At 38.7% G+C, this 144179-nt stretch overlaps 1 protein-coding gene and 1 long non-coding RNA gene across 3 annotated transcripts; one reads left to right on the forward strand and one right to left on the reverse strand.

Annotated features, from left to right (window-relative positions):
- Window positions 1–19107: 19107 nt before the first annotated feature.
- Window positions 19108–89412, reverse strand: GABRA2 (gamma-aminobutyric acid type A receptor subunit alpha2). 2 transcript variants are annotated; one of them, XM_076336196.1, is made up of 10 exons: window positions 89317–89412; window positions 88181–88269; window positions 85515–85630; window positions 61138–61205; window positions 44996–45216; window positions 42528–42610; window positions 39393–39536; window positions 38448–38600; window positions 30337–30539; window positions 19108–26282 (listed from the first exon to the last, which is right to left on the reverse strand). In XM_076336196.1, exons 2-10 carry the CDS (start codon window positions 88249–88251, stop codon window positions 25974–25976), a joined length of 1368 nt encoding a protein of 455 aa, XP_076192311.1. In that variant the 5' UTR covers window positions 88252–88269; window positions 89317–89412; the 3' UTR covers window positions 19108–25973. The 2 variants fall into 2 exon arrangements, with proteins under 2 accessions (XP_076192311.1, XP_076192310.1); XM_076336195.1 differs by lacking the exon at window positions 89317–89412 and adding an exon at window positions 88948–88973.
- A 35835-nt stretch (window positions 89413–125247) lies between these two features.
- On the forward strand, window positions 125248–131459 carry LOC143159417 (uncharacterized). The gene is made up of 2 exons (XR_012995168.1): window positions 125248–125316; window positions 129177–131459. It is a non-coding gene; the product is annotated as an uncharacterized LOC143159417 (long non-coding RNA).
- The last annotated feature ends 12720 nt before the right edge of the window (window positions 131460–144179 follow it).

Consider the following 144179-nt stretch of genomic DNA (forward strand, 5'->3'; position numbering starts at 1 on the left):
ACCAAAGCGTATCAGTACACAAATAGACGTGCCTGTGGAGCATTCTTTTTGTGGAGTGAGCTCTTGAATAACCCTTGAACGAGGATGTATGCTTGACTAGGTTGTGCTAATATAACATTAATTACATTATTGGGAAAGAACAGCTCCAAGGCTTTTGAAGAAAAACAGGGATCTCCAAAAATTCAAGCATAAGACAACAGAATGGGCCTTGAAAGTGCAAGAGCAGGATGACATCAGAAGCCTTAGGGCTGAAGACCAGGGTAGTACTGGATTTAGGGATAATAAAGACAGCAAAAGAGAAGAAAAACACACTTTATATACTAGAACCCAATGATAACATGGAATTTGCAGACCATTGAAGAAAGAGCAAATAAGTTTGTCAGCAAACATATAAAAATAACCCCAAGTGAAACCAGAAATGAGGAGGAAGAAGTCCTACTATAACCACCATGTTCCTGCCAGTGAAACACCTGAGATGCTGGATCCTTGGTATAACTCTGCTCCCCTATTATATTCTGCTTAAGGAACAGCAACACCATCAATCTACTGACCCAGAATAAAAAAGGTGAGCATAAAAGAGACAAGGATAGATGCGAGGAAGTCTGTGTTCAACAATTGTATTATAAATGAGAAATAGCTGTATTGGATAATTTCAACTGTACGTGTTAGCATCATTGTAACTAGATTAGTAATAAGTCTTTGATTAGATTTATAATACTTTAATTGGACTAACAATAAATTCTTGACTTTGCATAAAGTGTGTTTCTTTAGCCCACATACACTGCACAGAGCGTTTGGTCTGGTACCCCACCCTTGAGGATGATTGTAATTTGGATGCATTGCTCCTTAACAATATGTAGCATATCTCAGGTACCTTTTATTCTTTTGCTTCTTAACACATACATCCAATGTAATCACAGACAGATTAATAGAATAGCTTTTCTTTTAATAAAGTGCTGCGCATATATGAGGGCCTAGTGAGTAGGTGTGTTTTATCACCTTTTATGCCACGACAATCAAAATGAGAATAGTGGCAATTTGGTGAAAAGACTGTCATGGTTGCCCCCTAGCCCCTGATGCTCTGGAAACAAGCAGGGATAGCAAGAACTAAAAGCACAAACCTTCATAGCATTAGCTAGCTGCAGTCACTGAGCAGTGCTTCCTAAATCACACAAATAAGGAGCCCTGTGTCACACAGGAGCAAGTTAACTGTACACTCAGTTCATCCATACAGACACCATTTGACCTCCTGGCCATCTCTGAAATGCCTGCATGCTCTTGTTGCTGCAATTGCAGATGGCCAGGTAATCCCATCTTGATGCAGGCTGGCTGGAGGGTTTGTTTGTCTAAGTCTTGTCCAGACACAGTTCCTCTTCTGATGCTCCTGTAAGAGCACCTGAGGAGGTCAAACTCTTCCCTTTGCACAGAAAGCCCTACTTCCTCCTGACTGCAGAAGCCTACCTAAAATTATAATGTTCCTGAGACATAAGTGAGAAAATCAGACAAAAAAGTTCCTTATAGCTTTGCTATTTATTTGGGGATAATTATAGTTTTTCACTGGTAGAGGCAGTTTGGGGAAAACAAATGTTTATAAAATAGTGGTAAATACTTATGAAATGAGCTGCTGGAATCCTTGATAAAAATCACAGCCAGTCAGACCAAGACACAGTTACTGAAGAACAACAAATCACTTTGTATACCACAGCACATTTTTTATAATGTATCTTTAAATATAGCAGCCCCCTAAATACATAACGACCCCAAAAGTCCTTTCCAGGGATTCAGTGTCTTTTTACCTCCCTGATGTGTCTGATTCCTTCAGTTCACAGAAGTTTTTAAATAATCTGTCATCCTAAGATAAGTCAATAATCTTTAAGGAGAATACCTTCAGGAAATTTCCCTTTAAGGGGGTAATAGAGTACCTTGTGATTAAATATAGCAAATTATTAATGTGTTTGCTTGTTCCTTTCCCTATTCTGAATTGCCTAAGCATAATTTTTTTTTTCCCTGTATCTACTTTTAAAATAGCTTTGTTAGTCATAAAAAATAAAAGAGCTATAAAAGCTGACTTTAAGTGGTGTCCTAAAATCCCTTAGGGTCCATCCAGCATTCAGCAGATTAAAGTAGTAGTTCTTCAAGACTGAAATGACATCTAAGTGTGGAAACTCATTTTAGAAAAAAAGTAACTGTTGCATACTATAGTAGACAAACAAGTCTTTCAAAAGACAGTTCTTGCAGAGCACAGTCACTACCTGGGTATTAATATATGTCTCAAGTGATTTTTCATACACTCTAAATGGAAGTGCCTGGGATAAGAAAAGGCCACTTGTGCTCCCTCATTTACACTACGCAGCGCTGAACTTGACTACTGCTTAGTCATCTCCCAACTGTACCTGTTTCTGTGTAAAGGCTGCTCTAATGGAAAACAAACCACTCCCTCTTAAAATTCATTGCAAAGTTACCAGCTGAGCTTTAAACACAGCATCTTGAAGATGCCATGGTGACTGGATATTGTGTAGCAGCTCTAACATCCTGACAAAACTCTGTTTACAGACAATGAGTTATAAATGTTCTTTTGCCAATAAACATAAAAAACTCGCGGCAATGAAAACACAATTAAAATGCAAGCAAGTTGTGTAGGTAAATTTACTAGTAATATAAATCCGTAACAGAACTGAGGAATGACATTTTGTGACACATTACCCCAACAACTACTTTTCCAGGGCTGAAGTGCAAGTGGCAGGGCACTGCCTGTGGGCAGACTCCTAGGAGCTTTATAGTGTTGGAGGGAAGAGCCTCACAGGTTAGCAAAAGCCTCATAAATCTCAGAATCAAACTTAAGAAGAGACACCTGAGAGAACGAGATTTTGAAGATAACCTTTCTTTGTTATTATTTCTAGAGAAGGAAATGACGGGACCGTTTCACTCTTCCTGCCCAGGTGAAAAAAGAAAGTACAGATGGGTGCTTTGTGCATGCAAAGTAGGCAAGAAGAATTCTTGTGAGGCAAGTTAAAGGACAAGCAAAATAAAATTATTTTTCATGTAATTCAGACTAACTGAATTGGGAATGGAAATGCTGAAGGAAAGGAAATTGTAAAAGTCTGAGCTGTATTTTATCAAAAGCTACAATGTGATCTGCTTTAAGAGAATTCCTTGGAGATCAGTCCAAGGCATTCAAGTGCAAGAATTAATATACTCTCTCACTCTACATTTCAGAAATAATTTGAGACACCAGGCAAGTTGGAGTAGGTAGCAAATACCTTAAACTTAAGTTAAATATCTCTTGTCAGAATATTGTGAGTTTTATGAGCCAAGAAGCTCCTTTAAGGCTATTTAGTATTTGTTACAATTTCTAATTGTCTCCCACATTATTCCAATACTTAAACAATCCCAGTTGCTTCTAAATGGAAAGAAATATAGCAAGTTACTTTGCCAAAATACATCAGGTAAAATGATTGCTAACATCTGATACACGTAGAGGGAATTTTATTCTCAAAGGCACTTCTAAGGCACCTACTATCTTGCTATCAGAACAAATGTACTCGATCATTTTTATTATACAGTACTAGCATGGGATTTGCTGGGAATTAATAAGGGTTTGAATCATCTCTAGGCCCTTTCTGGGCAAATTTTGGTTTCTGTAGAAAAAACCATCTAATGATATGGATCCTCTAATTGACTTAAATGCGTGTTCTCTTTTATGTCTTGGTAAGTTCTACCACTCTCTCCAGGAAACTCACTGTAATTCTCTACCACAGGCTTTTGGAATAACTTTCATTACTGCTGTTTCATCTTACTCGAGCCTTCTCTTCTGCTGCAAAAGGATGAGACACCCTAACCTGCATCCTCTCTTGCACAGTCTGAAGTCAGTTTGCAAAGGAGAAAGAGGGGACAGCAAACAGCCTGGCTGCTCAGGCATAGCAGAAGCGGTGGCGGTCCCCCGCCTGCTCTTGCTGCCCTGCAGGAGCAGGGGGCTCGCCACCCCTTTTGCACCCACCTGCAGCTCCAAAAGCCCCTGCTTCATCCCCTCCCTGAACCAGTGGCTGAGCCAGCGTAGGGGAACCAGGCAGAATTTCTCAGATGATTCAGAAAAGCTAAGGAAAGGATTATGGCTTTACATATATTACAAATGCTTACGCCTTCATACCTTCAAACTAACTGCAAAGGATATTATGCAGTTGAGGTTTGCCTGTTACTGACTTCTCTCCGATGCACACAGAAGTTTCTGAAAATAAAATTGTTTCTTCCTCAGAGTTCTCTGCCTCAGAAGTAAGAGGTGCATTGACTCTAATCTTCCTTGGGTTTGGGGGGAGATAGGGGACTTGGAAATGCTCTTGTAAGCTCTCACACTTTTACAGAAAGAAATATGATGTTAAGTATTGAAGCCAAGGAGAAATTCATTTCACTAAGCTAAGAAGGAATTCACTAGAATGAAACATGTTAGGAAAACAACCAAAACCCAAACCAGAAAAATCCAAACCCAAACCCCCAAACAAATGGAATTTAAAAAAATCAATTTTGGAAAAGCTTGAAGCTGTAAAAGATTGGAAAAGATCTGGAAAAGCCTGACGCTAAGGAAGAATTCTTTTCACTAATCTAAGGAAAAATTCACTAGGATGAAATGTGCTAGGAAAAAAACAAAACCAAACAAAAAGCCCTTAAGCAAATGGAATTTAAACAAATTGATTTTGGAAAAAGCTATTCCGCCTCAATTGCTCAGCAAGTTTTCTTTGAGAAAGTGCAAGTTCAATAGTTTTCTGTTTGTCTGACTTTCTGCTATGAAAAAAAAGCATGAAACTGAAATATTTTTCTTTTGATAAAACCCTCCTTGCCTTCTATATGCATTACAAAGAGCTGAAACACAATAACAACTGCCTTTATCCTGCACAAGTCACCTTGAGAGGTACAATTTAACCCTGAATTTATTTATGGTGACTATCAAGTATGGCTATGAAAGGGATATATAGTACTGAAGAATGAATATGAAATACATTTTAGTTGAAGCGGTACATTATTACATAACCTCCCCTTTGTTATACAGCCTCTTGTAACCTGATAGAAGGCTGCAAGAACAAAAAGGGAAGCACTTTAAGTAGAGGAAGGTTTTTTAAAAGTCAACTGCAACAAGAGCTCTCTGTTAAATATAAAGTCCAATTCAGTACAGCCCCCTCTTCCAAAATCTCAGTGGCATGGCTTCTGAATAAAAAGCACATCTAAGTATTAATCTTTTGGGGAAGAAAAATGTGTAGAAGAAGAAAGAGCAACTCACAAAAACAGAGAAATGTTTTTGCATTAATTTTAAATAATCTGCATTTCTCTTTCCTCATGTGTGCCCGTATCGGAGGGAAACATGCCCAGATGAGAGCTAAACCTCTGCACCGTCATCCGCCTGGGGGAAGAAATGAAATCAAGGGTCCATTTATTCAGAGATTTCAATAGGATGTGAGTTGCTGTAGAAGTTAGCAATACATTTTCCTTAACACCTAAATACTTATTTTAAATTATTCACAAATAATATAGGTACTGATATTCATATTCTGCTGCATTCGGTGTGAGATAACTTTGAGTTACTCCCTAATTACCTAACTAATGACAATTCCCTAGACTGCGTTTCTGATTCACAATGAGGGAAATAGACCATGAAATGAAAATACAACTCTCATCCCACATTAAATTTACTGAAATCCAGGTGCCTGTTAAATATTTTTATGCTTTAAAGAGTATTATACAGTTGCGTGAGCAGGGAGGATGAAAAAGTTATACAGTTTTTTTTATTTTTCTAAATATCAATGATGATTACTTTAAAAAAAATCCTTAAAGCATCAGTGATCTCTCTCGTAGAAGAATTTTCTCACTTATTTTGGTTATACCTGCTTCCTATGAATGAGAAACTTTGCTTTCATGCTTGTGTATATAATGTGGTTTGTGCAATCTCCATTTTTAACCCTAATTTAACACTTTACTGAAATGGTCATATTTCTGGCTTGGCAAGAAAAATGTCTGTTGTGCTTTTTACTGAATTACTTTTTAAAACAAATGTATCAATAAATCATGTTCTTTTATGTAGTCAGATTTTCTGAAGTGCAAAAGAAAATTAAAAGGATCAATTCTTTAAAGCTAGGTCAGGCTAGGAGGCAGTCCGGATTAGAAATAAGAACATTTTCTAAGATTTTATCTTTAAAATGCATTCCAGATATTTAAACATACAAATAACACACCAAATTTCTAAGCAGTTTGTTTGTAACTTGCTATGAAAATAGTGTGAGTCATGTTATGAAGTATTCTTCTTGGATGATTTCCCTCCTTCCAATTATTTCCCAATTAAAGTAATTCTTTTCTTAGCCACTTTGCACATTTTCTTTTTTTTGATTCCCTATGGTACTGTACCATACAACAAATGTGATTTCCATAGCTTTTTGCTCTTTCATTTAAACCATTTTCCTTTCTCTTTTGTAGGGAATTCACTGAGATATCATTTGAGTGGGATGCTAAACAGACATCCAGGTTATTTTACAGCCTCAACATTGCATATATTTTAAAAGCTTTTATGCAAAATGGGAAAATATGAACAATAATGGTCCCCGAAGGCTAGATAATGCCTTCAGGCTTAACTGTTAGTGTTGTTCCTTGATTAGGTAGGTTGAAGACAATTCTCAGTACAATTCCTAAGAAAAAAGTCATTGTCTTTCCTGCAACAAGACCACACTATGGACCAGTGCAATGGGGGGAAAGAGCAGTGGCCTCACCCTCACTTCATGCCATCCTGCTTCCTTTGGGACTGCAATTAAGCTTACAGATGAGCAGGTCAGATAGCAGAGAGACAACCATGGACCTTCCCTTCCTGCTGTACACCTGTACCATGAAAGGGTGATTGTCAGGGCACTTATCTTCCTCAGCCAGTTTTCAGTGGCTCACTTACCATGTACCAAACCAAATAAACTGTCACAGGTCACCAGGACCCCACAAGATGTAGGACAGAGACACCATTTGCTGTCCTACAGTGGTCCCGCAAGGTGCCTGTTGGTGTTGAAGGGAACCAGAGAACCTGGAGGGGAAAACTAAAGTCACATAGACCAGACCTGCCCTTGCGGCCCACCTTTGCGAGGAGCTCCATTAATTTAAACGGGATTACTTGAGGAAAGTAACCACCATATGAGCAAGTGAGCAAATCAGACCTGAAATGAGTACCAAAGGGTTTTGCCTCAACAGAATCCTGCTCTGCATTTGGGTCATTACAAGTTTCCCTTAAATGTAGGGCTACCTAGTGCCTTCCTCTGGAGAGTATTCTGGACACTGTTGTCAGAGACTGAAATGACTCCATGACAGAGAGCCTTCGAAGTTCAGCAAGGTGGGAGTGCAACCCACACCAGCCTTCTTCAGCTGCAACCTAGGAGGGCTTGCTCTGCAATTCAAGCAGAAGTCTGAGCTGGTGAGGCACGAGGTGGAGGATTGGTACTTAATAATGTAATAATGCTTGATTTGATCTTTTCCTTAAATGAAATTTAACATGTAGACAATTACAAACGAGAACATCACATAGCTCATAAAGTCAAGTGCTCACCAGGTCAAAAATGCCCACTTGCCTGTGCAACTCCAGCCTTCTTGGTTGTTTGTAGTATAATGCTGTACTTAATTCCAAAATCAAATGCTATGGTTTTCCTCAAGGAATAGATACGAAGCAGACTGTATCATCTGAATGGTAATTTCTTCTAATACAGGTATGTAATTCTGATATGCAGTGACCCATTACCCACTGAAGAAATCCTTAGGTGGACTGAGCCTTTTGTTTCGGATTTTATATATGGTCTATATTTTAGAAATTATAATCAATAAGTGAACTTGCAAATTAAACCATTAATCAATGTGAATAATATATGTAACGTATTAATTAGAGATTCAAAACTTATAAGATTCCTTCACCATTGATCAAAATAAATTCTGATGGAGACTTATGAATGTTCTAAACAGCAGTATTCAATCTGTGATTGCATCACATAGGACAATGAAAAAAAAATTGTTACTGGAAAATGTAATTGGATGCAAGGATATAATAGTCAATTGGTGCTTGAGCAGGTGTAAGGGATTCAAGTATAATTACTACCATGAGAAATCAAATGCCAACATCCATAAAAAAATAAATGTCAGAAGTAATTCTCATATGTGGAAAGGGAATAGTTTATCCACCTTCATAAAAAAAAATCTAGTTAATAAAAACAGGTAGAAACTCTGAACAGAAAAGATCAAGATCTGCAATGGGAGTTAGTGGGGGAAGTAATAGCTGAGACATACTTCTTGTCATAACCCAAATACACTGCTAAAATTAAGAAAATATCGCTCATAGCAAATTCTCATTTAATTGTGATTATTCCTTTGGCATTGATGATCACTATTTCATCAACAGTGAAATAACTAAAACAATATTGATATGTGCATCATACTCACTGGCCTTGAAAGTTAATGTGTTGCCATTGTTATAACTTGGCAACAAAGCAACTACACTTCAGGCAGAAATACTTAGGCTTTAGCAACAAGTGTAATGTGTGAGTAGTGAGAAAGGCAATATTTTCAAGTAGTCAGCTCTTTATGACATTTTGATAAGCTCAGAATAAATGGAAATCATCTGATTGTCATTAATGCTCTACAAGAGTGAATGGACAATTTAGAAATTTTCATTGTGAAAATGGAGAATGAATAGCAGGCAAAACATTGATTCAGTTGCAGGATCTTATCATAAAAAGGATGATTTCATGCAACTTGAGACTAATAAACATAAGATATCAAAGTGTAATAAGAGATCTAGTCATGCAATAAAGAAGAAGCTGCTGACAACATGAAACACATGAAAAGCCTTCTCACATACTGGCTTTTCTGTGGTGGACAAAAGAATTCTCCCTACCACCACCAAAATGAGGTGTAGCTGCAATTGTAGTCTGCGTCCCACCATGGGAAACGGTCCTTATTAGAGGGCAAGTGTTTGTATTGTTAGTAAGATCTATAGCTTTCTAATAACTTCTGTAGGTACTTTTAAATAAGTTCTTCCTTGCCTTACAACCTGCAATACTTAGTTCCGTTTGATTCATAATAATGTAGCACTGCATAAATCTCAGTTTGCCCTTTTATGATTTTCTCTTTCCCATCTCGTAAGCACTATAGACAGTGGAAAATATGTATTTGTAGCCTAGCAGAGGAAACTAACCTCTTCCTTGCTCGAATGACTTAAATTATCTTAATTGGAGTACCAATTAAATGATTAACTGATTAGTCCACAACACACTAAAATGACACTTCTCAGAAGTGATCTATTGCATCAGATTGTTTGCAGATTCAGGAAGTGCTGTAACTTTTGATGTTGAGCGTACAACTCCAAGGCTTTCTTTGCAACTGCAAGGAATAGAAGCTGTTTTTCTAAGGAAAAACGAGACATGAGCATACAAGGTAAGAACCAGGGTAATAGCAATGGGTTGCCTACTGTGTTGACTGTTGTGGGAATGCAAGACATCCAGCTAGTTTTTCCTAAATTCCCCTAATGTAGGAAAAAAATATCTGCAGAATTAGCAAAAATCCTAGCACCCCTAACAGTAATGTCCTACTACGTGCAGCTAATGCTGGAAGAGATGCAGTCCTTGATGCCGCACTTCGACGTGTAATGTCACACACATAAATTGTCCCTGGAGTTCAATGGATCTGCTAACATAAGTGAAGTTATTCCTCTCTCTAGCATGGAGTTTAGACAGCCAACTCTGCTTTTCTGGCTGGCTAATGAGCAGGCTATGGGAGCATGCCACTGAATATAAAGAGAACTCAGTTGATAAAGAAGTTGCTGATAGACAGGAAAGATGCCTCCTATGAAAAATATCATACAAGTTTGATATTTACCAAAAGGCTAAATTACAAACAAAAGTGTATGCTAGTAACAAGGTGGGGGACAAACCCTGGAGCCAAAAGGAGCTTCACAGCTTGCAGGAATCAGGCCAGGATTTTACCCAAGGATTCGAATTGCAACAGAGCAGGCAAAGCTGAACGATGTGGGTTCACAGCTATGCTAAGCCCTTTCCTCACCTCTGGATGCTCATTCCCATTCCTTCCTTTTGGCTAGCACTTGCTCTCTGTTTTAGTTCAACTGGCCAAATTAAGGAGCTATTCTGGCCAAAAATAAATAATTAAAGAAAGAAAATCAGCATTTAGCATCAATATCAGCAGCAGTGTTTCAACATTTTGTATTATTATATCTATCCAGATTAGGAAACTTCCTCATTGATGTAACAGTTTGTTTCAAAAGGCGTTAGCTGTTCTGCTCTAGGTGTTTTAAAATGTGATCCAAGCAACAGTTTTTAGTCATTCACAAATTGTAACACAAATATAATTGCCATAAAGCTGTGGCTTATGTCCATGGCTTATGCAGAACATTCCTCTAATAATGCATGGTTCATTAATATCAGGTATAACTCATATCCCCTGTTCAGTGTGCATCAGGTTGTTTGTTGGAATACATTTCACCATGATATTATACTCATGACTTGCGTAAAAGCACTAACTTGCATAACAAAATCCAGGCTGTATCATATTTACAAAGTATGACTCTTGCTTCTAGTGAAATGCACATGGATCTACACTGAATTACAGCTGTAGCAGAGTATATTACATTCTGTTTTCTGAGCCAATTGGCATTGTGTATGCTTTGTTTGCAGTGTGATGTGTGATCAGAAAGCAAGTACTAACCAAAGGCTATGGAAGGCTAGCAATTTGGTCAGGTTTGGCAAAACAGCAAGGTGCATGTGTTAACTCAAGCTATGCTGAATCCTTTGTTTTCAGTCACACTCAATGCTCCCTTCATATTGGGCTCCTCATTTTCTAGAGGAGAACGAAAATCACTGGCTGGAGTATAATTATCTGTATTTGTTCCCATACAGAAATGGACTATATTCCCTCTGTTGTGCACAACCATTTCTCTCAGTGTTTTAGAATTCGAAGATTGAAATATATGCATGCATACTTGCATTTATGTATACCCACATAAGCCTTCCTACCGTTGTTTTTTGGTTGTTTTTTTTTTCTTTGGGTTTGTTTGGTTTTTGGGGTTTTTTCTTAAATCAAGACTATTCTTAACTTACCATGTAATTCACCAAGAACCAAATTCTGAACTTTTCAGATTAGCTAGGTCACTCAGAGGGCAACAGAAAGCAAGATCAGTCATATACTGCCTCAGGCTCAATTGTAAGGCTAGGTATATCTTTGGGACTTTGATAAATTAAGTTCTCAATGTACCTATAGGCTCTTTTTTAAAAAGATAGGTATTCATTACTTTTTGTAATAGATTTATATTCAAGTCAATCTATTTCTAGAGTTAAAGTGCTGTCATTGTGACTTCTAACTTATTCACACTTTCTTTATATAGCCTGTGTTAGTAGTGGGATCTGAAGACAACCTGGCCTGCTATTCTTACAGATTTGGGGTTTGAAAGTGAAGAGGGGAAGAGCACATTCATTTGCAGACGTGTTATAGGGAATGCCATTGTTGGTATCAAGTTGTCCCACAGTCCACTCCAGCAAGGAGTCTTTGGTGGAGCTGCATAATCCAAGAGAGCAAAATTATCTCCTCTGACCACAAGCAGAGATCTTCAGAGCTGGAAATGACCCATCTCAGGGATCTGTACAGTTCAGATTTAACACAGAACTTGGAGTTGATAAATCCCAAGGTGGAAGGCCAAGAACACTTTTGCGGAAGAGGAAATAAGATTGAACCTAGAGCTTCTTTAATTTTGTGCCATGAGAGACAGTGATCTGCTTGGATCATTAGAAAGCAATTTAATACCTGCAAGTTCATTCTTCCTTCCAACACCAGCTTTGTCAGCTTTTGCACAGAGTCACAGGATCACTGTGGTTAGGAGGAACCTCTGGAGATCATCTAGTCTAAACGCCCTACTCCAAGCAGGTCACCTACAGCAGGTTGCTCAGGATCATGTCCGGATGGCTTTTGAATATCCCCAAGGATGGAGACTCCACAACATCTCTGGGCAAACTGTCCAGTGCTCAGTCACTCTCACAGTAAGACAGGGGTTTTGTGTGTTTAAATGGAATATTCTGTATATCAATTTGTGCCCTTTGCCTCTTGTCCTTTCACTAGATATCACTGAGAAAAGTCTGGTCTGGTCTTCTTTACTCCCTCAGGTATTGATGCATATGGACAAGATGCCCCCTGAGCTTTCTCTTTTCCAGACTGAATAGTCCTAGCTCTCTCAGCCTTTCCTCATATTTCAAAATCTCCAGACCCTTAGTCATTGTCCTGGTTTTGACTGGGATAGAGTTAATTTTCTTCTTAGTAGCTGGTAGAGTGCTGTGCTTTGGATTTAATACAAGAATAATGTGATAACACATTGACGTTTTAGTTGTTGCTAAGAAGTGCTTACACTAGTCAAGGACTTTCCAGCTCCTCATGCCCTGCCAGAGAGAAGCTGGGAGGGGGCACAGCCAGGACAGCTGACCCAAACTGGCCAAAGGGATATTCCATACCATGTGATGTCATGCTCAGTATATAAACTGGGGAGAGTTAGCTGGGGGGGTGGTGACCGCTGCTTGGGAACTGGCTGGGCATCGGTTGGTGGGTGATGAGGAATTGCATTGTGCATCACTTATTTTGTATATTCTTTTATCATTGTCATTATTATTATTTTCCCTTCCTTTTCTGTCCTATTAAACTGTCTTTATCTCAACTCATGAATTTTACTTTTTTTTTCCTGATTCTCTGCCCCATCCCACAGGGGTTGGGGAGTGAGCGAACGGCTGTGTGGTGTTTAGCTGCCTGACAGGTTAAACCACAACAGTCTTCTTTATGGCACTTCACAGGACTTGCTCCAGTATGTTCATGCCTCTCTTGTACTACAGGGGAGCCCAGCACTGAACACAGTACTCCAGACATGGTCTCACCAATGCTGAGTAGCAGTTTGACCCACTGGCAATGCTCTTCCTATTGCAACCCAGGAGGCTGTTGGCCTTCTTTGCCACAACAGCGCATTGCTGGCTCAGTTTCTTGTCTACCAGGACCCCAAGGTACTTCTCTGCAGAGCTGCTTTCCAGCCTGTACTGGTACATGGACTTATTCTTCCTTTGATGCAGGAATTTGCATTTCCCTTTGTTGAACTTCATGAGGTTCCTCTCTACCCATTTCTCCAAATTGTCAAGATACTTTTGAATGGCAACACAACCCTGTGGTGTATCAGCCACTCCTCCTAGTTTTGTATTGTCTGTGAACTTGCTGGGGGTGCACTCCGTCACATCACCCAGGTCATTATTCAAGATTTTAAACAGTATTGGCCCCAGTATCAACCCCTGGGTAAATAACTAGTGATTGGCTTCCAAGTGAACTTTGAGCTACTGATCACAATCCTCTGAGCCTGGCAGTTCAGCCACTTTTCAGCCCACCTCACATTTACTTCATCAGTTTGTCTAATAGGATGTTATAGGAGATAGATAGTGTCAAAAGCCTTACTGAAGTCAGAGAAACAATATCCAGTGCTCTCTCCTTGTCCACAAAGCTAGTCTTCTAGTCATAGAAGAGTATCAGGTTGGTCAAGCATGATTTCCCCTTCATAAATCAATGCTCACCACTCCCAGTCACCATCTTGTCCTTAAGATGCTTGAAAATGCTTTCCAGGATTATTTGCTCCATTACGTTCCCAAGAATCAAGGTAAACATGACTGGCCTGTAGCTCACCAGACCCTCCTTCTTGCCCTCTTTGAAGGTAAGAGTAATATTTGCTGTCTTCCAGTCCTCAGGAACTACTTCAAATCACTGTGGTTTTTTCAAAGGTAATTGAGAATGGCCTCACAGTGACATAAGGCAGCTCCCTCAGCACTTGTCGGTGCATCTCATCAGAACCCATGGATTTGTGTATGTCTTGTTTGTTTAACTGTTCCCTATCCTGATCTTCTTCCATCAAGGCTAATTCTTCGTCGCTCGACTTTCCCACTAGACTCGGGGGCCTGGGATTCCTGAAAGTAGGTCTCACCAACAAAGACCGAGGCAAAGAAGGCATTGAGTTCCTCAGCCTGCTCCATGGCCTTGATCACCAGGGTCCCTGCCATTCAACAGTGGGCCCATGTTTTCCCTAGTCTTCCCTTTGCTGCTGAGATACCTATAGAAGTCCCTCATTTTACCTTTCATGTCCATCATTAGATTCGACTCCAGGTGGACTTTTGTTTTCTCATGACTGTCTCTGCATACTCAGACAGTATATTCCTTCCAGGTCACCTGGCCCTGCTTCCACCTGCTGTATGCTTCCTTTTTATATTTGAGTTTAGCCAGGACCAACTTGTTCATCCATGCAGGCCTCCTGCTGCCTTGGCTTGACTTGTTGCATTCTGAGCTTGGAGGAGGAGATCCTTGAAAATCAACCAGATGCCCTGGACCCCTTTTCTCTCCAGGACCATCTACCAAGGGACTCTTTCAAGCATATCCCGCAGCAGCCTGGGGCTGAATATGGAGTTAGCACCATGCGGAGATCAGAGTCAGGGCCAGTCTGCTCCCTTGAAGTCCAGGGCTGAAATCCTGCTTTTTGCCTTTTTCACTCCCCTCAGGATCCTGAACACCACCATCTCATGGTCAGTGCACAAGGCTTGCACATCCCCAACCAGTCCATCCTGGTTTGTAAGTATGAGCTGCAGCAGTGCGTCTCCCCTTGTTGGCTCCTCCATCACCTGTGCCAGGAAGTTGTCATCAATGCACTTGAGAAGCCTCCTGTATTGCTTTGGGTTTTTCCCACTCTTTTTTTTGTTGTTGTTGTTACGCTGTCTCTTAGTGTGAGGTGTGAAGGTACTCTCATCTTTGGTAAATGGCAGGGTGACCAGATGGATCTACTCTTTGATATTCCCAGTACCACCTGGTCACTGGCTCATTACTGGACACTTGTTCTACTGTATTAATGCTGTCAGACTTCTTTTTTTAAAAATAGAAACATTGACCACCATGCACAGCCCACAGTAAAAGCAGTTGAACTCTACCTATAATGCAGCATGAAGCATGGTTTGACTCTAAACTCCCATCATTGTCATTTCTGCAAACACTAACCTGTTTAGTGTTAGGTGGCTGTGATAGAAAGGAAGAACAGAAAGGAATTTTGAAGGAAAATGTGTTCCATCAGAAAGGTTTAACAGCAATATGCCAAGCCACAACTTAGGGGAATTTTCATTGCCAGTTCTGACTATCTCAAAATATTAACAATTGACTTGGGAGGGAGGGAAAGGAGTGCAGCAGTTAAATAAGTTGCTCTGCACAAAACAGTAATCTTCACAAAACTCGGCACATTCTTTGCACTTGCTACTCATGTCCAGTATTAGCAAAAAATGATGCTAGTCTTTGGAAAGTGGAAAAGTCATTGAATTCCTTCCTCTTTAATAATTTATACCAGGGTCTCAAACAATCTGCAAAGAAGTTGAAAGCAGAGTTGCTTTTCAATATTTAAAATATTATGAATATGCATCTTTCACTTTTACTGTGGCTCCTATCCACCACAAATGCAAAGGACAACTGTTCAAAATGTTTTCCATGCTGGATATAGTTAAATGCTTATCTTCTCCCATATGATTTGTCAACTCTGCAAATATTACTCAGGCCCCCTGTTTACTTCATATCTGTACATAAAGCATACTGTTGAAAAGAAATCCTCATTCATTACAATCTGATTTTTGGATTAAAAGTTTCCTGAAAAAAATATATTATAGACCATTTTCTGCATTGCTATTAATCCCTCAGCATTCCATAAGAGCATAAAAATACTCTTTGATACTGGTGAAATATTCAGAAAAACAATATTCTAACTAAAGAAAAACACTTTCCAATGGAACAATAGCTATCTTTGGACAACCGCTAATAAGAGAGCATTACAAGCATATTTTGCCCTCCAAGCATATCTTGTCTGCATACATTTTTGCATCCATGAAGAAGGAAATGTATAAAGAGACAAGCAGAACAGACTGCTGCTTCACCAATTCTTCATTCTTATTTTTATCTTGGCATTAGGATGTTGCCTTGCTTTATATTACAACATTCTCTCTGAAGGGGAAGAAATGAAAAGGAAGTCAAATTCATCCAGTGGCTCCAGGAAGTGTTATTTGCAGTGTCCTAATAAATCAGTAAATCTCTTAATAAGCAAATACCCTGAACAGATAGATAAGAAATGTACTGGTCATACAACTGAGATTGGACCTTGTCGGTACACATTCAAAAGCTACTGATTTACAGCTCTAGAGAAAAGCGGGGAGCAACGCCCAAATAACACAAGTACATGCCTATCAGTGTGTTTGAACAACCACGTCCAGCCTCTTGCCAGCAGCATCCCAGTGTGAATCTCATGTTTCATGGTTCGGCCAAACTCTCAGCACCACTTCAAGGGAGGGCTGTTTTGGAGCAGTGGAAAAGAAATGGCAAGCTATGAAGTGGCAATAAGAATCAGGCCCACACAGTGCCCAATATATTGCTCAATATGCAGTATGTGTGCTGTTCATAGGCTTTTTCCCTGGGAACAGTGTTGGTGACAGCGTTGTAGTAGGACTGGAGTTCATTGAGAGTGTTGTACTTCAATGTCAGTCTCTAACACAGTAAAACAGGCTCTCTGGGACTTCGGGATCAAGACTAGATTAATTGTGTAAGGTGCGCTACCAAAAAAAAAAAAAAAAGACAGACACTTTTGAGCTATCACAAAGCAATCCAGAAAAAGCTAGTCCGTTTTCAGAAAGGCAATGCCCTCACTCAGCCTGCGCCAATCTGCAGATGGAGTGTACATCCTAGTGCAGGATACAGTTGGAGACACGCTGTAAATAGCAATTTCACCTGAAGAACATAAGTGAACTTTCTTTGACATTTTTTCACTCCTCACATTTTGATTTTCCCTTCAAATCCAGGAGGCTGCAACAACAGTTAGAAGGAAGCTGTATTCTCTGACAAATATTCCAACACCAAGGAATATATTTGTTGGTATTTGTTAGTACCTTTAACACTCAGAGTTTACAAGCCTGAAATCCAAGATGAATCATCTAATATAATTTGAACTACAAGCAACACAATATCTTGAACTCTGCAAGGTATGCCACAGAGCTCATAAAGAGGCCCCAGCCAAGGACCACAAGGAGCAATAGGTTTTACAGATTTGTTTCTGAACTGAAGGCTGTCGCTGGTGCATACACAAGGCACCTAACTGGTGTAGCCTGTCCTGCCAGCAGTTGCCAGAATACAAAGCACATGCAGGAGCTGTGATACGTTACCTTGGGACCACAACTGCATTCACGGGTTCCCGGCTTCCCGCAGGGAGGTGCTGGCACCGAAGCACAGGGCTTTCCAGACCAAAAGGCTGCGTAACCAATACAGGGTTTGGGGACCCTTTCCCCAAGAGAAGAGCGCACTGTCTGAGCACTGCCTGCCTGCAAATCTTCCATACATTTTCAGCACCTATTAAGGGAGGAATCCTGCTCCTACAGGGCTTCTCATGCAAGAGGCTCCAAGGCTGACAGGGCAGACATTTGGCTATGAAGCATCACGCATTTGTTCCAGCTCAGAGGTATGCCACTGTTCAAGCTGAGGGTTGCAGCTACCTGATCTATAGCACTCTATAGCCAAGTACCTACATGCATTTGAAATTGAAAAATTAAGTCCATCAGCCACATTGTAACCCTTACCTCATGCCCAATGGTAGTCAATGTATAAAAGGGAGGGTTTTCCTCACCTGATATAATACATATTTTGTATCACCTCAGTACCTGAAAATTTACTGTGGGAAAGCAAGTGCAAAATCACCCAGTTTGATTTTGTGAGTATATGCGATAGCAAGGGTCTTCTACTGCATGTTGTTAATTGACAGAAGTCATCATACACACGCAAATCATGTGTACAGTACAAAAAATGTACCCCAATCTCTTTTGGGGTACAAGCAAGTAGGGTCTAAGCAGTGATCTTCCAAGGAAAACCCTAGGAAAGCCAGCCTTGTGGTGAAGCCTGGGCCCAAATGTTAGTGTTTGCAATCTAAATTATCAATAAAGCCAAACCACTTAGGGCTATAGCTTGGGCTATATGCATAGGGACACTCATCTCAGCAGTCCAAAGCAATAGAGCAAGTAGCAACAGGCGCAATTTGCAACATGGGGAATTCCAATCAAATACAGAGAAATGTTTTTATGCCATGAGAGTGGTGACAGGGGAACAGGGACCCAGGGAGGTTGTGCAATCTCCATCCTTGGAGATGCTCAACACTTGACTGGACAAGGCCCCACACAACGTCATGTAATGTGGCTATGCTTTCAGCAGGGCATTTGACAGGATGACCTTCAGAGATCCTTTCCAATGTAAATTATTACAACTCTACTATATTTATCTATTCACAACATAGATTGCTCACACTCTGTCCTGGCATTCCCAGGTATTCTGGGAGAGCATTAAATAGCCCCAACCCAGATACAAGGAGCCCCATATCCCTTCTGATAAGCAAAACTACTTCCATCTTCCATGAAGAACATTTATGTGTTTGTCATGAGAAGCTGCAGCTATACAGGAAAAGAAAGGGTCATCCCTGAAATATTTATAGCCTTTCCACTGAAAGACTTGGAACTCAGAACAATCATTTCAAAACAAAAAAAACCAAAAACAAACCCACACCCTACTAACAGTATATACATTTGGGGTTGTTTCCGAGCAAGCTTTGTTACCCCATCTACCTACTCCTATTGATGAACCAAGCTGTCTAGTAGGAGGTTTCTTATGTTCCACATCAACTGGTGGTTAGTGTATAACCTGCAGCAATATGTTTTATAACCTTCTGAAAAAATGAAACATTGCCATGCGTAATATGAATACATGAGGACATTCTCATTATTTAAACAGAAAACCCTGTTAAACTCTCACCAAGCTAAGGAATATTTTCTTTCCAATATATTATTTGCTTCCTTTGGGAAATTCTATCCTTAATAAAAAAGCACCTTCACAGAGGCTGTAATGGGTTGCTTAAAAACAAGCAAACAAAACCAACCAACCAAAAAACCCGCACGCAAATCCTGAGAGAAAAGCCACGAGGGGAATTAAACATTTGTGCTGTCAAAACATTAAAAACAAAAATACAAAATGTGCTATATTTAAATTAACTTTAATAAGAAGTACAAAAAGATAATGTTAAGCAATATTTTGCATGTGGTTAATAAATATTCTTCAACAGCAAGCAGTGACACATTCAAACATAAATCCAGTTATTTCTTTTACATTTTAGAAAAGTAACAACTTTTTCCAGTTAAAACAAGGTCACAAATTACAGAATATTATCATCCTCTTTAATTATTTATAACTATGAAACCTACTAAATAAGTGAACTGTCACCCAGAAGATTTTATATGACGTTGATGTTCAAGGTTAAGTATACTTACATTTATCATGCAGTTTCTTACTGTGCACATTTGATTGGTGTTTAATTTTCTTTAAAATTATTGGTTCCATTCTTCCTGTTTCCTTATTTCTTGTTAATATACTGGAAGCATCTTTTTTCAAACTCCTATACATTTTCATGCCTAAGTGACTCACTAAAGTAGATTTGTCATACAATATACTCTCTGACTCCAGCTCAGCTGAGAAATTGCTAACGATGTCTGAATCAGACTCGACGTTATTTTTACTATTTTTTTTTAAAACAAGTATAACAAGATTTAGTGTAATCACTTCCATTAAAATTAAAGTGCCTTCAAATGTTTCCTAATAAAGTGACTATTTGGAGGGGAGAGGGTGAAGGGGTGCTGTTTAGGAACTGATTTTTTAACAGTTTATAGATACGGTGCATATTGTACATATGTATTCTAATAGATGTAAAGTACTACATTGCATTCCGTGCTAATGCTAAGCTACAGTAGCCTATAAACTGATAAATTCAGCCAAAATGAACATCTAATAAAGAATATCAAAAGCAGTTGATTAAAGCAATATCTTGTTCCATTCTCTATTTCCATCCATCCTCAACAGAGTAGATAGATGGGTGAAGTACTGGAAAAGAAATACACCACTTCAACCTGTTGAAGCTCACCTCTTTGAACATCAGATGAATGAAAGCACTCAGTGCAATCATTAAAAACCCTGAATGCATAAAGGCACGCTCCAGGCCATCTGATCGAGTGAAGTATTCACAACATTATGTAAGGAATTGAAATTTGAAAGCAAAATATAACTTCTAAATCATCCAACAACAAAAATATATTCATATATATTTATGTAGACACCAACACTACAGGAAGAGTATACATCATCTTGCATATTTTAAAACATCCTCCAAATTCCTTTTTGTGAGTGTTATCACCTACTCCTAACTCATAGCACTTTCACAATATTCTTAAAAGGCATTAATATATACGAGGAATGAAACAGACATCAAGTCCTGTATTTCAGTATGGTTGGCTCTTCTTTTAAAGGCTTGTTTTCATGGGTTAAAGAACTAAGAACCTCTGTCCAAAGGAGAGCCCAGGTGTACTCTCAGGCATACTCCCCTTCTGTAAAAAATCCTTACTGACTTCAGTGACATAGACGAATATCCTGAGGATGCTAATCAGTTTTATTTTAAATTCAGTGCAAATTTTGCCCTGATCTCAGAGACATCAAGCCCTCAGAGATTAGCCTCTTCCAGTAAGATGTAATCACAGACTCCAAAAAGCAAGTTCAAGGATTCACCTAGTGAGATCTGAATCTACAAAATTAAATGGTTTAAAGTAGAGGAAAACAAACTTGTTATGTGATTAACATCTGCCATTCATTGAAACAAACTTTTGAGCCTTTAGCTTCTACTACTAAAGGTCTAAAGTGATAAAGTCCCTCACTGATTCTCAGATGGCTGGAATTAACAATTGGATTCAGAATAGAATTAAAAGTTCTGGTTGTTAGGGAGTTTGGGTTATCTACAGAGATGAGGTGGAGGAGGTCTCCTTGACTAAAAAAAAAAAACAAGAGAAGGTAATGTTAAAGGGATATAACTTAAAGTTATGTTGCAAACTGACAGCATTCTAGCAGAAGGTACACTGCCACTGGGAAGAGGTGGAAGGAATCCTAAAACTCTGCTTTCTAAAGAACCACTCCCTTTACTGGAGGCTGAAGCGTGAGCTGACTTTCATATAAATTCACTTAATTACGTTTCAGTCTTCAAGACAAAAACATTATCTATGACACCAAATTATACCACACTCAGAGATTCTATTTAGATGTGTTTAGACATCTGTACATTTATCATGCTCTGTGTTTTTTAAATGAAGCTATTTAACTTTCTGGGATCATTTTAAAATGTTTTCTTCCTCTGCTTTAAAACCCATTGCATTGCTTTCTAAATTTTAGCATTATGTGTCTACACATAATCGGGCATAGACTGATGATAGCTTCATATCCATACTGAAATCATCTTTTCATGCAAATTTGTTAGGAATGGAAATGTTCAGAAGCATAGACTTCATCTATTTCGTGAAAGGCCAAGGCAAAAATTTGTGCACCACTAAGCTTTCAGAATAGGAATGAAAGGTATGGAGGATGGATGCTATCTGTGCTTAAGTGAAAGTCACACCTCTTAAGAAAACAAAACCTAGAATTAACAAAGTTCTACTTAACTCCTGAAGCTTCTTCTCCCCCCTCCACCCTAGATGTCCCATATGGCAGGAAGCACACAACATTGCATGGTTTTCACAAAGCAGTCAGCAGAAGCCTCTCAGTTTCAAAGGCACAACTCATGTTCCTCAAGTTCAGCAGAATTATACAAGAAGTATTTCAATTTCACATGCTCTAAAAGTTGCTTTCCCACAACTCACATATGGTAATGAGGGGTCAGAACTGAAGCTGAAACAAAAATACACATTACCTCCCTCAATGGCTTCTTCCTCAATCATCTCACAATCCGCTGACACAGTAACAAAGCCATTTGCTGCTTCTCTTTCCCCCTTTCCTCCCCCATACATCCCCACATCCTCCCAGCTGTTTCTGGTTGCTTTCCTGCAGACAGTTTATGATGACCCCACTTTTGAAAGGTCTCACCACCCCATATGTTATCTATAATCACTGGGAGGGGAAGGTGATTCAGTAAGGCTGTTTGGTGTCTCGTGAAGTTCTTTCATGCTCTCTCCTGTGACTCTACAGGCAGACTAGCTCCTTAATTTAGTATAATGTTCAGTGGTATGAGTAGTCTCCCAACCTAAAGTTCGTATCTCAGAAAATCTACCATAATAATTTTTTTTTAAAGATGCTCAACAATGCAGCAGTTACAAGTTGAATTAACCCAGATATGGAATGTGAAGGTAATTTCATTGGCTACAACATAATTGAGACGTTTGGAAGCCACTCTTTTAAAAGCAATTTGTTAAGAAGCCTCCAGCAGACAACCCTGGCTGATAAACCCTGCTGATCTCTATATTTTTCCTGCTGATTTATAAATTACTGTTAAATTACTGACCACATGCATCCAGAAGTACGTGCCCCAGTACTACATTGGAAACCTACTTCATAAACCTCGTTCAGAATTATGGTAATTCCAATCCAAGTTTACCACAGTGTTACATCATTGTATTTATTGTATTCGTTTCTTAAGTCACGTGAAATGTGACACCCTGACCCAAGAATAATGGAAAAAATAAATTAGATTAACATGTCAACCAAAAATTTCACTGGTAGATTCCATGTGCAAGTCTTTGATAGCGAAGTGACTTGCGTTTGCTCACTCATGCTCTCTCCCCCTGCTTTAAGACCAGCAAGTTTTACTCAAATTAAATGAAACTTCTAGGTATTTGGCACATAAATTTGTGAGACCAGCTTTAAAATCCCAGACACAGATTCTATACTGCTAAACGGAAAGAAGGCCTAACTCTTCTATTCCAGTGTTCCTTGCATGATGCTTGCGTTCACTTAAATCTTTACATTCAAATTCACTTATCCAGTTGTTAGTCTTACAAATTTGCAACTTATGTGTAGTCAGTTTACTCACTATAAACGCTTCAGTAGTGAAACAATAAAGCAGACTCCTTCCTCCCACAGAAGGAGTTTGCGTTAACACGGACCAACTGAACTAAATGTAAAAATGAAACTTTTCTGGAGTGTACGCACTCAAAAGCCTTGCTGATGCCCACAATAACTGCATGTGGATATTTAAAATGTATTATTTTTCACTGAGTGAATTTATATAGTATGCCTATTTTCTATATTAGTGTGCAATAAATGTATCTTTAGCATGTGATAAACACCTGGTTTTTTGCCTGACAAAGCATAACACAAGCATAGAGAAAACAGTCAGTGAATGAAAAAATAATTGTACCCAATAAAAGCAGTAGCAGCAGAGCTGACTAACATGAGACAGCATCAGGCTTCTTGTGCAAACTGAAGATGCTTTTTGCATGCAGCTCTGAATTACACAGATGTTATCTTCCAGAGAAGAAGTCTTGCTGGAGAAGACTTGTACTGTCAAAAACCTTTTGAGTCGTCCCATTCTTGGATAAGGATGAAAAATCCTTCCTTACCAGGTAATCCAACATGCCTCTGAGCACACTCATGTTTGTAGTGGGGAAGAGTTCTGACTATACAGTGTCATGCATGGAGCAATACACAACATTGTTTAAACACTGTGAAGGGTTTGGAGTACCTGGGACGTGGCCAAGGGTGGAACACAAACCTCTATTTCTCATACCCCAGTCCAGTGAGGTTCAGAGAGTCCCTGGATCTTGCTGATGTGAACAGAAGGTAAGAACTCCCACTAGGTCACAGGAAGGAGACCTCAGCTACAGAAAACATAATCGAGCTACTCAAGTTCAAGAGCAGTTTAGCATAGGCCTCCATTAAACTATACAGTCAGAGCCCTTTGCCAACTAGAGTTAAAAGTGACGGGATTTTTCTACAGTTCTAATATTTACAATTATTTGTACATATGTACATATTTATATATTTATTCATACCTGGACAATGTGACGTTAAAGGGATAATTTATAGTTTACAAATGAAACATTTTAAAAATGTATAATTATACCATGAAAAAACCTTTTTTTTATTGCTTGCCTTCCAGCCTTATGCTCATAATCACACTATTGCACACATCTCCATGTTACATGGAAGATCTACATTTATATATAAATATATATGAAAATAAGGATACTTTTATTTTAACGTTCTGAGTAAAGTGCTCATTTTTTAACCACTGTTGATGTGAAAGGTTTAATCTGATGGCTTAATTAGAGGGACTTCAAGGGATACACACCTTGTCCATGCTTCTCCCTTTCATTTATAACTTACAAAATGTCTTTATTTTACTGATGTCAACTCTGTCTTAACTATTAATTCTATTCATAATATGCATTTGTGACCTTGGCATCTATACTGTCACACAAAGTACAAAACAGAATCACATTAAAAGCAAAGAAAAAGCAAGAAAATAAAACAGCAAATGAAAGCAGTGTTTCTCTTTGTTGTTTTTAGCACATTTCCATGTCTTAAGATACTCTTTTATTTGATTTTAGAAATATTTGTACAACTTTGTTAAACTCTGAACATATCTATTTTATGCACTATACTCAAGTACTGTACAAAACTGCAATAAATGACACTATACGACTACATATGTCTCTACTAGAAGACATCATCATAAAGGTGTATCTTTTTTTAAAGGTCAACTAATAACTGCTAATGTATGTGTGAATCAAAGTATTTTTGATTGGCCAAGTATACTAAAATCTAAATACAGTACACAATTATTACTTATGTCATGATTTACCAGGCCTTTAGGGGCATAAAGAATCCTTGCAAAGGCTCAGATGAAAAACAATTTTACTGATCAGTATTAAATGTTCATATAAAATTGCAAATGGCAGCTCCAATTTTGTTATATTCGTGTATATGAAATACAGTTGATACCTACTGATGATGCATGACCTTTTATTAAAAAAATAACATTCAAATCTTAGCAAAACCATTTCTAGTATACAAAGTTGTTGTAAAGTTATGTCAGCGAAATGTAAAGTTGCAATTTACAAAAGCAGCAGTAAATTTTATTATATGGACAATTTCCTGAACTTAAATCATGGTTCTTGTTTCCCTTGAAAACAATGCTTTCTGGGACAAATACAGGTAAATATTTTAATGGCAGGTTTTAGGATAACATTAAGCAAGGAAAAAGAGTGTATTATATTACTGATATACTTAACCCTGAAAAATTTCTGAGTGCTTTTATGAACCTGACAATAATCCAATTAAGAACAAAATCAAAAAGCAAAAAAATCCAACTTTGCTGAACCAGACAACCTGGCTTAGCAACATCAAATAAATAAAACAGTGGAAAGACTAAGTTTCACTAGCGGAAGTTGGTTGATTTGGAAATTTGATTAACACTTGCTTTTCCCTGAAATCAATTAGAAGAGTTTATTAACAACTTCAAACAGGACAGCAGTAAGAAACTTGTGGCTTTTGCCATATAGTAGTCTTTACTACCTCTTCAGCCTACCTAGTATCCAGAATGTTTGTGAACAGTAGAACTGTACGACCTCCGTACTCTGTTATGTACATGGGTACTGCTATTGTATGAAACAATTACACCTTTTTAAAAAAATCACTTTTTTAAATGACAGTTTCTGTCATTAAAGTAGAATTAGTTACTTTATAGAAAAATATTTTAACTTTAAATTAAAAAAATACTGTTCCTAAATAATTATGTAGGATCATATCTTCATTTCATTGTACGGAGAGAATATAATTCTGTATATTTGAATCCTAGTTTAACAGAACTCCCCTGGGTATAACTTTTAAAGAGCTGGCTATATTTGCCATGGGTGCTATCTGTTTACAGACCCATGAATTAACACTGTGTCCCTCCTTTGGAGATACACAGATAAGACATCTATATACACTCTGTACATAATGGTTCACAGATTAGCAGTTATTAGTCGTACTGTACATAGCAAACAACCTATCTGATTAGAATGATGCTTTAAGTCCTCAGTGCAATTCAGCTTTTAGGTTGATGGCGCAAAGCCAAGTAAGACAGGCTCCCTGTTTAAATATGTAGCCCAATACACTAAATTAAAAGTACCAAATAAGACTGGAAACACTATTCTAGACATTCTGTCAATTTTGCTAACACTGTTGAATGTCTTCTTTGCTTCCTGTGGCTTCGCTTCTGGTTTTGCCTTGTTGGGTTCTGCAGTTGTAGCGCTCTTGGAGATGGTTGGTAGCACTGAGTCCTTGGTAATATTTGGAGCATAGTTGGCAACAGCCACTGCATAGGCATTGTTTTTCTTAATGACAGACGCTTTTTCTTTTTTCTATTGGAAGACAGCATGAAGTTAAATATTTAATGTGTATTTGCCAGAATAGACTTAATAAAACATCATTTCAAATGTAAAAGAAACAAATGAGTATGTGTGAGTACGTTAAAATTAAATACCAGGAATACCACACCGATAAATTCAAATATAAAGAATGACACTTCCAGTCTATCCAAAAAGAAGGTACAAGTAACATAAGAATGCTCTAAAAACATGGACTCTTGCACCATCAAATGCCCTACTGAAGTTACATGAGGAAGGGTCTGTTACTGCGATTGCAAGGATAACTGGGAATGAGTTGGTCTTTCTCTAGCTGCTTTGTATCTGACTCCTTACAACAGAATTGCAAGATCTTTAAAATGTTCTCTGTTAAGAGAACTAGAAGGAGTGAATGGGTGTACTGGGAAAAAAAAAGATTACCCGGCATTGTAATAAAATGAAAATTAGGCCATCTTTCCCATAAATCTAGCATCATTATTATTTGAACATCTCATAACATACCACCAATAAATAAAGGAATTTCAGTAATGGTCTACATTTTTAAGAGATTCTGGAGAAATATGTGTGTGTTTACATGTATATATACATAGACACACACATACAGAGGTCAGAAAGAGACTGCAATTAAGAGAAAGAAGGACTCCAGCCTGGTAGTTGCAGAAGTGAGCCGAGAACTAGCCCAAGAACTATTTCTGTTTTTCAGAAATTATTGTTTAAAAATGCATAACAGTGATGAAAATGGGGATTAGAACCTAAAATATAACAGAAGATAAGAAAAAGTGGGATGGAATAACAAGAATTTAACGAAGTTCAGCAAAGGGAAATTTAAGTCCTCTACCTGGGGAGGAATAACCCCATCCACCAGTACAGATTGGGGCTAATGGGCTGGAAAGCAGCTTTGCAGAAAAAGCCCAGGGGGTCCTGGTGGACACCAAGTTGAACACAAGCCAGCAATGTGCCCTCACAGCAATGAAGGCCAACAGCCTCCTGGGCTGCATCACAAAGAGCATTACCAGCAGGGCAAGGGAGGTGATCGTTCCCCTCAACTCAGCCCTGGTGAGACAGATCTGGAGTGCTGGACCCAGTTCTGGGCTCCCCAGCTCAAGAGAGACATGGACATAATGGAGCGAGTCCAGCAAAGGACAACAAAGATGATTTAAGGCCCGAAGCATCTGAAATATGAAAGGCTGAGAGAGCTGGGACTGTTCAGCCTGGAGAAGAGAAGGCTCAGCAGGGAATCTTATCAATGTATATCAATATCTGGTGGGAGAGAGTAAAGAAGACCAGACCAGACTCTTCTCAGTGATATCCAGTGGAAGAACAAGAGGCAATGGGCACAAACCAAAATACAGAATATTCCACTTAAACGTACAAAAAAAACAGTTTTACTGTAAGCACGACTGAGCACTGGACCAGGTTGCCCAGAGAGGTTGTGGAGTCTCCATCCTTGGAGATATTAAAAAACCATCTGGCCATGACCCTGAGCAACCGTACCTAGCTGACCCTGCTTGGAGTAGGGGAGTTACATTCAACGATCTCGAGAGGTCCCTTCCAACCTCAGAAATTCTGTGTTTTTACAGGGTTGTGTACGCTTTCAAATGGCTAAAGTTTAGCCAATGGCACTCCAGTGAAGAGGCTATGTCTATAGACAGATAGAGGGATGTATAGGTAATGAGTATAGGCTTGCGTTTTTAAGACATATATATAGGTACACAGACTAGCTCTGCAATAAGACTGTAATGCTATAAATTGATTCACTGTTTTGCAGCAATCCCAAACTAAGGAACTTCTAAGAACCTACAGGAAAGAATGGAAGGATTTTGGTTTCTTAGGAAGCAAGGCTCTCCATATATAATTTAGAAGCAGGCAAATAAATATTAGATTCAGTTCATCTCTTCCACAAAATACAGAATTAAACAGATGAAGAAATAGTTAACTTCTGGCTCATATAAGAAATCATCAGCTGTTGTATTAGTTTGGTTTGATTTTTAATCTAATGGAAGTGGCACAAGTGAGAGAATTCTTGTGACATTTCTCATACAGGTGCATTCCAATTTTTTACTTCCACCAGGAGGCATCTACCCAATTTCCAATTTTGGTTTTAAATTAGCTCCAATTTGATATTTATCAGGGCCATCTACAAATCTCGGTAAGATCTTCACGGTTAGATGTTGTGCCCCAAATACCTTGTCTCAGGAGATGGTGTCACACAAAAAGAAAATCTGGGATCGGGTGGGAATTCAGCATTGTTCCTTATTGACTGAAGCATGAAAAAAGGCTGATCAAATATGTAGCTTGTCCCTGCACCTGCTTTCCTGTGAGACAAATTCCATGTTGACAGCACTTAGATGGGAATTTCCATATAACGTGAACACAGATGGCTGTCACTGAGGAAACATATTTCACTTTATTTGGTGAAGAGTAAGCCCGGCTTTAGGTGCACAGATGCAAATTACCAAATCAAATTACAAGAGGAACACTCTAACTGATCTATAATTCCTTCCTTTCAGACACACTTAGTGTGTTTTTAAAAGATATCCGTAATACCATTAATGAGACCTGCATAATAAAGATGAACCATACTTTTGTAGGAGAAACTATGAATATGTTAAAAGTTTAGCTTTTTGTTAAGTCAGTTTGAAGAAAATAGAGAACTGGACATGTGAATGGTATATAAATCTAAAAATGGAATGGCTAATTTTGTCATTCCTAGGGAAGGAATACTACCTAGCTGTTAAACAGCTGCCACTGCTGAGATCATGAGACAACACTGTTATATTAATTTAAAGGAACAGCCAAAGGATGATCGGAGAGTTTGTAAGGGCTCCCTACATTATTACAATGCCAGGGCAATGTGCCAGTCTGAAAAGCTTCACTCGTGACATGCTGATAAACTTGTAGTGATTCAGTATCTACTTCTAGCATGAGGGAACAGGTCCTGAAGCTATGGATAGTTCATGCCCTTCCGGAAGCCACAGGGAATTATAAACAATGTACTCATTTCCTCTATTTCTCCTTTACCATTAACTGAACATTTTGCTTCTTTATGCATTGTGCTTTATGCATTCAAAGTGCTGAGAAACGATCAGTTAATTAAACTTTGCTTCACGTCTCTTATCATCATCTAGGAAGCAAATCATATCCTATCCTATTTTAAGGAGAACCACAGAAATCAGAGTATGCTTTGTCAGAAGAAATCCTTTTCCATTGGTAGAATCAGGGACTGGGATAGGACAAAATTATATAATATAGTAAGTCAGTCAAAACAACAAGTCAGCCTTAACATTTGTTCTGTGTTATTAAAATTATAAACTGTAAAGCTTGACACAAATTTAGACATATCACCAGTTCATTCTGTTCACGAAATAAGAAATTCTACCAGGTTGAAATTTCTTCATACTATCACACCTACACTACTATCAATACCAGAAAATTAAGGCATGACTCTGTTTCTGCGCACTCAGAGCATCAATACATCATAGGTGAAAAATGCTTGGAATTTTGTACCACTGCTATTTAAATTAGATTAAAAATTAATGTCTACATATCATTAAGCGTAAGTTTCAGAATACTGAAAATGTTCAAAACTTCTAGATTTTGTTATTAATAGTTTTTACATATATGGGCATTCAGTTGTTTTTCTGATCCTTAGTTACCAGGAAAATTAACATACATTCTATCTTTCTGTAATCTTTTTCTTATTTCCAACTCAATTGGATTAAATAATAAAAAAGTGATCAACCAATATAATCTGGATTAATTTTTCTGAGTAACCAGATAAACAGTTGTATCTAAGGAGTCAAGAAAAAAGTCAGACAGTTCCCAACATAAAAAACCAATGTGCTTGATAACTCAATCTGGATTATTGAGACTAAGATAGATTAGCTACATCAGGGCGGATATATTTTTGTTCAGGACAGAAAATACATCTACATTCTTTTGAATTAAAGCATCATGTATTTTTTTTTATATAGCCAATTTTATCAAAACAATATATTACAGCTGTTTTAGTGCAACTGACCGGAAATAGGGCTATTTCCTTAGGACTTACCTTATCATTCACCACACTTTTTCCATCCCAGGCCCATCCTCGTTTCGTGAAATAATTTACAGTTGCAAATTCAATTAATGCAGAGAATACAAACGCATAACAAACAGCAATAAACCAATCCATAGCTGTTGCATATGCTACTTTGGGGAGTGAATTTCGAGCACTGATGCTCAGTGTTGTCATTGTCAACACAGTTGTTACTCCTGCAAGGGGACAAAAAACCACAGCATCAACGATTTTACTTGGATTTTGAATGTTAACAAAAATTATTATGGTATGTTTGTGAAATAGAACGGAAAATTTGCTTATCTAAGTTGGTGACAAACTGCCAGAACCATATTAAAGGTTGCACCTGGAGTTTCCTTTGAAGTATTTTAGTTCAATTTTGTTGTCTAAACTTCCCTTTTATATAATCAGCTGAAGATTTTACTTACAGGAGAGAGATAATTTTTTTTTTTTTAGCTATCGGGACAGGTAAGGGACAAAATTAACAATTCCTTAATGGAATCATAATATTTTGCAGCATTACAGTAATAATGATTAATACGTTAATGTTTGGTGGCTGGCTTCACTGCAGTGGCTGCAGGTCTGGCACCATCTTTACTGACAGCACCACACAAATTGACCTTTGTTATTAGAAATAATGATTATTTTTTTTCCCAATAGCTGTCTCACTAACCATCCAATGACATAGTTGAACACATAAACAGGTTAAGTCTTCATTCAGGTAACACAGATTTTTTTCTAGAACAACATATTAATTTGAAATGCCAGATTATTATAACTGTGTATTATGTGTCAGAAAACAAGTCTTGATGATCCAGGAAGATTGTTCTTTCACCGTGGCAGTTATTAAAAGCACTTTACAGTACTTTGTACATAATGAAGACCCAGTAGGAAGCCAGGAATTATACTCAAAAAAATCAGAAAAAAGATACATGGGAGGAAAGGAAGAGAACATTTTTCTGAATCAGTTTTAGCAAGCAGAAACCCACAGCCACAAACGCAGTCTCCATTCCTTAAGTAAATGAGTTCTCCCACCTCGGGCTGAATCACACTTAGACAAACTGAACTATTCCCTTTGTGGCACGCCATTAAATACGTCTCCAGAATGAACAGCAACGCAAAGTGATATACTTAGCACAGATAAACAAACCTACACTCCATTATGACAGGCAAAGGAGATGCCGTGACAGAAATATTAGTAACAGCGCATCACAGCTTCAACAACTACACACTCATAAAATTGTTGTAAGAGGATTCCCAAGAGAAAGTAAAGTCACTCTCCCTAAGCCAGATCCTCTACTGTCAGCAATCTGTCACCTGGGTTCTGCAGGATCGACCTAGCTCAAATTTTCCTTCTGCTACAAGAGAAGCATTTTTAACCACTGTGTGAGAGGGAAGAGAGGCAGCAATTACACCTACTCAGACCTCTTCAGGCTTTGCAATTTCCATCCCTCCTGTAAAGAATCTCCATCTCTGAGGGTGCTACAAAGGACGACAAAGCAAAGCTAAGTGGACTCAGCCTCAGCGCTACTCTCCCTTGATGAGCAGGAGAGTACTTTTGGAAGCCTTTTGGCTTCCAAAGGCCTGTGCAGCAGGGAAAACAAGGCCCAGAAACATCCCACTGAGTCACACAGTATCCAGACACCTTAGCAAACATAATTCTCTAATTGCTATTTTTCAGCCTCCATAAATTAAAGAAGTAGATTTGGTCTGGAATCGGCCGTGACACTGTTGGGATCTACTAGCCTATACAATGAAAAGGAAGCAGCTATCATACTGTATTGTATGAGAATGTGTAGACAACATAGTTTGTAAAGAACTTAATCTCTCCTAACACTTACACAACATATGGCTTCATTATTTTCAGCACCTCAGGGAAAAGGCAGTCTATCTCACATTTGCATGTGATAATTTTAAATATTAACACCGGTCCTGAGCTGCAGATAAATCATTTTAATTATAGAGAAGTATCAGTAAAGTGATTGTTTCTCAGAGTTAAGGTGACCTTATCCACATGTAAATATATACAGTTGCTAAGGTACTGTTCTGTTTAAGTCCTACCTTTTAGAATAAACTAATCTTCTGGATGCTCCGTTGGCTTCTTCAAAAATCTAATTTAAGATTAACTGCTGACCTTTTCTAGTCTCAATTAAAACATCGTGAATTTACATCTTGTATCTTGCTACCAGTTGACAATTTCTCTAAAAAGTTCAGCAAGCCATACCACTTTGTGACCCAAATGCTAATCAAACAGCACATTGTCAGACAATTGCCAATGCACTCTCATTTATTCCTTCACTCTATAAATTCAGTGATGTTCAAGCTACCATACTCATTTAACCTCAATTGAGTGGGAAAAAATTGGACAGAAAATTTAATGTGATACCTGTCAGTTTAGGAATCTCTAATATTTTTTTACTCGCTATTCTTCTTCAGTCAAAAGACAGATGATTTTGCACATTATAGTTCATTTGAAAAATCACTGTTATCAGGTCTTCTTTACGAAAAAGGACTGAATGGAAATAACCCACCTCCGTGTCACTGCTAAACCTGAGAGGACTGAAGAATTATTAATGTGGAGGAACATGGTCAACTTGTAAAACAAAACACTTATTTCACAAAGATTTAACTTAAAACCCCACAAAACCCATACACTGACAAGATCAAAAAACATTCCTCATTGCATTATCTAATTCATAACACTAGTGAACTAGAATTGGTATTAAAAACAGTGAGTAGATTGTTCCCCTACAATGAGGTCATCAAAATATTAGAAGAAAACAATCTTCTCCCCTAAAACATATACTACTCTGAACAGCCTAAATAACTTAACAGGTTATGTAAAGACTGCATGATATCTCACTTTGATGTAGAAAGACCACAGTTTATATACAGGTCAAGAACTATCTTCTATAGGCCAGCACCCAGCAGATGTGGCACTCAACGGGTGCCAGAAGGACATGGACAGGTATCAACTTGTAAGAGACCACAAGCAGTCATCAGTTTGTCTTTAAAATAAATCGTTGACGTTCCCTTCTCTGAAGAAGACCAAGCATTTTATACTTGACAGTAAATATCCCCCAACATCATTACAGCTTTTGTTCTCAGCAGCACATGCCTATAAAAGCTAAATATCTTCTATCACTACAGGTTTATCCATTCAGGCCAAGACTGGAGCTATGTGATTGCCTAGGAGTTTTTTTTATGGTGCCGCTTTTGAAATAGCATCTGCTCACTGGAGAGAGGATATCCATCTCCAGGGCTGTAAATTCAACACTTTTCACTGGTACTAAGCTTATATATGTGGAAAATACCAGCTCTGTCATATTTTGGATTCTAGGACAGATAGATACCATTCAAGATGTGTTTAAAGTTAGACAGCCACCTTTGGGCAAACAATTTGTCACTCAACGGTTTAGGGCACTGCCACGCAACAGCGGAAGAGGTAAACTGAAAAACTAGAAATGCGTAACTAAAAACATACAGTGGAAATTGGAGGAGCTAGCACATAAATATTAAAGTTAAAATCTGTCATGATGACTAGTTTACACCTACATTTGTGTGCAAAAGTCAGGCTACTCCTTGACAGGGACAAGTTCTTTTGGACCCTAATTTCACCTCTTGTGTATCAACTGATTTTTCTAATTTGAACAGATTTTAGCCAACTAAATCATGTCCTAGCCTTCTCGTCTTAGAATGTGGACATCTCCTTTGAAAATTAAAGTAAAAGGCCTAAATAATGAGTTACCAAAGGACGTTTCTGTAACAAAAGAGGTACTTCAGTTTTGCAAATGATTTGTACAAAATACTTAAAATGTGTTCCATTTCTTACAATGTTGTGCTACTCCTCCTACAATTTTACCTTTTCATCACAGCATTTTGCAAAGATACACATAATGGTTGAAGAACATATCACAAAAGGATTGATAAATTACTTTTTTTATTATTAGGAAGCTAATTCCATTGCTCTATTATTTCACTCTTTCTTTTTTTAACAGTAATTGCAAATGTTGTTAGGTAATTAGATCACTCAACCTGGTCCAAAACCTGAATAGATTTATAAATACAAATAACATAGCAGAAGGAAAAGACTGTTGCCCCTTTTACAGAGATACAGATTACTACTTCATTTTATCACTCCAAGAGTAAATGGTTGGAGGTCTAAACATAAGCTTAAAAATTCTGGAGATAGTGTAATTTTAAAGTATTATACCATAACATTTGGCTACACACCATACTGTTTCTTTTTTACTTATGCAATGTATATGTATTACTTGAAAATACAATACAAAAGGGGTGTACACTGATTCTGCTTAGACATCGGGAGATAAGTCTGAACAACCATTGAGAGAAAGACTGTAGAAAATAGCTCAAGTGCTCGGTCTACCTTTTTTTCTAAAAGAGCAACACAAAAGGCCAGAAGCCGTTTTAAATAGCATGGTAGGCCAAGGACCATAACGTAATCTACTTCCAGAAAAGTTGCATTCAATCAGTTGGTTAAGGTACATATACATGTCGTGAAGTCAGTGCTTACATTGCTTCACTGTACCAATACTGAGCAATGGAACAGAGTTCCCCATCGATCGACAGCCAAGCTAATTCCCAAAGCTGAACGGCAAGTGCTATTTACCCCAGCTCCAGTAAAAGTCGCATGTCATTATGCCACTACTGGAACATGAGCTAATGTCTTGGCACACCACTGAGCTGAGAAGACATATTAGCTCATTTGCAGCCAGCTCAGTCTCTAAGGGCTACAGTTTTCCAGGTACGCTTGCCCGCTGCCTACCACTAGAGTGTTATGTCTACAGTTAGCAGAAATTCCCAATTAAGAAATTATAGACTGAAAGCTGTGAGTGGTGGGATATCTCTAAGAGCGCAAAAGATAATCTGCAGCATGTGAAAGGAGAAGTAAATAAAGACAGTTGAGATTTTTTTCAACAAAATGGGAAAAGGTACTTTGTATATACAGAATTGTTCAAAAGGAACGGTCTACGTTATTCAATTCCCATGTAAAAATAACCAGAGAACAAATCTGAACTTTTCTTAGGTTCCCCTTTCTGTAGTTGCACAACTAAAAAGTCTGTCTATTTCAGGTCTAAATGTCTTTTTGCTTCAAAATGTACATTGATTAATATAGGTTCAGAAAAGATAAACCAAGAACAAGCAAAACACAGGGATAGGAATGCAGCATAAGAATAAAATGATCACAGAGAACAGAGTCCTGACAAAAGAAGATAGCTGTGTGAATTTAAAATTCTGCATCTTGGACAACGTACTAGAAAACAATATGACTATTAATTTTTGTTCTTGCCTGCTTCGGGTAGCAAAGAATATATATCTAACTACATTCATTTTAACATTCTTTTTCCTACTGCATGTGAGTTAAAACACATAGATAACTATAGCACTAAGAAAACTAATTTCTGATTTTTCTGTCACCTGCATCTAATGCTGCTATTCAAATATATGTGATGCTTCTAGATGTTATGACCCATTAAAAATGAAGCAAGAATTCAATAAGCTGCACAAGATTAGTTTTGCTAATATTGTTGACACTAAATGCGCAACAATAAACACATTACTAAATGAAACAGATTGTAATCTTGCACTAAATGAAGGCATTATGAATCAGGCTTATTCCCTTTCGCTAAAAATGCAATCAAAAGCTTTTCAAATTTATCTGCTAGAGAAAACACATTCAAGACTTATTTAATTAACGATGATAAAACTTTCTTCTTTCAATAATTTAAAGCAAAGCTGAAACAATATAACATTAGGCCATAATTCATTTGGGATAGCTTAGGTCAACAGTATTAAATAGATGCCATAAAGGAAAGGGATTAAAGAGCTCAACTATAAAAGAAGCCTCATTATACCAAGCCCTTAACATTAACCTAGAACTTGAAACTACATTGCGAGAGAATAGAAAGGGGAAAGTAAAGTAACTTCTTTCAAACATGAAATAATAAATGCTAAGTGGTGCTTTGAATAACTGGGAGTTATGTTTCTTTGAAAGGAACAGTACTCCAGTAGTTAGTCCTTTCCAGGACTTGGTAACTCTCAAGAAGGTACTTGAAATAAATTTCTCATTGATTCTGAAAAATATTTTATCAAAACGAATACTTTCTACTTAATCATATTTTAATACTGATATATTTATTATACAATGCAAAGATGGATATCTAGCAAGTGACGACTCCATATAAAAACAAATAAAAATGTAAAGTAAAATCTCCTGCAATTTTTGTATTCCCTGCTGGAAGTAGCTTGTTTTATTACCTTAGCTGTAGTATGGGCTTCATGTGTCACTGGGTCATTGGCAGCTTATGCTGACAGTCTCATCTAGAGTGTAAAAGAATGTTAAGAAATAGCTCCTCAGGGGACATCCAACCCAATGCAGAAGGCTAAGCCTGAGGTGCAAATGCTGCATATGCAGGGGCTAGGCTGCTCCATCAGGCAGAGCCTGGACACGTCTTGTTCCCCTGGGTTCAGGGCGCCAGTCTAAGCTGGCCTGGAGGGGACAGAGCCCTGACTGGTGCGTGACGTGCATGTCTGTGTGGCAGAAATAAAATACTAGCATAGAATTTGCTATCTCCTCGATGTACCCATTGTGCTCAGTAAACAGATTTTAGATTTTATGTCACTGGGTGGTGTGGTTCTGTACTTGCGGCCATCCCACCCAGTTCCCTCCAGACATCCTGAAACAGGACACTGTTCATTATCCATATTATGCTAAACCCCCAGCAGAGTAAAGCAGCAGGCTGCCATGCAGATATTAGTTATTTAAAAAAAACCCCACATAAATTAAACAATAAAATAAATCAAGAACAAGAAAGAGGTATGCAGGAAGGGACACAACATTCCAGGAAAATTATCCTAGTGCCTTGTTACTGATGTAGTGCGTTGTTACCGACGACACAGTAACAGAAAGTGCATTTGAGGAAGAGAAGATGTGAGACTTTTTTTGGACAAACCAGTTACACGGTCCTAAATGTATACGAGGGTGTACAGAAAAGGGAAAAGACAGAGATATAGAAGGATTTGACAGTGTACTTGCAAGGCTGGAAAACAGGAATGTGCATTTTGATAAGCAGAAATGGACAAATTCACAGAAGATTTTGAAGAAAGAAAGAAAAAAATCTGCCTGATAACTGCCTGGGAAAACATGGTAGAATTCTGGTTCCACTAAAACCACTGACCCATTTCATCTGACTTCAGTAAGGCTCATATTCAAACCTGCAATTTTCACGATGCTTTGTGTGGCATTTTTTCTACCAGGAGAGACAGTAAATGCTTTGTTGTGCATCATACTTAATATGCATTTGAGTTTGGCCTATTTTTTGAAGAGTGCATGGTGTTTACTGATGACTAATCATACGATTTTATGCAGCATTTCTGATGGCTGATTCCACGCAGACATTACTTTCTTTTTGTTGTGCTAGTCTCTTTTTCTTTAAAAGCAAACAAATTAAAAGAACTTTAAGGCAAATAAGAAAGACATCTGTTACTTTGTTTTAATAAAGAAGAGAGCAAAACCTTATTGTAAGAGAAAGACCATTATTTTGCGCTGCTGAAGCTGTTCGCTGCCTTATAGTACACTCCAATTTGAATTAGTGAGCAAGCTTTGCCCAGACCCCCAGAATAGTGTTTCTTTTAAAGAACTACAGCTTGCAAAGTTTAACACATTCAAATAATTCAACAAATTCAAAATTAATTTGCTTAATTTAAAAATATATTTAGAAATGTGCTTATCTACCAAGTACCAAAATATTTGGATAATATCAAGGTAAGATATTTCAGAAAATAATCTACATTTACTTTTTAAATAGAAACATTATCATCTTTTTCCATTCTGTGAAAACTTTTTCCTCTTAACAGAGTCAAGGATATATGGACAGTTCTCTCATATGTGCTAATTTCCAAAAACTTTGGGATTCTCAGGATATCTGTAAGCTGCAGTTGAAAGCTGTTTGGACAGGAAATAGTACCACATTCTACAAACACAATAACTTGAATGAAAAAGGCCTTTACCAAGCAAACTTCAGAAATGCTTCCTAACAGCTTCTGCTGTTGCAAACAAAGCTAATGCTACTCAGCATACTCACCAAAGACTGTCCTGGCAGGTACCGATTCTCTGTTCAGCCAGAATGACACTTGAGAGAGAATGACGGTCATGATACAGGGGAGGTAAGTCTGAATGACAAAATAACCAATTTTTCTCTTCAAGTGAAAATGAGCCGTCATTACTGTATATTCGCCTAGGTGCCAAAAACAAACAAAATACAATGAAATAAAGAGTTATCATCTTAAGAAAGTCCATTTCTTTGGTAAAAGAAAGTTTGGTACATTTATGAGAACCAAATGTGCTAGGGTTAAATTGCACACAATGTATTTTGTAGTAGAAAGCATCCTACAGAATATAAGAAAGTTTTTGAGTACAGCTACAGCTGAGCTCCAGGAAAGATCAGTGTCCAGGAACTTACAGGAATTCTTGTATGCCCTGACAAGAACTTCAGTCCTGCAGGCTTCTGCACATAAGCAACTCTCTGCATTCACACAAAGGCATCCTGCGAACTTAATCTACAGTCAGAAGGCAATCATGGGGGTCCATCACAGCCTGGCACATGTAGGAACAGTCTAGAGTCTGGTAGAATAATCCAGCGTTTAATGCCAAAAACATGATGGAAGGAAAAAATGGTTGAAACCTGCATGCTTCACCATTTAGTAGACAAAAAGTGTCATTTACCATATGAAATTAAACAATTATCCCGGTCTTGGGTTACAAACATTAGGATTCAAGACTGAGCTCCAGATAGCATTAAAAAACAGCCACTGGGGACAAGTTCATCTCTGCTATCACCAGTTACTTATTAACTTGAAAGAATCAGTAAAGTGCTGCTATGTGTTACTTGTACCATGTATTAATAGGCTATGCCTAATATCTCACATTTTGCAACAGTTTTTTTCAGTAGCCTTCTAACACCACCAGCAATGCCTATGTTCTTCATAGCCGAGTGAGTGCCTTTTTCTTCCAAATATCTTTTACTAACCTGTACTTGATTTAACTGTCTCTTTCCCAATTGTTTGGCCTAAAAGATCATACTGATTCAATCTTGAACCATCTGGTGCCACCTGCACTGAATCTGAAGCATTATAAGTCCAAATGTATGTCACTTCTGAAGTGGTGTATGCATCTGTGGGAAATAAGATAAAATATTTTGTCAGCAATTTAAATCAAACGGCTTCCATCAAAATTCACAGAATTAGAAGAGCTACTTATTTTTCAAAAAAAAACACACCCCAAAAACTTAAAATGATATGGTAAAAGATACCATTGGCCATTTAAAATAGCTTTACTGTAGGGTAAATGACTATTGCAGCATGGGAACAGGGCACTCATTTGTGATCTTATTAACCACAATTTATTGCTATTAAATTACAAACAACATCTCTTCTACACTGTTAAAAAACTTGTCAGAGATTAGATATTATATGTATCCTAAAAATCGTGGTAAGCCAGATGAAAAGAATAACAATTTGCAAGATTTAAGACACACAACATTTTTGAAAATTCATTCCTACATTGTTCTGACTTTCCATTGTCCCCACTCTCCACTTTGGGAGTGTATCACAAGCATTTTATTATTAGCTGAAATTCATACCTAAATATTGGAAGCCAGGTTCAGTGACAAAGCCCTGAACAAACTTGTAGTGGTTCTGTGCCTTGCCCTGCATACCCTCTTAAATTTTAGTCCTTGGTATCTTTTTGTGGAACACACTGACATTAAGCAGGCTGCTCCCTCAGTGCATTCATGATCAAACATACATTTAGCCTAGGGTCTGTCAAAATAAACTAGAATGAAAGCAAATCAACACTGTATTTTAAATAGCATTAATGCCTCTCCAGTAAGTAAGAAAAAAATTGAGTATGTATGTCCTGCAAGTTTTTCCAGCCTAATAGCCTACTAACAAATGGAGTATGAAAGGAAAAGGGTAAACCACTGATGGAAGAAATTGTGTGTTCATTTTGATTGACTGAGACAAGTACATTTTAAGTCTTATACCATAACTGTAGTGAAGTGAAAAAGAAAAGCAACATTTCTTCTGGGCTGCAAACATTTCCACTTGAGAAATCTGTGGAGGCCCAGAAAGAAGCTTCTTCATGCAACTAGCCACAAACTGCATGACTAACAAAATCTACCAGGTGGGTAGCATGTAGAGATTTTTAACACTTCCCTTCTATCTTTCCAGCTTCCCACAAGACGACCTCTGCTTTAATGCAAACCAGCAGTATTGCCAATTGCTGATTCGTCCCCATCCTCCCCACTGTTGGCTAGACTTTTTGATGAGGATAAAGAAAGGCAATCTATTAAGCTACAGCTTCTCCAATACATTCAGTTTGGCTTTCTCTTATGTATAAAAAAAGCCCTGAGACATTCATACAGGCCGATGATCCTCCTAGCAATGTAAGATTAGCAGCATATGAAGAGCTGTGACAAATATATACCACTGGCAGACTTGCTTCAGCTAAAACAAAATCCTCAGGATTCCTGCTTATTTTCACCACTATTCATCATTCAAATTCTATCCCAGAATAAAAGCTGAAAAATGCACAGTAGTCTAGAAGTGAGTTCTAGGTAAAGAAATAAAATGAGTGTGAAGCCATTCAAAATGAACAGAAATAAGAGTCCCCTGGATGTGCCAACAGGCTGGCGCACAGGTGACTACGGGGGAAATGAAAGACAGCTTTTCTAAAATCACATTGCTCACAGTTTGAATTCTCCTGTTTACTAGAAAACCAGAAACCACGGGCAGAGAACAAAGAAGAAATTAGTAAGCAAAAAAACCCAACCAAACAATCCAGAGAAAAAAAAAAGAAGAAAAAGAAACTGTTCACACAAAGTCTAATATACCTAGTCAAAAGGGTTTCCAACTTAGGAATGGAAATGAAGTTGTACTGTAAAGAGTTGTACTGTAAAGTAGCCTCTTGGCCTGAGTATCAGTGTCATTATTACGGGGTTTTTTTAAGTTGTTTTGAGGCTACCTGTGAGTCTTTTTTCCTCCCACATCTTATAAATCAAACATACCTTGCTGTGCACATATATGTAAATATTGTTAGTCAGTAGCCAATTTTGGCTAACATCTCTGGTGTTACTTAGTTAAGCTGTATTATGTATTATATCTATAATATTTAGGGGGCAAAAAAGGCTGCATGATACAAATATTATTAATTCTAATGATCTTTTATCTCCATAGCTAAGATTTCCCTTTAGTGTGGAAACATTGTCGGAAACACCGACTTGGTTTAATTTGCTCCAAACTCGAAGGAAAAGGGATATGTCAGGGTTATAGAGAGTGGGCACAGTGCTCTGACAATGTTCATCTGGTTAATGATGTCCTTAGTGGCAGCATATCACCTGTTTTGTAACTTGTGGTGGCTGCAATTAATGTAAAATCAGCCAGAATTTAAAGGTATTAACCGGTTTCCTCAAAAAAACATTCCCTTTCCTGGGCCCAGCAGAGAACATAGGCTACAGCCAAAGAAAAAAAGAAAACCTTTTGGTGGTTTTATATCCAGGATATATAAATTATATATAAAATGTGATCCTAATTCACAAAGAATAATAAAGGCTGTAATACAGGTAAATGGAGTTATGCTGCTGTTAAAATAATACTAGCGAGATCGAAGTCCACCTGTCTATAACATGCAGATGCGCTAATGAGTGAAATTTTTTATCACAAGAAGCCATTTGTTGTTGCCTTCATTGACTAAGAATGTAAAAACAAATATCATTAACAATAAAGCGAAAATTAATGTTTCAATAAATCAAAACAAACATTCTTTGAAGTCTTTAATCTGCTCTTCATTAATACTACACAGGCTACGCGCACCCAGGCCTGCATTCATCGGTATGGTTTACGTGCTGGAATAAAAGTAGATCAGTGCAGTTCTGAATTAGGTGCATAGTGTCTATTCTTAACTGGAGTCAAGAAAGCTTTAAAATACATTAGAAAACACAACACTGAATAGAGAAAAGAGATTTTGATGTGTCACGTTACAAATTTTTCAAAAAGTACCATCTTGTGTTTTAAACGTCTCATGTAACAACTTACTGAAACAAAGTGATGCTGAACAATGTTAGATACTCACTAACCAAAGGCCGTACTCCTCGTTACATACTTACAGCTGCCAAATTTCAGTGGGCATGAGTGAGCATCCATAGGGAAGTCCTCCAAGTGCATTGGACATTCAGCTTGGACTGTAAGCCTAAAAGGCAAAAGACCGCTATGCATTTAAGTCAGTTAGCAGGACAAGAAAATCAATTCCACAGAAATGAACAGAATTCATGCTGATTTAGGAGATGAAACTCAAATGTTGTATTAAACTAACTAAAATTTAAATCAGCTCTTGCTTCTTCCCTTTTATGTGTTCCTTTGGAAGGCATTGACTTATCACATCAAAAACCTGAAAGAGCTGACCTCAAAACTATGAGGAAAGGCCATTTAAATGAAAATATAAATTATGTAACTGCAGGTTGTTAAGAACAGTCATTTTCTTCTCATAATATTCTGAGGTACATGTGTGATTATATGGCTCTCAAAGGCTCATTACAAAAGCACATAAAATACAGTTAATTTGCCAAAGGACTGTGCTCCATAGTTTTCTGAATTTATTTTTTTTTTTACAATTTGAATGGAAGATGTAGAAAAAAAACCATTTGTATTCTTTCAAAAGATTGCTGCTACTCATTCTCCATGTTACTTGTGATTATTATTTTTATTTATGCTAAGAATGACAGTATGTTAACAATGCATTTGCTTTTGCTCATTTTGTGAAAAAATCCCAGCAATGTCCCAGTATCAAATATGGGGATTGATACGGTAAAAAATAATTTAAAACAGTTTGAAGAAAGTTTTTGACAGACTTTTCTTTCCCATTATTTTTAATTAAAATAAATAAATAAATAAAAAGCTCTGTTTCTCCTTCCTATCCTGTAAGTCTCCTCTGGGTAGAGATTTTTTTCTGGACGTCTTCATTCCTCTTCATCCAGCCTCAAACATCAGCTACATCCTCCTGTACTCCCAGTGGTTCATAGTCATTGTATTCCCCACTATGTTCTCCCAACTTTCCACCCAAAAATATTCCATATTTCTATTCCCCCACTCCCCAGGAAAGTTATTCTGAAGTGAAGGGGCAGAGAGAGAGAAGAGTCAGCAAACAGCTGAAGGCAAAGGAAAGAACTGCATGAGCCTCTGATATTAATCACACTATCATTTTGAATAGACACAGATAAAAATGGCTGTTTAAAAACTAGACAATGAAAACAGTTTACACATTAATCTCATACCCTCAGGAGCAACTTACTTACAAGTCATGAAAACGCTTACTTAATTCTAGCTGACATGACCCATCTTATGTTTTTAAAAAAAAAAGTCTTCATAATGGTTTCAAACAGTATTTCCTATAATGTATAGCATATGATTATAACACCTTCTGGAGGGAGAGAATTTCAGTCAGTTTATACAGATACAAGTTCAAATATTGATTTGAGCCCCAGCAGAAATACTATAAATGGGGGTCTCAATTTATTTCCAGCAAACTTTTCTGAACCTCTCCAACCACCACCTCATTCAACATCATTAGCAGTCTACCCGTCAACACTCAATACTACAAAGGTTTGGGTGTTGTATAGTAAATCAGGTTTAAGGGATGCTGGTATGGCTGCATGGAAAAAACTGCACATTACATGTTTGCTTTACAGCTCACATTTTATATCTTACTTAGGCTGGGGATTTTAAGTCTACATTCACAACAAATTCAATTTATTAAATACTCTCAAAGAAAAAGAAAGAAACTAAGTCAGGGGTCTCTGGAAATTTGGATAAAAAATTTCCAAAAAACTCATATAGGTAACATTACTGCAAAAAGAGTAATCGAAGAAGAAATCAGTCTTATAAAAATGCTGCTTATGCCTATGCATACATGATATTTATAATTTTTCATAAATTATTTTCTAAGCAAATTTAACACATTTTACCAGCTAAATGTCTATCTTAGCTGCTAATCATGCACAGGATGTAAAAATTAAAACTCTAAGTAAAATATTGTCATTAGATATAAAGAAACAGTTATTACAGAGTAAGACATATTTTCCCTGTAGTTCTTGCTGGAAAGAATTTGAAGCCTTATTAACCCTTTCTTCTTACTCTAGTTTTTATTGCCACTGATCTTAATAATAAATTTGCTTAAAGGCTCACATGGTCAGTACAATGGGTGCACTAACAGACAAAAGTCGTATACTATTTTAATCATTCTAAGATGGAGTTGGTAAATTTTGAGCATTCTTAATAATTCTTACACAGTGATTCCCATCTGAAGATCTCAAAGCACTTTATGCAGGTGGTCGGTATCTTTTAATACATTATTTATAGAGGTATGAAGACTGAGGAACATGTAGGAAAACTGATCTAACTCATAACTGGCCAACAGACTTGTAACAGAACTGGAAACAAAAACATACAATTTCATAGCTTGCTTTCTGCTGGGACAGAAATGAAACAAAGGAGAGTCCTCCTGGAACCTTATTTAATGGTTATCTGGAAAAATCACATCGAGAAATAGCTTGAGTAAAGAACAGATGAAGAGACTCACCTCATGGTGTACAAGAGAGTCCCATCATCTTGGATTCGTAGAAGCTTGTTTGGCATTGTCATGTTATGAGCCACTGACTTCTTCCCATTGTGAAAAAATGTATCTGGGGTCCAGATTTTGCTGGCCATTAAGTTGTTCAATCGAAGAATGTTCATTGGGCCCTTAAACTTTAATCTCTCATCCTTCCATCTCTGACGGAAGAAAACATCTATTGTGTATTCCTGTAATGGAATAAAGATATGCTTTTTTTGACACATTGAAACATGAATCTGCTTTTTGAGGGCCAAAACAGAAAAGCTCCAGTTACAAAAATTCCCTTGGTAAAATTGTCAAGGGAGAACAACCATCACACAAAATTGTATAATACTGAGAATAATAAACAGGAAGTCCATTTATTAAGGGTATGACATTCTCCTTCATGATTGCTAGCTGTTGTTTGTATATCGAACCCTTCCAATATTTAGATTTCTGTACTTGTGTCCTGGTTTCGGCAGGGACAGAGTTAATTTCCTAGAAGGAAGGAAATTGTTGGAAATCGTTGTAGGAAGGAAATGGAGTTGTCTCCATTTCGTGGAGACAACTAGCAATTACAGTGACTTTTCTGAGAGTTTTTTTACGGAGGAAATACAGAATGGCAGTGTCACTACCTTCTTCTATGATGTTTCCTCCTTCATTACAGTAACTTTTCAGTATTTTGAACAGCCTTGGGAATATTGTTTCGGTTTTGTCTAAAGTTGGTAAGCAATTTAAGAATATCATCCAGAGATCTGCCCCAAGGCTGAATAGTTATGAGTGGCAGGGTGTGTGGGACAAGATGGGCAAGTACCTAGGCCAATGGGCACCCCCAGTGTTTTGGAACTTCACCCCTGAGCAAGTGCAGAATCCTGAAAAGTTAGTAGAATATTTGGAAAAAGTATGCTGTCACCCTGGCAACTCCAGAGAGATGCAGCTCATTGCAACGTGCTGGGGCCTGGCCCATGCCTACCGAATGGTGTTCAACACCATTCAGTACCCTCAAAGGGAAGAGAAGGTCTCTGGCTCTGACAGTAAAACGACACGCACTGCGGCCACTCAGACCCGGGCAACACGCCCTGCAGCCACTCCGACCCCAGCGACAGGCCGTGCAGCCACTCCGACCCCAGCAACAAGCCTTGTGACCACTCAGACGCCGGCAACAGGCCCTGCAGCCACTCAGACTCCGGTGACAGGCACTGCGGCCACTCAGACCCCGGTGACAGGCCCTGTGGCTGAACCAAAGAACCAGCCTGTGCCGGTATCAGTCGCCCCTGTACACAAGAAGAAATCTTGGAAGCGGAAGTCGGCTCGTTTAGTAAGGGAGGAAGAAGCTTCTTCTAAAAGGGGGCTGGAGGAAGAAGTGTACGAGGCAGACTACCCTGGAGTAGGGCTATTACGAGAACAGGAGGAGGAGAGCCGGCCGCTGATCGGGGAGGAAGAAGAGGAAGAACTCGTAAACGAGGCAGTGACCACCCGATCTCTATCCCTGAGTGAGCTGCGAGATATACGAAAAGATTTCAGCCGCCGTCCAGGTGAGCATATTGTCACCTGGCTGCTCCGATGCTGGGATAATGGGGCCAGTAGCCTGGAATTAGAGGGTAGGGAAGCCAAGCAGCTGGGATCCCTTTCTAGGGAAGGGGGCATTGACAAAGCGATTGGAAACGGGACACGAGTCCTCAGCCTTTGGAGGCGACTCTTGTCAAGCGTGAAGGAAAGGTATCCCTTTAAGGAAGATGTCATATGTCGCCCAAGCAAGTGGACCACCATGGAGAAGGGTACCCAGTTTCTGAGAGAATTAGCTGTGCTGGAGGTGATTTATGATGACCTGAACAATAAACAACTATCCAAAGATCCAGACGAAGTCAAGTGCACACGACCCATGTGGCGGAAGTTTATAAGGAGCTCACCATCGTCATACGCCAATTCATTGGCAGTGATGACCTGGAAAGATGGAGAGGAACAAACAGTGGATGAATTGGCTAGTCAACTCCGGCAATATGAGGAAAGTCTCTCTTCCTCCCTCGTCTCGGCTGTGGAGAAACTGTCCGAAAAACTGTCCCGGGAGATCCAGCAACTCAGAGAGAATGGGTCCTACTCCTCACCTGTACGGACCAGTATCTCGGCTATTAGGAGTCAGCGTTCTTTTGCTCAAGAGAGAGAATATAAAGGGTACACACCATGGGGCACCCTATGGTTTTACCTGCGTGACCACGGAGAGGACATGAGGAAGTGGGATGGGAAACCTACTGCCGCCCTAGGGGCACGGGTACGTGAATTGTAAGGGAAAACAATCACAGAAAGAGGTTCTTCCAGGAGAATTGCTGCTCCAGTTTCCAGCGGGCAGTTCCCCAGACAGAGGAGAAGGGCTGATCTTACTCTTGATCTTAATGAAGAAACTTCTGACCCGTACGTACAAGAAATGAGAAATGAGTACTGTGATGAGGATTAGAGGGGCCCTGCCTCCAGCCAGGTGGAGGAAAGGGACAACCGGGTTTACTGGACTGTGTGGATTCGGTGGCCTGGCACATCAGACCCACAGAAGTATAAGGCTCTGGTAGACACCGGTGCACCGTGTACCCTAATGCCATCAAGCTATAAAGGGGCAGAACCCATCCGCATTTCTGGGGTGACGGGGGAATCCCAAAAGCTAACTGTATTGGAAGCCGAAGTGAGTCTAACTGGGAATGGGTGGCAGAAGCACCCCATTGTGACTGGCCCAGAGGCTCCGTGCATCCTTGGCATAGACTACCTCAGGACAGGGTATTTCAAGGACCCAAAAGGGTACTGGTGGGCTTTTGGTATAGCTGCCTTGGAGACAGAGGAAATTAAACAGCTGTCCACTTTGCCTGGTCTCTCGGAGGACCCCTCTGTTGTGGGGTTGCTGAAGGTCGAACACCAACAAGTGCCAATCGCTACCACAATGGTACACCGGCGGCAATATCGCACCAACCGAGACTCCCTGATTCCCATTCATGAGCTGATTCGTCGACTGGAGAGCCAAGGAGCGATCAGCAAGACTCGCTCACCCTTTAACAGTCCCATATGGCCAGTGCGGAAGTCTAATGGAGAGTGGAGACTAACAGTAGACTATCGTGGCCTGAATGAAGTCATGCCACCGCTGAGTGCTGCTGTGCTGGACATGCTAGAACTTCAATATGAACTGGAGTCAAAGGCAGCCAAGTGGTATGCCACAGTTGATATTGCTAATGCATTTTTCTCAATCCCTTTGGCAGCAGAGTGCAGGCCACAGTTTGCTTTCACTTGGAGGGGCCTCCAGTACACCTGGAACCGACTGCCCCAGGGGTGGAAACACAGCCCCACCATTTGCCATGGACTGATCCAGACTGCGCTGGAACAGGATGAGGCTCCGGAACACCTGCAATACATTGATGATATCATCGTGTGGGGCAACACAGCAGGAGAAGTTTTTGAAAAAGGGAAGGAAATAGTCCAAATCCTGCTGAAGGCCGGGTTTGCCATAAAACAAAGTAAGGTCAAGGGACCTGCACAGGAGATCCAGTTTTTAGAAATAAAATGGCAAGATGGACATCGCCAGATCCCAATGGATGTGATCAACAAAATAACAGCCATGTCTCCACCAACTAGCAAAAAGGAAACACAAGCTTTCTTAGGTGTCATGGGTTTTTGGAGAATGCATATTCCAAATTACAGTCTGATTGTAAACCCTCTCTATCAAGTGATCCGGAAGAAGAATGATTTCAAACGGGGCCCTGAGCAACGACAAGCTTTTGAACAAATTAAAGAGGAGATAGTTCATGCAGTAGCCCTGGGGCCAGTCCGGGTGGGACAAGATGTAAAAAATGTGCTCTACACTGCAGCCGGGGAGAATGGCCCTACCTGGAGCCTCTTGCAGAAAGCACCAGGGGAGACTCGAGGTCGACCCCTAGGGTTTTGGAGTCGAGGATACAGAGGATCCGAGGTCTGCTATACTCCAACTGAAAAAGAGATATTAGCAGCAGATGAAGGGGTTCGAGCTGCTTCAGAAGTGATCGGCACTGAAGCACAGCTCCTCCTGGCACCCCGACTGCCGGTGCTAGGCTGGATGTTCAGAGGGAGGGTCCCCTGTACACATCATGCAACTGATGCTACATGGAGTAAGTGGGTTGCACTGATCACACAACAGGCTCGAATAGGAAACCCCAGTCGCCCAGGAATCCTGGAAGTGATCATGGATTGGCCAGAGGGCAAAGATTTTGGAATATCGCCAGAGGAGGAGGTAACACGTGCTGAGAGCAATGGGTGGCGGGACATTCAAACATTGGGATACGCATTTAGCAAAGGCCACCTGGTTAGTCAACACGAGGGGATCTGCCAATCGAGCTGGCCCTGCCTAGTCAGAACTTTTACTTACTGTAGATGGGAATAAAGTCCCTGTAGTGCACATAAAAAATATGCTGGGGAAGACAGTCTGGGTTATTCCTGCCTCAGGCAGAGGCAGACCCATCCGTGGGATTGCTTTTGCTCAAGGACCTGGGCGCACTTGGTGGATAATGCGGAAGGATGGGGAAGTCCGATGTGTACCTCAAGGGGATTTGATTTTGGGTGAGAATAGCCAATGATCTGAATCATGTGATGTTAAGTACTAATTATAGTTATAATAGTTATACTAATAATACACAGATATACTAATCATACTAATAATATTATATGCCATACTAATGTTATTACAATAAGAATCACCCAGGCTAATGAAGAATAACTTCAGTGAAACCAAGCAAAGCACAGTGATGATGGTACCAGAACTGACTTCAACATGAAACAATCCAACACCACATACCATCTCCATTTTTTCCTGCCCTGAAAGATTATTACGACAGATGGAGCCCGAAGTCATGGACTAAATGAACTCACCGAACGTTTTAGAGGGATGGCCCACAGACTAAGGGAATGATATCTCTGTGTGTGTATATATAGATATACAGAAAAAAAGGGGGTGGTGATTAATGAAAATGTACTGGAAAATGTGAGACTTGAGCATGACGCAGATGGTATAGAATAAGGGGTGGATATTGTCCTGGTTTCGGCAGGGACAGAGTTAATTTCCTTCCTAGTAGCTGGTACAGTGCTGTGTTTTGGATTTAGGATGAGAACACAGTTGATAACGCACCGATGTTTTAGTTGTTGCTAGGTAATGCTTACACTAGCCAAGGACTTTTTAGTTTTCCATGCTCTACCGACTGAGAAGGCTGGAGGTGCACAAGAAGCTGGGAGGGGGCACAGCCAAACTGGCCAAAGGGACATTCCATACCATGTGACGTCATGCTCAGTACATAAACTGGGGAAAGCTGGCCGGGGGGGCCGCTGCTCGGGGACCGGCTGCGCATCGGTCAGCGGGTGGTGAGCAATTGTACTGTGCATGACTTGCTTTGTGTATTATTATTATTATTATCATATTATTATTATTATCATTTTATTTCAATTATTAAACTGTTTTTATCTCAACCCACGAGTTTTTCTCACTTGTGCTTTTCCAATTCTCTCCCCCATCCCACCGGGGGCGGGGGTGGGGGGAGTGAGCGAGCGGCTGCGTGGTGCTTAGTTGCTGACTGAGGTTAAACCACGACAACCTGATACACATAGTATGTGTGACAACGGTAATTTCAATAAACACAGCTATTTTACATTAACAAGTAAGAAAAAAATACACAGGATATTAAACAGTTCCTGCAGCAGATGCACCTGAAGGAGAGTAACCCAGCATTCCAAGAGCATGGAGAATGGCTGAAACTGGAAGGAAGGAAACAAGGCTACCCATAAAGGGCACAATAAATCCCGGCAGACTGATATAAGGAATATTATTCCACAGGGGAAAGTAAGGCTCTGTAGTGGTATGGATTTTATTAACACAAGTACATAGGTAGGGAACAATAGCTCATGATTAACAGGTGACACACACTGCTGAACTTTACTCTGATGGATAATCTTGGGAAGGAAGTACAGTCTGGAGAAAAGGATGCAAGTGAAAACAGACTGATGACCTAGACCAGATGCCTGTGTCACCCAGCGCTGGGTATCCCATCTGCTGGGTTTTGTTGCTGTTTTAAACAAACAAACAAAAAAGATACTGATTAAACATTGATAATGTAAATTCATCAACTAACTTCAAATTGGATCTGTAAATGGATTTAGTGGTTTGCTACTGTCAGCACAGCATATAAATTGGAAATTGAAGAGCTTAAAAACTTTGTCAGAAGCAAACTGTATTCTGTGTATTGGCAAATGCTACCTTGGTGCAATTTCAGTTTTGTTGTACAGGTGCAAAATGGACCCATGATTTCAAAATATTAGTACGTTACAACAGTCTGTACTATTGCAATTACTCTGCAAATGCTACAGTTTATGTAAACCATTTTTGAGTAAATTATCTTCGAACGATAAAATTCAACCAATATAAAATATTCAAGTGATTTCAATATAAAAGTGATTTCAAGGAACTTATCAGCCCCCATCACTTTCTGCTGGCTCCCTTGTGTGCTGATTAACAAGGCTTAAGTTTTTTTCAGTCAATCATACAGTGGTACAAAAGGAGTGCTGAGTAGACAGCGAGAAGCGGCAGCCCTTTTCAGCTCCTTTGGTCTGTGAGCTAAGGAGCTGTAAGGACCTTTTCCAAGTCAGGGGCAGAGACTAAGACGAGCATGTGGAATAAAGGAAAGAGAATTCTGTTACCTGAAGGAGCATGGCAGGGGCAGGAGAGAAAACAGTTGTCATTAGGAACTGTGACAGGTGCTTGGGGAGATCTTTTCAAAATTATGTAATGGGATACTTATAAACTAACCTGACAAAAACCACAAGCGCAATTTTTAGCTATATCAAAAGGTCTTACATTACTACAATACAATTTTGTCATTTTTCTAATTAAAATTACGGTTATTCAAACAAATATTAAATAAAACTAACACTGCAGTACACTGAAAATTAATTTGCTTGGGTTTCTTTAATGCCAGTTGCTATTATATCTAGTAATATTTTAGAAATATATCTGTGAAATACAAAATTATGCACTTGTAAAACATGTATTTCTTTGACATTATACCTGATCTTTTACTGTCTCTCATCACTGCCAGAGACACTGCCTCACGACAAGTAATTTTCCCATTTCTCTATGATATATCACATTTAATAGTCCTGTTTTATTTGCTGATTTATATGTTGTGTTATTTGCTAAATATTGTGTGACTTAAAATCCAATTTACAAATTCCAAGTTATCTATCAGTTCAGTTGTAGACCAGGGAAAGTCACAAAATGCATAAAATCATGGAGGACCAGGAGCAGCAGGAACAGCGTGCTTGAAGCAGGAGGAATATATTAAATCTGGCTAGAAATACCACGTAATTCAAGGAAAACAATTGCCCTAAAAGCCTCCTTGTGGTTTCTGTCTGAGGGGCTTTGCCAATAAATCATTGGTATGTATAAGATTGATGTTTGCGGTATAAAGAAGTGGAAAGAAGAGCCTGAGGGAGTAAGACTTTGAAATCCCACTGAAATTCAACAGAAGTGAGTGATAAGTCCTACAGGTTCCTTTGACAAATATCCCTGCACATAAATGATTAGAATATAAATCTTAAGTTTTTGTAATGTTTCCATCAATAAAGAATTTCAAAGGTCCTGCTTCTTCACTGTCTTCCAACATATATAAAAAGAATTACAAGAGATATAAAATGGAAAAAAAGCAGACATGAAATGCCACTAAATCAAAACAGCAACATTTCAAAAAACCATATCTGATGCATGGCAACTGCTTAGGAAGTGGAATAAGCAGGAGAGAATCTGAGCTGCAGCCTTGAAAGATCCCACTGATAAATCTCTGACTGATTCACAAGTAATTCTAATCTCTCCATCCAATCCATGCTGGAAATCTTTATTGGCAGAACATCCCATTTAGAAGATAGAAACAGGGAATAAACCAAGGTTTGGTATGAATGATCATTAACACCTTCTCCTTCCATTTACCACAATAGCAATAAAATCTCACATAATTCTTAAATAACTTATCTTTCTATAGACCTCAGTGCATTTTTCAAAGGAAGTATTGGGATCTCAATTTTGTATGAAAGGAAACCAAGGCACAGAGATGAAATTAACTTGTCCCGGTCCATTTACAGAGCGATTATGAAAAGCAAAATACAATCCATGCCTTTTGCATCCAAGTGCTATATTCACTGATCCCATGTTCCCTCCTGAGCCAAATCTGTTCTACTTATGATCATGAATATCCCTATGATAATTGCCATACAAAACAAATGAAAAAACAGGAAACTGTTAAAGTATTTTGAATATAATCAATGTGATAAAACCCCAGTATTTATCAAAAGATGCTACATAAAGATTTTGTAACTATTTCCTATCCCATGTATGTACCACTTTGTGGTAAACACTATGTAATGTTTACTTTCCAAGCATGACTAACCTTCTGTTAGAAATGCAAATCTGGACTCTAGAAAAAAAGACTCAGATTAATACCTGATACTCGTTTCATACAATCTGCAGATTCTCCTATATAAAAAAACCCTGTGCTCTCTCTGGACATTACCAAACCACTCTCCAGTATATAGTGCAGTATCTCCACAAAATCACAAGAGCATACTTCCAGGACTACAAAGGACTCCTGTGATCATTTCTAGATAAGTGAATGCTTCCTACTGATTTGTGTCTGAAATGGTGCTTTCACAACTGGATTCTAACACAGTACAATTAAACATAATCTGTCAAATAGATATTATACCAGCTTACATAAAATTTTAGGTACAGATGATGAGATTCTTACTACAGTGTTAAGAAGCAATTGAGCCTCTGCCAGTTCAATGGTCAGAAGAATAAAATGGCAAAGGAATTTCATTCTTCTTTTAATATGCAGTTGTTGTACATAACAGCATGCGCAGTAAAAAAAAGACATTAGTATCTCTGGGAGAAGCTTTAACTGACCTGAGTATAAGCAATCCCTCCTCACTACATGGCAGTCTTCTTTTTTGCTAAGGCCAGATTTGTATGGGAAAAGTTCAAACAACAAAAAACATACTCTCACCCTCTCAGCTAATGGTTGGCAGATTTTGGCAGTCTTTCCATCTGGAGTAAAGATGGAAGTGTTCCAAACATCTCAAAAATTGTGAGTGTCCATTAGCAAGCAGTATTGTCGTGGAGCAGACTGAATATTTTATTAATCACCCTCTCGAACACAGTATTTTGTTCAGTGAATAGTTCAGGCCAGAGTTCCTCATTCCCTACTTGCAAAGACTTTTTCTCAGTCAGTTCTCCAAAGAAAGTTTGGCTTTTTCTTGACCACTGTTAAAGCCATTAACTGACACACATATATAACCATGAAAGCAAATTTTAAATACTGTAAAATATAAAGCTTTGAAAAGGCAAATACAAAAAAATTAAAAATAAGGAAAGGGAAAATGGCACATATATCTTTTTATTGATTCTTTAAAGATAGTCAGAAATACTGTGGTTGATACACTGACAAGATAAACACATAAGATTCATTAACCTAAATCTCACGTAGCTAATACAGGTGCTTCATATTAATATTTATTTTTACATTAGTATAATTTCTTAATTTTAGTTCTTAGAAAGCTCATTCTTGGTGTCATATCTACCTTAAGGCAACGTGCAATTTTTCTTTCAGTTTAGCTTAAAAGCATTAACAATATCAGTATGCAACTAGTACTGTTGAATACTAACATGGTTGGTATGCAACTAAGTATCAAAACCACTTCCAAGAAAACCAAGAAGGAGTTTTAGACAGGAGACTCAAAAAAATGCAGTTATTCAAAGCAAAATGATCTGCCCAGTAGATGCATTTTTGCTATAATCTGGTATTTGTGGGTTTGATGAGTGTAAGTTTATGATGGAACTTCTGCAAATTAATTTACCAAACTTCCTCACTAAGCATTCCTCACAAAAGCATCTAGCTTTTGAGTGAATGCTGAAATCAGCTTCACAGTGGGAGGATCAAATCGTTAGTTTGTTGTCTTGGTCATTTCATTCTCTGTGGGATAGATTTATGCATGTGCAAACAGCATACGCAAGGGCTAACACACTACAACAGTCTGCAAAACCCCATAGTTCTTGAAGCACACTGTTGTATGGCTTGGCTTTACCTAGGCCTGTCTACCAGATTGGACAATCAATGTTTTTACCATCTCCATCTCACTTTCTACTTATCTCTTCTCTTAAAAAAAAAATAGTTGTCTAACAATATCACGACTGAAAGAGTTCAGGGTGCAATTCTCCTCTCCCCAAAAACCCCTCAATGCTCCGATCACAAACACTGAGTACCCCACTAGCTGTGTATGTAACATCAAATCTCACTGCACTGATGTATAAACTGAGTCCGTTTGTTCTTTTCCAAAACTTACATCCTAATGTGTACAAAACACAGAACACAGAAGGAAACAGCAGACGGCCAGAAATTCCTTTCTGGTCTTTGAGAGGTGCCAATCTTATACACCGGTGAATAGAATTCTTGAAAATATTCTGAATAAACTCCCTTATGAAGGAGGGTTGTGGTTTGAAACTGCACTGTTGGTTATTTTTTATCAAAACCCTTAACAGCCCCGTTAAAAACTTAAACACTATTCCATCACTGCATTTCAAAGGAACATGTATTCATTTTTAAATAGATAAGTAATGTCTGCAAGATATATACGACCTTTAATACTGTAAAGAATATGTGGTATATTTCTAGGGAATTGTAGCATGATTTTCCTCTATTTGAAGAACTCATTTCAAGCCTTTTATTTCTGCTTCGTCTGCCAACTTCAGTCATTTTTGTCTAAGCATTTAATCTAAACATGAAGTATTTGAAAAAAATCTGGAAAAAATGTGTTTAACCAGTTCGAATGACAGTGTCTAGGGAAGAGAATGTCTTCCTATTCATATCCATTTATGAAAAGGACCTTCTCTGAACGATTTTCTCTCTCTTTCTTTCCATAGACCTGATGTAGAATGAACTCCGAGTCTAAAATAAGCACTGAGGAGGGATAAGAGAGGAATATGCAAGATACAAATAGGGATTACTTATAAAAGAGACTACAGGATATTATTCACACTGCTGTCACTGAAAATACAAACACTTCTCATTACCCTGTTTTATTCAGACATGGAGAAAGAACGACCCTGAAACACAACGGATGCCTGGTGCCAGGGACAGGAATCCAAACAAGAGGTACACTGAGAGCTAATGTCAGTGAAGGGCTTGGACACAGCCTCTGACAAATCAATCTCCAATACTGATCCACTTGGCAGCATGCTGCACAGGGGAACAAGCCTTCCCAACACAATAAAAGGACAGAAATTCGGCAAGAGATCATGTGAGATATTCTCCTCAGAATTTCAGCCTATGGATTTAACTTGCAAAGACAATGACCTGAGCCTGTAATAAGAGGGATTGACTTTTCAGAAACATACCAATAATAAAAAGACAACCTAGATGCTCCCCAACACCCAAGAAAGCCAAGTGTATTTATCATTTCTGTTTGCCTTTTACTCTTTAGTATTCTGTTACTGAGTTAAAATAAAAGCTACAGTAAAGTAATTGCAGTGCTTTTTTTAATCTTTGTGAAAAAATCATCTTGGTGCATTCCCTTATTCTGGCCTGACTTACATATCATACAACCCCTGTAAAGCTTCTCTCCAGGTAACGAACCACAGCTAATAATTAAACTTTGAAACAGCTAAAAAGTAAGTTTCATAGAAAAAAACAAAATCTGAAATACAAAATGGAATGAGGAAATGTGAAAAACGGACACAAAAAAACGCGGTTCCCAGTTCAGCCACTCTCTCTAAAGAACCATCCTCAGTTCTAGTGAGAGATGATGTAACAATCCTTTCAGTCATTTCTGGATTTGACCTTCGGCCTTCATTGAAATTTCTGCTCCAGCTATATTTGAAAAATCAGAAACGCTTATTGAAAGTTTAATTGAAAACTGACAAGATGGATGTGTGGGTAGCGATGAACTAGCTGGGTATGACCATCTCTACAGAGAAATGTTCATGTTTCTTGACTCTAGAGTGAAAAAATAGAGGTCTATCACCAAGAAACTAGGACAAATTGTTGTGTACAAACAAATAGGGGAAAACAAAGATGTAACCACAGTAAACAAAACTCCCCAAAGACAATGAAAAGCTAAGGTTGAAAGTTGAAACACAAAACTTTCAGAAATCTTGTTAGTTTTAATATTCAAGCAAAACCAATTCAGGTCCTGCCACCAGCTACTAACTGCGTGTTGCAGGAAAGCAGGAAAGACTGTTCTCAGTGCCTATATGCTCTGTCTTACATATAATAACCATTGCTTGAGGAGTAAATATGTTTCTCATTTATTATTTATATATATTTTTTTTCTATCAAGGAGAGCAGCACTTATGGCTATCTGAGAAATTTTAGAAGCCAAAGCATCAGGAGAGCCTGGAAAGAAATTAAGTCTGAGAAAAAGCTGTAAAAGTACCTTGCTTGCAGTGCTAAAATCAGGGTTAGCAGCATATTTAAAGATACATCCATCTACCAGACTTCAAATAATTCATTTTGAAAAAACAGAGAAATAATCAGGTTTAATGTTTACATGAAATTATTTCCATTTTGTTATCCTACAAATCATAATCCAACCAAAATTATCCTTCACCTCAGAATTTTCAAATATTAAATATTTAGTTACAAATGTTTAATTACAAAATTTAATTACAAATGTTTTAATTAGCCTCTTTAATCATAATTCAGCCTTAAAATTTTTTAGAAAATTCACATATGCTTTGTTTTTCAACTGTTCTGTTCAATTTTTGGTTTGTTTGTTTTTCTAAACAATGCAGCTTTTCTTCTCTCAGGCTAATGTCATAATAAACTTGTGTCACTGATCTGGTTGGAAGCCTGTAAGGCATAGCATTACAACACTGAACTTAAACATTTCAGAGAAATAACAGCTCAAAAAGACAGAACAGTGAAAGTAAAATCTGTTTAATCCCATGTTTTGGTTTGCCTTCCTTGATTCTCATTAGTTTGCAAAACAAAGTTGAAAATTCCTGTTGTATATTGGCATTTCCTTTGACATTAAATACTGTGGTTGACATGCAATAGCATTTTTATGACACAGCTAACACAGATACACCAATATTTTAGTCACAACAGTTCATTTGAAGCGCAGTTTGCAACAGAGTTCTGCCCAAGAGTCAACAGATTTGGTAGCTGACTATTTTGGGCAGAAGAGAGAGTGGCATCTTTTTAACTTAGTCAAAATGTTAATCCACAGCAAGGATCAAAAGTTTTTGACTCTTAACACATTTGGAGAAAAATCTCAGCCTCAGCTTTTACCTCCTAAATTTATCAATGACAACTTCAGCTAGCCTAAAATCAGTCAAAGATCAAATTCCCCTGGACTTAATTATTTTTTGGAAAAACTGTGATATTGGAAAAATACAGGGAATATGAACAAAAACCTACATTCTAGCAATCCTACTGAGTCACAGATTGCACACAATACTATATTATCATTAATGGGAACTACTATACTTAGTAATGAAAACAGAAGCCTCACAAATTGCTATCGATTCAACAACAACAAAGGTGAGAATGACATTTTATCAACTTTGTGAATCAACACTGCTATGCGACAACTGTGTCCTTAGCTCCTATCCACCCATCGTTTTCAGTGTGCCACCTCCCTCTTCCATACTATAAACACATATTAATCATCTCCCATGGCAGTGAGTCCCCTTCCCATTTTCAACAGGCTTTTCTCCTAAGCACTGTTATTCTTCACAAGATGCTAACCAAAGGGAAAAAAAAAACAAACTGGCAAATAGATAATGCAAAGGGGTGCAGTCATACGCCTGCTGACTTTTGTTGCTATGAAAAATCCCAGGAGAAGGAATCCTACTGGCAGCAATTGACTCTGAGACTTTTGGGCAACAGTAGTGTCCATCCTGAAAACCTGATGTGACTGAGGGCCTCACCACTCACACTGTGAAAGCAGAGGACCTCAGGGGCTGGGACCCAACCTGCCTGAAAAGATCTGAGATTCAGTTTGGGATCCTCTGGAGATTTAGAAGGACATGGGCAAGAGTCAAATTTATTCTTCCAATGAAGCCTTTTAAGGAGGAAGCTTACAAAATGAGAATATTCTGGAGCTTCCAACATTTACAGAAGAAAATATCAGTAAATCCTCTGTATAGTAGTTTACATTATCAATTCAGTAATGCAAAACCTAAATGAAAGAGTGCTCATGGTAAAAACTCTAATGTCACCTTCATGTTTGACAGAATATGTGATAGTTTGGAAGCTATTATTTCAAAACTCACATGTTGAAATTTTCTAATTGACTGCTCATACGTTTCAAAACGATTTTATAATTATCAACTGAACAAGCTAAATTAACCCTGAAGCTTGTAGTAGTAAGTATTAAACTGCTCTTACTTACCTATCTACTTATCTGCAAATAGACCTACCCATTACAGTAACAGCTGCCGTTCTGATGCACTGTACTCTGTTTCGATTAACACCTCTGCACAGAGCTGTTAGAGCTGTAGCATCAAATGACCCGACCCCTTACTGTGCCATCATATCTGTCTGTGCAAATGGAAACCCAGAGTTCTCCACGCATTTACACATTGATGTCAAAAGTATTTCAGGAGCTAGGGATGAGGCTCAGGGAGCTTTTCATTAAATTCCCATTTAAGCACAGATGACTTGCACAGCCTTGAATAAGTCTCCTTGTGCCTCAGGACCACATCTTTAAAATTGGGTTAATATTATGTCCCCATTTCACAAGAATACTGTAAGTGTAAACACTGTGAAGTCATGAGATACTAGACTAACAAGGTCAAGATGTTCATATCACCTTAGTATATAGCTGTGGATACTTGTTTTTTATAATTAGAAATAAAGTAAGAATCGTTTCAGAAACTTAACATCATTAGGAAAAAAACCCTCAAGAGAATCAGTAACATATACAGTGACAAAAAGAAAATAAATGTCTATTTTTCCTATGAAATGACTTTTCATGTGAAGCCTCAGTAACGTGTTCATCACAATCAAAACAAAGCTTGGAAACTGAAACTATCATACACAAAAAACAAACAAAAAACCCAGAACATATTCTCCAAAGATATGACTACCTGTTAGTCAGTGAGCAAATAACTTTTAAAATGTACACCGTACCATGAAATATTTAGTTTCGTTGCAGCCTAGCTTGTAACATCAAGATGATTCCTGTTTTGTATGATGCATAACCTGAAAGTTTTCATAGAAAAGGTAAATATTGCCTGTTTCTAAAAATATTCATTTTTTAATACCTATAGATACACATAGGTAGTATTCTGTATGTCTCATACATAATCATGAATGTTCAAAACACTTCAAAAAAAATCTCATGCAGGAAATTATCTCTTGCAGGAATGGCAAGGGCAGATAAAGTTAACTTTCAGATTTTCCTTCCCTTCTTTCCTTTCAGAGATGTTATATCCATGAAGATCTTTTTCCCTGGTGCAACTCATTCTGCCTAATCTGTGTATGATTTGCAGTGAGCCTGCAAAGGACCCCTTGCCTCAGAGTTTGTTCCACTGCTGTTTTCATGAAAAACTGTAATCCAGAGCGATATTCTGACAGCTTCTTTCTTTTTAATGTTACTGACTTCCTTTAAATGGTTACTAAATAGCGCAAATTATGAAGGACAGATCTGTAGAACACCACAATGGTGCCGATGACCCAACTTCCAAGCTAGGTCTTTCAAGAAGTTTAGTTTAGACTGACTGCAGTCAGGTCCCTCAGACTGTTGCCAACATTAAGTGTGCTCCTACAGTGCACCTTTCACTCTAGTTTCATCCAAGAGGAATCCAGTTCACCCATCTCAAGACTGCTCCAGAATATGAACCAGTCAGTGGGGACAATCAGGAGATTCACTGGTCCAAACTAAACAGCTAATACAAGTGTACTTATCATGTAAGGTCTATAAATCAATTTCCATCTTTAGAACTACTGGGATTTGGCACTTCCTGACTTCAGTGAAATGACTCCCAATTTGTCCATAATAAGTAAAAGCAGAATACAAGTTTAAAGGAAGTTAATAGTATATATCTTACACCATTTACCATATATGCAAAAGATTCAGAAACTCACCATATCAGTATCTGAAACAGGTCCAAAACTGGTCACATAGATGTTTGTGAAGACTTCAGTAATACTATCTGATATAAAAAGAAAAAACAAGCAAACATTTTAATTTATAGTACTTCTCCAAACTCTCTATGCAAAATTATGGGACATTTTGAAAAAGTTTCTGTCCTTATTTACTTCTCCTAACCAGTGTCCTGTTGTAAATACTGGGGGTCTCTACCCCACTTAACACAGAGGTTATTGGACGAGAGTTTGTACCACTGCGCAGTTTGTTTCAGTTGAAGGACTGATACAACCATCAGCAACTACACAGGTATTTCCCATTTCTCCACCAGCAAAAATAACCACACTGTCTTGGACTTAACACGGTAGTACAGTTCTAAACATAAAATGCCTTTGTTGCAGAGGTGTTCTCTCTCTTGTTGCAGATCATTCCTATTAAAGCCTTTCTAGTTCAAGGCTGTTTACTTGATCCTGAATAGCTTTTCAAAGCCAAAGGCAAGAAAAAGCTTACAAAGCAATTATTGACTACACCAAACGTAACACTCAACAGCATCCTACTTTTTAATTGGGTGTGTTTTTAAGTGGCACGTATTTTAACATAATAGTTCCTTCTGCTGATACACGATGCTCCTGATACATTGTTGTGGTACTGTAAATACTATAAGAAAATGTTCTTCCTAATCACTGTAGTCAGACAGCCATGAAATCAGAATATTAAATATTGTACTGCAGGGAAAAATAATTGCTGAGTTTTCTATCTTCAGTTTTCAGTTAGGCTCAAAATGGAACGATATTCACTGAGAGGGATAGCACACACTTGCAGGGAATTTCTTACAGCAGTTGCCAACTACCATCTGCATTCAAGACAGTCAACACGAGGAATTCTCTGCCTTAAAGCCAGTTGCTGGCTGGAAAAGAAATATTTGAATACAACTAGCTGCAACTTGACTCACCCCAGAATTTCCCACTCCTAAAAATAATATAGCTGCCTGTTATATGAGTGATCCTGCTGTTATATTATGATTTCGATATTTAATCATCATTTAATCATCATTTAATATGGAGAGTTAATAGTTTCTATGTTCCTTTAGGAACGTAGCTACCTTTTGACAAATATGTGGCATAGGCAGATTTTACTTTTAATTGTATTGAGGCCAACAGTATAATCGCTGCCCTCTATTGGGAGAAATCAGCAGTGCTCACCCATGACAGCAGATGCTCTACCAGCCACCAGGCAAAGGCAAGAGTGTTCCGTGAGCGGCTGCATGGGGAGCAGTGTATTTTCAAAGGGATGTAGCTGCACCCAAAGCAGATATGAGGTGATACAGTACTTTCAGAAAACTTCTGGAGCATGGGGGAGGCATGTTCCTGCACTCTCATCTTTAAGGAAACTTGAATTTCCTTCTTCAGCCGAACACTAGATATGTGCTTATTAGAATACAGGACTTAGTAAAGCCTTTCCTACCCAAAAAAATCTTCTTTCCAGGATCGTCTCTGCTTTTTAAGCAAATAAATAAAGGCTGACTATTACTACGTGTCACTCTGAAAGTTCAAAAGCACACTTCCCCTGCACGTCCTGAGAGATGTTTATTTGTGTGATAGAGGCTTCTGTAATCCCATATGCAGCATCCATACACAAGCTGAGTTGATTTCTACTCCAAACATCTTACAAACTAATTTTAAGTCAGTGGACAACAAGAGGTGCTGAGTCTGCACGGTTCTTAGTATTCGACAAGGATAAAGTATGGGTCTGGCTGAAATATACAGAAACCACAAGTACAGTTCAGAAGACTAGTGACTGCATGTTGCCTGTGGGAGACTCTCCAGAAAAAAAGATTATTCTCTCCAAATGGTTACCTGGCACAGACTGAGATGAAATGGAAAAGTGACAAGAGAGCTACTCTTCAGGGGGTAAAACAGTGCTGCAGGGACTAACTGTGAAATTTGGCCTGTACTGTGAAATTTGGCCTGTACTATAATGACAACAGAAAATCTTAATTACAATTGCATGAAAAACACTGGTGTTACAAAAATATGATTGACAATCAGGTATCCCAACAGCAGAGAACCAAGGCTAATTTCAATTGTACTGATATACTCTGAAGGAACACTACTATAGGCAACAAAGTCACTTGGCAAATCTTAACCTGCACCCCCCCTGCCCCAAATGGTTGGAAGCATGGTCCTCCTGTAACCTCACCCTATTGCTATCAGTTGTTTACATCTGACATATTATTTGACACATGGGAATGACTTTACAATTTGCATATAGTAAACTACAGGACACGGAATCTTCGGGCTTGCCTTGCATTTTAAGTTTTAATTAAAAAAAAAGTCCCATATTCTATCATATTATTTCTACATACTTCTGGATCCATCCTCCCATCAGAAATGAGCAAAGAAGACAGAGCTGAGAACAAACAAATTGACCGCAAGATATTGTTGAATGCTGTTACAACAGTCTGTAGATTCCCCTTGTTGGTGTGCATTACTCACTTCAAATCACTTCAAATCCTTGGAGTGAAGGATCAAGACTTGGGGAGTGGAGGGGGGATGGATGGGAAGAAGAGGCTTGCTATTCACAGATCCTCAGCTGCAAGAGCTTCATTTCAGGTTGTCATAATTAAGATAAGCACTTCAATGTAAATATAAAAAGTCCTGGGGCAAATTCATCCCCGATAGCCTCAGGAATGGGAATGGATGCAAATTAATCATGCACCTTTATTTCTTTTTTGCCAAAACTGCCTTAAACCACCATAGCTCCAGGCAATGGAGACAGCAGTGAGTTTCAATGCAACCAGTTGCTCTCCCCCAAAGTGAGAGTTCATCCTGACGGCAGGCACTCCACCAGGCTGCTGCTCCTCAGGCAAGAGCCACGCTGCAGCAGAGAGTGAAGGGACAAGGTAGAACGTCTTGAAACAGGGTATGAAAGGGACAAGGGAAGCTGAAAAGTTACAAGAGATGAGAAGACTGAGGGAAAAGGAAGGATAAGAAAACAGAACAAAGGAAGCCAGGAAAAAAAGAAAGAGGAAAGTACACAAAAGAGGAACTGGCAGATTTTTATTTCTGCCTCCTATTTTCTCTCAAAATTCTGCATATTTTCTAAGTTTCTATTCATACCCTACATACAAGGAAACTGGTCCTTAAAGACAAAAGCAGCTGAAATGTAATAAACCTTGAATTATTCCTGTTACCATCTGTTAGTGTTAGCAGCCTGAGCCTTGCGTCTGTTTCTTCTTTATTACTTTACATAGTGTTAAAATAAAGATTCCTGTGAATTACAAATTTTAACTCAGGGTTTCAGAATCAGTGTCTACAAAAAGAAAAAATTAATCCTTCTTTTTTACAACAAGTATTGTAGTTATTGCTTTGAAAGAATACATGCTTGTCAAATAAAGTCTGTATTAAAACATACCAGTTTGTCCTGCTAGTTAACTTACTGAAAACAATTCAGAGGCACAAAGCACAGTTTCAGATGGACTCTCTAATCAGAATTCATCCAGCAGGCACCACAGTTACAGACTTTTTATAACTCACATTCTGTCAAGAACAGCACAAGTCATCACACTTAGCCCACTGAAGATTCAAACAGTGCTTGTGGAAAAGCCGAAGGAATGTACTCAGCTAAAAAATGTTCAATGGAACATGTGTTCGTGTACAAATCTAGAGTCTATTTTTTTGAAAAAAATTAAGGACAAGTTTTTTCCACTAGAATTATAAAATCTTTTTCTTTGATGGACATCTAAACATATAACTAAAAGGCCTGATTTTCAAAAGTGCTTAAATCAATGGAGGCCTAGTGCTTTTGAAAAACAGCCTAGTTTTTGAAGAACCCTCTGTTGGGAGGAGCGGTGGCTGACTCATTTATACCTGTGAGCTCTTAAGTTATTCTGAATCACTGCCATTGAAGGTTAAACAAAGAAACGGGAACAGGAAAGGGTAAGGGTATAGTTTCTATTTCTGATGCTTCTTTTAGGCGAAAGAAGTCTCGGGCAAGAGTATGACATGTAGATGCCAGGATCACATGAAGTGCTCTGAAATTCAGCAAATGCTATTATAGCATTGTTTCTAACTTGCCTTGGTCATAAACGTTAAAAGAGAAGCCTTATCTGACTTAGCTTAGGCCAATTTCTCAAAAGATGGAAGCCGAAGGTAAACCGACAAAAAAAGAGTCAAGAAAGTTAAGAATAAAGAGAGGAAGAAAAAGACCATGTTTCACATGGTTCTCAAGCACTGGTTTCTTCTCATTCCCTTTCCTTACTTGAACTGTCATGATACCAATACTGAAAAAAAATGAAAAAGTAAGAAAAAGCAATAAATATACCAAATTGCAGAAGATTTATAGATCCTTATCTATCCTTAGCTGGAAGGTTTACTGTGTGCTTTAATTACATTTAGGATTTTACAAACATTAATTATAATACCTCTCTCTGAAGATAATAATTTCATTATCTTCATTTTTCCATACTTGGGAAGCTGAGGCAGACGGATTAAATGAAGTGTAAGTAATGTGAAGCACAGGTGTTTACCAAATCTGGCTTCAGCCGTCCAACATTAATTATCCACACTGGAAAATGTCAACATCACTGACTCATCAAAAATTAGAAGAGCAGTTCAGAGCTTAGTTAGAGTTGGTATCAATGCCTTTGTCCACTCCATTATGCTATTTCTCCGGCTGCTGGGATACCCTTTCTGATGGTCTGAAGTCCTGCTGACTTGTTCCTCAGTAGAAGGGCTGGCTCAGCTGAAGTAGGCTGCTTGGCAGAGAATTTGTAGTGTCTGAAGTCTAAATCAATCACAGGTTGAGTAATGGAGATCGTCAGAAAAGTCGGATTAAAAGGTTCCTCATCAGCATTTACCAATTTGTCAAAATTGGAAATTTCCACGGAGGCAATTCAATTTTGAATGAGTTCCTTTGGACTGCTGCCTGCCAGGCAGTTTTCAAAACTTCTCTGCTTTTTTTCAAATGTCCCTTCTCAGCTGCCTGCATCTCTGAAGGGGTACACAGGGTTCCAGTGTCTGTGATGTGGGGTAGCTAGACGTGCAGGGTTGGGCACACCTGAGAGCTCTCCCTTTCCTGGAAAACTCTGAGGCAGGATTCTCTTTCTTGAAATAAATTTTCTGAATATTTCTCAAATTTAAGAATGATCTGTGTTTTGCTCATTCCTTCTCTCCTCTCACTAAAATAATCTATAATCCTTTCTTCGCAGAGAGTAGGGACAAAACATGCATGGCTCATCCTAAGTATGTTTAACAGAAGAGAAGAAAGGAGTGTGATCATTGTGAAGTCTTCAGAATGGACCATCAGCAAGGTTCCAGATGTTCGTTTGCATGAAGCTGGCTATATTATCCATTAATGTGTCAAAGCTATCTTCACAAGAAAACAGGCTAGTAGACTGGGTTGGACTTTTTTTTTTAATTTGAATTTTCAGTCAATAAAACTGTAAATCCAGGGTTTGGGCAGCTAAAATAAAAGCCAATCTGTTTGAGGTAATCCAAAACCATCAAAAGTGTTCTTGGTGGGACAGAGCTTTTAAAATATACATACGCAGTTCTAATGCATAGCATGAAACAATTTCTTACAAACATTATTTTAAATGTAGAGTAAATAGTACCCAGGAGAACACTGCAAGGCTGTAACTGAAGGGCTGCTACAGAATGCAAAAAAAAAGTGAAAATAAAATACTGCTCTTTAATTATGTCAACAAAAAAATAAAAAAGGAGGTCAAGTTGCAGTGCTGTGGGAGCCTTATCTGAGGATTTCTGAGTTTTTGTGGAAATGCTGTCAAAAGCTTGATGTTACTTCAATTATTTTGCTATAAAAAATTATTTAACTGGAATTGACATTGTTCTGACATTGTAATATGGTCTCCAAGGGCATGCTTGGCAATGTTGCCCAAAGGCTTTGAAATTGTCATTCATAATACAAGTCAGGAATTGCACAGGTGAAACAGCCAGGGTCTTAATCCATCAAACACTGTTCCAACTCAACATGCTGCCCTTATCTGACAAGCTTCTTAGTGTGTCTGTTGACAGCTCAAGGTACTCTGTGGCTGGTAGGGAATGGGGGTCAGAGGAGGTCATGCAACGTGGAGCCGTAAGAGCAGCAAAATCCATAGGAATGCAGATATTCCAAAATACTGTTCTGCCAGTTCTTTATATTTGGTTTTGGTGCTTTATGTGACAGTTTTATCTATCCAACTACTCAGCATCTTCATTCATTATCCACTGTTAAATTACAACAGTTTCAAAGTCACATGTGCCTACATAAATACACTTCCAATTTGTAAATTGAAGCCAACTGTGAGAAGAAACAAATTCACTTCCTTCTTTACATCAGTGCTTCATTTCCAATAGCCTCATTCTATCCTTGATCTATTGGCAAGACAATTTCTTAATATGAGCCATAAGTAAACTTCTCTTTCAAATCTCCATCTTTAACAAAGCATATGTAGAGCAAGCTTACCAGTAAGACCTAGTAATACCTGTAAGTGTTACTGTTAACAGTTGCTCTCTTGATTCACTTTGGTGTAAATGAGACCTGAATTGGGCGCTGTACTTGATTTCTCATGGTGTTGACTGAAACAAGAATATGTTCCGGAGAAAATATTCTGGAGAAAGATAGAGGAATCAAAAGCCAGTAGGCTAACAGACCCCAGCTGATCTCCCTCTGAAGAGCTTATATCCATTAACAGACATTATATCATATAAAAAATAGACAGGTCCATGTAAAGACTATCAGACCCTCCAAAGGCCTACACAGAACTCATGAAGTTGGGCAACCCTGTAAAGCGATACCGTACTCTTGAAATAAATATCATTACGTCATTTAGACTAACTGAATTCCTGGTCCTGTGTATAAGCCCATACTTGAATTGGAATTTTTATTTCAGAAAAGTAGTATTTATTATTCTGAAATTGAACATAGCTGGTCCAAAATAGCAGGAAAATATGAATCTGAGGGAGAATTTACTGTAATACAAAACTTCAGTTAAAAGTGGGTGTATCTTTAGAGATACGAGTGAGACTTTTTGACCATTAAAAAACCCACACATTAACCTGGAAAAACGTTTAGCTTAACTGTCAACATCCTTTTTTTCTGTGGCAAAAAATATGACTTGGGAAAACATTTTCAGATATGTTTATAGCTGAGCTAGTGTCTTTTTTAGGTGTAGGTTACCGACAAAATGTGCACAGAATGAAATGTAGGCATATATCAGCAACTCAAATAATGTGATATATCTCCACAGTCAGGTAATTACTCAGATTTGTCCTGTATGTAAAAGACACTGGTGCAAACTGTAAGAGCACTGTTTCCAGCTAGCAAATGGAAAATTAAAAAGTTCTCTCTGTGCCGAGTGATACATTTACACGTTACTAAGATAATTTTCATATGCACATGACAGATTTGGGGTTTAACTCTCACTCAAAAAGAAGAAAAGAGTGCAGATCACATACACAAACATTATCTTTACTACTTTTTCTTCTCTCTCTACCAAGAGACCTTTAATTTGCAAACCTTATTACTTCAGGTAACAAAATTAAACACATTTCCAAAGGGTCCTATGAATGAAGAGCCTTGGATACAAGTGACATTTGAGATGCAGTTTTAACTTTATTATAGGCTTCCTCCACAAGTTTGAGAAAGTCACTCAAGGGTAGGGCTAAAGACTGATTTTGGTGCCCAATTATCTCTTTAAGTATATTGGACAAGCTCCACAAAGTTATTTAAGCTCCAAGTTTCCACTTAAATCAATAAAAATTAATCTGAATGTCTCTGTGGTCCAGATCATAATGACTAAATTTTGCACTTATATTTGTCTGAATCCCCTTTAGTCCCAAATTCCTGTCTAACATTGTCAGTATCTAAAATTCCCTGGATGCTTATATTTCCACCTTAAGGCAAAAATATCCTGATGCTGCCAAGCAGCTTAAAGAACTGGCTCTCAACCAAGTCCCGACGAGTTCCTCAAACTATAAATAATTACAAATTTACTGGTCCAGAAAGACTTTGAGAGAGAAAGCAAGAAACCAAGCAAGAGTCTGATCCCACAGCCTAGCAGTACTCATGGGATGTAGCAGACATAAACTGAAGTCTCTGCTCAGTAACTAATTATTTACACAAAGCAGAAAAATTCCTTCCAAAGACTGGGTAAGCATGCCCTATCTTAGAAAATTCACTTTTGTGGTCAAGACAGACCCTGACACACAGTAACTTCAGTTCATGTCTCTGCTTTAAATCAGAGCATGCACTTGACAAGAGGTGCTCTCCCTCTCTCACAAGTTTCCATCATCCCAGGCTATCAGCTACTCTCATGGCTCTTTTCAGGAACGGAGGAATGACATGAGCTCTAGAGGGGGCACACCACTGTGAACAGATGAAGTAGAGACTGGTAATGTTTTCCCACCCAAACTTGGATGTTTCACCTGTGTTGGTAAGAAAAGGCTTCAGCTGCATGCCTCTCTCCAGTATTTTTTAATTAGTTAGCTTGACAGATCCCCACTCAGTTTATTGACTTTATGAACCACTTTTGCAGACAGTTAATGCTATGCCCACGCCATTTCTGAGGTGTGCCAACATGCCTAGCTTTCCCCATGTTCCACAAAGGAGACCTGGCTGTTTGAAGGAATTAATCCTACTATACGTGGGGTCCAGGAGATGTAGGCGCTGCCAAACCTAAGCCCTCAGTCTGTATGGGGCTGATTGGCCAAAGACTGTGAATGGCTCTACAGTCCAGCAGTACAAAACATAGGTCTCAGTCCATGCTCTGACACATACGTAGATATTGTATACACAGTAAAACATCTCCAGTGAAGAAACCACCCTCCCAGAACGATCAAAAGCCCTGTGTCTAGTTAACAGAGTTGGAAAGTGGGAGATGGATTCAGATCCCTTTTGCAAATCAGATAGAGAATAAATAAGATGTTTAAGCTAGAACGTACTTCATCCCTGATGAGAAGGCTACTGTACTGATGGGTGCAGCCCATATCACATCGGGCCAACCAATCAACCAATGTCTAGCTTGAATCCTGCCAGTACTTAAACATGAGAGAGTGTTTGAAGCAACCCAGAAGTGCATAACTTAATTGGTTCTTTGCACAGGGAAAAGAAGAAATGTAGAAACTCTCAGTCATTACTGTTGGACTTCATAGACTTTTGGCACCTCAAGTAACATTTTGACAATCTCAGAGGTATCAACTGCCAAGTGATTAAAACAGCAATTAACTACCTAGACATCTTTCTGGATTTTTTTTCCCTATCTTTTAAACAGAATATTTCTCCAATTTACAGGTTCATTGTAAAGATATTAATACAACATGGATGCTTTGGTTGTATAAACACTTGAGACAACTGAGTAATTATAAACAGTAATCTTGACTATGGTACAATCAACAAAGGGAGAAACAAAATGTTGAAAATAGGAACAAGAAGGAGTGAATGAAATCATTGGGAAGGGCAATTTAAACACATGGGTAATATGAAATCTGTTCCCATAAAGTCAGACTACCATGAAATCCACCAAATCTCAATTTGTTCCCTTTTCATTACATCCTCACATACCAAGAAAAAAGGAAAAAGAATTAAAAAGCATTCAGCTCTAAAATAAACAAATGTGAGTCATTTTTAGTTGGACTTGCACAAAATGTTCAATAGAAACATGAAAGTAAAAACCATAGTTGAGTTTGGCTGGAAGAAATGTGATCTTACTGAGATGGGTTACTTAAAAGGTTGAAGTAAAATGAACTTAGCTAACACACAACACACTTGGCAGCAAACCAAAACTACATGCCATTCAAATGAAAACTAAAACATCAGCACTAAACCTTATCCCTTTAGACACTTCCATCAGGAGGCAAAGAGATTGTATATAATAATCAGACTGATTAACAAATGGGACTACTGCATTGTTTAGATCAACTGGATGAGCATGATAAAGCTAAAATGAACCAGACTGCCCCAACACTGTCTAAAGAGTGAGACAGAGGAAGACAAAGAGAACAAGAGCACTCAAACAAGTCTGGAAATGGAAGGGAGCAGACTTTGATAAAGTGGAGCAGTAATTATTTGGACTGACCTGAATTGGTGTCATCACAGAAGTAAGGATGGCAAAGTTATTACTCCCATGCAACTGTATTTCCATCTACGCTGCTTAGAGGCTTATGCTATTAGAAAGGAAACCGTAACATGCAGGTAAGGCAGAACAATCCCCAAAATTATTTCAGATTTTAGAAACATATTCAGAAGCCTTTCTCTTTTTTTTTTTTTTTTAATTTTTGAATTTTGTGACCTTGGTACTTAGAGTCATGGAACATCCTGTCAAATTCTGCTGCATTACCCTTCTAGGCTAATTTCAGGTATAATCTCTGTGCTTTATTCCAAGTCACAGCATTTATAAACCATCCCATTTGATACACTCACTCTGACAGCCCCTCCTGTACTCCAAAACACATCTCCCCATAACAGCAGTATCACTTTAAAAAAGCAGCACCTTCAAGTTTCTCTTTACAGTCATGAAGTGGCCGAGCCTGGGCTTCTTAAGATATACCTTTATTGCACAGTGGCTCCTGACTCACTTGATTTTAGTTGCTAGCTTATTCACTTGTTTACCTCCTCTTACACAGGCCCAGGTGCTTTTCTAACCAAGATCATTCAGCCTAGATTTTCTCCAGGTTAGATTTCAGGATCCACTTTGGCTTATGCTAGTAACATGTCAACTTGCCAGGCAAAGTACAAGTTATGAGAGGTGGCTCTCCTTTAGTACCTTCCCACATTCCAATCATTAAAAAAAACCCCAAAATTCTCATAATTCCCTGGAAGAACATCAGAGGACAAAGTCCTTCCGCATCAAGGACATGTGAAATGGATGCAGAACTCACAGTGGAGTGACCAAGGAACTGTGGTAATACGTACATAATACATACCGGATTTCACCCTTTGGCTACACGCTACTTTTTCTAAGCTAAAACAGACACTGTCACAGTGCTTATTACCCTTGTTAATTATTTAATGAAGATTTGGGTAGCATGCCAGAGCCCACTGAAGTCAGTGCAAAAGGCTTCCCCTAGTGATGGCCAGCTTCAGAGGAAGCCTTTGGAGTATGCCTGTCTCTGTGGTCAGCCATGGCAAAAAGAGTTGGCACCCTGGAGCTGACAGACACCAGGATGAAGCTCTGGGAAGAACAGTCTTGCTTGTTCTGTGGCAAACACTCATTATCACCAGAGGTCGGCATCTTCCCAAGGCTTGCTGCTATCAGAGCAAAGTATGAAATTCACATGTTCTGAAGTCCCAAAGGCTGATGGAGCTCCTCTAGAGATCAACTGACTTAAGAAAGCATTGAAAATTATGATCCTTTCAGACAGATTAATTTTACTGTTCGTGTATAGTGCCTGGTTACTATAGTCCTGGATCGTACAGTCATTAAAAATGGAGCTACAGTTCTTTTATCTTTTGCTAGCCTTGTACTTTGCATTCAAGCATGACAAGAACCAATAGTAGAAAAAGGTAGTGCCTTTATTTAATACCTGTGTATTAGTGGGCACTCTTAATGCATTTTTTGCAGCAGGAGCCTCAAATATATTTTTAATAGGTAACGCTGTATGAAATTCTGTAATAGCATTTCAGAAGATTGTGACACAGTGCCAAAAAAACTAGACAGCATTCTAATCCTTCTATCAACCAGCCAGCAGTTCCTATTTTAAGCCAGGTGAAAAAACTATGAAGTACAGGAAATTAATGTTTATCCAGACTACTCTAATATTCTCAAAGAAGCTAGCATGGACTTACTAAAATCAGCTGGAGGTTGTGTGTATGTTAACACCCTAAACACCCAGGCTGCGTAAGAACAGGTAGGTACACTTTTTCTTTACACTTCCCTGATCCCCACGGTTGCTGAAATGCAGGGAAAGGAGGAATAGAGATATGGGTTCTGAGACACAGCACAAATCGGACTGGCTGCCAAGCTGCCTTTTTTTTATTCTTAACATTTTTTTGTTTGGCAGGACAACCTGTGGGATGGTCATGGATAATAAGCTTCTTGCTAAACAGGAGTCCTGACAAATGACGAGTTCATGGCTTGACCCTACAGAGAATCATATTAATACTTAAATCAAACAAGTACCCCCCAAATGAGCAAAAAATAGTAACATGGACAGTAATGGGGCAATCTTTTTTTTAAATCCCGTTTTAACATGTTACAGGGTTGTCAGTTACTCTTCTGTTATCTAGTTAATAATAAAATAAAAGGTCTTAGATTAAGTCTGTGTAATGTGCCTACAAGAAGTGCACTGTAGCACTCAAAAGTCCCATGGCTGAGTCACTTGAATGTCTCCAAGCTACTTTACAGATAGCAGTGTTTCCCAGAATCTTCCCTAAAACATACTCCCAGGATACTCCCAGAGCTTGGATTAAGCAGCCTCAAATTTGTCTTTTATGGTTGCCTGTGACAAAAGAATTCCCCTCTGGCTGTCCATGGGACTTTCAGAGCCCATCAGGCTTCTATATGTGAAAAGGCTACATATTTGGGACAGGAATCTGCTTTTAATATTAACAGGTTGGTTTTTTTACAGGCAGAAAATACAAAACAGTATTTTTTTTCTTTGAAAAAATGCCTAATATGAGTTTAACCAGAATCCAGTTTCTTAAAGTGCATATTCTTCTAAGCAGATACTATGGCTTTGTGAAAACGCAGACAGCGTCTACCACAGAATATTATTTTAAAACAATTGGTTATTTTAAAAATAGCGTATTATGCAGTAGCAAACAAGATTATCTGTTCATTTTTTTTATGGTCAACTAAAGACAAAATGCCTGGTAAAAAAATAAAGAATTCTCTGACAGCTTTTAGCACCCAGCAGATAGAAAGGGATTATTAAGGATGTGACCATTCCCTTATCTCAAACAATAGGCATTTATATTTCTCCCTTCTCATATTTATTTATTTATTTATTTTTCCAGGAGGAAATATCTTCCCTTTTGTTCAGAAACTGCATGAAGCAATGCAGCACCAAATTCACATTTAAAGATCTAGTAGAAAGAAGTTCACTGTTTGGTACTCAGTTAACACTATGGACACTGGTAAGGACAGTCCGTGAAATGCCATGGCACACCCTCAGGATGCCAGAGGGGTTTTATCAACACAGCACTGAATCGAAGGCTCAGATTTCTGTTTTTCCTCATTTATATACTCCACACTACAACTGTTCTTCAGCCTCTTCTCATCCAGAGGGACTTCATTCCTCATTCAGTGAGCCTATAAATTGTGACAAATGTAAATTACTTCAAAAAATGAGAATAAAAAGGCATCTACAGTAGCCTTTAGATTGTCAGTCAGAAGGAAATATCTAGAACATTAGGCTGGTGTATTCAGGGCAGGAATTGTCCCTTCAACCCACCTCTAAATTCTTAAAGATAAATGCAGATTCTCCTTCCCCTCCATTCCCTTTCTGCTCTGCTGTTCTGCTGAAAGGCTTACACACTTGAGGGAACAGAAAAGGATGGCTCTAATAACTCCCAATCTCCTGATAGAAGTGGTCTGGAGAACCTATTATCTTAGGACAACTGAGAATGGATACAAGAAAGAAAAAGCAGGGAATGTGTTGGAAGACAATTACCTCTCTCGGATGAGAGAATCGGCACCAAGCAATGGAGACCAAGAGAAGAAGAACTGCTAACGACAGGGCAATCTTTCAGTCAGAAGACACATTGCTTTCCTGAGATTCAGGTATTTAAGGGATCAAGAGGATGCAATTTTTTAAATTAAAACAGAAGAAGATGTTAAACGCAGATAGGTAACCCCAGGAAACTACATTCACATGAAAGATCACAAATGCAAGCAGCCTATAAACACTTCAAGAAAAAAAATAGGAGTTTCAAAAAACAGCTTATTTAGAAGTCATCTTCCAGGTGGAATATATCTCCTGCATAAACCTCTCCGCTCAGGTCAAATCTGTGTTAGAAATTATGTGACCTGTAAAACAGAGCACTGTACTGGGGCTTGGAGACATGGATCTGTTCCATTACCAATGGTGGATCATACCTCCCGGTTACTTCACCCTCACATACCTTTTGTATTTACTCAGATATAAAAGCCACCCCTTCTGCAAAGTAGTCTGAGTTCTCTCATACATTTTCAGTGTCACTGCTGTGAGAAAAGCCATGATGTACATCTAATGGACATGTAGGTTTTACAGCGTACATCAATTTTTAACTGATTCTTATTGAATTATATGTTTCAGAACATAGTGAAGGTCAGTGGTCCATGGCACTGAATTCGGACTGCAGTCAACTCTATTAGTCATAACACTACAAGATTACAAGACACTTAACTTACAGTTTGTAAAAAACACAGATTAAGCAGATGGAACGTGGGGCATCCATGTTTTTCCCAAACAAATTGCAGATTAGGATGCATGATCTCTACTGGTTCAACAAAAAAATGCATGTGCAGGACCAAATATGTATGTACAGACATAAAAAATAAATGTAATTTGGTCAGATACAACTAAATCCAATCTCTAACTGCAGCTACAGAACTTTACTAAAATGTTTCATGTCCTCTGATGTGCACAATAATCCCAGGTAAGAGGGAAATTGATTTACGCTGTTTTCACAGAGTTAACTGCTCTAATTATTAAATAGCCCTCAACATATGGCAAGGAATTACGGAATGTAAATCAAGAGCCATGTGCTACAAAGTAATCACACAAATGGTTCCCAAATAGCAACACCACTTCCAGAAGGTTAGCAGAATCATACCTTCCTGATGTACAGACAATTTCAGAAAACCAGTGCTGACACACTCTGCGTTATAAAGCAAACTATTACTAGGATGACAGTGGTAAACAAAACTTCCTTTAGCTTGTGATTAATTTAATTCGAGCATTAACCTGGAAAAAACAGACATAAAAATGTGTTTAAAGATTAATCTTGGCATATTAAAGTGCTTTGATTCTTATCATTAAAATTTATTAGACTTTTCACAGTATTAATTCAAAATCTTCTGCTGATGTTTTAATTTAGCCTGGTGAATTGTACAGTAACACAAAACATTATCTGATACATCCTCTATAGCTGCTTTTTGAGACAGATGACTCATTGTTGAAAAACATTAATGTCAGAAATTTAAATACATGTATATACCATAATGATAAAACTGCTTACGTTATTCTACTTTCAAATTTCCAAAGGATATTTGAAAAAACTCATTCAGCTGTCTTAATCTGCCAGTTGTTTAAAAGTGGCTAATGTTTAGTATCACCATTTCATCTCCCTCCTTCATTCTCCAACTCTTTTGTCCTGCCCTCCTGCCCTTTCCTCTGTTCCTTGCTCATAGTGGTTTTTCACCTTGGCTTGTATTGCCCTAATGCTAGGTTGTTGAAAAACAGCGTTATGTTCTACTTCGTATCTGTTTCTTGGAGTCTTTAGAAGCTACTGTTAGATACTAATAGTAGCCACTAATAAGAGCTACTAATACCAACAATTAATACAGACCAAAATACTGTAAAAACCAAAGCAGATGCAGTTTTAATGTACAGGCAATTACAAAGTCCTTCTGCATGATCCTTGTTGATGAAATACCTCTCTACACACTACTAATTCTAAAAATTGGATGCACTAGGTTGTGCATTGAAAAGGTTATTCTTAAAAATGGTCATGATATGGTGGCACACCAAGAAAACAGAAGCAGGAATATGTAGTCAGGAATACTGCCAGAACAACAGATCTATCTCAGACCACTCAACAACACCAACAAAATGGTATTGGCACAAAAGGAAGGCCGTACAATCTGTGGGTAGAGAAGGATCTTTGCTTTCTACCAACCCAAGAGTCTGCCTTCGCATCATTTCAACTTCCCCAATCTAGTTTCATTAGATATGAAATCTTTCAGGCAGCTGGACGTAAGCGACTGTACCTGGGAGGAGGGTAAGGCAAATCTGGGTTTCATACCACAAAAAAAATACGCAACATTAGACAGCTCTATTTACATGGCATGTCTGGCCTGGATTTGGGGAAAGCTATATTTAGACGGAGTGAAATAAACTCATGGAATTTTGGTCAAAAAGCAGAGTTGGGCATTTTCTAGAAGAATGTATGAAATCGATAGGTATTTAGAAAGGGAAAAGGCAACTATGAAAACAGAAGAACAAAAAGAAAGACGTCCGTCAGGACACTTCAGAAGAGCAGGGTTTAGAGGTTCCCGGGAGCTTCCTGATGAGGTGTTGAGCTCTAGGACACACAGTGGTGTACAGCTTTTCAGTTCCCTGTACGCTGTCCATCTAGTGATGACAAAGTAAACCGGGAATGATTCAATGAAATACAGTGCCTCTCCTTTAAAATACTGTCTTTTCCCATGTTTAACCCTTTTCAGGACTCCAGGTTATGGTGATAGTGGGAAAAATGTGGCAAGAGTCACTTTCAGTCTTAGTCAAGTCCCAGCTTCTGCTGAATGTTAGAAAATCCAAGGCAAAGACCATAAAAAAGGATATGACCTCTGCATTTTTCCAGACCCTTCCCGTTTACCCCAAATCTTCTATTCATCACAGTGGATTGTTTATGAATAATAAGCTCAAGAGTTGTACAACACTGTGCATTCTGCTGTCCATAGGCAGTCTAAACCTTTCATCTACACAGGTATTTTTATTCAGCTATATCTTCTAGAACTAACATTCTAAATGTAATTTTTCAGAGTTGCCAATTAAGATTGAAAACTTCAGCCACTATTTCAATGTCTTGCTGGTTGTAAGTCACAGAATCTTAGAATAATTCAGTTTAAAAAGCACCTCTGGAAGGTCCAAAGCAGAGCCAGCTTTGAAGACAGATCAGGTTGCCCAGGTCATACTCTGTCAAATTTTGAGTGTCTCCACAAAGATGGAGACTCCACCACTTCTCTGAGCAACCATTACCTCTGCAACTGTGTTGAAAACCACCATCATTGGCCTAATAGTCATGAGCTTGCCTAGTAAAGGTAAGGAGGGGAAAAAAAGTAATATTTATTCTTTTTTTATCACTTTAGATTATGTCTCATAAATAAAAATAGTATTGTTACATTGTTTTCACCACAGTCAGGCCTTGAATGGAGTAGAAGCAGTTGTGCTATGCAGAATGTAAATACATAGTAAGAGGTGTGACTCATGGCAGTTTTTATTTATGGGGTGCTAAATACAGGAAATATACTTAAATATATATTTGCCATTAGAGGCTGCAAGAACTAAGGTTAAAAAACCCCAACCTTTTCTAAACAAAGAAGCTGAAGGAGTTCTGCATGTCCATTTAATCCCAAGTTTTTAGTTTCCATTGAAAATAAAATGTCAAAACTTGCCAATGAACTGTCTTGAAAGAAAGTTATGCATGACTATCTGCTTAAACATTGGTTGTTGTCACATGAGCAGAAATCAACATCACTAAAACAGTGATGCCTACTCATATCACAGTATGATGTAACTACCATTTTTCCTTAAATCAAACACACTCCTAAGGTTCATTTTTCCAGCTCTGTGAGGGACAGTGTATTCCAAATATTGTCTGTGTCCTATATATCTAAAACGAAAAAATTCAAAGAGCATCAATGCTTTTATTAACTGCTGGTTTAACAGTTCTTCACCAAAACTTTCTTAATACCTTTAGATGATTATACAATTGAGTAAGAGACCTCTATAGCTTCCTTCTTACGTTCTTTAGTTAGCACTCTTTTTTTGGTATAACTTATTAAAGATAAGATTTGAAACGTAACTTTCTGTGTGTCTCCTATACAAAGAATATACGAAACTGAGTACTCCATGGCTACATCATAGCAGTAAACATTAAAGGATTTCCCTGATACTGTTTATAAGCATACCTTTTAGTGTAACCCAGAATACTATTAATTTTGTATTACAAAATGTGTCTCTGTTGCCACAGAATGACTAACATTTTTTTCATTGTAAGCAACATATACATTGATTTCTACATTTTAAATTTACTTTTTGCTTGGTTAAAATCCACTACTAAAACTCACGAAATCCATTAAAATCCCCCAAAGATATCCTGGATGAATTTCTAATGCGCTTAAATATTTCTGAAAACGTTTCAGAGTTAGATTATTTAAATAATAATTGTATTTCCAATTCAGGTGGCATTACATAAATTGTATCATTTCACAAGGGTAATAAAAATTTTGGAACTGTAATATTGCAATCCTTTGGTACTTGGCTATTAAAACTAGTCAGACTGAGTGAGAAGCAGCTCTGTATTTCGGATAGCAAACTCGTTGCAAGATTTATGTAACATGATAAGAGGCCTTAGTGGGAAGCAGTCAACAGTAGAATACCTGGGTATCAGCAAGGCCACTGCTTTTCAACCAGTTTCTAAATAACCCAGAATAAATGTATTGCTGAAAAAAGGAGATATTTATCTTAGCCCATCAAATCTGGCTGAAAAATTAAACCATCCCATCAGTCTGATTTACAATGAGCTCCAATGAGCTCCAATGAGCTCCACAGAAATCTGCAGTATTTGCTTTCATGTCTTCCTTGTAGCTGAGATAAAAGTAAGCAAAGCCTTAATTCAGCCTTGGTGTCATCAGCAGTATTTCTAGCATTAGAAGCAAATGCTGATGCTTTGCCAGGAAAAAAAAAAAAAGTACGGAATATACATGTTCAGTGAACTGGGAGATCCTCCCAGACAAGCTCCTTTATGGGCATATAAACTTTACTGTAAAGTACCTAGATTTTTGTTAACTGTTGTGAAGCATAGCATTTTGCCACTTTGCACAGTGCAACACTTTCCCCAATTGCAATACTCCGCACAGTTGTAATGTTAATTTTATTTTGATGTCTTCACTGTCGATTTATCCACAGAATTTCAATAAATAAATAAATAAATAAATAAATAAGTAAATAAGTTTTGTTTAGCTGCTCAGCCACTATCCTATCCTACATCATTTTTGCTGGTTTGTTCTTCAGTATCACAACAGTTTCTGAGGGTTTTTTATCCTTCCACTTTCCTAATGATTCATTCCCTAGAATGCTTGTAGCTACTGAGTTAGTTCTGTTCTTGGATTTTAGCACCATCTGCATGCCCTGGATAACTAATTAAATGAGATTTTCATATCCTCCTCTCTATTGCTTTTCCATTTTTTACAAGGAATGCTTTTTGCCAGTATACATTATCCACAACTCTAACATAAATTAATCTGAGTTTCTCGCTGACTCCTCTGAAAGCACTATTATGGCCAGATTCCATGTGACCCTTCCAGGTATGCCCAAGAAAGAGCATACAGTAGTTTACTCCTTTGTATCCTGGCATAACTACATAGATAGTGGGCTTTCAGAAAATGCAAGTGCTGCTCTGAATTGCTCTGCACTAGCCCTGGCAGAGAGACATTACCATTTCCAAAAGATTAAACTGGAGCAAGTAAGGGCTAAGGAAGCAACCAGAACTGAGCAGGGGAACTGCACTTTTTCCTTTAAAAACAGTAGTGAAAGCTTTCCTGTAGTGTTCTGCAGCACAAATAGTCAAAGGACCTTCTTTTAGGATACCCTGAACATGTATTAAGCATGATGAGGCTGACAAACACCACTAAGTTTTGAATGCCCAGCTGGGGGACTGCTACAGCTACGAACTCTTCTAAAGATGATTAAAAACTCTGAATCACAGAGATATATAAATATACTGCCCTAAATTTAACATATTCCAGATTATCAGCATATGATCATGGCCTTGTTTCCTGGCAACTGAAGACATACAGCTCTGATAAACACACACACGCATACACACACACACATAGATATATATATATATATCTCCTGATCTGGGGGGGGGGGAAAGAGTTTTCTGTGAAAAAATGTTTTTTTTCTCTTTTAGCTCATATTGGTGAGCACATCATACAACTTTTAATCACAGAGTCTGATACTCTATACTACTACACTGATTCTATGCAACAATATATCCAGTGCTGCAAAGACAAATGATCATACCCGCAAGTGCTCGCGGCTCACCATCTCTCCGACAGCAATAATCAGCAATAATCCTTCTCAGTTCTCTTTGGTTTTCCTGCTCAATTTATTTACAAAATGTTGTGAAAAAAAGGTTTTGGTATGTCTATAAGTGAAATGCAGTGGAGGTTCTTGTTTAAAGCAATCAGAACATCTGAAAGTCACCTTGCAGCAGAGATGGATCCTTCAAAATGGAACCACAGAGGCATTTAGTTTTCACCTACCTACTGTCTGATCTTCCTCAGGTTTTTTAATAACTAACATTCAACTCTTTGGTTACAATGAGAATACCATTCCTGAAGCTGGTGAGACTGACCACAGTTTGTGGAAAGATCCTCAAACTGTATAAATTTGCATAGCTCTTTTCGATGTCAGTATAGCAGTTGAAAATCGGGCCTTCAGGCTATTAAGGTCAGTCCTCTGGCCTTGTAACTTGCCTTTGTGGTTTTATTCAAGATTTAAATTTTATATTTTCGAAGTCTTGTATTCAATTATATTTTATAAATTTGGGAGAGTAGAACAGACAGAAGTTCTATAGCTGCCAGAAATTGCCAATTTCCAACATAAGAAAGCAAAGCAGGCTGAATAGCTTATGGAGATGGTAAGACTACTGAAGTATCCAACATGATATCAAAATCCTAGCACCATCTCCATTCCTTCTCCCTTCCTTCCTCTTTTTCATCTTTACAAAGAAGCTACCATTTTAAAAAATAGGTATGTTTTTGCTGATACACCTGGTACGCAAGAACATCAACATACTAAAAAAGGGGATTGCCTTAATCTGTGTCCCTTTTTCCTTTAATCGTGTCTGTCCATGGGGCAGGGGAAAGCAGACAGAGCAGACAGATAATTCAATCACTTCCAGATTCGAATGCAGCTATATCTCAGCTTCAACGTTCTGTTGTCTCATTATTTGAAGATCTAAATTCTCTTTTGCTCCCTTGCTTAGCTTTAGTGTCCATTGTTTTGTGGATTTCTTTTTCTATATGCTAATAAAAATCAAAGGATTTATGGAACAGTGCTACCCTAAGTGTCTTGCAAACATTACAGCAAATAAATAGAAGAAAATACCTTCATGATTTTGAAGAAAATCATAAACAATCAAACTCTCTCTGACTTGTCATTTGCATGGCTGTATTTCATACAAATTAGTGCTAATGACATAGGGAATTTGTTTTGAAACTGAACTTGTAATTTATTTTGATGTCTAAACAGAAACGGCATGGAATGTTTGGGTAAAATAGTTCATGTCAGAACTGAAAGTGCAGTCAGGAGTGTTCCAGCTGCAATCCTGTGCTTAGCATAAAATGAGTACAGAGAAAAATTTATCTCCTCTTGAGTACCCTCATGCCCATCCATACCAACACAGTAGGTCGGGATATTATCTAAGTCATATGAGATGTCTCTGGCTTCAGGGGACAGTGCAGTGTCTTCTTTTCCCTGCCCACACCCATTTTGCAGGCTATTTCATCACTATAGTGTTCATACATCATCCAAGGATCCCAGCTGCTAGGACAGCCAATAGCCAACAGCCAAAACCTGTTTATATGACAGAGTTGCATCACCAGTAAAAGTTAAAGCTGCCTTAACAGTTTATAGAAAATAGTACTCAGTTCTGAAGTGTATCGATGTATCAGTAAAGCATCAAGTTACATACTGTAAGTACTCACACCAAGTCTCCCAGTAAAATTAATCATAAATCTATTCCTAAATTCAAGAACGAATTCCCAAATCCAAAACACTGTACCAGCTACTAGAAAGGAAATTAACTCTATCCCTGCCAAAACCAGGACACAAACAGACAATTACTTAGTTGAATTTATATATACAGTCTTTGAAGGAGCCTATGCATTTCCATTTTGTTGGTCGATAACTAGCTAAAATGCCAGTGTTAAGCTAACGCTTTTCATTATTAAAAACATTTTTAAGATGAATAATTCTTTCCAATGAGCTGAAATTTTGCTGTAAGACATCTCTGAAAATGCCTTTCACAACAGGTGAAAGTGGGCTGGTGAACAACTCTTGCTTTCAGAAGACTTTAAAAGAATCCATCTCAGACCCTGGACTATTTCTGTGGTAGCACATGTTAGGCCAGATTGTGATCTCAGTCATAGTAGTGTAGCAGGATAATGCAAGCTGCTATGCCAAAGTAAATGCTCTACTGGTTTCAACTGAATTATTTCAGAGTCATATAAATGCAAGTGGAACAGAACTGAGACTAAGTATATTAAATTAATGACGTGGCATGGTCAAAATGCAGTAGTCTATGCAAAAACACTTTCAGAAACTATCAGGACTCACTAGGCACATAGTATTTAAAAAAAAGATGAATTATTTCCATTTTTATTTTCAGAGTGCAGGTTAATAGAGAAAAAGGAATAGTGCTACAAAATTCCTGAAATATGAAACTCCCTAATTACTATGCATTATGTATAAAAGCAGTGTTTGGTATATGTCATATCATGGATTATCACAACTGGCTTTTACAAGCCTTCTTTTATATAAGAATCCCTCCATCCACAACTGAAGTGTTCTTGCAGATTAAGATTAATGTATCATGAATCATCATGGTTTAATATGCATTACAGTTTCATTTCACACATGTTCTGCATGGGTTGATTGCCATGTATGCCAATATCAAACAGATGTTAATGCTTTAATTTTTATGCTCCCAAAGTATATTTTAATTACCTTGGAGGCTTGCCAAAGAAAAAGAGGAAGGTATTTTGAAGTAGGTTTAATGGAAAATTTAAAATAAAAATCCATTAGAAAATTATTTTTTAAATTCATGTTTTCAACAATATAAATTCTAATATTAAAAAGAATACATGATATGCAAAGGAACTGCAGACTGCTCTCATTAAACGGCACATTCCTTTTTGTAAACAAGAAAAGAATTATTCATTATTTTTCTAATAAAAAACATGATTTTAAAAGCCCTGCCAATTAAACACGAGCTTTGTGATATGAAATGCTTCTGCAAGTCACCTGCAAGGCACTGTATGTTTATACTATGTCTAAATTCTTAAATTCGGGCATTTTGCAAAGAAATTGAATCTCTATGTAAAACATCACTGTATAAATTCTCACATCAACAGTGGTGTATGTCTCACTTTATGGATCATCTAAATTAAAAAATCCTTAAATATAAAATATTTCACAAGTCTCCACTGTACAGAGGCCAGAAATGGAAATGAAAAGATATCCTAGGTTAAGATTAATGTATAATGAGAAAGCTGTTTCCAGCCAGCACCAGCTCCCACTTTATGCTGTGTCAGATGCAAGCCAAGATTCTCCAGAACCAGAAGAGCAGCGGAGCCACAGGTCAGGATGGAAGAGAGTTGGCTAAAAACTGTGAGCTTTAACTAATTCCTAATTTGATCAAACGGAGTTGTTAGAGTAATTTCCATGGAAGTTAGAGCAGGTCTCTAGCTTTGGGCCTGGTCTTACTGAAATCAACAGGAACAGGAATGGCTCCCAGGGATTTTGCACTAGAATTAGTTTTAGCAAGCTGAAACAGTCTCCAGGTTGAAAATTACAATTACCAAAATGAATAATAGTAACAGTGTTATATTTGATAAATAAATATTTATGTTAGATAGTATAAACAGCAGATAAACAATAACAGTAGATAAAATATTATCAAAACCAAGATATTCTGCCCCTCTCCATACCATAGAGATCTTTTTGCACAGTAATACTTCCAACAGCAGACAAATTATTTAAATTTCTTGCTTATATACTTACATGAGCTGGCATACAGCTTTAAAATGAAAATGTGAACTGACATTTTGAAAAATAACTGACAGTCATGGCACAAGAGTGCAGTGATCTCTGTCCTCCAATATTCCCTTTTTTCTTTTTTTTTTCCAAATGCCCAAATACATGCAAGGTACCTAGAAACAAAATGCTAATTACCAGTGAAACCCTAATTCCAAGGAAGTCAAAAATACAACATCCCCATTGAATTTACCGGGATGAGGGATGAATCTAAAATGTTATGTGTTACACACATACACACAAAACACTTGTGCAGATTTCTGAAAACATACACTCATCGCATTGCAGGGAATCAAGCCTGCATTCCTTGCTCAACCAAAATTCCCTGACTGGAATAACAGCTTTAGACGTTATCTTTGTTCTCATTCTGGTTTACTATGTTAAATCACCAGATTTTTTTTCTTTTTACTTAAGATAAATGTGTGAAAGTGCCTCCTTTCCATTCATAGATGTTATCTTCCTCAAACTTCAAATGATTCAGCTGGGTGAATACAGAGTTATAAATAATTTATCAAGATACATACCAGTTGTTAGGGGAAAAAAAACCCTGAAGGAAGAATATCACTGCATAAAATCTGAACATTAAAACTGTTTTTTTAAAATCAATCTTTAATTGTTTTTATTACCTCCTAATCCAGGTCTGAGACGATTATCATAACCATCCAGAAGTCTGTCTAGAATTCTTGTAAAGATGGTGATGTTATTCTTAGCTTCGTCTTCCAGGGAGTCAGCCAGCACTGATCTAAATGGACATTTTACATTTTAGAGAATGCTAGATATGTTTTAATGTACACTCAACATGCAGTTTTTGCAGGCTGGCCTTGAATATTTAACTTGCTGCCCTCTAACAGGAAGGGTGTAGTTAAGAGTATATGAATACACAATTTATATATAACATATTCAGAAACATAAGAGTCGACAATATACTATCTAAAATTTCCAAAAGTCATTTTCCAGTAGCCTCTACTTCTAGTCAACATTGCACCACCGTGAGTGCTACTTCAAGCTCCACGAACACATTTGGCTGTGCAGGTGCAAAAGCCTAAAAGAGCTTCCCAGGCCTCGGTGGCACGTCACTCCCGGACTGATAACCCGGGTTCCCACACACAAAACTGTCTCCTTCCAGCTCTATCCTATCTGTCCTCACCTAAGTATACTCTCTCTCTGGATAAATCCTGTGGATATGCTTCCACCCAATGGTCATGTAACGTACATGACGAGAAGAACTAACATGAGGGAAAACTCCAGCGATCATGCTCAGGGAGTCCTCTGATGTCAGTATTTGGTGGGTGGGAACAACGATGCTGACTAGCAAGCTGCAGGATAGCTGTGGATAGCCTTCATGTTTCTAAAATGCTATTTTGTTATAAAAAGCACTATCTGATGTTCCACCAGATGCAGACAAACCTTATAAAAGCTGGATAGAAAAAAATCGTTAATGAAGTGTCAAGAAGACTCTATAGATTGTTTCAAACTTCCCCGATAAAGAAAGAGATGTTACAGCCTTTATGGGTCATATCTCTGTGGAAAACACTAGGGGCTGGAACATGAATCTGCTGCCCAGCCAGCTGCAGTGTTGAACAGTCCTCCCGGAGCTGGACACCCAGACCAAAGGTTTTGTGTACTAGGGAAACGCTCCCATGCAGAAAGCCTTACACATGCAAATGTTACTGTGCCAACATTGTTAAGCACCGTGCATGTGAAATGCGTGAGCTCATCAGTCTTACCTACTTAACACCGGAATATTAGTATCAAGGAAGTAAAGCACCATACGCCACACGCATTATCATTTATATCTTTTTCAGCCACCTAAATTTTTAACCTGAAATGTTTGAGTATTTATCATCTCTAAATGAAGTACTGATAAAGGCATTCTGAATGCCATAAAAACAAGCATGTTTTCTTCCTCCTCCAAACCAGAAGTAGGTTTGGGTGACATTTTCTCTAAAGCAAGCTATAAAATGATTAAAGACAGGGCTCTATGTTGGTCCCCATTCAACAGCACGGAGGAAGTATTTAAATGTAAATCATTGCAGTCTGTGCTTTCCATCACATAAACCACAGAATCGACCCAAATCAGATTAACTTATAAAGAACGTACCAAAATGTCATGTGTGATTTTACTGATGTGTGAGTTTTTTCTTCATTTTAATTACTGGATGGCTCATTTTTTATTTTTAAAATGTATTTCTGTACTGTAAGTCTCTGCCATTTTTTAAGCTTCTTTTTGAGAGACAACAGTTTTTGAACTCAAGATACCACTAAAAAATTAGATCACACAATTATATCAAATTAGGGTCGAATCCTGCAAACTTTACTCAGGCATAAACTCCTTAATTACGCATGTAGTCTCTTTGACGTCAGTGAGATTACTCACTTGAGTAGGGTTTGCAGGATCTGGCCCACTGTGACTCAACTAATACTGCACCATAGTTAGGCATAAAGTGAAATAGGAAACATAGTTTCAGGAAATATTTTGTTCACTAGAAAATAGACAAAAATAAATGCAGACTTTTGAAATCATAGGAAACTTGCATTTTTTAGCTTACGACCCTTGCCGTATTAGGACAAGACCTACTGCAGTCAGAAGCAAAGCAAGTACACCGAAGTTACAAACTACAATTAATTGCATGTTTAGGGACTGTGGGCAACACAAAACTATTACGTGATTAAAATTACTTTCTCTTATGTTGTCACTTTAGAAATGGAGAACTTCAAACAACATAAGAAAAGTTGATTAATAAATGAGGCTATTGTTTTATTATATCTGATTGTGAAGTTGTATGCTATCTCCACCTAGAGGTTTAAAGCTTAAGTATCATTTTGAATTCTGTTATGTTGACTAAAAAAAAAGACCAAAAAAAAAAAGGCATGCCCGTACTAAAAAATATGCAAGCATTATTTGAGAGACTGTGATTTGCTATTTGACTTCACGATAATCTATTTCTCCATCTTAACTGTTCTGTATGGTACAGAATCACAGTCATACAGTAACTCCAATAAATCTTTAAGATCCAACAAGGCATTTAAAGGAATTATTTTTTTTAATGGTGAAATAAAGCACCAATTCACAAACTGTTTAAGGACAAGAGATTAGGCTTATATGGTCCCTAGACTACCTTCTACTGCATTTGCTCTGGAAACTATGCAATACTGCATTCAAACAGCTGAGAAAGATTTTTTTATTACATTACTACATACTATACTTTTATAACCTCTCACACAAGCGTACCCTTAGCAGACCGTTAACAGACACGTTTGTACTGAGCAACAAAATTAAACATCCTCTCACCTTGTTGGTAGCCACACCAATAAAACGAGAAGAACCAACTGCATCTCGGAGAGTGCCAGCTTCCTCTTCATCGCTGCTCTTCGCGAAACCTAACCGTGCAAGAAAAACACAAACCCACTCTCAGCTACAGTCAGTCTCCGCCAAGCAGTGCTTTCAACTTAACCCGAGGAAAAATATGTCACTTCAGTGGAGAAAGGAGACCACCGGGTTTCTGCAGCACTTTTCACTCCTAGCAACTTATTGTATCTCCATCTTTCCCAACGATCCTGCTCTGTGCAAAGAGGCAACGTATGATCAAAAGTGGCACGCGAGCAGACGCATCAGATGCTTTCCTTTTCCGTAAGCTGAAAGCCCCAAGACGAAAAGGAACAAAAAATAAAAAACGTATGTATAAAAAGATGGGGGGTTAACCATTCCTCCCCTCACTACGGCACACCGCAGCCGGGGGGGGCGGGCGGGCGGCGGGGGGGAGTCATGCCGTTCGCAGGGTCTCGGTGCGGGGACCGCGGGCGAGCCGCCCCCAGCCGCCGCCGAGCGCCCAACGCGTTTGACGGCTGCTCGGCAGAACACCGGCAGCGGCCGCCGCCGCGGGGGGCGCGGGGCGGCGGCGGGGGGTAGCCCCCGCAGGGCGACAAGTTGCGGACCGCAGCAGAGCCCTGCCACGGGCAGGCGCTGCCCGCGGCCGCGGGGGACCACGCCGCGGCCGCCGGGGGCGACGCCGCCGGCCCGCGCTGCCCGCGGCGGGCGGGGACCCCCGGGGACCCTACCTGGGAGCAGCGGGCGGGCGGCCGGGGCGGGGAGGGGGGGAGGGAGGCCGCCGACGGCGAGCGGGGCAGGAGGCGGCGGCGAGCGCGGCCAGCACGGAGCGGCTCCCGAGCGGCGGGCGGGCGCGCGCGCGTGCCTGGGCGCGCGGGGGGCGGCGGGCAGCGCGCGTGCCGGTGCGCGGAGGCGGCCGGGGCGGGGGGGCGGCGCGCGTGCCGGCGCGCGCGGGTGGCGGCGGCTCCGCGGGCGCGGGGCTGCCCCGCGGGGCGCGGCGCGGCGGGGTGCGCGGGGGCGGCGCGGCGGGGGGGGGGGTGTCGCGGCGCCGTGCCCGCTGCCCCCGGGCCGGCGCGGGGGGCAGGGAAGATGCAAGTCACCCTGCTGAACGGCGGCTCCGGCCAGAGGGGCTTCCGTGGCCTTACAGCCCTCGCGGAGCGGGCGGGCGCGGTAACTTCGCCTGTGCGCGAACGATAAGCAGCATGAAAAGCGATCCCCAGAACGAGAAACCAGGTTTCCCGTGGCCCTTCTCAACCTTTTAGTCACCTCTTGTTAAGTACGTGTTTGACGGGGCATAACCCAACCCACCACCCTGCGCCCTTTTCGGTCTGCCGCGGGGGTGATCGCCGGTACCCGGCTCCCACCCTCGCTCTGAGGCTGTCTCATTAATATTCCTTTCCCCACTTGCCCATTGGCACAGGCTAATTGAAATGCAGAGAGAAGAGAAGTCTGTCATTTAAAGTGAGCTCAGGATGCAGGCAGCCAAGAAAACAAACCGTCCTTTTTTTGCTCAGATTGCATTACTTTCTGTTGCATTGTCTTTTAAAGCACGTTGCCCTCCTTTCTTACACCCAGTCCTTCTTTGGTAGTAACTGGACCGCTGCTAGGATTCATTCCCATTGATTTTAGGTTTTCCAGCGGAAGTAGATCAGGACAGGCTTGACAATTAAAGATAAGGGTTTATATTTAGAGTACCCTCATTTTGCATTGTTAACTCGGAAATAATTAAATAACACCAGCCATAACATTGCAGCTTTTTTTTTTAAAACCAATCTCCATCCATCTTCTTTCCTTTCAATCTGTTAATTGCAGAAAACACAGCTCTCAATTATCCTCTTAACATCACTGGCCTACCTGCTTATTGCATTTTGGCTGAAGTTGTTTTGCTGAAGTTTGCTTCTGAATCATTACCAGTTCAAAAATGAACATGTGAAGTTGCATGCACAGACATGGTGGGAAAAAAAGAAGGAAAAAAAAAAACCCCAAAAATTATTTTATTCAGTTAGCTATAGAATCAACTACAAAAATTGGGGGATTCTTTTTTTCTACTTTCCTTTCTGCTGTTTTTCCTTTGTTTCCCGCTTCCTAAGTGCTGCCGCTTGCAGCTGGAGGTCCCCTTACTTTCCTTCTCCTCTAGTGGCTTAATGACTCCACAGCAGAGCATGAGAGACAAAAGAAGGAAGAAAAGTGCTTGGGCTGTCAAGACAATCTGTTTCTTTCCACTTAGATATTTAATAACTTGCAGTAAGACTGGGAAGAGAGAGGGAACAAGCTGTATTTCTTTGTTTTTAAATAACCAGTAAAATGACAGCCCAAACTGTGGGAAATTACAAAGATAAGGACACAAGTGCAAAAACTGAAATCCGAGGAACACTCATTCAGCAGCCATCTAACCCTGGCCATGTCTAAGGTACAAGGCCTTCATCTTGTACCAGATGTGAAAATGTGCTCTGCTCACAATTCTCCATTGTCTGATCAGTTGAGCATCTATGGTCAATCTAGTCTTCTTTGGATCTGCCTGTAAGTCCCCAAGTATTAGGAGTTAACAAATGATACTAAAGGCAGGATCAGTAGAGAAACCCTCACAGTAGAGAAAACTAGTTTTAACTACTTGTCCTAAAAAGGGTGATTTCACAAACATCAATATGCAGGAAAAAAAATCATTAAAAGTGGAGAGCCTTCGTGATTTATTCTTACGTGAAGTCCATTGCATAATATAAGCCGAACAATTTTTTTCCACAGGTGTTCGCAGCGTTCCTTCCCAAAAGACACGTAACCATAATACTGAAACTAGAATCTAATCTTTGTATGTGAGTTGCATCAAAACATAGAAAAACACATTTGTTAAGGAAAGCAGTCACGGTGGCTTCTTGTTGCTGTGATAGCATATTGTCATTCTTCAAAAGCCACATGAGGTAGATACGTATTTATAACGAGCTTGTGCCCAAAGCCTTCCCCCAGAAAAATGTGCTCGGTTTTAGGCTCTAATCACAATTATTACCTGTGATGTTCTCTGAGATCTACCATAGCTTCATGCATTGAAGTCCCACTTCAGATAAACCACGTACCTTAAAAGTATCAGAAACTTGAACATAACTCCTCATTGCCATTCTCAGACAAGTTGGACAGCCCTGTGGGGCATCCCAAATCACAGGGAAGCTGAGTACAGGGACAGATTACTGAGGCAGTGTGTGAGACATCAGAGGCAGTATAATTACTACCAGAGAGAAGGTTCTTTGTGATAGTCCCACACCCTTATAACCCACGCTGCTGATGAACTGGAAGGCATTTGAGGAGAAAAGTGTGGCATTGCTGGGGTTTTACTGTTTTGTTGGGTTACATGCATGCACGGCTCACAAACGCTAGATGTGGTAGCTCTTGCTGGTTAGAAACAGCGCACTTGAGCCCCCTCAGGTCCATAGTCAACAGGGAACTCTCTCTTCCTTTCTGCGTTATTTGCAGAGTGGTATTGAATGCTGTCATTCATTATTGAATTTCCGTTAGCTCTGAGTCATGGGCACAACACATCAGCTGGGTTTGTGAGACTCTCCTGAGTCCTGATGCAAGTGCCCTAAGAGGTAGGGAGTCAAGCCATTGGTTTGAATAGGACTTGAAACAGTCCACTGGAAGGCAGCAGGTCTACAAATTGTTATTTTCAAAGTATAAACAAATTATTTTACTTAAAAGGTTTTATTTCTTTTCTGCTATATTTGCTGAAATATATAACTAGAATTCAATCCCTATTTTGATATTTAAAAATATCTTAAAAAAAGGACCTTACAATCCCATTATTCCCCCTTGCCAAGGATCTCAAAGCTCTGTACACACTGATAAATGGTGTTTCACAGTACCTTTGTGAGATTGGAAAGACTTCCTCTGTGAGGACAAATTGAATAGCAGGGCAGGTATGTGACATTTTGTAAGCACTCTTTCCAGTGTAGAGGTAACAGAATCACAGGAGAGGTTAAGCCCAGGCAAGTCATTCTCTGTATTGCAAAAGACTAAATCGAATGGTCCCTTTACCATTTTGCTTAAAAAAATAATATAGATGACAAAATTGCTCCGTCCTTTAGGCAGAATAAATTACTCAGAAACAATACCTCCAATTTGTAGCCATTAGGGAGGTGGCAGTAAACATTTTCTGTCATGGACATTATCAAGTAATACCAAACAGAACTTAACACAGTGTGCTGATCTGGGGTACCTTCTGCAGTATACTAGTTCCAGACAAAAATTTTGGCAGATTGAAGTAATCATCATATACTTTGTGCTGCTTGAGAATAATCCTCACCCTTATATCTAGGCCAGCAACACTCTTAGCCGTAAGAATAAAAACAATAATCATTGGGGTTCAGTAAAGTGATGCATATATGTGAAAACTGAAGTGATATTTCAGAAATTTTTATATGTGATATAGCAGTGGCCTTGTTTTTACTATAAAGTATGCTTTTTATAAATGCTTTAAACTCTAAAAAGGCATAAAACATCTCAATCAATATGGTATTAATTATTGGAAAGACTATCTTATTTATCCTTTTAAAGTTTAGATTTATAAGAATTAAATAGGTAACCATTCACATATAAATGCAAGTGTTTGAGATACATAACCAAGATACAATGCCTATGTAAGTTTAAACATGTATGTTATGTTATGTTATGTTATGATTTATGTGAATAATGACAAAATAAGAAATTGAAGGCGGAATTAGTTTTTGACCAAGTCAGTCCCTAGACTGGTTCATCATGCAGCTACATGAATGTTAATCCGAGCAAAATGAAAGGACAAGCTGGCTCCTTTCAGGAGCAGCTCCGCATTATGCCCCATTGAATTGATGATGGAAATAAGATTTCTGTGAGAATAAAGGACTCAGGTCTCCAAAACCCCTATAGCCACTGACTTTTTGCAAGATAGCGCCCCAAATCCCTCAGAGAAGTGAAATTATTTTGAAATGCACCGTTCAACAGTAGATGCTAGTATGATAAACAAGGAAGCAAGAAAAATCTTATGGCCTTATGTGGTACCCACTGTTATAAGTGCCTGAGCAACTTTTAATCTTTAGGGTTTTCCATCTAACTGTGACACTACAGGATTGGGAAGAGTCGTGCTCATTCAAAAGCTCTATCATACAGACTTCCTGACTGAAGAGCAGAAGTAAATGGCCAGTGCCAGCTTTATTTCAACTGCGTGTAATCAGCCTTAAGTCACTTTCTGAAGTGCAGTGGGAAGTTCAGCAGAACAGGAAATTGATATGAGCTTTCCCATCTTACGTATTGATGAGTGTTTTTTTCTTTCCCAGGACTATACTTCCCCCAAATTTGAACCTTAAAATCCACATCAGGATTTTTAGTCTTCTCCAAATACTGCAGAGATCTACAGAAAGAATGAGTGGAGAGCATCTCGGTTTGGCATTACTTGATAATGTCCATGACAGAAAATGCTTACTGCCACCTCCCTAATGGCTACACATTGGAGGTATTGGTTTTGAGTAATTTATTCTGCCTGAAGGATGGAGTAACTTTGTCATCTAAATTGGTATCTATCAGGAGTAGTGAGACTTGCATCATCCTTTTAGAGTAGGTCTTCCTTGATGGGACCACTGTAAGGCAAGCAGCAGAGGGCAATGCAACACATGCACCAGCTGGGGTGGGAAAGCTCGGATAAATAGAACTGGCTCATAACTTGGTGTGAGTGAGAGAAAGGGGAGATCTGCTTTTATAAAGAGCGACAGTTTTCTTCAGCTGCAAATTCCTGTTTTCTTTTCACATCTGTGAGGAGCTCACGTATCACAGCAGGCTGAAAGTAAGTTTCCAGCAGAACAAGACCTTTCCTCTGGGTAGACAAGATGGAATGCAGAAAACATTTAGATGTTAAATAATTTCATATATGTCTTTACATTTGTGTTACTTGTACAAATACAGTCTATTTTGTCTTTCAGCTGTTCACTCAAGTATTCCTTGGGCTCTGAAGATGTTTTCCATGTAAAGCAACACAGATTTGTGATGTTTCATGTTCCAGGTGTCCATCTTGGGGCAAGTAGAGCTTGTTTATTAGGGGGATAGAAATATTTATCATTTCTAAAAATCAACATGACAACATGGAACTACTTTGAGGTTCATTTTGTTTGAATATATTTTGAAGTTCAAAGACAAATGCTCTTCTATTGCTACAATGAGATTGATATTCAGAGAAAATTTTACAGACATAGGGCCTGTTATGATCAACCTTTTTTCCAGGAATACAAAGAAAGGAGAGACACTAGACTTCTGCCACCTTGTGTTGCTCATGAAATTGCCATGTGGTGACTTTGCAGTCTGGAAATACCAGGAATCATTTGTCAATGGCTGTCTTTGTTTCTGCAAAGGCCTCATCTCCCCTCTTCACTAGCTAATATTGGCCATCATAAATGATGTTCAACGCACACGAATTTATCAATGACCAATGGACTTGCCTAAGCCTCAAGGCCTCAGACAGCTTTTGAAAGGATGTGCTTCTGCACGTCCTTTTTCCCCACCACAATGCAGTCTGTAGGCAGATGATGCAACTGAGCAGTGACATTTCTATGTCTAAAATATTTAATTAATTAGTTAAATTCTGCTTTTGGAGAGTCAGTAGCATGAAAGAGTAGTAAAAGCAAGCAGAAAGTTAAATGGAATATAGCATGACAAACAAAGGGATTTCTGAGAGATGAGTTTTCCAGACAAACTGGTTTAAAAGGTACTGTCTTTTGTGAACAAGCACAAGTCACTCTAAAACAAAAAGCCCAATACAGACCTTCAGATTGCCTGAAAACTGCTGGAATTGGCAATTCTGGCAGTGACAGATTTTGAGCAGAAAAAATCACGGGGTTTTTTTTATTTCTACTAAAAGGGCATTGAAATGTTGAATTTAAAAAAAAAAAAAAGGATGCTTTTCTGAAGTACTGATAAAAAATTTCAGCCCCTGCCCTAATTTCAGTGCTGCTTAAAAGAATGGCCAGAATTCATTTAGCAGTCTGTCCAATAACTGCTCCTATTCAGGAAAGCTTTTGTTGCTGATCCAAGATTACCTTATCTTGGGTGGCAAAAAATCTGCATTTTAAAAATGATTCTGCCTCCTGGGACTTCAAAGAGTTTCCTCCTGTCTGTGACTAATGTTAGCTAAAACACACGCGAAGGTGTTCTTCTATCACTAACAACAAATAATCCAAAGACAGTTCTAACATGAAATGTCTTGCCTAGATTCAACAAGAACAACAAAAAAATCATATTGCCTCTCACAGAGTCGACACAAATGTAGCTTCTTTGTCTATGGAGTCTAGATAGCAAGATTTAAGAGGAAGAGTGTTGTGCTATGTCCCATGTTTGTTAGAAAAAAACATAAACCACATAATTGCTTATGGATGTAGCTGTAGCCTGTGACAGTTTGCTCACATTTTGCAAAAACACTGAGCTATTTATAAACATATCTGGGTTAAGTAATTGCCATTATAGTATTTTTATACATTTAAAAGAAGAATTTAGCTTTTCTGCACGCTGCAGATGACATATTATGCAGGATGAAAAATCATAGTAAAGACATTTGCATAAACAAACTGCTAGATTTCAGTACCTGCTCCATGTATTGCAGTTTCCTGAATTGCCCCTTGCTGCACCAACAGATAGAGAGATCAGGAAGCCCCTAGCTGGGCAGATGAGAACCACCCCAGCTTCCGAGGACCTAGTTAGATGGATTCTCAGCCAGCCCTGCTGGAGCAGGCTGAAGTACCCAAGGATGCACAAATCCAGAATGCTCCTAGCACGCACCTAAGCTGGCAGTATGAATCTTTCCCCCACTCTTCCATGCTTCAGTGCAAGAGAACTTTACGTGAATGAAGGTTCTCCATCTCATCTTTACTCACTCCCATATATGCAGGTGCCAAGCACAGCCCAGGGCCCAAGAAAAAGGACCAGACTTCAGCAGCTGTCAGTCCAGCCGCATTCCATTGCTTTGAGAATGCTCTGGGCTAAAATAAATAAATAAACAGATAAATGGATGACACTTGGTGTAAACAGGCCTGTTTTGCTTTCCTCTCCTTTCAAGCAATGAATCACTGGTGAAATAGAGGTGATTCACTAAGGGAGTCCAAAGCATGCTTTCTCTTTCGCATGTGAGTCTGCAGAAGCCGTCCATGCTCTAAAGGGGGAGAAAACTAGGCTGCATTTTAATATTCATTTCCACAACACTGAGTCAAAGCCGCTTGTAAGTGCAAAGGGATTTTTAAGGAAAAACAGAGCTGCCCTCATATCTCACTAACAGAGTGCGAATGTATAAATAGTTGCAATGGCAGATAGTTTGTGTCAACACGGTATTGTACCTGCGAGCATCTGGGTAGCAGCTGCTTGACACGAGAGAGCAACTGAGCGGCTGCTAGCAAAATATTATGCTGCTGTCTACAAAGTAAGTGCTGTGTTACCCAAAAGCTCGGGACAGTGCTATTCAAATCTGCCACACCAAAAGGGGTGCCCAGGGCAAGGGTTTATTAGCCATCACCAAGATTATTTGAGAAGAGAGAACTTGTTATGTCCTTTCTAATTGATTCTGTGGTACCTGGCTTTGTGCTCAGAGCTCTTGCTGATGGTCCCTACTGTCTGAGAATCTGGACAGGTCCTCACCTTGGCCCGGCCAATCTACTGGGTGGACAAAGTTGCATGCCACATTTTGGGAACATGGTGACAGGTTCTCCTCTCTTCCCTGATGACCCCCCGCGCAATTTTCTCACTGCACCATCTGGCTTCAGAGGCTTGATATGGTACATTGCAAGTCCCTTTTTTTTGCTGAGAAGCCCTGAGGGATGCTGTGGGGTCACAGGGGTGGCTCCAGCTGCTCCTTCCTCCCCTTTCTGGGGAATGCAGTTCTGTTTCTCATGAAGGAAGCTTTTAGCTAACCCCCAATTGCCGCTGTATCAAAAAGCAGGCATGAGCATGGCCAGAAGTCACAAACACGCCCATTAGCCAGAGCAAGATCCTCCCCAGAGATGGCTCTCCCTAAAAGCCTGAATCTGTTCTCACAAACACCAGAGGCAGAGGGGCAGTGATCTGGGGTGCAAGAGACTGGAGAGACACAGAGAAAAAAATTCTTTTTTTATCTAATTTGTCAGGCCACGTAACTCCAACTTTCAACTCCACACTCTTCACAGAATTCCCACTCCTCTCGTTTGCTTCCCATTTATTACAGGCAATGGTATAACAGGAACCTCATATGGTCATATCCTTGACTATTTGTGGATTTTTTGAATTATGTATTTGCCCAGCAGGATTACTTCCACAGAGAAGTGTAGATGTCTGTTACGATTCCCAATCACAGTTCCTCTTCAAGGAAAAAATTGTAGCTGAGTGGAGTCTTACTTAATTTTTGAAATTTTAAAGGACTAGCAGGGGGCTCTGTTTGCATAAGGACCTTTCTATTGCTCTGAGCCTAAAGACTACATTATAATAAGCATTCAACTAAGAGACCAGTCTGCCAAAAAACCACCAACAGCCTACATGCAAAAAATTGAGTAGTCTTTGTGCACTGTTTATACAACTCTGTTAGAGATGTACCTGCAGCCCAATTTGGCACACTTGTAGCTTTCATATATTTTCACTGGAGTAGTTTGGATTGCAGAGAACAGCTTGCTTCCCTGGTTTTGTGTTGCTTAATCCAGGCCCTCACGAGCATATTCAGGAAATGTGGGATATTAAATTCATTTTTTCTGCACAGCAGCAGGTCTATCTTTAATTCAGGTATAAACACAGTGTTTCCTCAAATGCATTCCTATCCTGTATAAAAAAAAAAAAACCCACAAACAAAAAAAGCCCAAAACAAAACTCAACTGGATTGAGCTATCCAAAGAGACCACAAAGAATTTTTTCTTTAAATATATCTCTCTTACCCATCTGCCTTCCTTCTTCAGGGTGATTTTCTTCTCAGCCTCCTGCATTTTCTACCAGCCTGTTCCATCTTAAGAAAGAAATCACAGGCTTCAAGTTGCTTCTCTGTTACATCATAAATACTTTGGAAAAATGAATATTTCAAAGTTAAGTGTTATTCAATACTTTTCATTTTGTTTTGTGTATGTTATTTTAAATGGAAAATGAGCCTTTGATGTTCCATCACTTAAAAGAAACTGAAAAAATATTCTTGCAATGAAGCATGTATTTCACTAATACACCAACAATGCTGAAAACATATGTCTCAAAAGGCATGAACAGTACTTGTAAAGCCATGTAACTCTCCTCAAATGACACAATATGCTTTTATTTGGCTGAAAATGAAAGAGTAAATGTAAGTTGATCCTGGATACTATTCCCACACATTATTTAAATAATATCTGCGTGCTTGCAATTTTTAATGGCTTTATATTTTTTTTACTTCAACTCTCTCATAAATGCACAACACTTCTTTCTCTTTTAAAAATATTAATCTTAATCACATGCATCCAATTGCACATTGTTACTACATCTCCTCAAATTCTTATGTATCACTGCATTCCAGTCATCCGGCAAACCAAGCTGTAGTGTGAAAAACCCAGTCACATTGAAATCACTCTTGACTTCCACAGGGCCCATAATTCTTTCCAAGACTCTTATCACTTCAGAGACTGAGCTGAAGGTGAGTGCTTTGGATATCTTTCACAGAAGAATGGCAGGGACTATCACATTATTTCACCCAAATACCTGTGCCATATTTGAATGAAATTATGCTTGAGTGAGAGCATCCCTATACTGCAGTTATTTGGGAGGTACAGAGAAATGTGAGGAAGTTTTGAAGTAGCTCAGATTCTGTTAACAGTGTAGAATTTGGCAGTATGAGTTACAAAACTTGCTCAATAATATTGGCACTTTTGAGATGGCAGGGTGAACACATGATGGGAGGTGACTTCAGCTTGCCATGGTTTTAGTGCTATTAATTCAAGTTTGTCTGCAGATTACTCTATACTGGCTGTATCAAGATGAGTCCTCCTAAAAACTTTATGATGCTCATACAGTTTTTATGAAACCTACTGTGAATCCAAAGTTTGGCCTATGCTCCACAATCTCTCTCCTATGCCTGTTACCTGATGGACTATGTAGAGGAAAATTACTAAATTATCAATTCAAAAAAATGGGATTTTCTACATCTATTGGTTTTGGAATAATACTGAAGTATTATAAGATCATGGAAGGACTATTAGCATAATATATTTATACAAGGACAATGTATATTTAATCAGTACTTAATGGTGATATAATAATAGGTTTCCCCACAGAGAATGACAATATGATTTTCAACTTCCTGAATTAATAATCTTGCAGAATACTGAAGACCATTATTTCACTTCACTCACATGCAGAAAGAAGAAATCTTTTTCTGTGCAAGTAAGGAAACCTCTAAAACAAATCAAAGATGTGGGCAGACAGTACAGAGAACTAATTAACTCAGGGCGAGTAACCCAGGAAAATTAATGTTGAATTGGAGGTAGTTCAAAGACTTCAAGGGTAACAGTTTAAAATGCAGCACTTATGGCCTTGAGTAGTTAAGACCTTGTGAATGACTATATTCTTTTCAGAAGGCATGAAACATCAAAGGCGAGAGGAATAAGAATAAATCTGTGTGTACAAAGTGATAGGAAAGAGAAAGGAAGAGCTCTCATTGTATTCGTAGAAGGGCAAGATTCCTTAAGATCCTCAAAGTCTACTCGGGAGATAGCGACCACTACTACTGCACTATGAATAGGGCCATGGATACAGTGCGATTGTCGAAGGAACATGTGCAGGGGTCCGGGTATGCTGAGTTCCCCTTAGGTGGTGTGCCTGGGGGCTGCTCCACTGTGGCAGGGTCTTCAGTGTACAGCGTGCCCCATGTCTGTAAGTAGCTCCTTTTATAGTGTTGCTAAATTCAGTGTTCATTAATCAGAAACAGAGAAGAAAAATTGTTCTGACTCACTGATGGACAGTGGCACTGTAAAGCAAATGTGATCCTAGGACACACCAGAAAGTTTTCTTAGGAGAAATAAAGCTTTAGTACCTCTGTATAATATGCTTGGGTGACTCTGTCAGGAATAATAAGAATCAGTTTTTAAACTGGTGTTTGGGAAGGAGGAATTAAGACTTGGAACATGTGTCCAAAAGGGCCACTGAAACGGCAGGGCTACTTGTATTGCAGAAGAAAGTCAAGACTTGACTTGTTGTGCCTACTATAATGAAGGCTGAAGAAAGAGGGGCAAAGAGGGAAACGAAGCTGTGATAAAATGTCTCTAGAAAACACGAAAGTGAAAAAGAGACATTGCCGTTGGAGGACAAAAGGAGTGGGTATCCACAGGTCCTGAGTAGATGTAGCCAAGAAATTAGAGGGTTTCTAGCAAAGTGGAGCAGCTGCAACAGGAGACTGTGAGAGGGACAAACACAACAGTTGGTAAGCAAAAGGGAGTGCAGCAGCAGTTTGAACAGAGATCTCCCTTACCTGGATGTTTGCTATTTTAGGACGTTTCTCATTTTTCATTTAAACTTTGAAAGTATTACTGGAAACCCCTCTTTCATGATCTTCAACAACATGGTCTACTGAAAGAGAGCATTGACTGGGAAAGCTTTAGGCAGCAACAGAGTAAAATGTTTTCCCTCTATACATCTTGCATGTTTCAGCACTATTGCTTAGTGATAGATGAAAGATAAATGCTAATTAATGATAGCTATAACTTTATAATAAACACAGAACAAAACTGAGGAGCACATTTTATCATAAGATAAGATACAGATACTTCTGATGAATATCAGTCTGCCAACAATGATAATTTCTATTGCACAGGTATTTAAATACCACCTCTGTCCAGTTCTCGGACAGAGCTGTCTTGGCAGACAATTGTATTTTAGTAGAACAAATAATGTATATTGATTCCATCTCCTACATACACATGAAACCTGCTCTTTTCCAAGCAACCTCACTCTGTCAGCTGGTTTTGTTAAGGAAAAGATATAATATTAAAATATGTTGGGTAAGCATTTTTATTATGCTAAATGTTTACCATATCTACTCTAGAGTTTTTAAATGTAGAGTGATTTTTTTTTAAGATTTGTTAGCTGGTTGAGACAAACTACCTTCTTCCAAAAGACACAGGGAACACAGTACAGCTCATTCCCTTGTTTAATAAGCTTAGGATTTTTCCCTTAATGCTGAATATGAATTCATCACAGTTGTATATTTTCTAAAAATATACATTCTGAATGCCTCAGAAGGGTAAAATAAGTGCTTACATAAATAAGAAGTAAGTGGGGTTTCTCAAGTTTCATGAAAATGTGTGCATGGGTGAAGATCAAGTGTGGAGATTTTCTGGCAAATGGGAGGGTATTTTTATGAAAGTGCCAATGTATTTTTTAAAATATTTTTAATAATATAGCATCTTACTATAATTCTACTGTATAGTAAGAATTACTGGTCCTACAACATCACTGTAATTTGTTTTAAATGCTACTCACTCAAATTTCTTTCTCCATCAGTGAGCCATGATTTTTTCATATATATTTTTATACATATATACACACTACAAAACTGTGATTGATTAGGCCTGATTTTGATTAAGCAGATATGCATTGTTCATCTCCATCCCAAAAGGGATCAAGAAAGTAAAAAATTAATGAGAAAGGTTAGCAAAGTCATTTAAGAATTAATGTGATTAGAATCCATACCCCTCTTACCATACCCAGATCTTTCAAGAGCAAAAGGCAAATATATTCCAGCCACTGGCAAGCAAAGAATAGATAATAAATCTCAGAGAAATTAGAAAGGTTAATGGAAGACCATAATAAGGAAAGAAAATTATCTCACGAATTCAATTAGGAACTTTGATATCTAAGGCTAAAAGTAGAAACCGGAGGTTCAGAGATACCTGGACATAGAGTTGTATGTCATTGAAACAAGAAAATGTAGAACACAAATGCTTTTTAGCAGAAATCAGTTTTACAGAGGTGGAAGAGGGACAGAAGTATTTACTCCATTGAAAAAACTTCTTTACTAGCTGGGCTGGATACCATTGTTTTGCTATATTAAAGCTGGATTTAACATTTACAGATTTCCTATAATGTGATCATCTGAGAAAGCCATTCTCAATGGTCAGGAATCCTCACTCTCTTACTTTTTTACAAGGGGATGTATTCCCCAATGTTAAATCTAGAGCCTTCTTTTCAACCTTGATTAGTTAAAATAAGATAAATAGGTAAGACTAAAAACAGAGAACAGTTTGCAATGACTTTGGGCTGTTATTTATATGGGATGCAGTTAACAGAGCAGCTTGCAACCACTATCAACTCACTTCCAGTTCCTTATCCACAATTAAGTACCAGAAATACAGAAAAGTTTGTGCAAAATGTTATTCTCTGATTTTATAAAACACAACACCCTTATTTTAAATCAGAAAATGCAGCGATAAATGTAGTAGGGCGTTCATAAAGCTTGGAGCTAGAATATATGCCTTTCTGCAGCAAAAAGCAATTAAGTATCAGGATAAAATAAAGGAAGTGTCTCCTGGAGCTCAAGGAGTAGTTGTTCACACACTCGGCCAGGAGAGGGACTGCTGAAGGCTGAGTCATGCTCTGCCCAGCAGAAGCTGCATTGGTGATGCAGAAAAGGCACATCCAGGGCAGTGCTGCTGCCAGTTAAAGGGTTTTGCTTTTGATACCAAACTGTGGCATGAAAGCTGTCCACCTGGAGATTCAGTTAAGTGCCCAAGCTTTCAAAAAATGCACACACCCCAAAATACTGCATTTTCCCCTAATGGATGAAGGGATTTATTTAGATTTAAAATGACAAAGGCACTTCTCCAAGGTTTAAATGAATTAATTATACAGCAATTACAATACAATTAAATCTCAGCAGTATTCAGGTTGTTCGTAGGTAGGCTGACACCAGTAGTCAGCCAGTGGCCAGCCTTCCTCTCCCTTCCTCTACCTCCCTTACCTGCCAGGCAAGCCTTTGGCCCTCTCTAGGCATTCTCTGTTTCATTTAACAAGTGCAGACTGGACCACTAGTTCTTCTGATACCTATGAAAACACAGTGATTGTCTTTCTGACTTGTACACTTTTATGTTTCTAATAAAGGGCCCAGATTTCCAAATAAAGCTTTGAAATACATGTTTTTATCATCCTTCTGTCCCTCCTCTTATATAATTACCTAATGCAGTTTGGTTTCAACCTTTTTCAATTTGCAGACCTCTAAAAACCTCCCAGTGGAGATATATAGTGAATTTAAGCCCACTAACAAAATACTTTTCGTGGTTCCATTTCTCAGACCCTTAGGGGAGGAATCCATAGACTTTACAAATTAAAAACCACCATAGTTTCCAAGCCTTATCTTGATTGCAACCAACCAGTGAACGTGTCCTGTTGCTTTAATTGTACCATTTGATTTTACAGGTCTGCCTGGAGGCAGAAGGACATAATTCCCATTTAAACAACGCTAAATTGGTGAGAATTGGCTTACATATATTGAACAGAATTGTGTATTTCATCATCAGAGCTTTACCAATGGTGATTCATTTTAAAGGGATATACCTATTAGAAATTCTTCCTTCAGCCAGCTAGAGTCTCTTTATTCCTATCAGGAAAGGGAAAACATATTGACAAACTCAAGAAATCAATTAAACTCAATGCACGTTCTTTAAGGCCAGAGGAGTAGTATTCTGGAGAGCAAACTCCCCCTCTGCATGAGCAGTTGTCACCTCAGATATGGCACCCGGGAGGAAAACAGACCTGTCTGTTACCTCCCCCGTTACCAGGGGATCAGGCCCAGCCAGCAAGGATTCATGAAAGGCAGGTCCTGCTTGACCAACCTGATCTCCTTCTATGACCAGGTGACCCGCCTAGTGGACGAGGGAAAGGCTGTGGATGTGGTCTACCTGGACTTCAGTAAGGCCTTTGACACCGTCTCCCACAGCATTCTCCTAGAGAAGCTGGCGGCTCATGGCTTAGACAGGTGTACTCTTCGCTGGGTAAAAAAATGGCTGGATGGCCGGACCCAGAGAGTTGTGGTGAATGGAGTTACATCCAGTTGGCGGCCAGGCATGAGCGGTGTTCCACAGGGCTCAGTTTTGGGGCCAGTCTTGTTTAATATCTTTATTGATGATCTGGATGAGGGGATTGAGTGTACCCTCAGTAAGTTTGCAGACGACACCAAGTTGGGCAGGAGCATTGATCTGCTCAAGGGTAGGAAGGCTCTGCAGAGGGACCTGGACAGGCTGGATGGATGGGCCCAGGCCAACTGTATGAGGTTCAACAAGGCCAAGTGCCGGGTCCTGCACTTTGGCCACAACAACCCCATGCAGCGCTACAGGCTTGGGGAAGAGTGGCTGGAAAGCTGCCTGTCGGAAAAGGACCTGGGGGTGCTGGTTGACAGACGACTGAACGTGAGCCGGCAGTGTGCCCAGGCGGCCAAGAAGGCCAATGGCATCCTGGCCTGTATCCGAAATAGTGTGGCCAGCAGGAGCAGGGAAGTGATCGTGCCCCTGTACTCGGCACTGGTGAGGCCACACCGCGACTACTGTGTTCAGTTTTGGGCCCCTCATTACAAGAAGGACATTGAGGTGCTGGAGCGTGTCCAGAGAAGGGCAACGAGGCTGGTGAGGGGTCTGGAGAACAAGCCTTATGAGGAGTGGCTGAGGGAACTGGGGTTGTTTAGCCTGGAGAAAAGGAGGCTGAGGGGAGACCTCATCGCTCTCTACAACTCCCTGAAAGGAGGTTGTAGCGAGGTGGGTGTCGGTCTCTTCTCCCAAGTAACTAGCGATAGGACGAGAGGAAATGGCCTCAAGTTGCACCAGGGGAGGTTTAGATTGGACGTGAGGGAAAATTTCTTTACTGAAAGAGTGGTTAAACATTGGACCAGGCTGCCCAGGGAAGTGGTTGGAGTCACCATCCCTGGAGGTATTTAAAAGACATGTAGATGAGGCGCTTAGGGACATGGTTTAGTGGGCATGGTGGTGTTGGGTTGACGGTTGGACTCGATGATCTTAGAGGTCTTTTCCAACCTTAATGATTCTATGATTCTATGATTCTGTCATGGTCCAGCCTGTCCCTCATTATTCCTGTTGTTGGCGTGTGCACAGTTACTAGGTCCTAGGCACACTGTGCCAAGACAGGCAGTTGAGGCTCCATCCAAACGAGGACTTAAGCAGAATCTAGACCCCATGTTAGGTACCTCAATACATAGGGCATGCAGAAAAAGAGCGAGCTCAAACAAGGTCCAGAACAGCCACCTGGTAGTAACATACTTACATCTTCTCCAGAGCTTACAACTACTTTAAAAATCAAGCTCGGATCTATTTTTAGAAAATACCAAGGCACTTGGTTCTTAGACTCTAGGCAGATATTTATCTGCCAAAGACATTCAGACCCACCTCTCCCATGATGGCACCCCAGTCACTGTCCTATTTCTGTGTGACACTAGGGAAGCTTGTCTATCACCATACAACAACAGAACAAACCCCATCTCAATTATGGGACCCCATGCTGTTATGTAGAAACAAAAGGAATGACCAAACAGGGATGAAGATCATGAGAAGGTTCCTGAGTATTGCAATCAAGACACATTGGGAAGTCAGCCTGCAGAAACTTTGTACAAGTTATTTCCAGAAGCTATGTGTTCTGGAGAAAAAAAAACCAAAAGTTTTTTGTTCTCTGTAATTCTCACCCACATTCACGAAGAAATCGCTTTAAAAAAAAAAAATTATAGAAAAGTTAGGTTACTGTTTCTGTTTCCCCATATGTTTCAGAATTGTCTAATTTGGAGGAAGAGTGGTGGGTGTTTTTTGTGGATTTTCAAGGACAGTTGCTCCAATTGTACATAAAAGCTCAGCATCTATTCCATTTTTGGCAGAGCAGAAAGCGTGTAAGTAGCTAGCAAAGTAGAAACATCAAAATCTGTAAATGCTTACTTGAACTTAACCTCCCAGCTTCTGCCTATAGGTGACAGACTCCATTCCCCATTGATGCAAATCCTTTTAATCAATGCATCATCTCAAATTAATATACACTATAAAATAAAGGCATTTGTGTTTGAATTTCTCGTGCTGTAGGGAAATACTATTCTCTTCCTATTGCCAAAGGTGTCTAATATCCAAGTCACACAAAACATTTTTTGGAGAAAAAGTGAAAAATCCAATGGCTTACACAACATGACACAGGAAAGTGTTGCATGAAAATGCAAGCTGTGCTATGCAGAGGTGATTGCAAAGTAAGCACTAGTTTTTAAAACTGGTTCACTAGAGTACTTAAAAGAGCCATTAACCCAACTTCTCATTCCCACGTAGGAGTTTCATAAAAACTCATTTTAGAATATAAAGGAAATGTCTCCCCAGCCATTTCAAACAGATGTAATCCCTTGTTATTTTAATACATTAAGATGCTGTGCATATGATTTTATGTAAAGTTTTAATACGCCTAATGAGTTTGAACTAGTGCATTAAATAATCAATCTTTAAAATAAGTGTGGAAAGAGACAAACTAAGCAATTGCTGTGTTCCTCTTGCTCTGACTTTATATATATAGTTCTGCTATTAACCTCTAAGTTTTTTTGGTGCATTTGTGATACAGAATTTTTAAGGCAGGGAAAAATAAATATTTTTTTTTAATAAGTATTCCAATCCAAATAAAGGCTTAAACAGATAGCTAGAGTTTAAACAATCCTTAAATTTCATCAAGCCAGGGACACAAATATGTCAGATTTTATTTGAAACCAGCTACATTAGTACATTGTGTTCATATGAGGCCTTTCTCAATATTTAAAGGTCAGTTTAGCATTAATTTATTTAAGTAGACTGAAAAATCATTTAGTAAATTCAGCCATCCCAACAGGAATCTTTTCTCTCTTTGATTTCAAGAGAAATGACAGCTGTTCCATCTCATGGGTATCTTTGCCAGTGAACTCTTGTGATATGGACTGCACATTTCAGCCCTGGTATGTAATATTTACTTCCATTCCACAGGCACCACTGAACAAATAAATCACTGCTTTTTGTGCAGAGATCACAATAGTTATACAGGTTAGAGAAATCTGAGTTACATGTAAACCAATTTTAACACTATGCTATGTTATAAAAGCGTAGCCTGGGTTATTTTGCCCACTGTTATTCAAGAGATTTAAAAGAACATTTCCAATAATCTCATTTTAACATTTTTGACTGATACTTCACAATAGCTACAGCTAAGTCAATTAAATGGTTGGGTACCAGGACAGGGGAGGAAGGGGAATTCATTTGAATGAGCAAGAGTTTGTCTTTTTCAGCAATATCAGCAGCTCTATGAAATACATCAATACCTTGCTCACTGTCCTTGTCCTATACAAAAGGCACTACCTTTTCTGTAGAATATGTTTTTAGCTTCAACACCAGAAAAGAGATGGGAACATAGGCATGTTGAATTATTGAAATTAGCTCTCTTTTTTTTTTTTTGCCTTGAAACTGCTTTATCTCAAAAAGAAAAAAACTTCTGATAAAACTTTCATTTCAGTGGATCCCGTGCTTAGAGATCCTACTAGACACTGTAGTTGTTAAAAAACTGAAAAAATAAAGGCTCTCTAACTGATAACATTGTTTCTTCAAATATATTTTAGACAGCTCTGACATAGGGAATGCTATGCAGAAGTGTAAGTGTATGGCTGAAGTAGTTTCCACCCTGTATGCTTTGCAAGGGTACTCTTGAGGATAGCAAAGCTTTTCTTTTCCTCACACAAGAATATTTATCATTTTTTTAGAGCTTAAAAATGAAAATTACATCAATCCTTTGAAATTTTAATTTCAGCTCTTAAAAGAAACTGAAGAGCCACCTGAGATATTTTGAGTGTTTTTGTTGCGCTTACTTGCTGTTAAAGCCTGTACCAACCTGGAACACGCCCTCGTTATTTAATGCTCAGCTCTGGTGACCAGTCTGAGCTCCCTCTCACCAGGGATATGTGCTTTGGCATCTTAAAGAAAACGGATAAACAAATGACTCTTAAAGAAATACTGTCCTATCATATATCTATCCATCAGCTACAATTACTATCCATTCTAAATGAACATCCTTTTAGCGGGACAATTAATAAACACTTCTGACCTTTACATTCATCTCAAGTTTCTTGTTCCCCCAGGAATTAGTATGGCTAGCATTATACTCTTCATGGTGACAGGTAGTGGTTGAACATCACTGCACAGTGTATATCAGGGAGATGTTGCTCCCCACAAATAATGTGTCTGTGGTGGCACCAGGAGGATGTAGGAAGTTAATTTCCCATATTATCCACTGAAAAGAGCCATTTTTAAATTAACAGATAGAGAGTACATCAGAAAATTGCTGGTCTCCCAAATTCATGCTATTGAAATAGCACTTAGGGACTGATTTATGATAATCTTGGTGATTCACTGCAAAGGGCTGAAGGAACAATTTCCCCCCTGTTGACAATGATAAGCAAGAATGAGATTTCTTATTACTGCCGATGCACCTGCTGAAATTACTACTCAAGTACTTTCTGCTATTGCTATTTTTCCTTCTGCTGTAATTAAAGTAACATCAGAGGAACACTGCCTTCTGCTGTGTCTCAATTAAACCAAAGTCAGCTTCTTCATGCAATCCTATCCAGGAGGATTACAAAAGGAACAAGAGACAATATACTAACTTTAATACTGTTTCAGAGTTTTTAGCACTTTCACTATTTAGTGGTGCCTTTGTCTCGGAGAACTGCACTTCCAAAGACTCACGAAGACCGAGATGTTTTTAGTTTTCCTGGGGTCATGTCCTCATTACTAATCTAACTGCAGTAGGATTCCTGGACCAGCACAGAGGTACCTAGTATGCAGGGGTGCCAGAACATGACCCGAGGGTTTATTCAGCAATGACTCAGATAAAATTTCCTTTAATTTCAGTAGCTGATTTGACTGAAGAAAAATAAGCATGGAAACACACTCCATGATGTGATCCCAAACTTCAGCCAGATTCACAGACCTGATAGTAAATGTACTTTCAATGCCAAGATCAGGAGTATTAACTAATTGCTGAGCAACAGACTCTTTCTCTGCATACATAAATTGGGCTTGACTGTGACTTGGGTCCTCACCCAAGAATCCAGCGTCTTCGTGGATGGAGAAATGAGACCTTGTGCCTGCAGGGGCAGGACCTACTTTACCATAGTCCTGCACACTGAACTAAGTAGTTGACTCATCAGAGGGAGTACAAAGAGTGATTATTGCTTAAAAGGGCTGGGATTAAATTACTGCTGTGGGATATGTAGAGCAATTTTTCCTGGAGATTTTTCTCTAAATCACACAAGCTATGTCTATATTGCTAAATAAAAGCCAGACAGGCATGTGTCCACATGACTAAGGACACTTTGACATAGCCTTAGAAAGTGAGATGGGATGGTCCAAAACAGAGCCAGCTAGCAAGCTAACTGTTAAGTAATGCAGACAGTCAGGAGACCAATATTTTATTTCAGTCTCTGGGCCTCTTTTTTAGCAAAATAGAGGCATGATAGGACTGCTCTGGTACACCCACTGCACAGGGCCATGGCTAAAGTGAGTCTTCAAATGCCTGCCTTTCTGCAACAGCTGCCTCTGCTGTGGATGGCACAGGACTCCCTCTTTTCCCCCAAACTGTTCAAAGATCAGTTGGTTTAGGACATTGATCTAATGTTTGAGTCACACCACTGGGAAATGTGCCAGTCACAGGGGAGAAGAGGAAGAAAACAGCAAAAGGGAAATGACAGCAGATGTCAGTAAATATAAAGGCAGAGAAGCTATGTCCATCTAACGTCCAGTTCTACTGATACAGCTGTTTCCTTAAAGTCTGTTAGTAGGTTTGTATCTATGTATGTGCATATATATTTATGTGCAATTAAGATGCAGTTTCATACTGCAGCTAAGGAAGACTAACCCGTAGCTGCAGCCAAGTGCTCCCACCATTTTCCTTATGCTATTATTTCCTTATCTTTCCTCTCACTTGCAGTGAACCAGTCCCAAACACTAAACTAGCACAACTGTACCCTAACTTCTGTTGGCTCAGCTCCCTGAACAAATTCACCATTGAACGGGACCCCGGTGTGATGAGCCTGTGCTGGAACCCAAAAAGGAAAGTGCTTAATTGGGGGCAGAAGGAGGAGCAGGACTGGCCTTTGTATCAGCTAGCAGCTATTTGACAGGCTCAGATGTACTTCCAGCCATACTCCCAGCGAAGAAGATTATTATTCAACAGAGTTTTGTTGGACCTAACAATGTCTACTATTACATGTATCACGATACAAGCAGGAACAGATACTACTTTTTTTTTTCCCCCCCCTGTAGGGGGGAAGCAGTATTAATTCCTTAAGACCTGAAAATACAACTAATAAATAGACTCAGACACATGGGTCAATTTGAAACTGGAGCGCTTTCTACTTCTCAGGATCTGACATATATCCAGGCTTACTTTGATATGAGATTCAAGGTAAGATCCCAGCATATACCTGCTCCGCCCTTCCAGTAAAGGATCCATAAGTACATAAAGTAGCAAAAAACACTGTAGTCTGAAACTTTTGCTTATCCTTTTAGAACATTGCTTTCTGGGCACATCAAGAGTAAATCACATCTATGGGCTGAATCTCTCAGAAGGTCACTGCATTATTAATAGCTGATTCAATTTAGCTAGTTAGAGGAAGAATGCTTTCTAAAGTAAGATTGGATTCAAACCACCTTTCTTGGATTTATGTTACTTCTATCTTTTAGCACTAATTGCTCTCTGTGCATGGTTTGCCACACCAGCTATAATTCCTATATCTCTATAATACCAAAACAAATAGCTGCTAGGCAATGCTAATCCTTGCTACTGTCACGGTGGAGATTTTCTTGTCACCCTCGTTTGGATCTTTCCCTAAAAAGGCTCTTAAGTTCATCTGGAAATTGGGTTGTTGCATTTCCCTAGTCATGCCATCCCCTTCTTCCGCTCCTCCCCCCTTCTACCACCTCCCACCATAGATGCTGCTGCTGCTAATTTTCCACTGAGTGCTAGCATATATTGCAGGGTATCCTCACTGCCAAGATATATGAGGCACACTCAGCCATTCTGATTTGAGAAAGCTGTCAGCACGAGGGCTGTCCTCTATCACCATGTTTTTTTAACAATGAAATTTGTTCTAAGGAGGAAATTTGCAAAGTAAAAATAATACCTCAGCACCAAATCCCTTTCAAAAGGCAATGACAGTGGCAAATGTATTTCTCTGTACCTTTCTCCAAGAGCAAGAATAAGTAGAGCATGTCCTTCAGCTACTCTAGATAGAATATTTATATTCCTTATCTATAACTGAACAATATACAGCAACATTTTGCAGTAAAGCCCTAATGATATTGTGCTATGTTCGCTTAAAAAACACAGTCTTGTGTCACCAGAGGATATACGGTTCTGCTCTGAGGCTTTTTTGATGGAATATCTTCTTCATTAGTCGTATCCTTACTTACATATACAATATATAAATATTATTATATATATATAAATATATATATAATACATATACAATAATAAAATGCTTGCACAAAGGATTTAAGTTAACGTTTACAAATATCTTAAGAAATGAAGAACAGTAATGATTTTTCTCCTTACTATTTTTTCCATTAAAAAGTTCCATGGATGGTGATATGGACATCAGTGGATATGGGGATTCCAAGAAAGAGTAATAGTAATAGATTCACAGGGACAGAGCAGGAAGATGACATTAGTGGCCATATTTTTTCTGGGGAAAGGGAGAAAATTATGGGAATCTTGGGGAATAAAAACAATAAAGCAGTTTGAGTGCTCACAACGTATAAGACTTCAGGCCTGAAAGTGTTAAGCCTCTGTGTTGAAAAAGGGAGAAAGACAAGGCTTTTAGATGTGCTATGGGGAAAAAAAAAGGCAAGCATAAAAAGCAGCTTGGACCTTTGGATCCAGTGAATACCGAGGGTCATCTTGCGTATTTTATGATCAGTCTCCCAAGATAAATATCAACAACCTGAAAACCTTTGAAGCTTTCAGTTTTATTAAATTACAGCAAGTTACTTTCCCATCGATCAATTAAACAGGCAAGACTGGAACTTGATTATAGATCCCTGAGTTGGTCTGCCATAAATCAAGCCCACAGTCGAATAACTGTTTAATTACGTGTTCACAAACTGTTGTGTAAAAAGGAACATACCTACCAAATTGTATTTTTCACTTTTTATCTGGAGAATTTGTTTCTCATTAACTGATTGCTAGCCACAATGAACTTTCTCTTGAGAATGATAAATAAAAGCCTGGTATCAGGACAGAATCTTACCTAGGGAGATCCTACATTTCCACTGACTCACATACTTCTGGCAGCTTGAGGAAAGGACTCCATTCCTTGCAGAACAGGATTCATTCATAATCTGAATGTGTGCATTGCTGGCTTTGTTTATCCTATATTTAATTTATTGGGCCCAGGGAACACATTTGTGGATGGAGTCCAAGACTGAAGAAAGCTGTATATCAAGGTACAGGCAGCAAACCCATTCTTACACAACAGACAGGAAAAAAGACATGAATAGTAAGGGCTTATTTTATCTATTGCCACAAAAAAAGCCACAGGACAGAATCCTTCCAGCGTACCTGAGAGCAAAATGTCCATTTTCCAGAGAAGGGATTGTGTGCCCCAAGAGTACCATGATATCCACTTTTTGTAGACTTACTAAATAGTTGGACCGTAGCCTGACCACCACAGTCCACAGTCTGTCTTTATTATTTATTCAAAAGCATCAGCCACCTGGGGTTTTTTGCTTGCTTTTAGGAATTTTTAGCCTAATGGGCAATCATGTGTAGTCTGTCTGCACTTCTGTGTTAATGCCAACAATTGAGTTCACTGGGCTTGTTAAGGCTATCAGGCTGTTGATGGAACTATCTAAGACTCCTAATGCAAGTCATTACTGCCCCAGAGGGAGATGTTCAGAGACTGAGTTAATACTTTGTAGCGACAAAGTTATTTGGGATGCCAACCCCAAGATTCACAATCATAATTTCTCTGCTACTGATATCCTAAGGACTATACTGTTAAGAGCTGTTACCCCATCTTCTCTATTTGGCCTTTTCAATATATTGTTCTCCTCTTGAGAAGAAGCCAGGAAATCCACATTTCCAGAGTGGCTTGGTGCCTGAAGGGTGACATACGATCATTGTCATCAGTTAGGAAACAACTGGGATGAGTAAGTCATAAAGACTGAGAGGAAAAGAAGGTTCTAATACCAAAACTTATAAAACTTAAAAAAAAAAAAAAGGTCCATTAGGCAGAATCCAGATAATTCATCATCTATGACCCCAGCTTTGCTGTGGCTTATGCATGAAGTACATTAAAGGGAAAGTCATCACAAGTTTTCTCCTGATCTTAAACTACCTTCTGTTGTAAAAGCATGTCTTTTCATGGCCAGATAATCACACCATTAAGAAACCTGTATTCCCTTTCTTCCACCATCCCAGCCTAGATGGATGATCCTGCCCAGAATTCATTTTCTTAGAAATGGCAGGTCTTGAACAAGTTTGGCTGATCCCGGATGCCATCAGATGTACAGAGAACAGATAGCTCTATTACAGTGCCCTTCGAAATCAATGGAATACTTTTTAATAAATTTGCATAAGGGCACAGGCTTAAACTGTAAACTCAAGAATAATATAGCAATTTAATTCGTGATGCTAAAATCTTTATCCAACATCTTTCACCTCTGCTAATATATATGAACGTATTTGGAATCCATAGAGATTCCTATTGGAAAACCTAATTTAACCAGAGATCCCAGAGTCGCCACTAAACCTGTGGCTTAAAATTTTGTTGAAGAACTGTGAATTGCATGCTCTTTTGATTGACCTCTAGCCTGCCACAAGAGAACCACATCCACACTCAAACAAGGTGATCTGAGAGCAGTAAAATTGTACATATAGGGCAATTTTAAAGCTTTCATGGAAGAATTATAGATGAATTTGAGAGATTAATTTCAGGATCTTATATGAGTCATTAAGGCTGTGGGTCTGGGAGGAGAATGGTCAGATCAAGGCAAAGCATAAGATTTCCAAAAGGCACGAAGGACACAGATTTTTCCATCTTGCACATCTGTAATTAGTGCTTTCTTGGCACAGTCATCTTAGCATGTAGTAAATGGGACACCATACCTATTTTCACCCAGGCCAATGCTTGCTGGCCTTGGTAACTTGCTGGCTTCCATCTGCTTTGCATTCTTTACTGCTGGGAGCCAGATGATGACTGCCCTTGCTACAATACGGGATACTCTTGAACGGATAAAAGGGAGGGAATGCAGGTAAAAAAGTGTTATGCAGCAGATGGAGTGTGGGGAAAACTGCTGAAATAATCTGATTATTTTGTGTGATTTTTTTGGGTGGGGAGGTTCTGGTTCTGCTTTATAATATTGAACCTTGGGCATTGGCTGCATAGTTATGTATCACTGCTTGTCCCGAAAAATGTGGGTTGTGATCCCTGGTGTACCAAACACCCATAATTTCAGTTAGTTTCTGGACAGCTTCATATGCGCAGCATTTTGTCAGATTTGGCACATGAACAGGTTGATACAACACAGGTTGATACATAGGCTAGTTTAAATTCCTAGACAAGATTCTTATTTACAGAATCCCAGGGTAAGAGTTCTCTTACAAAAAGTCCAAGATTTTAATTTCCCTGGTATATGTGTCCTTGCCAAGGACATCTCAGAGGTCAGATAAGAGCATTCAACAATTTATTACAGTTCCAAGGCTTTGAACTAAGATAAATCAAAGGTAGATTTTAAATTTGAAAGTAGTAAGTCCTTAATAGCACTTTGGTACTTGGCAAGTGTAATATGTTGGGTTTTTTCAGCGGAGTGGGAGAGGATTGCATATTTTTTCTGAAATCAAAATGCGTGTTGTATATTCTTTCATTTAGAGCAAATGAACTTTTTTTCCCATTTCCCATCTTCGTCATTTGTTCTGATTCAGCAAGGTACTCAAATTTAAGCCTACGAATAAGAACATGGAGTGAGTAGAACTGCTTGTGTCCCCCAGCTAAGGAGCGTGCTTAGGCATAATGATGAATTCAGTCTTAATTAGTTTCTAATACTGCTAAGCGCTTTTTATGACATGGAAGATACTGAGTGCACTTTGGTTGGAAAGTTTCAAACTCAGCAGGAACCAGGGTTATCTTGGCCTAGCCATGAATGTCCTAAGTAATTAACCAGTTTCAGGATGACGTTTATTTATGTATTTATTTATTTTAAATAAGGAGAGGGACAAGACTCCTAAATTTGGAGTTACCCTGACATTACTAATGCTACAAAATAAATTGTTAAGGAAAATGAAACAAAGAAAACCCCTAAGATAGGAATGCAACCACATCAGCAGAAAGAATGAAGCAACTTCCCCGTTGGTGAAGAACTCATTTAGGTCATCACATCAGGTCTCTCCACCTATTTGTTCCTGCAGATTAAACTGAATGAGTAGTTTAAATTCTATTTATTTAATGGAGGGAGTCATTATATTTGTTTAGTGGAAAGGTGGTGGAGAGAAGGTGATGAGTTGACTTGCTTTTGTTAACTTTATTAATTATGTTTAGACACCTTTGTAAATACACTAGGGATGCTAATAGGAAATCAGGAAAATGCAGGAAATGGAGGGACTCCAGGACAGAGAACTTCTATGTCTGCCTGTGTAAGACTACACATGGAGAGAGGAGGCAGCTTCGGTGAATGGAAGGAGGAGAAAAAAGGCAGGTAAGGAATGTGAGTTTTAAGAACAGCCTTCTGAGTAATTTTTTAACGGGATGCCAAACTAATTAGAAGTTAATAGAAATGGTTTTAAAAACATACCTATTTTTGCATGCCAGCTCAAGTCACAGCTTTCTGAATTCTTCATTGCCATCTCCTCCTTTCTCATTCTTCAGACTGTTACGGAAATTGTGAGACCTCTGCAAGTTGCAAGGATGTATGATGCTTCTTGATTCTCTTCTACTTTATTTCTCTGCCATTGGGTTGTGCATTTTTTTACTTCCAATATTCTTAAGTACTTTCCCCTAATAAGGAAAATAAGAGTCAGAAAACCACTGGAGTAAAAAATTCATTGTAAAGATATGCATAAGTGAATAAAGTAATGGAGAAAGACAGTGCTATGTATACTTTAAATACAGAAGAAAGCAGCTGTCTGGTGAATTTGCTTTCCCACAGCCAAAGCCATTTAGCTTGTATTTAAGAAGAGTGGCAAATAATAAAAATAATTAATAGAAACAGATGTCACTGGGGCTACTTAAGTAAGAAAAACTAACGTGAAGAAGTACTTGAGGGGATATAACATTTAATAATGGATACTTATAGGGAATTTATGTGTTCCAGGAACTGCACTTACAGCAATTAATCCTTAGGACACCCCAGGGAGATGACTTGGTAAGGAATAGTCTCCTGCTCAGTTTACAGAAGGGGTTACAAGTGTGGAGATGAGCTGTTATTGTAATATGCCCAAGACTAAATAGCACTTTGATAGGAACAATAGGGCAAGAACTCCTGAGGTTCTGGATTTCTGTTCTGCGTTCACTTGTCAAAAGTGGCAGAACCAGAGTGACGTGGGAGATAAGCACGCAGAATTCTTTTGTGTGTGTTCTGTTGCCTAACAGAGTGGATCTCGTACACTGAAGTCCCATGGAAAGATATCTAAAAAAATATTGGTGTAATTGTCAGGCTGGAAATCCATAGTTTTCCTTCATGATTTTCAATTATATGACCAATGGAAATTTAGGTTGATTTCACAAAGTAAAAAAATAAGTAACAATTCCCCCCCCCCCCCCCCCCCCGAAAAAGTAGGAGAGGAGTATTTGTTTGCTTATGTTTTGAGGATGAGACAAGGGTTGGCATGAGTTGAAAAAGTCTCCTATTTTCCCTTAGGCTTTTAAGTATCAGCGGTTCATTTGAGCAACAGAGGATGGAAAACGAAATAGAGAGAATGTGAAAAAGGACAAAACAGAATATAATCAGAAAGGGAAGAAAAGGAACTTAGCTTGTAATTTAAAATTCCTGTATCACATATATTCAAAATACTCTCCTTTTTTTCCCAACAGACTCATATAAGCAAGCGTTCATCTACCTTACCAAGGTTATTGCCTTCACACAATAATTTTATGTGCTCTCATTTAAACGCATTTTATTGGACATTCCAATTATAGACTATTATTTTTATTACTAGCATTGGGTAGGAGTAATAGACCAGCATGCCATTATAAAGACAACAACAAAATCATTCCTCCTTCAAAAAACTTACGTGTTCTTTTTAATGGGATGTGTAAAATGTTATAGTGAGAACTATTCTGAATTGCAGTGATTTTCCTGATTGAATGGTGACACGTACAGAACCTTCAAAGGCAATTTTTTTCTTCTAATTCTCACATATAAAATAACTAGAATTTTAAAGCAAACTTAGTAGAGAATTAATATGGACATAGTAATTTTTATTCAGTGACAATTAGTAACAGTTTTGTAAACGTGAGAGATCTAGGACAAGTAAAAAAGAAGAATCTCATTTTGATACAGCTGAGTGTCCTGAATATTAAAAATTAAATTATCTTGCCATGAGCGTCAGTGGCATAAGTCTATGGACTTTCAGCTTGCATACTCAGGATGTTCACAGTGATGCTTTTACTGTTCCTGCAAAGGAGTGATGGATAACATTTTTTCTTGGGTAATATTCTCTATCAGATATGCTCAGACATTGCTTTTTGTATGCTGCCATTCCAGCTGATAGTCTATTCCTGCAAGAAGAGCAGAACAAAGACCAACCATACAGTGAAGGCAAAAAATGACTTGTGAAATCCAATAATGAATTGAAATATGGCCACTTACCACACTTTTCTTATCTAAAAAAAAAAAAGGGGGGGGGGGAATATTATTATGGTTCTTGTGAGGCTATGGGCTATATGCAATTTGAATCTATTCTGTAGTTTTGTGGATAGCAGCTCCCCTAGTTTGTGCTTTTGTTATTTTATTCTACAGTGCTTCTCATACGGAGAAAACAGGTGTGATTTGTCCATACTAACTCACAATTTACAATGCTACATATTGCAATGACAAGATCTTTCCCAGACAGACAGAAAGCAGGAGAGAGTAACTTTGGAAAAACAAGACTCTGAATGTCAGATTTTTTACTTTTACTATTTTGTCCCATATGGTCTCTGAGAAAGAAGCTAATGGTAATCTGGAAGTCATAAGCCCTCCACTGTGCGTGAGCAATGAATCCTCCTCCTAATCTAGGAAGATAAAGTTCTGTTATAGCCTTAAAATAATTTGCAGAAAGAGCCAGAAGCCAGAAAGACTAGTTAAGGAACACTGGAAATATCTGTGTGAGGTTACTTCAATTCTAGTTAATTAGAGGCGAATTTGGAGGGAAGGGGAAAAGAAACCTAACCCCTGGTAGCAAGGGATGAGAAACCATCCACTACTACAAGCGTCCAAGTAGCCTCACAAGGGAAGAAGTAACTTCACAGCCATACTTAAGAAAACCGGGGAGGAAAGTCTACTGAGAGCAAAGAGAGAAACTCACTCCAGGGACACTATAGTTTTAACAAAGACTGAAAAAGGTCTTATAGAAAGGCCTGCTAAAAAAAAAAAAAAAAAAAAAAAAAAAAAACCACCAAATAAAAAACAGACTTATGAGGAAGAATGGGGTAATCCCCCAACACGCATCCTAGCTGAGATGCTGAGGCAGTGAAAGAGGGAGCTTTAGCAGAATCCATCATTAACAAAGGAACAAAGAGGACCTATAAGAGAGGAAGACCTCAGAGCAAGTGGTATACATGACAGCTGAGCTAGTTGCTGTGTCCCCACACTGGGTAATTTGGAGCAACTAGGAAATCCTTGCAGTGCCAAGACTGATGCAGAACTGCATTTGGGGGGGGGGGGGCGGAGGAGGTTTCTTTTCTGACTTTTTTGTTTTAAATTTGTATTTCAAGAAACTTATCTCATTTTCAGCCTAAACTGAATGTGGTGATGAGCAGTCTCAGGTTGTTCATGAGAAATGCTGAGGACATCACTAAGATGAGCACTGAGCCCAGGGCTTTTGACGTTATGGAGCAACACATCAAAATACAGTGAGGACTGAGGGGAGAAAGCATGGCCGAGAGAAGGATTCTTGCAAGTGGGTAGTCACAGGAACCACTGGGATTTGTGGTTTACATCAAAAATATCCTGAAGAAGTGTTCAAGATGTAAAAGCTGCCTTCGTCAAAAAGAAACTAAAGAAAACGTTAATGTCTCCCTTCCTTTTTTTCCCCTCCCCCCCCCTTTTTTTTCCCCCTCTTTTTTTGCTTTTTTTGAGAGGGGTTCTTTGGATCCCAGCACTAATTCCTCTTGGAGAAGGGGCCAGATTTTGCTGGCGAGTGTCAGAGCTATGACTCTCTTTCTTTGCAAATCTCTTTCCTCCAGGCTTCTTATGCCTCCAAGACAAATGAAATTCCTAAATAGCATGCTTAGAGCTGGTGTTAGCTGTAGAAGTTCTGATCCTCCACTCATGTAAAGTATGAGTAAAAATAAGCTCAGCAGGAGCAGGCTTGGGGGAGGGCTTTTAGTCCTCCTGCATAACATCTAGGCCCAGCGCTTCACCTTTGCTGCCATTTGTTTCTGCAGCACTTCAGTGACATGTAATTCCTTATCCTGCAGGTGACAGATATCTTTGGTGTTATTGCTGCTCTGTGGGCAATAAATCTCCACTCAAATATAAGCCTGGGTCATGCCATATGACAACTTCTTTACTTATTAGCATCACTGTAAGGCAGCCTGGCAATTATACAGAAAGTATGTTACCATGGCAACACAGGGAAACTGCAGCATCTAAAAAAAAATTAAGACCGCAGAATTACTTAACATTTTATTTGCCAAAGACTTCAGTATTCTGAGTTTAAACTTTGAATGAAAAATCATAACAAATGGTGCCTATTTCATAAATAGTGCTTCCTACGCCTTTTAGAAGTAATTGCTTCTTTTCATCAAAGCATTTTATATTTTCATCTTTGTGGAATTATTGAGTACAGAGTTTAATGAATAAAATACTCTTCTATCTCCTGTCCAGAATTTTTTTTTTTTTTTTGGCAACAAATACTACTTGGTTATTAGTCAAGTCAAATACAGGAATTATTTCAGTGCAGTTAATGCATAAGTCCCCTCACACACCTCCCACACAAATGACTGCAGACAGCTCTGACAGCTCCTGCGTCCTGGTAAGGCTCCGAAACAGCACAAGAGAGTAGCTGAGATTTTACTTTTCGTAGGATGGGAAGAGCCAAGCAGTCTGAAGCATGAGAAGGGAGACAAAAAGGTGAGAGGGACACAACCATCCAATGCCCAAGTCGTGGGCTGGTACCCACCGACACAAGATAAAAAATACTCTGGCTTCTAGCATAAGTCACAAGACTCCTTCTGGCTTAGTGGCTAATTCAAAACTGAGGCTCAACCGTTCAAAAATGGCTTTGTCACCCAGGTCCCACCAGCTGCACTAGTTATGGGTGTTGCGTGTCACATGATTTATGCTCTTAAACCTTTTAGTCACATACATGGTGATCAGGAAAGCAATGGGCAATGGAGACTGTACTGTCTTCCATATCAACCTGCTACTGCAGATCACCTTGTAAACCCGGGGTTTGTAATCATTTAGTATAAGCCATTGCTGGCATATCGTTACTATAAATAGTGGCAATACAATGAAGTACACATACAATATTAATAAAATTCAAATAAATTTAAAAAATAGATATCACTATATCCCAGAGTATTTTCTCTTGTGCTACTGTTTGTAAATTATTTCTTCTCACAAACATGGTCAAAGCATGTAAAGGCAAAAAGTGTTTAGTGGCCTAAGAATGTTCATTATGTGCCTTTTTAAACGCAAACAACTATAAGCAAATATGAAGCAGTCATAGTTTTGTGACACCTTTCTCACAAACAGAGGGTAGGCAGAGTTCTCAGTCTGAGCCCTTTTTGACAAGAATGGAACCGTGCGACACAGATACAAAATTTAGAGAAGTCCATTAATGCATAACTAATGCTCTACACCAAGGTAAATACTCTGGGTTCAACTTTTTTCTAAATGGTTCAACACTGCTAGCAGGCTATTTTAAAGTCTAATTTTGAAAAACACCCCATCCATCCATTCATTGGCATAGTCAATAGAAAAGCACACATTGACTTCTGAAGATCAGAGTTTGAAAAACAAAAGTCTTGCTGTTCAGTGTCTTTGATCCACATTCCACACTAATTAACCTATATCTTTCAATTAAAAACAGATCTTGGTTCCTTAACAAGAAGCTTAATTATGTTACCTATATTGCATTTCTGAAATAGGTGATAAAGTCCAGTCTCAAATTTAAGTCTTTGTTAACACCACTAACCAATATGATTCACAGAGAACTGGTTAGGAACAGAAACTCTAAAAATGTCCAAAGCATTTGCACAAATGAAATATGCAGAAGTTAACCACCGTGGCCTATCCAGAATTATCTGTTGCCTTAGTGTGTATAATAAATATGCAATACAAGAATTCAAAATAGCCCAACTGTCTTAAGTAAAATTCTAGAGCTTGAGACCAACAATACAACGGGAAATAAAATAATAGATCAGTAAAAACTCAGAAATAAAATCAGCAAGGAAATGCTGATTTTTATTCCAAACAATAGTCTTGATGAACAAGAACCAGAATGCCAGTCATAGCAAAAAGCAGAAGCAGCAGGAAGAAGAGAGGTAACAGAAGGAGATACTTGATGTTGTCATGTCTACTGACATGTCAACTGAAGCAACAAGCTGAGAGCTGTGAAAGGAAAGTGGTAAACAAGAAGCAGCAGCTCAATCATTAAGAAGCAACAGCCAGCTAATGGGAAAAGACATCCAGCTATCAGGAAGCCAACTGCTTGGAATAAAACTACCACAAAGGAAAGATGACCACCTGGCACCGCTGAAAAGAAAACAACAGCCAGTTGCACATACCAACAAAATTACTAGAATTATTGAGTGGAAAAAGCAGCAAGAGAGGAAGCCTGAAGGTAAAGCTGCAGGAAGGTCTGGGCCACACTGCAGACATTATTTGAAACTAATTCGATTTTGACTACAGCCTCACGCAGTTGCAATGCAGCTTTCACAATGAAATGGACTGATTTCCAGGTGCTGAAAATTCTGTATTCTACTGGAGAAAATGAGGTATCATCATAGGAGCGGGATTACTTACCACCTCTGACTAACTGTTTACCCATTTCTGTCTTACAAATGCTTAACTGAGTGACATTTCTGTTCATAGAGGAGGATTCCTTTCACACCACAGCAGTATTTCCCATCATGCCAAGCCCCAAATACAACCGCATGTCTAACTAAAGAGGAGGAGAAAGGAAGGATGACACAATATCATTGGCATGGGATGTGAGAAGCCAAGCAGGTTTAATTCCCTGCCCTGCCATGCACTTCTGGAGTAAACTTTTATAAGCCACTTTAGGCAAGTCTGCCCCTTCCGGTAGACCGTGGTTCAGAGAGCCTTGGCATGGCTTTCCACCGGGCTCTGCAGGTGACATCTGAGCCTGCACTGGGATACCTACATGCTCCTGCAGTCACACTGGAAGCCTTTCTATCTGTGAAATGAAGACAATGATCTTCCCTGTCCTATAAAGATGTCATCTGGACAGAGATATGGATGGCAAAGAGCTAGTGAAATATTAGGTCTCTATATCCTCTTTATTCACAGAGCGCAAGGTGTCTGGTTAAAAATCTAGTGGATATAGGCTGAAAGGAATGTACAGCCACCTCTACAGAAAACATATGGCTGAATTCAATCTTGGTGTAAACAAAAATACTTTAAGATCACACAATTTCTTTTCCTCCTTTTTATTTCACACTTTTTCAATAGCTGCAAACTATCATCAAAGCCCATCACAGCTGAAGTCATTTCTGAAGCCAAGCTATGCATTTTTTAACACCATTTTATCTTTTTCCATATGCCACTCCTTCTATTTCTGTTGCTCCTCTTCACCTGTAAGCCAATTACATATCTGGTAATTCGCTCTCCAGTAAAGTCTGATTCATCTGTAACCGTGTAAGGACAGATTCCATGAAGAAATCTTTAGGCGAGACGGTTCGAAGGAGGAGAACTTCAGTTTCCCCTAAAGATATTTTTCCAAAACGTTCCACTTCTAGGAAAAAGCTCTCTAAATGCTGTGGAATTAACATAATAAATAATACAATCCCTAAGGCCAAAACTGCATATAGGGAAGCCTGTTTATGGACAGATTTTCTTTCATGCAATATTCCCCTGTGCACTTTATTCCTTTTTAAAGACACTCTTGAGAGGGTAAGTTATATTTTACCGTGTCTACAGTAAGTACAGAATTATTTCACCCATTTTAACAGACATCTTTCCCCATTGGCGTTCTCGTATTGTTTTGCCTGTATATGCCGTCTTTTGACTCTAAATCAGTGTTTTCTCTACCATTTATTTTGCCTGTTTAAAATGCATGGATATGCTTTACCTTTTCCATAAGAAATATGTTACTTTAGCTGCTAAACTATTAGTCCCTAAGACAGCTCATTAAACATCTCCTACTTTGTTTGACATATTGTTATTTTTAATACATCTGGTAGTCTTGCAGCCCTTTTTTTGGAACAAGGAGTACTACTTTTGTTCAAGTAAATGTGAATTAATTTTTGTCAGCTGATTTCATAGGATGAGCTAAAACTCTGAAATTAAATCCAGAGAAATTTCATCTGCTGCAGTCTGTACAGCCACAGATTTTCTCTTGTACTTTCAATATAAAAGAATAATTAAAAACACACCTAGTAACAAATAACTTTTATAAGAATCATGATACTTCCTGCTCAAAGTGGTTTTACATGTTTAGAGAGACATTTTTCCATACTATTCTACCATGGTTCCACAAGCAGAAGTTAAATGTAAAAGTCCTATGACTATCTTTTTTTTCCGCCTCTTCCTCTTAACTCCCAGCTCACGAATCAGTACAGCTAGATGTGTTTTCTCCCATTTTTAACCAGGTGACAGGGGCTGCTGCTCCTTCTCCTGGCTGCAGAGCCACTTCTACTCCCTTACTCTGGAATCCCAGTGCCATGTGCAGGTAACATCTGGTGTGCACAGTCCTACAGCACGATGCAAGAGATGCAGATGCTGAGGCAGAGGAAGAGATCGAAATGAGCAGTTCATGCTCAGTCCACATCTTAAGTTGCCCCTGAGGACTCCTCAAAAATAGCTCGTGATACATAAATTTGGTTAAGTGTTCTCCCAAAACTGCATGCCGTAAATTCTCCAGAGCAGCAACCCCCACAGGCTCTGCTACTTCAAGTATTTCCTTGCTTGCTCCCTTGTCCTCCCCTGAAATCATTTCTGTTTGACCTTACCTTCTTTCTAATTTGTGTGTGCACATATGACAAAGAAATTTTGCAGGGAATCTCAGTCTTTGCCATTTTCGATTAATAATTAATTCACTCCTCCTCTTCATTTATTAATGAACTAATTTCTTGCTAAGGTTAGTGTGACTCAAAAAGGAAAAAGGCAGAACTTTTTCAGTGCATGAAGGTCTCCCACACGCCAGTAAAGAAGCATGTTTTGGTGGCCTGCTGCCTAGAAGAGTCGACAAACCATAGCAATGAATAACAGAAGCTGCACTTTTAGGAAAGTTGGGACCTGGCATTTGTTTTGGATTTTGTGTTTGCCTCTTATTTCTAAGCCCTTTAAGATCAGACTCTTTAGAGGAGGAAAACAAAACCAAAACCCTCAACTGTTCTTCTATAATCATTCTCAGAGAAAATCTTTTTCACCGCTTCTGAAGATGTGCCTCCCACCTTCACATCTGGGGATAGTATTTATTTTCTGAGGAGCAGGAAAGCAATCATTTGCATTTGAATACAAAATACCTTTTATGATCATTAGCATCCTGGAATGGGAAACTCAGGATTTCAGGAGTCTAATTCAGGAATTATAAAAAGGCAGAGCGGACTGTCCCAGTGCAACTTTTCCCATGTTGGAGCACAGTTGTGCAGGTTTGGCCTCACACTTTACGTATCTGAATTCTCCCCTATACAGTCTCATCATTACGCTGAGCTACACATCGTTTCCTACGGGCAATACATTGCAAGATGAGGGGAAACATGGGTAAGTGAAGATAATCTATCCGTCCTACTTGCAGAGAAGTTTTTGAAGACTGCATGTCACTAGGCACAACTGCTGGATTACACATGCCTCCTGTTCTCCCCGCCCTCTTCTGTGACTGCATGTTACACACTGATTTCAGATTACACTCACCTTTCGCTAACATTATGTTCTCATTTCTATGTTCTCTTAGAAAATAGGTCTTCAGCTCACTCAACTATGTGTCATGCACATTTCTAAAACAAAAAATAAGGTCAACCAAGGTCATCATTACTAATGGAGCCTATTCTAAAATTATGTAGCCCAGATGTTTTTTTTCTTTCCTAATCAAATGTAGGACAAGAGTAAAGAGTACTTGAATTGACACATTAATATAGGAGGGAGACTACGTGAAGATGAAATCAGAGTTATAATCAAAGCCTGCTGCATAAGAGCAGGCTGCCACAGCTATGTTCAGAGTGGAGTATTGGTAAGGAAACGAGTTACTGGGCCCTGAAATCCACATTTTAAATTAGAATTATATTAAGATTTGAGGCAATTCATACTTATAATTGTCAATGAGTCTTTATTTGTATCTACCTAGAGCAGGAAATCATTAATTGTGCTAATGTATTTGAAGGAAACTTCGTTATTTCATCAGTGTTGAAGTCAAGAAAGGATATAAGAAATAATTGCTGAGGAATGTGAGCCCATTCCTATAGAAAATCAAGCACATAAAATTGTAATACCTTGTTTCCCACAACTTTCGATAATTTTTGAGAAACGGAGAGTTGGTTCCCATGAAATTACCACTATAGACTTCACTTGAATTATCTCATGAGCAGGCTGCCTTCCCACATTTGCTGTCCATGAAAGAAAACAACTGAAATTCCCCTTCCTCCTGTTCACGTGATACTGTAGCCTTCTGTTGAGGTCCCTTGGGTTTTGTGCGGTCATTGCAACTAATTCAGTGCCTCTATTTCATCTTATATTTTAGGATAAGCTAAGAAAAGGGCATGGAAATATCCACTGGCCTAAGATTGTATAGACCTAGCAGCAAAACCAAAAGGAAAATTTACTACTTATGGCTCTTCTGAGGGCTTCAAAAGGCAGCCAAGAAGGGACAGCCTTTAGGTACCACACATTGCTAGGCTAATGGCAGCATTTTCCTGCCAAGTACTGTTTGTTACTAGAACGAAGTCCAATTACATGGCTGTTAAACAAATTTCATTGTTCCTAGATGGAGAGTTTCAAATCCGAACCTAACAGTAGTGTTTTATCAGTTCTTTCTGATGTAACATTTTTATTTTTCTTCCATATAGCAATTAAAGAGATTCAGTGGGGATTACTGAAAATGTTAGTAGTTTATGTGAAAACATTAAATGTGAAAATATGAAGTGTTGGTAGTTCAAGCGATAAGTGGAACAAGTCAGCATTTTAAGTTTTCCACATATAAATCAGTTCATCACTTATATCTAATTAAGACATTATAGCTGAAGAAACTGTAATTCATATCCCATCCTGTTCTCATGGTAAGGCTGGCATAGGCTAGGAATGCATCATCTCTGCTTGAACCACTGTATAACGAGAATAAAACTTCATGTCATATTTTGAAAATGGCATTTATAGTCTATTTACGGCTTCACAATCCAAGGTCATTTACAGGGATCATTACCTCCACTTATTCTGCCAATTCTTTCAATAGTTTGACATAGTCAACTAATTAAGTTTCTGAAAGTATTAAAGCACAAGTTGCCTTAGTTTAAAATAGATACCCACTTAGAAACATTGATGAATTTCAAACTAGAAAAAAAGCGTATGTATTTTAGTCGGGTTTATATTATAAAACTCAAGCGTATATAATTAACTAAGGATCTTAAGCATTTGTTTGTAAAGAGATTCTCATATCCCTGGAATAATTATTAAATTCTGTAAGAAAAATGGTTCTTCAAATATTATGTCTTTATGCAAAATAAATACTCCTTATAATTTTAAGCTCAAATACCATTTTAAGTTTTTTGTTGAAAAGAGTATTTTTATGAAATAATGAACTAGAAAAAGATACTTGGGAACAAGATATTAAAACCTACTACATGCAGGAAGATGGGTCTAAATCTCTTGGACATTTTTCAGCCAGCAACGTGTCAAGCACTTATTTTGTTATGAGCCTTATTTCATCTGAATAGCAGGAAAATTGTTGCTGATTTAACTTCATTTACTTTGCATAGTCATTGGCAAATTTAAAGAATGGATTTATTAGGGATTTTCCATCGCTAGGGACAAATTTTCCCTCTCTTTCCAGCAAGATATGCAGAGCTGCTTTACTACAAGTATTAACCTCTCAGCATTTACAGTAGTGATACATTTTCCTACTCCTCTCCTAATAAAACTAATTCAGGCATTCAGTACTTTAATTATTACTTCTTAGTACTAACGAGTCTCTATGCAAGTAGAACTAATAGCACTGAATTATCAGTACGAATATACCCATATAACTCCAACAGTGAAACTATCTGGCGCCAGGTACTGTTCAATGCTGTGAATTTTATTATTTAATCTGCATACGTCTACAGAAAGACTTATTTGCCTACAGATGACCAACAGAAACAAATTATGGACAAGGTTCATTAAATATATACATCTTTTTTAGTAAGTACTAGTAAGTAAGACATATAAAGGGAAAATATTTGTATTTGAATATAAATACAGGCACTGGCTACAATTTAGTTGCGATCTCTCCTGCAAAGTCAGGCAGAGAGGTGCTGTACTGTTAATGTCATCCCACCTCCTGATATGTTTGCCACATGAGCTTAGAAAACCTTAGTTATGTTTAGGGTGGTTCCTTGCCACACTTGTCAAAGGTGCCTCACACCCTAAGGATGCCGATATTTATCCCAGTCACATTCTCAAAGGACTTCAAAGCACTGAATGCCATCCATTTCAAATGGAAATACTTGGCTTTTTCAGAAATACATTTAATGTTTATCTGGCTACGTTCATCCCAGGATTCCAGTGCTTTATAAACACTACTGAACATAGCACAGTGCTTTTTATGGCATGGAGGTATGGACAAATGAACCAAATCTATCAATATCTCACATAGGAGTTCTTTTATGAAAGACCAAGGAGGGCTTTCTTCTGCTCTAGCCAGAAGACCAGAGTTTTGGTGACTGTTATAGTTAATTTTTATAATTACAATAGCTAATAATAAATGAACACTCCTTCATTCCTTCTGCACTGCCAGTTGGTAAAGCAAGTGCTGTGGTTTAACCCCAGTCAGCAACCAAGCACCACACAGCCGCTTGCTCACCCTCCCCACCCCCAATGGGATAGGGGAGAGAATCAGAAGACCAAAGTAAGAAAACTTATGAGCTGAATTAAGAACAGTTTAATGACTGAAATAAAATAAAATAATAATAGTAATAATAAATTGTAATGAAAAGGAAAACAACAAAAAAAGAGAGAGAGAAACAAAACCCAGGAAAAACAAGTGATGCAACTGCTCACCACCTGCCGACCGATGCCCAGCCAGTTCCCGAGCAGCGATAGTTGCCCACTGGCCAACTCCCCCAGCTTATATACTGAGCATGACATCATACGGTATGGAATATCCCTTTGGCCAGTTTGGGTCAGCTGTCGCAGCTATGCTCCCTCCCAGCTTCTTGTGCATGTCCTCGCTGGCAGAGCATGGGAAGCTGAAAAGTCCTTGACTAGTGTAAGCACTGCTTAGCAACAACTAAAACATCGGTGTGTTATCAACATTATTCTCATCCTAAATCCAGAACACAGCACTGTACCAGCTACTAGGAGGAAAATTAACTCTATTCCAACCAAAACCAGGACAAAAAGTCTCCTGTCTCTTGCTTTTATTTCTCTTTGAGCAGGTTTCGAAAGCGGGATCCAGAGCCGTGTGTTTGGCACCCCCACGGGAAGAGGACCATTTCCAAGCCTGCTGCGCTCGGGAGCCACGGGCAGAAGGACAGGTGCCTGAACAGGCTAGGCTGAGGAAAAGAAGTTCTCGCTGGGTCTCTAGTTCTCAACAGGAGCATGGGATTTTGTGTTATTAGTTTATATGTTTATAATATTTTATGTTTAATCAGATAGCTAAAATGTATTCCAGTCCTGGAGGTACTTGTTTTCTCCTTACTTTGAACCTCTTCCCTGACCCACCTGAAACTTGCCTTTCTCCTCTGCTGTCTGGCTTACTCTGCTCTTACTACACCTCTCATGGTAAACAGTTGCTCTATTTGTGAAAGATAATTTCATTTTGTATTGGTACAGTTAGGAGAGACGATGCCCCAGACAGAAAGTTACAGAAGCATTTGCTGGGCACTGTTTTGTGAAGGCCTTTGCACCCCAGATCTGTATGCACACAGTGTGTGCAAATTGGAGGAAGGGAATATTTCTGAAAAAAAAATTGTGAAACTCTATTAATGAATTTTAAGCCCAAGCCCTTTTATGTCCCCGAAGTATAGGCAACCCACTGTAATTGGGTCTGCAGTGAGTAGTTCAAGGGAGTCAAGCTGATTGACAGCTCTCTCTGGGCTAATAACCACAGAAGCTAAGCCATTTTTTTTTCCTACAGCTGAAGTACTCCTACAGAAGCTTAAAAGCAAAACACAAACTTTTGCTTTTTCTCCACTCTAAAAATATTATATTACCTGTTTAGAGCCCTCTGGGGCACTTTTCTGCTTTCTAACCAGATTTCAGTGGCATGCCATCTTCAGCACGATGAGGCATATGTCATCCTCGTAACAGACTTCCTTGCATTTCTATTCCTTTTAGGTCATCTACAACACAATTAAAAAAAAAAAAAGCAAAATATGATATGAGACTGCGAAAAAACAGAACGACTTTTGTTTAAACTCAAGAACAGTTCCCCAGATCTGAAGGGCGTTTCTGAAATTACAGTGGGAGCTTCTCTCTGTTCCAAAATCTAGGTATATTTTCACACATTCCCTGACTGATTCATGGGATAGTCACTAAGCTGATGGAATAGCCCTGAGGGATTTAAAAAGATTATACCAATTTAGTTAGCTAAAACACCAGGAGCGCATTAAAATAATCAAAACTATTATATACTTTGGAAAATATAGTTATTTAAGCCTAAGGCAGATTGTATATTCTATTACAAAAGAGTTCATCAAGAAACAGTTGACTCCTTTTTTTTCCTTTATGATAAGCCCTGGGCTAAAAATCTATTCTTCCCCCATCCAATTTGTCCCCACTGTTTCCTCACAACAACAATAATCCTTCTCTCAGCAGTGCGTGTTAACCTTAATGCAAAGCATCTCACCAAGAAGCAATGCACTGATGTCTTTGGTGGAATTTGGTACTCAGCATATGCAGTACTCAGATGCGCTATGGATAGTGTACATACAAGACACCTCAAATTTGCTCATTTCAGTAGTGTAAATCAGCAACATTCAGAACAGATTGTTTGAAAACATTCATCACAGAAAATTTTTGTAGATCTTCCATGAACTCTAGTACTGTTTTACTATCGCAGCGATACAAATCTCTGTCTTCCTAAACTTATGGGAACATGTTCTTCATTCTATCGCAAACCAGACTAACCTTAAAAGTCAGTATTTTTGCATGATTTACTTCACCACAGCTGTGCTCCAACTACATTAGTGCACCAAGTACAGCCAGCCAGCTGTGCAACTGCTCTGTCAGCAACAGAGTCTTTTAAACCGAACATGCTAAAACGGCTGTTTAAAGATGTGTCAAACTATTCAGTGGTGATTAGAATACTGAGCGGCTGTTTGCTGGTTAATGATGGGCAAGAGATACAATTTCCTACCCATGAAAATAGATGAATTTTTTTAGAACTTGCATTGTCATACTACTGCATCCTAATTTATAGCACACAGCACTGCATGAAAAAAAATAAGGTAACTGGGCTGAATTCCATAGGCCTTTGTCAGGCAAAAGCCATGTGCTCAATTAAGGAGCACAGAATTTGGCACACAGACCTTGAGCATTTGTCTCATATAGAACGATGTATGGTTTTCTAAAAAAAGAAAATTTGAAACTAACCAATTTTATTTTATCTTCCCATCTTGTAAACAAGTCGAAATATGAATGTTTATATCCCTTCTATAATTCCCACTTCTAATGCTACTGTAAATATTGTGAAGAGACGTATAAAAAGTTTAAGACTTTTTGGACTCCTGTTTGCCATCTGTCTGCAATGATATCTTGGGGCAATGCATGACAGAGGTTAATTATCCATTGCAAAAAAAGTATTTTTTTTTTTTTTTACTCAGCTTCACGTTCAACTGACTGAAAGCTCTCTTGCTGTCAATATCTAGGAACTGTGAACATGAAGGAGTAAAAGAGACCCCATGAAATCATCTAGATTAATCTACCTCTCAGAGGTCCATGGCAGCATAAATATCACTTACCCTCAGCTACAATGACTCCATAGTCTGTGACTTTTCAGTTTTAAGTTATACACAGTGAACAAACACCACTCACTAAAAAAATCTTTTCCTGAAAAAAAATGAAATCTTTAATTCAGTAAGCATGAAATATTGCCTATTAAGCTTATTATTGCAAGAGTGGGCCATTACAGTAAATAGCCAATATCACTTACCTTTGCAACATCAACAGTGCTACTCCATGATTCCTGACTGTCATTAAGCGTAATGTCAGCTCCTGATTTTGATATCTTTAAAGTCATTACTACAAGTCTTCCTAAGGGACAAATTCCTGCTATTTGTAGAGACACCCAGAAAAATTTTGCTGGATTTTCTACAAAAGAATGCCAGAAGGACAGGGCTGTCTTCAAGAAGAGTAAAAAACCTTCCCAGAAAAATCTCTGATGGGAAAGCAGATAAGACAAAAATAACAGGCTATGAGCTTAAGCATAGCCCCATTTCAATGTTCAAACAGCCTTTGGATCAAAGCTGATTTGCTGTGTCAAAGCCCATTCAACACCAGGGAGATGCTAACTTTTCTTACTTGTCTAACAAGATGAACAAGCCCTGAGTTACCAGGAAAGGTTGAGCCAATTTCCCCATACATTTGTACTGAAACAAAATGAAGTCTGCGACAAATCACAGCTCCTGCAGGAGCGAGTTTCATAGTCTGGCACCATTTATTAAGTCAGACCAATATACATACCCAGAACTTTATCCTCATGATGGATAGCTTCGTCACTTGGAGCATTTCCAGCCTTTCACTATCAAATCTGATCTGCCCTCCAACAGCCTCCCTGAGCAGTGCACAAAGTATTGTGCACAGCAGACACCTCTGATGAACTTCATTGCTACCTAGTTTCTGATGACGTATATGCTTTCTTATATTTCATTCTTAAGTTTTCCAATGAATCTATGAATTCAGTTTGTAGGTGATGGCCATAACCAAAATGTTGGATTATACACATGGATGAAGAAAATATAAGAACCCAAATATTTTGGTCAAAGTTTGGAAACACTGCCGTAGCTTTTCCAGGAAAATTTGTGTGCCTCATTCTTTAGCTGTCCTTTGTAGGTCAGTCTCTCCTCCTGGGGAAAGCACCTATTTTCATACAAAAATTCTGTTTAGTCAAAAAACACTTTTGCAGCGAGAGTGCTCAAGTGTAATTTTCCATCAACCATAATATTAGTAAAACAGTTGAGGCTGAAATTTAAAGTCCTGTTAGTATGTACATTTTTTTTCATTCTACTCTCTAAACCTCTTTTACATGAAAGGATGCATCTCAAGGATATACCTGATGCAGGGAAGCATAAAGTAAGAATCATTTACAGTCAAGGCTAAAACAGTCCTTACCTCATTAAAGGTTTGCTATTGCAGCTGTTATGGTCTGTCAGGGAAGGAAATCTTGCACACTAAATGAGGTACAATACTTCAGCACAAAAATGAGAATTGTTTGGTTGAGTCTTACCCCTGCATTTCCCAAGTTTAATCAGACCCTTAATGTTAGTTTAGCATATTTTTCCTCTGGATTCCTTTTCTGGTGCTTAAAAGTAGAGAATATGAATAAACATTTATAACAGACATTTTTTTTTAAATTAAATCTTCTGGTGAAGAGTACAAGGCAACTTTCTGATGGAGCTCAGTACAGCAAAGCTCCAATTTTCCCCCAAGTTCAGCGAAGTTTAGCAGGAGCAACCATTTTGCCCAAGGTGAGGTCTCCTCATGAAGACGACCACTTTGCAGAATGGGCTCCACTCATCTGTAAGCCGCAAAACCAAGTTCATACCACTAACATCATTGCATCAGGACTATGATCATACAGGGTCCTGAATCAAGCATTACCAAAACAGTTCTTGTACTATGATACCATGATGGTATCCTTCCCATCAGCTTCACAGGCATTAGTATTGGTGTCATAAAGGATGTTTTTATCTAGTATTTTTTAAAAAAAAAAAAAAAAAAAAAAAGTATTTACTACCCAAGCCACTGAAGCACCAAGTATGCTGTATATTTCACAGACAAAAAATTGCTTCAGACAAGTCCTAGCTTCCCTCCTATATTACATTTCTTCCAAAATGACTGCAAATTTTGTTTCTCTTCTGGTTAAAGTATAAATCTTTATTGAGGGTCTCCAAACCCCTGCGCACCAGCTGTAAACCTGACAGTTCCAGCCACACACTGAGGTACAGCAGAGGGCAGGGCTTGCTGTCACATGTTTTAGATTCTCAGACTCCAATTAGGCAGGACTTTTGTTTTAGTAATTAACTGCCCTTGATCAGTGATCCAGGAATGTAAATACATGCATCAGTCAATTAGAGTTTATGTAGTCAAGCATTTACCCTTAGCTGTACCTAAATTAAAATATATCTGAATCAAGCATGCAAGGTAAAGTAGCTTGCGTACAGTTGGCAGACTTATTTTTACAAAACACTTAATCACACCATCTAAAGATCAGTTGCATAATTTAGTATGTCAAATACCACCTTCAACAGAAAAAAAATTCATAGCTTTAACATACTTCAGTGAACAGTGAAAGTAATGCAAGAGGACATATTTTGTTATAACGACAAGCAAATTTTTTGTATGCACCTTTCTTAACTGGAACAATGTCTCAACAAACAGTAATTGATGTGAAGTTGTTCTGGGATAGCTTTCTATTCTGTGTCAAACGAGATACATAAATACTCATGGAGTGTTTCCACACCTTCTTCAAGCCATAGTAAGTTTTACAGAACTACCTAGAATCCTGGCACTCAGAAGTTGTTTATCCAAAGACTCTAATAATAAGACTGTCTGGTTTCTCTTATTTCATACTAGATGGAGGGGGGGTGCGGGGAACAAACCACCATGATTCATGTTCTCTACTCTTGCACTAGATCACAACTTTTCCTATATTTTCTTGTCTCTCAGGCAATAAATATTTCTCAATGCCTTCCCCCACATGCACTACAGCTAAGTTAAAAACTGAGCCCTTAGGATCAAAGATAGTTCAGTACTGTTTTTTCTACAAAATGTCAAGAAATTAAATGAATTTGTTTCAGGAAGTCACTTTTCTTTGCTCTCTACAGATATTAACAGGATTATTTGAAAGAATGTCCTTGAGCAGCAAATTTTCTTATCAATAGCAATTTTGGTCAGTTATCTACACAGAAATCTCTTGCAATGGCAAGGAGGGTAATAAAGACGACTGAAATAGGAGTAGAAAGCAGCCAACTAATAAAAATGTAAAGTGACGAAACAAAAAACAGAAAGAAAATCCCAATTTCATACCATGTTCACAGAGCTTGAACAAAGAGGAAGCCCCTACATTATCTACATCTAGAGTCTGGCCTTCAGATCACTGCTGATCTACAGCTCACTAAAGAACGAAATGTACAAATTCTTCATTTCTTTATGACTTTCATGGTAGAGTACAAGTAAATCTAAAGCTTCAGAGTGATGCATGTGTTCAAAACTTGGGTAACCACTGTCATGGATCATCGTAATTTCCTGCAGACATACCTATACTGAGCCCTGTCACTTGACTTATGCAGAAGTTTTTCACTTCTTAAACGAATAAATAAACAGATTTTTTCAGGCAGCAAACAAGAGAGACCAATGCCTAAGGCAAGGAAATAACAAGACATCCAAAAGTCATCTACAAAAGCCCTGCTACCTTCAGATTCAAGACAAAGCCCCTGCCAGCCAAACCTAGGGAATTCAGCTTCCCAGATGCTTGCGGTGGTTGCTGTGACCCTGAGCGTATAAGGACACCAAGCAGAGGATGCTCAGTATTATTTAACAACATGAATACAACCTTCCTAACTCACCCTTTGATCTGACCAAATTTTGAGGGTTCAGATGAATAAATAAATAAATAAAAATGTGTAAATTCCTCCAGACCCTCCTAGGCAATGAGCTGACATTGGAGATTCAACTGAAACAGGAGATTCAGTTCTGCTTACTGTTTTGTTATGTAGCTGCAAATGTTAAAAACATGCTGAGTGCAATACACATTTTACCTGTGGATTCTCAAAAAAAAAAGAGAGAAATAGAATTCATAAAACCACAGATTTCAAAGTAAAAAAAAAATGCTATAATGATCTAGGCCAGTACAAACAAAAGGCTTTTAGGAAGTAGTTTGCCTCCTTTTAAGATTTCAGAAAGTGGGGCAGTATCATACCTCCGGTGCTACTCCTGAAACACTGAATTATCCATACATGAAGGAGCCTGCCTCTTTGGAACTGGAGGTTTCTAACTTCAGCCTACATCTCCTGGATTTTGACGGAGACAGGAGTGGAGAAGAAGGGAATGCCTTCTGGCTTGGAGACCCATTGGTGGAGATTGGGATAATATTCTCAGCAATTATATGTTTTCCTTTCTTCTTGGTCAGGTCACAGGCATTACTGAATGTTGGGTTGGGGGGGGTTGTTTGTTTGTTTGTTTGTTTGGTGGAGGTTTGGGGTTTTTTTTTAATATTACCCAGCTGTATTGTTTTAACATCCTCATGGGTTTGTGGCTGAAGAAATGTAGTTTGGAATAATAAAAAAACCAAACAAAAAAAAAAAACCTTGTTTACTGAGTCCCTTAAAAGGTCTAAGTATATGCTGTCAAAACCTGTAGATTTGAAAATGCTTAATTTTAGTAGATAATGCCTCACAGCTCCCTTTGCTACAACTGGTAATCTACCTACCATACCATACATGATGGAGCTATCACCCTGCTTCAGAATAGGATTGCCTCTCTGCGTTATTATCTATAATTGACATTTAATAATAGATATGTCTCTGACTGAAGCTCTTTTATTCCTCAGATATATCAGAGAATCTTTGCGTGGTTTTTAACCAAAGTAACCATTGATATTTGATTATTCCTTTAAACGATCTCATCAGCCATCTATATGATTAACATTTACTATATATTCTATTGCATTTATCATTTGCTTTCCATTATTTATGCAATATAAATAACTAGATCTCCTTTAAGTACAGTGGATTTTTACCCAGTGTAACTTCCCATTCCTCAACTCTTTTTAAGACTTTAGGAGTGTCTCAGGGTGGTGTGTTTCACCACAGATGTGCTCACAGCTCTTTGGACTGCTTTGGACTAGTCTCTACAAGGAAGTTGCATGCAGTTTCATAACTTGGGTTTACCCCATTTTTCCCAGAGGCACACTGGGGGAAAAAAAAAATAAAAAATAAAAAATTTCCCAAAGCAGTGGTGTCACCTGGCATGAAGCAGGAGTGGCCTTTTCCAGCATCAGGCAATCAGAGACCCCTTGGGTGCTTCATTTCACCTCAATAGAAATAAGAGGAAGGATACCAACAGCACGTTTCACCTAAAACTTACCAGCAAAGCACAGTTCCTCTGAGACTCTCTTCTTTTGCTAATCCATACAACACACATCAAGGCAGTGTGACTGTAGGAGATAAAGGAAAGGATGCATACAGTTAATCCTTATCATCAGAAAGGATATAAAGAACATTTCTCTTAGTTTGCTCTCAGACTTCTGGAGTGCTCCTGTCTGGCAGACATACTAACTTTGAAATTACTGAGACAGATCTGACATTCATGTATAAAAGGATGATATTCTACCAAGGCAACTCTATCAGCATAAATAGCTGTAACGGAAGAAAAACCCCTCATAGTAACTTCAGCAGTGGATTATTTGGCTGTCTAAAATTGCTGTATTCAATCTTTGTACGTCACCTTACTTCTATTTTCTAGGGTAAAGCAGCAATGAAAGGAAGTATTATCAGTAAAAAAAGTCTCAGTTTAAGGCATGTAAGGAAGTAATTTTGTGGCATAAGCGTGTTGCAAAGCCATAGCATGTGAAAGTGAGGCAAATTGTTTTGCGCTGCTGCCTGGCTAAAATCGCATCAGGTAGCGGTGAGTGGACGTGCCTGGGGCTAATGGTTGTAACTCCCTTAGAGCCCCTGTACATCTGTATCTTCCTAGCATTGCCTTTCTCTAACAGGCATCTGTTTCTGAAGGGATACTTACATAGCATGTAACGATATCAGTCTTAACACTAAGCATTGGTGTTTGGAGAAGGCAAAAAGCATTCAAACTCTAAGCTGAATAGAAAGCAACTTAGAGAACACTTAAAGAAAAAAAAAAAGGGGGGGAAGTTAACAAGTATAAATTTTGTGAACAATGAAATCCAGTGGGCAAGTCACTCGATTCATGTCACATTTAATAGTTCTGTTAAATTATGTCAAAGTGACATAATAATTCAGAAAATATTTCAGAGCCTTTACATCAATTTTAAGCTAGCCACAAGCAATGAAACCAGAAAAACAAAAGTATATCCATTTTTATGATGATGAACATAATTTTACAACCATGCACATGAATAGCTTCGCCAGTGCCTATGGACTATGAACAGCTGCTTAATAATCTTAAAATAATTCAAATAGCCTCTGAGACATATCACGCCCTTAATCTTATGCATTTTGATTTTCCGCAGGAGTCATGCGCACACACACACACAGAGTAAGCAAAAACTGGGGGGGGGGAAATCAGACTTTCCTGCTTAATTAAGGACATTGTGTTTTCCTGAGCTAAACTTTTACCTTTAGTTTGTAATAGGTGACAACATTTATTCTGTCTTTCATATTCTGTATAGTTGATAAACAGTAATCAAGGAGTCAATAATAAATACAAAATATGTTATTTTCTGGAAGTATACTATCAGCAGACTTCAATATTGATACCAGAAGTGATTATTTTGTCACAATAATTCCCATTATTTTCATCCTGATTTTGCCTTTACATTCTGTTGTGAGAAACTTTGCAGTGGATTTCATGGCCATAACACCTGAAGAGCAGTTGCTTATGTGGTGGTATTTTGATTGTTTTCTTAGTGACATGAAATATTTAAACTAATTAAGGAAATTAATATGTAATCTGTTTTCTACTAACAGAAGCAAAATGGAACCCACCCTCTTAGCTCTGAACCCAGGTGTGCTCAGTCTAAAGGAATACAAATGATTCTGGAAGGAAGTTTTGTAAATTTTGTATTGCTTCACATCCTGTACTTTTTTAACTAGTTTTTTTTTTTTAATAAACAGAAAGATGTACACAAAGCGGTACTATGAGTCATACTATGTATGGAACATTTGGTAGCAGTTCCATTATAACCATTCCAGAAATGGTTATAAATCTAAAAGCTACTTGGTCACAACACAAACAATACAAAAAGAGTGTCTTCTCACTGTACAGGACACATCATTCTTGTAAAGGTAGCAGCAAGTTACAGAGATAACTTGTCAAAAAGATAGACTCGTGCTTACACTTTAGAAGGGCATCTGCCTGTATAAAAGGATATGGAACAGATAGCGACTACAGAAACAGAAGTGATGCTTGTGGTATATTTTGAGCTGAAAGCTATGTCATCTGGCTTTCTCATATCCATCCTTTTGGCTAAAAAAAGGCAAAAAAAAATCAAGTATTAACTGTAGAAGTACGCTTGTGATACATTTAAAAAACAGTATAACTCATGTTTCAACTGAAATAGGAAAATTTCTGTTGTTTCTGAAACATCAAATGATCTCATTTATTTTACAAGTTTACTTGCAGATACTTTGACTCTAAAAAGCAAGCCTTCATATAATTGCATGAAACCTTGGCTACATAAATGGTAAAATGTTGTATATACTAGTGTAATAAGTCATAACTTATTGACAGGTTGTTCTTAATTGTAGTTAAAGACTGCTTAAGAATCATCTTTGTTTTTAAAAATAGACAGCCTGGCAAATAAATAATTTTTAAAAAGTAAAACAGAAGTAAAACCTGAATTTTGTTACAGTGAATGAAGGTCATCTGTAAACGTGGGATAAATTCACACTTGAAATATTTTTTTTTTTTAATTTCATGTAATTGAGAAAGATAAAGAATAAATAAAAATGCTGAATAACCAAAATGGAATACTTCTGGTTAGATTTCAAGAGTTTGTCTTAAAGTGAATGTTTTTCCTCTCATTTTGTGCAAAGTTCTGTTCCAAGCAAAACTGAATTATATTTGCCTGCTCCATGTTGTGGCCACTGCAGAGAGGAAAGAAGAAACCTCTTAACTCTGATAAATAGATAAAATAGATCCCAAAGAAAAAGATGGTATAAGAATTGAGTTAACATTCAAAAGATGTTCCAAGAGCTTTCCTACTCCAGAGGTGAAAGCAATTACATCTTCACTGCATTAGCAGCACTGAATATGCATTTTTATGACCTGTCCTCTGTTCTCTGCATTGACTTCAGATAAAATTCACAAGGCAGAAAGTTGTTCTCATCTGGAAGAGTCTTACACAACATGGATCACCCCCTTCATATCTCACAGATATATGGAAAAAGAAATCATCAGTGTGTATGTGTGAGCTACTTGGAAACTGTAATGATAAATGAGGGTCAAATGAAAAACATGAACACACACAGCGTCAAATAGTAATTCTCTGATCTAAACCACCTCAAGTTAGTTTATAGGTAAAATTTCTAGTACTGTAGTTCTCAGAGATTCCAGTGTTGTGAATCTACGATGCTTGTATGGTCAGGCAATATAGTGCCTAGTCTAAAAAATTTTAAATGAAGAAGACTGAAAGCCATCAGAAGTTTCTGCAAATCCTCAAAGAACACATAGCAGTAGAGCAGTACTACCTTGCTTTTTGATCCTGTGTGCTGAAAAAGAAAGATTTTGTTTTCTAGCACTGATATCTTGAAACAGCAAGTATCCATCTAATTAAGATTTGTTTAACATTTACGACTGACATTAAAATGCTGACTGATAATGTTAATAGTAAATAAATAAATAAATAAGCCAAACCAAACAAACACAAAACACACACACACACACACACTAATTAGAGAAGTGTCCAAACACTACTAGAGACCTTCCAGAATGAAGGAATCTACTCCACTCTGGAAAGCCATTGCAATGGATAGTCACTTTTTAATAAGAATCTTCACTTATTTCAAGTTTGAATATTTCTTCTTTCACAAGTCAGATACTGAACATCTCTTATCAAAGTTTGTTCTCACTGTTATAAATAGAGTTTTCAGCCCTTAAATTTCTCTTTGATAAGTTAAATAGACTGAGATTTTTCAGGAATTCATTAAAGGCCTATTTTCTAGGCATTTTCTTTCTCTGTTTCTTCTCTGAACCTTCTCCAATACTTTTTTTGTTTTGTAAATTATAGACTTCAGAACTGAATGTAGTGTTCTTTCAGTAATCTCATCAACACCAAATACAAAGGGAATATAGATATTAGCAAGGACATACAGTGCCAGCATCAAACATTATAGTCTTGACATTGTTTCTCAAGCTCATGTATAGATTGTCAGTGGAAGATGTACCATGAAAAAACAATTTTACATTCTTCCTATGATATTTATTTTTGCAAAACCTCTCCCTAGGTTCTCTCGGCACAACCTTCCCATTCTGTTGTACTCCCCAACATGGTTTCCAACCCTTCAAGTTGTCACTGACATCCCCTAGAGCACATTTTTAAAAAACGCATGCTCTTTTTCCCCCTCTTTCATTCTTTCTCCCTACTTTGCAGGAAATGTTCATCTTCAGGAAGGAGTTTAGCAGAGTTTAAGTGAAAAGACTGATGAAAAAGCAATCTTAAAAATTTGATCTCTCTTAATTTTGGTATAGCAGCTGCTTGCTCTCCCTGATTTGAATCAAATAGACCCAAGTGAAATGTTTTGTGGATTGACTCACTTGAACAAGGAGCTATGAAAATTGGTGAAGCAAATGGTAGAGGTGACACTGTAAATGTACAGTGAGAGGCAGACCATCAAGAGCAATTTACTACTGCTAGGCTCAGAATGCCAGCAAGAAAGGAGATACCTCAGCAGCACCTTGCTCATTTTACCCGGTCAGATGCAGCCTAGGTGTTCCCCAGTATGGAGGACATGTCATGCCTACACAACATGTTTGGTGCAGGAGAGTGGGCCAAGTCACCAGCAGCATGAGTTTGCAGGTGAAGTACGTAAGTGTGAGGACAGTCAGCAAATGACCACCTGAGGCACCCGCTGAAGCGGCCACAAGGCCTGGCCATCTAGTCACCCGGTCAAAACTGTGTCTTTCCAAATCCACCAAAGAACACTCACATGTTTTGATGAGAGCAGCACAGCCTATTCAAAGGCTGTGCTTGTCCTGTTGGCCAGCATTTCTGATGCTGGGGCTCTGTGAGATCAGGCAGACACGCACACTAAGCTACTCATGGTGAGCAGCAGCAACTATGTTTTGGCCAAGTGTACTCTTCAGCAGCTAGCTTGGTACAATGGAGCAGTTACAGGTCTCCTGCAGGGAAGATCACAGCCTTTGAGGAATAATATGATCCTAATAAGCAGACACTAATACTCTTACTCTTCTCTTATTAATGATATCTTACTAGAAATAAACCCTGGGTTATTTTTGAGAGAGCGCTTTTTTCCTACATGCGTCCTCTATTGGTAATAAACACAACATGAAGACAATCTGTGCAATATCCAGTATTGCTCTACCCCCAATGACCTGTGCAAGAATTAAAATGGCATTAATATTCTCCTTTTCCAGATGTAGACTGCAGTTGCTGAGGATCTTTGAATTACCTTTAATTACATAAAAAAACATTAAAAAGCTCTGTAAGAGAGAAAACTGCACTTGGCTCAAGTACTCAGTGTGTCAGTTTTAGATTTTTTTTTTTTAAGCTAGAATTTTTCCTTTCAGCAATTCCATATTATCTTTCTAATTTTAGCATTTTCACATGAATATTCGAGTCAATAGCAAGAAATTCACATGAACTGTTTATATAACATCTTTGAATTTAGTTTGGTGGCACTTTAACCCTTAATGGGTGTTTGCAAGCAAAGAGTAAGGACCAAATATCTATTGATTCCTTCTACACATAGGAGACAACAGCTTGTAGCCACTCCCTGAAATGTAAGGAAAAAATGACAAAAACCTCCTGCAGGCAGTACCTTCCTGTGTATGAAAGTCATTGTATGAAACAAAAGCTATATGGAAAAGAAAAATAAATTTGACATCAATTCAGGGAATTAAACACCAATAAATCACAGAGATGTTTGCACAAAAAACAAAGCACACAATTCCACAACTTAAGCTTTCTGAGTCTTTTGACTCAGTTTCCCCATCTATTGATGTGAATATCCAATATTAAAAGACCTCTGGTCCCACGGTTCCCTCCCAGTTTCCAGACACCCCCTGCACACTATCTAGGGTCAGTGAACCTATAGACCCTGGGACAACCCTACACATCCCCTCTTAACTCCTGGGGAGATGCGCTGTCATGAAGAGGTGCCCGTTACATTGCCTCGCACCTGGCTGTATCACTGCTCCTGCGCACTGCCCTCTTCACTTGCTCTAGATGAGCCTTCTTGGTCCTTTGCCTTTAGTATAGCCCTGGAAAGGGGTTTTCATGCTCTCAAACTGTCTAACAATCATTGCTTTACAAGCATTATGATCTCGGTGTCAGGTCTTTTAAGTTTTATTGCAATTTACTATGAATTTCATTCTGGCAAAAGCCCCAGAGCCCTTTCTCCCTTCTCTCCGCATCTCTGGGGCATCTGAACTCCCATACCCAGCGGCCCATGGCTGAGATTTGGTTATGTGGAAGCCTCTCTAGCATCAAATTCAAGTAATTTGTTGCTTATTCAGTCAATAAGGTTAACGACACCTCATTATCTCTATAAACAGAGCTTGAAAAATAGTATTAAGGAGACCGGCCAAAGCGGTCTGACTGGAGCTGGCCCTTCCGCCGCTTTATCAATAGATGGCAGCAAGAAGCTCCTTCTCTCCCGAGCGTCGGAGAAGGAAGATACAGCCCGGTAGGAACACGAGACAAGCTTTCCAAGAGAGTTTAGATACTAGATGTTAACAGCCATGTGGGGTGGCTCGTTCAGGAACAGCTCGGTATACTCTGCAGCAATGCAGAGTATGGAGATGACCCTTTACTGAAGTGTCCCGACACGTTTGCAGTACATTGAGAACGCGTCAACAACAGGAATTAAAATACATTTTCTGCTTGCGTTTACTTGTATCTTAATGGCGTGGGTTAAAATCCTAAAATGAAGCATAACAAACAGTGAAAGCAATAGCTAAACCAGGTGAGGATGTCATCTGCACCGAAACAAAGGCTGCAGAGTTTGTAACTCATGGGCAATGAGACTTTGATAACAGCCCACTACACAATTTGACCAGTTTGTGTGTTTAGAAGCAAGATGCAATTTACATTACATGAAAATTTGTATGTGTATTAAAAATAACTTTTTTCCCTAGCAAAGATGAGTCCTTCAGGAGTCTCTCAAAACTACTGCATCCTTCCTTCTTGCACACAATTTGACTCTTTTTTTCTGGACCAATCTTCCAACTTCCTGTTTTGCCAGTTCCTTTACTCAGAATAGTATTTTTTGTGTTCTCAGAGTATCTCTTTACTCCCAAATAACCTTTCCTCACACACACACACCCCCCTACATTGTCCATCA

This window comes from Aptenodytes patagonicus, chromosome 4 (genome assembly GCF_965638725.1).
Source record: "Aptenodytes patagonicus chromosome 4, bAptPat1.pri.cur, whole genome shotgun sequence".
Lineage (NCBI taxonomy): Eukaryota > Metazoa > Chordata > Aves > Sphenisciformes > Spheniscidae > Aptenodytes > Aptenodytes patagonicus.

Excerpts from the sequence above, each read along its gene's own strand:
- GABRA2 (XM_076336196.1), bottom strand. The coding sequence starts at position 88,251 with ATGAAGAGGAAGCTGGCACTCTCCGAGATGCAGTTGGTTCTTCTCGTT. Across the intron at positions 85,631-88,180 it reads TTGGTGTGGCTACCAACAAG|ATCAGTGCTGGCTGACTCCC; the intron begins GTGAGAGGATGT and ends ATGTCCATTTAG. Across the intron at positions 45,217-61,137 it reads CTGTTTCAGATACTGATATG|GAATACACAATAGATGTTTT; the intron begins GTGAGTTTCTGA and ends ATTCCATTACAG.